Genomic DNA, 137,113 nt, shown 5'->3' on the forward strand with positions numbered 1-137,113 from the left:
GAGGTGTGCGAGAGCTGGGGGCCTGGGTGGCGTAGGTGACCTTTGAGTTTCCTCTGGACCTCAGGGGCTGAGATCCCGTGATGGGTTCTGGACATTTCCCAGATCTGGACCTCTGCCCAGAACGTTGGGTCACTTGTTCCTTCCATAAACAAGTGGGGAGCCCTCCTGGTGCCAGGCCCTGTGCGGGAGGCAGGGTGGGATTGACGGGCTCCGTGTCCCTCCTTTGGGACATGCCTTCCCCGGGGCTGGGACACTGCTGCTGAAGGGATTGGGGGCAGGACCGGGATGGAGGGGGGTGGCAGTGCGTGGTTGGCGAGTGGGGGGGACCCTTAGTCCTGCCTGCTGGGTGCAGGGGCCGGGGGGAGCTCTGGGAAGGTTTCCTGGGGGGCCGGGGTGGGCTTGGCCGGCTCATGACTGCCCCCCGGGCCCCCCTAGCTGCGTGTGGACTTGGGCTCGCTCTGGGAGGATTCCAGGAACGGCTCCTGCTCTGATAAAAATAGACTTCTCCGAAGGGCTTGGGGTTGTGCCAGCTGCAGCAGGTGCCCCCCAGGCCTGGCCGGAGCGGGTGCCCCTGGCGGGGGGAGGGCAGTGTTGCTGGGGCCCAGGTTTGCAGCCTGAGCAGCGCCGTGCGCCCTGTGTCTCGGGCACAGTATCAAAGAGCTCGGTGAGAAACTTTTACCTTGTAGGGGTGAGGAGGACGCAGATGGAGGGCTGGGGGGGTGGAAGCAGTTGCCCAGAGGTCCTTTCCTCCAGAGGGCCAGAGTCGCCAAGGGCAAGGGCTTCTGCGGCTCAGCAAAACTCAGCCCCGAGAGTGGTTCTTCTGCTTCCTGGCTGTGTGGCTTGGGCGGGTCACGCAACCTCTCTGACCCGCTGTGTTTCATCAGTACAGTGTGGCCAGTGTGTCTCGTTCACGGGAGGCAGTGTCTGGCACGGCATCGGAGGGGACAGACCCTCAGAAAGTGGTCAAGGTGGGAGACGAGACTGGTGGTGGTGGGGTCACCGAGTGCCTGGAGATGGCCTTCCGGAAGGTGCTGCTGGAAGTGGGGAGCACTGCAGTGGGAGTCCTGGCCCGAAGCCCACGTTGGTGCTGAAGGGAGGCATGGGGGTAGGGGCTGTGGCCTGGGGTCCTTGCACTGCTGGGCAGGCCACCTAGCTTGGTGAGGGTGCACCTGTGGGTGGGGCTCCTGCGAGGCCTCCTTCCTGTCTGCTCACCCAGCTCACTGGGGGGGCCCAGGTCACCGGCACGGCTGATGCTCTCTGGGTGTACGTGCGGGGAGAGCCTGGGAGGGGGCCGTGTTCCGGCTGGGCCCCTGCCAGCACCCCTCGGCCCCCACACCTCTCCCCGGCCCTGCCGCTCTGACTGCTGATTGCAGGGGCCAGGCTGGCTGGCTGGGAGCCGGGCTCAGAGCCGGGTTCCCAGCAAGGCGAGGCCTCCTGGGACCCTGCGCGCTGGGGGCTCTGTCCACCCTGTTCCACCTCTCTTCTGAGGGCCTCGGGCTGGCCAGGGCAGGTGTGGCGTTGACCGTGATGCCAGGCTCCGCTCCTGAGGCGCATGGTCTGGGGAGCACTGGTGTTCCTTACCTGGTGCTCCCAGGTGGCAAAGCCAGGACCCTGCCGGAGGACTTAGGCCCAGACCCCGGGCACGGTTCCACCTGGGAGCCTCCCAGAGGGCCTGTCGGTGAGGGTGAGTGGGATGTGGAGACGGCTCCCTGGGTGCCCTGCGCGGGCTCGTAGCCCCAGTGCCCCGGTGTCCCCATCGGCACACAGCAAGGGGTGGGCGGGATGATGGCCCCCTTAGCCATGGGGAGGAGCCAGTGAGGGTCAGCGGTGTCCAGCACAGGGTGAGGTGCTCAGGACGTGGGGGAGTCCTGGGGCGAGGCCCGAGAGCTGGGCAGGGGAACACCAGGCCCCCGGGGGGTCCGCCTCCCCTCCCCAACCCACCTGCGCCGGGGCCCCTCTTCTCATTGGCCACGTGGACAGCTCTTCCTGCAGGAATTTGGCCTGGGGAGTCCCCTCTGCTGTGGGACGCCCTCCTGCCAGAGGGGCCCGGGAGCCCTGGAGCGTGCGGGGAGGGCGCCCAGGCTGCTGGGCTCCTGCTGCGAGGCCCCAGGGCAGGAGGCTGGTGCCTGGGCCGCAGGGCCCCGCCTCGCAGGGTCTGCGCCCTCCCCTCTGCCCTTGCATTTCCCCTTCCTCCTGCGCTTCCTCTCCCCTGCGCGGCCCCGCAGCCCCTTTGTTTGCCTGGGCAGGCCGGCCGCCCGCGGTTATATTTAGGCGGCAGGTGTGGGAGCTGGGTGGCCCGCGGGCACCGGCCATCCCGCCCACGTGATGCCCCCGTGCTATAAATAGCTCCCGGGCGCGGGGCCGCCGAGCATCCCGGGGAGGCCGCGCGCGCCCCGGGCTCTGGGTCCCTCCCGGTCCCTCCCGTTGTCTTGTCCGGCCCCGCGCGGATGGAGGCGGCGGCGGCCGGCTGTGCGCGCGCGTGAGCCCGGGTGAGCTGGGGCGGGCGGGGGTGCCGGGGGACCCCGGCCTCGGCCGGGGGAGGGGCTGCACCCCTGGGACCAGCTCCAGGCGCCGGGGGCTCGTGCAGCGCGGGGCGTGGGGGCCCCCGCCCAAGACCCCGCGGGTGCTGCGGGTCCCAGCCCTGCCCACGGGGCTCCCGGTGCTCCCCCGTGCCCTGCCTGGCCTCTCCTGGGACCCCACGCCGTGATCTGTAATCCCCGGCATCTCCCTGGGTCAGGAGGGGCTGCTCCGCTCTGAAGCCCAGGCGGGGAGCAGGGGGGCAGGGGGCGGGCTGTAGCCTCCCTGAGTCTGGACTTGCCCTCCTGTGAACCGGGCTTCAGGGTTGCTGTTGCCGCTTCGACTTGAGATTGAGGAAACCCGCGGTCTGTCTGGTCGGGGCCCAGAGGTGCTGCTGCCTTTCCCTGGCCTGTCGCCTCACCTGCGGACCCGGATGACCCGGGTCTCCTAACGGGTCTCCACACGATGGCTGCTCTGGACACAGCAGAGGGTTCGGTGCCTGCAGGTGGAGGAGGCTGCTGGGGGCCAGGAGCCGGGATGCGGGCCACAGGCAGGAGGGCCCGAGGGGACCCATCGGCTGCCTCATGGTGCTGGGCATGGGGGTGGCTGCTGGCGAACTTGGGTCACCCCTGCCTAGGGGCCCCGGGGCTCACTGGGGGGTGTCGTTGGGAGGAAGGGCCCCCTGGGTCAGCAGGGGTGAGGCATCCCTGCCTGCTCCCACCTCGACTCCACACAGACAAGCGAGGTGTGGGGCCAGACCCCAGTCCAGCTTGGGCCAGACCCCTGACCCCCGTCTAGCCTGGATCCTGCTCCCGCCCTCCAGCCAGTCTAATGCCTCACTCCTGCCCGTGGGGGGCAACTTCAGCCCCAAGGACCTGTTCAGGGAGCCTGGGTCGCAGAGCGAGGCCCTGCGCTGTGGCCCCCGGGTCTCCCCAGGTGGGCGTGGGGTGGCAGGGCAGCCCCTCAGGGAGAGGCTGGTAGTCCCGTGGCTTCCTTGGGCCTTTTTTCTTCTTACTTTCTGGTAAACACACACACATGCACACACTCGGGATCATCGTACCGTCCCAGGAGGGACAGGTGTTTGTGTGGTGTTCAGGGCGCGTGCGGCTGTGCTTCCCTCACCTGTGCTCCGAGCTGAAGCTTGCTCTGGGCCCACTTGGCTTGGGGCCGGCTGAACCGGGACGGGCTTCCTTCTCTCTGCCTGTTTGCCCCTCGGGGGCCGTGGGTGAGGTGTGGCACCTGCCCTGAGCCTGGGAACACTGGGTCAGCTGGTCCCTTCTTACCCAGGGTCCCAGGCCTTGGGCCCTTCCTGCTCCTAAGCTGAGACCCCCCGGGCTCTGCCTGCCTGGGGGGACAGCTGGAGAAGGGGTGCTGGGGTGGGGGCAAAGATAAGAGATGGTGGGTTGGGGGATGGAGGGCCTGGCCCGGTGAGCAGGTGAGTGCCGCTGGTGGGGCTGGGACCGCCTTCAGTGGCTGGAGGGGTCACGGCCAGAGGGACCATGGGGGCATCTCTATAACTGCTCATTGTGCAAGTGGGGAAACTGAGGCCATCGATGTGCCCAAGGCCCCCCAGCCAGTCTGTGGGATGAAGGTGGGGCTGGGTGCTCCTGCTGGGGTCCCTCGGCCAGGAACTTGGGGCCAGAGAGGGAGAGACAGTGTGGAGGTGCCTGATGGCTGTCTCTGCAGCCCGGCCGCATCCCTCCCTGGGCCCACCGTGGGGTGACCCACCCCTGGCCACCTGCATAGTCACCCTTGGTGTGTGCCTGGTGGTCGCTGGCCCTCTGGCCGTGGCGGTCGGCCTCTGCTTCTCCCCAAGGGCAGAGCCCTGCTTGTTTACTCCCGTGCCTGGCCAGCCCTGTGGGTGAGTGGTGGAGAAGCAAGGGGTGGAGGCTGGCAGGAGCCGGAGGTTCCCATGGGGCACCCGAGAGATGTGTTTACGGTGGTTTGCTGCCGTGAGCGGGGCTGGAACCCCGTGTCCCCCCTGTGTCCCGGCACTTTGGCATCCGGGCCTGACCCCCCTCCCTGAGGACGGGCCGCCCCGGAATAATCTGGGCTCAGAAATTCCACAGAGGCCCGGAATTCCGCAGGGCAGTGTGACTGTCCCTGGGCCGGGGTGGGTGTCTGCTGGTCACAGGCTGCAGGGGTGGCCGGGCCCCGGGGGGCGGGGGTGGACTAGGCTCCGGGGGGGCAGGCAGGCCTCTTGCTACAGACTGCCTTGAAATCTGCTCACTGGGGTGCAGCATGCTGCTGGGGTGTGTGTCCCCGGCATCCCTCCCTCTGTCCTTTTTCAGGCCACCCTGGTGTGGCCGCCAAGGCTGTGAGTCCACCCCGCGGGAGCTGTCCTTCCTTGTGCTCCCAGGTGGGGAAGCTGAGGCCTGACGAGGGTCCCTCACTCCCCCGGCACCCCTCCCCGGCCGCAGCGGCTCCCCGGGACCCCACCGTCTGTTCATTTTCTCTCCTGTCCTCCTGCAGACGGTGCCTGCTGCTGACCAGCCGGGGATTTATGGAGAGGGCCTCGGGGGGCAGCTCCGGATACTGCCGGGCCCAACATCACTGCCGCGCGAGCTGCTGAGGAGGCCCCGGCGCCTCTGGGCCTCACCATCGCCCCCGCCCGCCCATGGCCCCCGCTGGCCCGCCCCGGGCCGGCCCTGCCGCCTGAGCCCCCGGGCCCCCCGCGGGACTCGCAGTTCCCCGATGGGGTAACGTGACGGAGGCCCCGCGTGTCTGTGCCCCCGCCCGCCGCCCCCGCCCCCAGGCTGCCCCGTGGCTTCAGCCGCGCTCGGGCTTCTCCGGCCCCGGGGGCTCGGGGCGCCCCTTCCAGCGCAGGGGGCCGCTCGCCCTCCACGGGTGCCGCACGGAGCCCCGACGGCAGACTCACGCTGGGCTTCGTGAAGGGTCCCCGGCGGGGCTTCGGTGGTCCCCTTGGCCCTCCGCGGACCGGCTCCCAGAGCCGGGGGCCCGGCCGGCGCTCCGTGGGGGCTGCACGTTTCCTTCTCCGTAAAGAGCTGGACTCCTCGCTGCCCGGCTCCTCCGCCTCCCAGCTATCTGCACCGTATCTGTGCGGCTGGGGCGGCTTGACGAGGCCTGTTCTGGGGTCTCGGTCTCCTCAGGGCGTGGGGGGCCTTCCCTGCTGCGGTCCCACAGCCCCGTGCAGCCCTCCTCCTGGGGCCCCGCCGTGTCCTGGGGGAGCATGGCTCGGATGAACCGGCCCGCCCCCGTGGAGGTGAGCTACAAGAGCATGCGCTTCCTCATCACGCACAACCCCACCAATGCCACCCTCAGCACCTTCATCGAGGTGAGTGGGCCCCGGGGGGGGTGTCCGATGTGCCCCCCCAGAGTCGGTGGGGCTGGGGTTTGGAGTTGCAAACCCTTTGGGGCAGAACTGTCACTCTGGTTGTAGGACCCCAAGGCGGGGGGCCCGGGGGGGTGTCCTGGGGAGCTCCATGTGAGGGTCAGCAGCGCCCTGGGGGCCTGCAGGGTGGATGGCTAGGGCGGGAGGCTCCACGCTAAGCAGACACAGAGAAGCGGGTGTCACCTCCTCCGGCATCACCCATGGCTGGAGCAGTCCCCAGCCTCTGTGTGGAGGCTGAGCAAGAGGAAGGAGGAAGGAAGAAGGAGGGAGGAGGGAGGAGGGAGGAGGGAGGAGGGAAGAGGGAGGGGTCCCACCCTGAGAAGTGGCCACTGACACAGCTGGGACAGGCACACAGGCTGTCAGGGCGTGGAGTGGCCCCATGGCCAGCCCAGGCTGCAGGAAGCCTGCTGGCTCTTGGGGAGGCCTTGGGTTAGAACACGCTGGGCTGGAGGCCTCGGGGTGAAGATGTCTGGGAGGAGGGGCTGGGCAACAGTCTGAGCTGGCCACGGGGAGGAGTGGCCACTGTTGGGGTGAACTGATGTGTTTGCAGAGCCTGCAGCTCTCCACATGCTCTCCTGTAGAAGCCTGGACTCTGTAGAACTCCTTACTGTTTGCAGAGCCTGCACAGGACTGTTTGCAGAGCCTGTGATGGTGCATGAGTGCATTTGTGGTCTCAGACCGTCAACCCTTCCCTCTCCGACATGAGAGCAGCCCCCACGGGGGCTTGTTGTAATTAATCGGGAACCTGGGCCTATATAGATGGAGATAGGGGCACCCTGCCATCAGGGACCTGGGGCCTGGACACTGTACCAAGAGCCCTGCATGGAGGGCTGCCCCTTTTCACAACTGAGACCCTTGAGGTAATAGGACGTGGGGAAAGACTCAGTCCAGCAGTCAGCCTGTGACCAGGCTCAGGGTCTCTGTCTGACCAGGGTCAGGGGTCAGGGCCCAGGGTGTGACCAGGGTCAGGGCTCAGGCCTCAGTGTGTGACCAGGGTCAGGGCTCAAAGTGTGACCGGGGTCAGAGGTCAGGATATGACCAGGGTCAGGGCTGAGAGTGTGACCAGGGTCAGGGTTCAGGGTGTGACCAGGTCAAGGTCAGTCTGTGTTGAGGGTCAGGGCTCAACCCTGGGCTGGGTGGCTCCAGACTTTGCTGCAGGCACAGAGGAATTTCGAGGTGCCCCTGTGGCCTCAGAGCCCTGTCCGCTTCCGTCTGTCCTGCATTCTCAGAATGGCTGTGTCCTGCTGTCATTGTGCCCAATGTCCTGCATGATAAGCAGGGTCCAGCAGATGACTGCTCAGTGCTCCCAGAATAGCTGTTGGAGCAGGTGGGGTGGGAGTGGCCCCTGCATGTGGCTCCCATGGAGTGGTCCCCGCGCTTACAGGATAAATATAAACAGCCTGGCTGTCAACTACCTTGACCTTTTCTCTGGTAGCCTGGGGCTTCCCTGCTGGTGTGCATGGCCTGGCTTCCTCCTGGCCACCATCTGAACAGATGCCTGCCCGCGTGCCCGAGGTCGCCCTGCCTGCTGAGGCCTGTCCCTGGAGGTTCTGAAGGCCCTCGTGTGGGGCCCATGAGACCCTGGCTACGAGGGCAGCTCTGAGTGGGGACCTTGTAGGGCCACATGAAGGCCGCGTTGTCTTGCCCCTGACTTGTCTGGAAAATGCTGGTACCATGGGGGCTCCTGAGCGCCCGAGGTGAGGGTGGGAATGTTCTGGAAGCAAGGCTCAGGACTGGCTAGCCACACTGCAGTTCAGCAGGTGGGGAACGCCCTGCCCGAGAAGCGTCGGGAAAGCGTCTTCCACCCATAGTGACTCGTTGGGTGGTTACGCTTGGCATCAGCCCTTCTGCTTTGTTGAGGGGGCCGCGGACAGGGGGTGCGCACCCGGGAGCCCTCGGCGCCAGCCCAGCCTGCCTTCGCCCTCCCCCCTGCCAGGACCTGAAGAAGTATGGGGCCACCACCGTGGTGCGAGTGTGCGAAGTGACCTACGACAAGGCTCCTCTGGAGAAGGACGGCATCACCGTTGTGGTGAGGGCCCCTGGCTCCGGAAGCATGGGGCGTGGGGGGGCTGCGGGGCAGGGGCGGCCGGGTCTGTGAATTTGGAGCCCCGTGCCGGGAGGCAGGCCTTGCTGCGCACCCCCTGCTGCCCCCGGCATGTCGGGGCCGGGCCGCAGGACGTATCGGCACATTGTCTGGGTGGCCCAGCCTGTCCCTGGCCTTGGGGCCTGGGAGTGGGAGCGCCTGGTGCGTGCACGGAGCCGGGTCCTCCCCGGGGCCTGGCAGCACCACCGCTGCTCGCGGCACACCTGCCCCACGGGGGCTCTGCCGTGGGAGCCTGAGGCTCGGCTGCGGGAGGTGCCGGAGCTGGACCCCCTGGGGAGGGGACCTCGTAGCAGCACCCCACCCCCCCAGGCGGCGTGCCCTGGCCTCCACGGCCCCGCGGGACGGGCGTCCTGAGCAGCGGGAGGGTGGGCTGCCGTGGCCCCTGGCCGGCTCGCCGAGCCGGGCGGTCTGGGGGCTCCCGTGCCTCTTGCTGCCTGCTGTGTGGGGCGTGTGGGTGGGCAGGGGTGGGAGGGGAGGGCAGGTGCACCTGTGCCGCCCGTCCCCCGGAGGCTTTCTGCGGAGGCTGTGGGGAGGGAGCCTTGGAGCTGTTTCCTTGGTCCCCTGCCCTGGGGACCGAGTCCAGGCAGAGGATGGGGTGGCTGTGCTGCCTCACGCCCGCGGGGTTGTGGCATCTCCCCTAGTGCAGGGCTCCCTGGGCACGGAGTTGGGGTCCAGCGGGGCCCCCCCACCCCCAGCTCTGCGGGCCGCGCCTGCTGGTGTCGGGGAGGATTAGTTGGTAGCTTTGGCTCGGGGCCCCGCCTCCCCGTCAGCCTCCGTGGGCCCCTTGGCCTCACCCTTGGCGCCCACCGGCTCTGGCTCTGGAGCGGCCCCCGCTGCCCCCCTGAGCGTCGGTCCTCGCAGTGGCCTGGCTACGCTGACCCCGCGGCTCGCCTCGCCACCCCCTGCACAGCGCCTGGGCCGCTGAGTTTTCAAAACCGAATGAATCCCCGAACGTCTGGAGAGGTCCCCGCCGTAGCTGAACCGGGTGTCAGCCCACCGCCCTTTCTTGGCCCCTTCCTGGTCGGTAACCGGCCGGGCCGCGTGGTGCGGCAGGCGCCCGCGCCAGCCAGGTGTGCGGCCCAGACCCCTTGGGGCTGCTGAGCCAGAGACCCTCAGGCTGGTCGGGGTCACGGTGGGCGGGCACGGAGGGGACAGGCTCAGGCGCTCGGGAAAGAAGAGGGCGTGGTGTTCTGGGAGGGCTTCCTGGAGGAGGGGCGGCCGAAGTGAGCAGGAGAGGATGAGGAGCTCTCTGCCCCCAGGGGCCTGCCCTCCCGCACCCTCGTGGGGTCCCTTGCTCGTCGTCAGGGCAGCCCGGCCCCCCAGCCTCACGGCCTTCTGGCCTCCGCAGGACTGGCCGTTTGACGACGGGGCGCCCCCGCCTGGTAAGGTGGTGGAGGACTGGCTGAGCCTGCTGAAGGCCAAGTTCTGTGACGACCCGGGCAGCTGCGTGGCCGTGCACTGCGTGGCCGGCCTGGGACGGTGAGCTGGGCGGGCGGGGCCCGCTGCCCCAGGGTCCCGCGGTCTGGCGCGCCCTCTGCCGTGACCGCAGGGAGGAAGTCCTTCCCCAAGTCTGATCCCACGGCCTGTGGCTGGGTTACTGTGTTGTCCCCGTACTGGAGCCAGACGCGGCTGCCGGTGGCCCCCCCAGACACAAAGAGCCCCTCCAGCCAGGTGTGACCGAAGTGACCCGGGTGGTGCACCCCTGTTTCCAGGGCAAGGGTTGCTGGCCGGCATCGGGCCCTCCTCTCGGGCCGGATGCACGCCCAGGGTTGCTCTCCCTCTGACTGTCCAGCACGGTTACACTCGGGGAGCCTGAGGCCCAGAGAGGGTGCCTGGCCCGCCTGAGGCCACACAGCACGTGGTGGGGCTGGGCTGCCACCTGTGCTGTCCACGGGGGAGCCTGGGGGGCGGTGAGGGTGAAGGCCTGGGCCTGGGCCTGAGCGGCGGCCCGGCAGGGGAAGGGGCAGGGGAGCTGACCGAGGCTTGGTGACACAGCCCTGCGTCTCCCCCCAGGGCTCCGGTCCTCGTGGCTCTGGCTCTCATCGAGAGCGGGATGAAGTATGAAGATGCCATCCAGTTCATCCGACAGTGAGTGGCCGGCACGGGTGGGCGCAGAGGAGGTCTGGGTGGAGGGGCCGTGGTCCTGCACGCCCCGCCCCGTCTGGCCAGCGGGCGCTCCTGACCCCCGGCTGCAGGGTGACCTCACAGATGTCCCGGGTCCCACGCAGCCAGGCCACCCGCCCGGGCGAGGATGGGTCCCTGTGAGGCTCCTGGTGCCGGGAGGGGCCAGCGAGGAGAGGCTCCCGGCTCCGTGGCCTGCGGCTGCGTGGACGGTGACAGGGGACGGGCTGCAGCACCGGACAGGTCCAGACCCCAGCACCGAGCACAGCTCAGGCTTGACCCCGTGACTTTTAGAGGCGGTGAAGAGGGGCTCTGCTTGGGGGCCCTGGGACCTCTCCAGGGTGGCCAGTGTTGAGGCCGAGAGGCTCAGGAAGCTGTGCTGGGCACACATGTGTCTCTTCCATTCGTGCTCCATTGGCCAGAGCAAGGGCCATGCCTGAGGCGCTGGGGGTGGGACAGATGACCTCCTGCAGCCTAAGGTGTCCCCCGCACCCTCACCTGTCACCTGAGGCCCCCCTTCTGTCCCTCCCTCCCGGGCTGCAGAGATGCCCAGGCTCTAATCTGTGGCAATGGGGCTGGGGCAGTGCCTGGGTGAACGAGGGGCCTCGCGAGGGTGGGCGCCATGGGGCTGCCTGGAGGAGGTGACAGCCAGGGCAGCCGAGGGCCAGCAGCAGTGACGACGGGTGGGGAAAGGTGACGCCGGGAGGGGACGGCCCACAGGGGTACTCGAGCTCCCGGGGCCTGGCCGGCGCCGGGCCCGCCCCCACCTGCCCGCCCCCCTGTCCCGTCTCCCCAGGAAGCGGCGCGGAGCCATCAACAGCAAGCAGCTCACCTACCTGGAAAAATACCGGCCCAAGCAGAGACTGCGCTTCAAAGAGCCGCACGCGCACAAGACCAAGTGTTGCGTCATGTAGCCGGGGGCCCCGAGCAGGCACCCCGCGCCCCGCACCCCCTGCCGCGGCTCACCTTCTGTCCCGGCGCCTCGGCACCCCACGCCCGCCGGGCCCGCTCGCCCTGCGTGCCCCATGCCGGCCCCATCCTCCGTTTCCCCGCGTGTCCGTGCGCTGTGTCCGCCCCTCTGGACGCGCGCCTCCCCTTCCTCCTGCCCCCGCGGCCCTGTCCCCCTCCGCGCGTCTCTCAGAGGCTCAGTGGGGCGCCCCTGGCCTTCGCCCTCCTGCCCTGCCCTCCCACCCGGTCCCCCGGGCAGCTTTCCTCTCAGGCTCCTTTGTCAGGGGGCAGGTGGACTTTTTAGCCACTGGGCCTGACCCCTCCTCCACGGCCTCGCGCCCTGACCTGTCCTTGGCACTTTCAGTGATTGGGTCTGGAGACCGTCAGATGTCCTGGACACTCGAAGGCAATAAACAGGACCCTGTGGCTGTGTGTGTGCGTGGAGAGCGGGGTGTGGGCCAGGCGGGGTGGACGGTGCCCCCCCCCAGACTGGGTGGACCCCCGGGAGGTCCTCCTGCACCGGGGCTCCCCCTGGCGTCCACGCCCTGTCCCTGTGCGCCCCGGGTTAGGGCCAGGGGACGTCCCTGATTTGCTGGAGGGAGCGCCACCCCATGTGGGCCCACCCAGTTTTCTTGCCATTTTGGGGGGCCCCGGGGCATTAGAAGGTGAGGCTGGGTCACCAGTGTCGCCCCTCTGCGGGGTGGGCGGGGGTTCACTTGGTTTCTCAGGGCCCCCATCCAGTGGGGACGCCGTCCGTCCTGCCCCCAGTAGGTGTCCTTGTTTCAGCCTTAGAGGCACAGAGAAGGGTACGGGCAGTGGTGGCCGACTTGGCTCCAGGCGGAGGGGCGCACCATCCCATCAGCCCAGGGGACGGAGGGGAGCCAGGGGGGCAGAGGGTGACCCTGGGGCACAGGGGTGAGTGAGTCTGAGGGTGCAGGACGGGGCGGCCAGGGCCTGCCTGGGCGCATGGAGGGCCGTGCTCGGGTGCCCCTGTGGATGGGCCTCCCAGAGCTGGGGCCGGCCCTTCCCTGGCCGAGGAAACGGGGGCACAGGTGGGAGGAGGGGCCTGGCTGCGTGGGGAGAGGCTGGGAGAGTGGGGTGTGACCCACCTGCGGACACCCCCCCCCCCGGAGGCCACACTGATGGCATATCCCCCAGGCACTGGGCCCAGCGCCTGTCTCAGGAGTCACCCTGGCCCGAGCCTCCCTCCGTCCACCCTGCACCCTACACACTGAGAGGTCTGCGGGGAAGGGCTCACCAGCTGCCGGGGTTGTCACCCCTTCCCCGCTTCCCAGGGGAGGGGCCCCAGGGCCCAGGAAGGGCAACGGCCGAGCCTTGGCACAGATGGGCGTGCTTGGATGCAGGTGCCCCTCCCTGGGCCCATTCCACTCGTACTTGAACGGAGGGCCCTGGGGTGGCCGTGTGGGCCGCCCCTTCCTCGGGGCCCCGGGGCTTGGCCAGCGGGGACCCAGGCCCGCTCCCCGTGTCCCGGCCTGCCGCAGCTGGCCTGGCAGTGACCGTTACCGCGGACACTGCTAATGGGGCGCCTTCCGTGTGCCCGGCTCCATAGAGCCCAGCGGCCTGCTAGGTCGGAGCTGGGCCCCTCCCCGCCTCCAGACTCGAGGCTTGTCTATCACACCACTGTGGTCTGGGAACCCATGGGGTGCAGGCCCACTCGGCCCCCGGCTTTCCCTGAGCCGGGCTTCCCGGAGGAGAGTGTGGAGGAGGCCTCCTTGCCCACGGCCCAGCCGGGGCCGGAGGGAGCACCTGGTGGGAGAACTCAGGGAAGTCTCCCCTTTTAGGGGCGATGGTAGCTCTGCCCAGGGGCCACAGCCACCAGGCTGGCCCCAGGGGACCCCGTGAACCTGGAGCATGGCCCCCCTGCCCCGGCTGGGGGGTGGAGCACCCACGGAGGTTAGTGCACAGGATGGGAGTGGGGAAAAGGCAGACGCCCTCCCCTCCCCAGAGTCGCTCCTCTGTGGCCCTGTTCAGAGATGGACAGACGGATAAGACATAGGGAGGGGGAGATCTCAGCCCTCTCTGTGCCCCGGGGCAGGGAGGGGGGCCCCCAGCTCCACCAAACGAAGCACCTCCGAGAAGGCTAGTAAATCTGTGCTCTGTGAAGCTCGCTGTATTTTTTCAACCCAGGGTCCAAGCTGCGGGGACTCCCCCTGTGCCCACCCTGGAGGCCGAATCCCTGCCCCGAGGGGCTCACAGTCTCTGGGGGGTGGGGTCTGGTGCGAGGGAGGGGAGGCCCAGGCTCCGTGGCTGAGGAGGGGCTGGCTGGGGGCTCCCTGTGGCGGGGACATGCAGGCAGGCCCCCGGGGCACGGGGCAGCGTGGAGGGCCCCCCGGGGGGGAGGGTGGGAACGTGCTCCAGGTGGAAGGAGGGGTCAGTGTGGGCACCCGGCACACAAGTGGGGGGCCGGCTGGCCTGGGGTGAGGCTCTGAGGAACTGCAGCGGGCAGGGGAGAGGCCCATCTGCCCATTTCACATGTGGGCAAACCAAGGCTGAGAAGGGAGGACCTGACTGATGGTCAGCGGGTCTCCGGGTGGCCCCCTGGGAGGCGGGGGTGCCTGCGAGGTCAGGACCTCCTGTGGACTCAGGAGGGGTCTGGGAGGCAGGTCTTAGTACCCATTTTACAGATGGAATAGCTGAGGCTCGGGAAGCAGAGACCCTTGCCTCAGGCCACATGGCTCATCCCGGCCCCACTGGGAAGGTCTGGCTCTGGTCCTGACTGTCCCCACGAGGATGGGGTCAGGGTGGACAGAGACCTGGAGTCCTGTGGCCTGAAGGAGGCCAGCCAACGGCCGTTCCCCCCACCCCCCGCAGCTGGGCAGGGACTGTAGGGGTGAGGACTTGGGGGTCAGGGAGGCCCCGGTGAACGGCTCCATCTGCTGGCTTGGGCTCTGGTCAGGTCGGGTCGGGGGGCTTCCACCTGACCCCCGCAGGGGCGCACGGGCAGGGAGGGGCGGTCACTGGGGGGCCCTGCACACACGTCACGGTTTGTCTCTGGGAGACCTGGTCTGTCGGCCAGTGTCGCCTGGGCTGGCCTCCATCCTCTGGGGCCAGGTGGTGGGCAGGGAGCCGACAGGTGCGACGCTCTTTGTTGAATCTAGATCTTTCTTTCAAGTGGAAAAATGTTATGCAACCGAGCTCTGTGTGGATGGGGCAGGGCTGACCAGTGCGGTGGGCACGGGGGAGGGGACGGGGGCGAGGGAGGCGGAGGAGGTCACTACGGTCTGGCCGCCACCTTCTGGAGGAAGTAGAGCTGCCTGGTGGCGAATACTCGGATGCTGGGCTCCGGGTCTTTTTTGAGATCTTCAAAAGCTTGAGGGGGAGGAGAGACAAGCCCGGGGTGACCGGGGTCCCGTCTGCCCACTGGGGTCCCTGGGGGGCAGCAGGGGTGGAGGTGGTGGCAGGACGTCACCCAGGTCCCCACTCCCACCTCCCAGGCCGGGGTGCTGGCCCTACTTTAGGGAAGGCACCGGCCGCCCTGCTTTATCATCAGAGCCCCGGGTGGGGGTGGGGGGGTGGGAGGGACGCGGGGGCCGTGGGGCGCTTACTGGAGAACAGCAGGTTTGTGTCGACGCTGCTCACCATCTGGGACACGGCCTGGGGGTGGTAGCAGATGGTGTAACCTGCGCGGCAGACGGGGGAGCTGGCGGGTGGAAGGGGCTGCGGGGGTGCGGCTCAGCCCCTGCCCTGCCCGGCCCGGGCCCCTCGCCCGCCGCCCGCCGCTCCTCCCTTGCAGGTGCCAGCGGGCGGCCCGGGGCAGGCGAGGGCCGGGGCGCTGGGGCAGGGCCGGGCACCCGCTCACCTATGAAGAGCGCTGCCCAGGTCTTGATGTGGCGGTGGCGGCTGTGCAGGTAGCTGAGGGCCTGCGCCAGGTGGATGCCGAACTCCTCCTGGCTGTGGGTCATCTGGCCGGGGGACAGCATGGTCCAGTGCTTGCTGGACGGCGGACCCGGCCCCTCCCCTGCCAGCCCCGGGGGGGTGCGTGCGGGGTGGGAGCACACGGGAGGGCCTGGCCCTGCCCCCCAGCCCCCGGCGGCGGGTCCCTCGTGCCCCAGGCCCCTCACCAGGCAGGTCCAGAGGAAGTGGCGGGCGCTGAGGCCCCTCTCCCACGCCAGCGTGCAGAAGAGCGTGTGCCGGAGCCGCCAGCGGAGCAGCACCGCGCAGCGGTACAGGGTGAACTTGGCCTGCTGCAGGGACAGCGCGGGAGGGGTCACCCGCCGCCCCGGCTCTCTGGGCCGGACGCCTGTCCCCTCCCCAGACCACGAGCTTCGAGTGGGCTCTGAGGCCCGACGCCGGGCTCCCCAGCTGTACCCTCAGCCCACGGTCGGCCCGGGAAGTCCCCACTCCCGCCCCCACGGCGCAGCCCCAGCCTGGCCCCAAGGGAATCCTCCGGTTCCTTTTGGAACCGGCCGCTTGTTGCCTGTCTTCCCGGCGGCCAGGCTCCTGCGGGCCTCAGCACGGGGCGCGGCGGGTGCCCAGGAAAGCCTGATCCTTTCACCAAGTTTGGCAAAGGACCCGAAGCCCTGCCACATGTCACACGATGGGGACGCAGCCGCGAGCGGAGCAGGCCAGGTCCTGCCCACATGGATGGCACAGCCGCAGGTGTGCACACACGTGTGCCTGCGTGTGTGCGTGTGCCCAGGGTGGACCTCAGTCAGGGAGGCAGCTGTGCTCTCGGGGGCCCTGCTGCCACCTGCGGAGCCTCGGCCCCCACCCCGGCTACCCGTCAGTCCCCAGCCCCGCCGAGGGGAGAGCCCGTCAGCAGGCACTGACCGTGACGACACCCGGACAGTGGTCCTTCAGGTGCAGGAAGAGGGGCACCATGCTCTGGTGGACCTGGGTCCGCAGGCTGCTTAGCTCCTTGCCCGCCATCGCGGCCACCAGGTCCCCGAACAATGCCATGGCCGCCGCCCGGATGCCATCCCGCTCCTGCAAGTCCCGGGGGCTCGGAGTCACAGATGGACCTGCCTGGGGCCCCCATCTCCACTCAACTTGGGCTCCCCACCCACCTGTGGAGGGGAGGGTCTCCGTGCCCACAGCAGAACCCCTTGACCAGGCTCTGGTACCACCCCCTCCCCCGGGCAGGGCCGTGCCTCCCCCTCCAGGGTCCCAGGCCTCTGCAAGGACCTGAGCTCATCTTTGCTCCCTCACAATCTCATCCTGACCACCCACTAATGTGGCTGCGGGCGGGGCGGCCAATCCCTCTAGGTCCCCAGGGAAGGGAAACAGTCGCTGTGAGCTCTGGGGGGGGGGGGGGGCGTGGGGAAGGTGAGGACAGCAGGGCTGCAGGGGTGAAGGATGCTGTGGTCCAGCCCCGTGGAGAAGGGGCGGAGCGCCACCTGGCGGCCACTCGGCCCGGCTCGGCCCAGGAGTGCCCTGTGCACACCCAGGTGTCCCCACCGCCCACCCCTGGGGACCTCGTCTCCCCAGCCCAGGTGGAGGGCAGCCGGGTCCCCCTGCCTCTGAGGACCAGGGGGCAGCACAGGAGAGGCACAAGTAGGGAGACCCCGCCTCTGCCCGGGTGCACTCACGTCGTCGAAAAAGGAGCGGGCGTTGATGGCGACCCCCAGGCTTTGGGCGGCGGCGCTGTGCGCGCCCAGGCGGTGCAGCACGTCCGACACGGTGCCCATGACCTGCACGACCACCTGCTCGTTGTTCTGGAAGAAGCCGTCGAGGAAGGGCGGCAGCTGTCTGCGGAGCAGGCTTTCCTGGGGGCGACGGAGGGGACGGGGGGCTGAGGCCACGGGGACTGGCTGCGCCCACGTCCTGCCCCAGCCCTGCCCCCTGGACCTAGCTGCACCTAGCACGAGCGCAGACCCTCCCTTTGCGGCCCTTCCCAGCCCCTCTCCTGGCCCCGGGCACCCGCACGGTCCCCCGCGTGCCCGCCCGGCCCTGTCCGCCCAGCCTCGCAGGGATCCCACCCTGGCCCTGCACACGCAGCCGCCGTGCTCCTCCCTGGTCTGCGCGCTGCGAGCTGTGTGGTCGCGGACACGGCTTCCCGTCCTGGTTTCAGGGATGTTACCCCCTTGCTAGGTGGCCCCCACCTTCTCCTGTCCCCATGCTGGCCGGAGGGCCCCTCGCCCAGTCCTGGAGACCACCCTCCCCCTTCCTCTGCTGCGCCCTGCCTGCGCCCCCATTCCTGGGGAGGGGGCCTCCTGGTGGGTCAGCCGGGGCCTGGGGGCGGGACGAGATGAGGTCAGCCAGGTGTGCACATCTGGGGTCACGGGCTCCTCCCACTGCGGGGTCGGTGGGTGCACTAGAGGCGGCTCGGCACCTCCTGCACCACAGTGACCACTTCCCACTTTTGCACGACTGTCAAGACGACTGAGTCCATTTCCGGCCAATGCCGTCGCCCCTGCCATTCGCCCGGCGCTCCCGGAGCGTCTGGATGAATGGACACAACACGGCAGCCAATGGACGTTTCCCGCCATCGGGCCCCTTGTCAGTGACGGTGGAAGGCCAGGGCGATTTTTACAACGTTAAGACAAGTTTTAGGCCGCCTTGGTGGCTTCCTGAGCTCTGTCTGGTTTTACGGTATTAAATTTTCAGCCAGTGAGTCGTTTGACAGCAAGGCTTTCTGAGCACCTACTGGGCGCAGCGCGGGGGCTGGGATGGAACGAGCAGAATGGGGTTCTCGTGGCGGGGGGACCAGAAAACAAAGCACATGCCACCCAATGTGTGCCAGAGGTGGGGGGGGGCAAGCCGTGGGAGAGAAGATGGAGCAGGGCGGGGCGTGGAGCAGGGTTACTTTAAGTAAGTAGGGTCAGAAAAGGTGTCACCAAGAAGGTGACAATGGAGGAAATGCTTATGGTGGTGCTGGAAAAGCATTCAAGCAGAGGGAGCAGCATGTGCAAAGGCCCTGAGGCAGGAGTGTGCCTGCCCTGTTGGTGAGAGGAGGACAGATGGATTCAGATCGTCACAGGAGCCTGCTGGCTGCTGGGGGAGCCTCCGGGGCAGGAGAAGGGACGGCCATTGGGACCAGGCAGGGGGTGCAGTGTCTGGGGGTGGTGCTGGTGGCTTCAGGGAGGGCAGCAGGGCAGTGGCAGAACAGGTAGATTCTGGGTTTGCTTGGGGCTTTTTCCCACTGCCTGGATGGCCCCTAGGTCTGGGGTCCCCATCAGCGGAGATGAGGGTCACAGGAGGTACCCGTCTGGGGTGGGGTGAGTTGTGTGTTGTGCACACGCCGTGTTCGAGATGCGGGTGAGGGTCCGAGCAGAGTCACGGGCAGGGGGCGGGATTCGGATCTGGGGACAATTGGCCAGGAGGCGTACGGGAAGGCTGCAGAAGGGCAGCAGGGGCGTGGCAAGGAGGGGGTGGGGGCAGGGCCCAGGGCCACGCCAGGGACGGGAGGCTGAGGGGATGTAGGGGCAGCGTGGGGGGGAACCAAACGAGCGAGGCGTCCCGGGCCCAGGGGATGGAGGTCATGCAGCCCCGCGTGCGGATGGGCCGGCTGAGGGGCCCCACGGTGACCTCACGGGGTGGCAGTGGGGGGGCTGCTGCCTGCCGGGCTGCCCGCCTCCCCGGCTACACCTGTGCTGCTTTCAGGGGCGGGTGTCCTGCGGCGTGATGGCGATGGCGTCTTCACGCGGTGTCCGTCGGGCACCAAAGGCGTCTCGCCAGGAGGGCGCCTGCTGTGGGGGCCGCACAGGTGCCCCGACGGGGATCCCCCGCCTCGCCTCCCCACGCGGGCCGTCGGCCCAGAGCAGAAGTGAGCGAAGCCCTTGTAGGTGGTGCCCCCAGGGGTAGGGTGTGCCTGCTGACTGGAGTGGCCGCAGTGGTGGTGAGGGCAGCCCCCGGCCGCAGGGGCGCAGCGGGGCGGGGCCGCGGGGCCATCGGGAGGAGCCTGCGTCCCCGAGACCGCAGACCAGGACGGCCGCAGGGCTGGGGGGCTAGAGCCCCAGTCAGCTTGGCTCTTCTGTGTGGGCTTCACGTCGGGCCTCCTCGCACGCGGGCCACTACGCAGCTGGTGGGCTCTGTTTGATGGCAGAGGGGTGGCCGAGAAGGCGCGCACCGGCGGGTGGGAACAGGCTCTGGCGTGGGGGCCCTGACTGCTGACCCCCCTCAGCCCTGGGCCTGCCCCATCCCTGCCCAGGTCGGCTGGTCCTGGCCCCACCCCAGCAGGCCTCCTTGGCTGGCAGTGCTCTGGATCCGCACGTCCCCCAGCCCCGCTGTGGCCACCGGCCCACCCCCCACTGGGGAGCCATGCCCCTTCCCCGGCCCTGGCCGTCCGGGTGGCGGCCCTCCTGTCTGTCTTCTCCATTCCCCACAGGACCCCAGCCAGTGTGGCGCAGAGACACATGGAAGGTTCCTACTGATTGCCTGCAGGAACAGCTGGAGGAAGGTGTACGGATGATTCACCGACTGACCGACTAGTCCACTGACCGACTGAGTGAATGTCAGAGCGAATGTGAATAACTGAGTGAGTGTATAATATATAAAGAATGAGCAGAAAATAATGAAAGAATAAATCATAAATGAAGGACCCAAGGAACAAATGAGTGGGTGGATGGATGGGTGGATGGACAGATGGATGGGCAGATAGGTGGATAGATGGATGGATGGGTGAGTATACAGCTGGATGGACGAGTGGAAGGGTGGATAGGTAGATGAGATGGACAAACGGATGAGTGGATGGGTGGATGGATGGGTGGGTAGGTGGATGGGTGGGTGGGTAGGTGGATGGGTGGGTGGATGAATGGGTAGGTAGATGGACAGACAGATGGACGAATGGAGGGATGGATGGATAGGTATATGGATGGATGCAGGGTGGATGGGAGGGTGGATGGGTGGATGGATGGATGGATGGATGGATGGATGGATGAGTGGGGAGGTGGATGAAGAGGTGGGTGGATGGGTGGATAGGTAGATGGACACACAGATGGACAAATGGATGGGTGAGTAGGTGGCTGTCTGGCTGGGTGGCCGGCTGGCATGGGTAGATGGGTGGGTAGATGGGTGGGTGGACGAGTGGATGGACAGACCAGTGAAGAAGTGCTGTTGGCCCTTACTCAGTACCTACAACATGTCATGTGCAGGGCGCAGGGCTTTGCCAGCAGTGACCCTGAGGGAGATCTCCTCTTAACCACGTGGGGACGTGCGCGGTGAGCAGAATGGGACCCAGGTGGAGTGACAGGCGAGGCCGCAGAATGTCTTCAGAACCTGGCCCTCCTGTGGCGCCCCTGCCGTTGGACGCTTTCTCCCACAAGCCCTGAGAATCCTTATGTTCAGGAGTGGAGGTGGGGTCGGGGCCTCTTGTCTTCTTGGGTGTTCAAGCAGCCTCTGGGACAGATGGAGGAGGCGGGGGGCCGAGGGCTCCCAATGGAGGGGGGGGCCGCGGGATCCCGATAGAGGAGGCAGGGTGGGGGGGTTGAGGAACTCCCAATGGAGGAAAGGGGGTGGGGGGTCGACGGCTCCCGATGGAGGAGGCGGGGGGCCGAGGGCTCCCGATGTGGGGGGGTGTCGCCAAGGACTCCCGGTGCAGGGGGTGAGGGCTGCGCGCTCCGGATCAGGTGAGAAAGTATCTTTCTCTAACCTGACGTTTCTATCGCACGGTGGACGGCAGCCACTGGCCTGGCCGGTCCGCGAGCTGCGGAGGAAAGGCCGCAGCCCGCGACAGCAGACGGCTGGAGGTGCCCCCTGTGCCGCACACGCGTGGTCTCCGCCCCGCACGTGTGACCCCTCCCACGGTACAGAGACGGGCACTGAGTCAGGCCCAAGGCTGAAGAAACTTGCTAGTGCGGGGTGAGGCCGGGAGGGACCCGGGTGCTCCACCACTGGGGGTGCCCTCGGATCCCACAGCGGGGCGACGGCAGGCATGTCAGGGCTGAGCTGGGGGCCCCAGTGGGGTGGCCAGGTGCCCAGGGCAGTGTCGCGGGCCTTCTCTCCTGCCTGTTTGCTGATGCCCCCGGCTGTTCACCATGGGAGGGGGCTGCTACAGTGAAGCGGGGCGGGAAGGGGATGGGAGGATCCTCCCCTGAGATTCTCAGGGCAAGTTCCCCTCTGGCAGCTGTGGGTGCCGCCTGGTAGCCCCCCAGGCCCCTGGAGCCGGCAATAGTGCTCAGTGTCTCCTGGGTGTGGAGGAGACGACGTCGGGGGGATAGACACTCAGCCCCTCCCATGACCCTGCCGAGGGGCCATCACCAAGCCCATCTACCGATGAGGACACTGAGGCCCAGCGTCCAACCCAGGAGGCCCCTCCAGACCCCCGCACCCAGGCGCTCTGGAGGGCGTGTGCCAGTGGCGACGTCCCTCGGGCCCTTACCTTCTCTGGGTGGAAGAGGATGTTTCCCAGGCCCTGCAGGCTCAACACGCGGACCTCGGGGCTGGGGTCCCTGAGGCTTCGGGCCAGTACAATCAGGGCAGCCTGCCTGGGGAGTACCTCCAGCAGGGTGGGGCTGTAGAGGAACTGGGGCAGCCCCCAAGGGCAGGCGGGTCAGGCCTGGCACCTTCCTGTAGGGGCCTCCATGTGCGTCTGGGAGCAGGGCTCCAGGGCCAGGTCTGGCAGGGGCTTGGGGGCGGGGGGCGGGCAGGTGATCAGCACCCTCTGGGTGTCTAGGTTAGTGAGTATTTGAAACCCCCTCCAAGCTGGTTCAACTCTTCCATGTATAGCTGGGGAAGCCGAGGCCAGAGGGGGAAAGGGCCTGGCCCGATGTCACACAGCGAGGCTGGGGTCAGGGGACAGCACTAGCCTGGCTCAGGGGGCATCTGGGGACAGAGCCCTGTGGACAGTGGCTTAGATGTTCCTGCTGCTGGGGGGGTGGGGAGTGGCACGGGGCTCGATGTCTGTCATGGAGACGCCACACGGCCCCCACGCCTTGCCCCGAGCCCCGCCACAGCCCTGCACCTCTCTGGGTCTAACCGGTGCCCCCTTGGCCTCCTGGTCCCAGGGCGGACCTGAGCCCAGTTCTGCCGACTGACCAGCCCTGTAGGGGTCGGGCTGGGGAGGGCGAGGGGAGAGACAGGTTCACCCCGGCCACAGGCCGACGGGGGCCTGAGAAGTGGGGGGCCCCAGGAGCCCCAGACCGTGCACCGCCCTGGAGCCAGATGCGGGAAGGAGGGGGTGTGAGGTGGGCCTCGGTCCAGGCAAGGTCCTGGTGGGGGCACTGAGGCAGCTGGAGGCGGCGGCGGCTGTGTCGCAGGCCCCCCGCCCGGGCCCCTACCTCAGTGAGGATGAGGATGGCCACCTTCCGCTCCCGCGCCTCCTTGCTCTGCAGATTGGGCAGCAGCTGGCTGGTCACGGCCTTGATCTGCTTGCAGTGGTTCTGCACCATGGCCCTGGGGTGACGGGGAGGCCTAGCTGGGGCTGAGGGGCCAGAGGTGGGCGGGCACCCCTTCTTTGTCCCTCTGCCCCCCTGGCCGCCCTCAGGGTCCGGACCTGGGCTGGTGCACGGGAAGCAGAGCAGCAGGCCCCTGGGCGGCCTGGGCCGGGTGGACCCTGCAGGCTCCCGGTGGGCGAGCGCGTGACGGGCACAGGGGGCACCGCCCTCCATGCCTCACATGTGGAGGTCCCTGGGCTGTGCACCCAGGCAGGTCCTGGGGGGCACCGGGGTTGGTACGCCCAGCTTCCTGGACAGGTGGTGGCGTGGGTCAGGCCCCGGCCCCTTGCCTACCTGGCGAGGAGACTCACGCCCTGTGGGTAGGTGTCGATGGTGGAGAAGAGCTTCCAGCCGCCCTGCAGCTCCAGGTGAGCGAAGTCCTGCCAGTGGCCCGTGGTGGACAGCAGGCTTTTCAGTGCTTCTAGGGACGTGCTGCAGTGGGACGGGGGGGTCACTGACCAGCCCTGCCCCGGGGAGGGTGCCCACTGCCCCCTGCCCTGGAATCAGGGGGGTCACTGGCCAGCCCTGCCCTGGGGATGGTGCCCGCTGCCCTGGAATTGAGGGGTCACTGGCCAGCCCTGCCCCGGGGAGGGTGCCTGCTGCCCTGGAATCAGGGGGTCACTGGCCAGCCCTGCCCCGGGGAGGGTGCCCACTGCCCCGGGTGGAAGGGTACATTCTGGCTCTAGTCTTGGCTTGGCTTAGGGCCCCTGCAGCCCCGAGGCCTCCCTGGGGGTGAGGCCTGGCATGGGTGGGAGCTGTGCTGGGTGAGGGGACAGAGTCCATTCAGACCCCGGGCCTAGGCTCTAGGGTCTGTTGCTGGGGCAGGAGCCCGGGGGGCTGCCCCTTTAGAAGTGGGGGGCAGCTGTGGCAGCTGTGTGCATGGGAGTGTGAGGAGGGCTTGGAGCCCCTCAGGGGACACCCGGACGCGTCCGTGGCTGGCTTTCCAAGGCTGCGGCTCCGGGGCCAGGGCCGGGGCTGGAGGGAGCTTCGGAGGTCAGTGGGCACCCACAGCACAGGGTACGGAGGGTCCAGGCTGAGCCCTGGGGGGTGATGCCGTTAGACGTGGGGAGCGAGGAGGAGAGCTGGGGAGCACGGCGCCAGGAAGCCCGGAGGAGTGTCCGGTTGCCCCTCCGGACACTCCTCTGCCTTCAGGGGACACAGGTTCCACAGGGCACATGCACGTGAGCAAGAAAGGATGCCAGACATGGAGCCCGGCGCCATCGTGTGCTCGGCAGCTGCCAGGTGGGGCACGGGCCCGGACCCCGTCGCAGCCTGGCTTCCAGCCTGCCCCCAGGGCTGCCCCCCCGCACTGCAGGCCGGCCTTGGGGAGCGGGCCCTGGAAGAGCAGGGCGGCCCCGCACAGTGGCCTGTGTTCCCACCCCAGCCACCCTGTGCCCCGTCCCTTGAGGTCCGGCCCTGCGTCACCCGTCGAATCGCCCTGGGTGTGTGAGCAAAGCCCCCCGCGTGAGGCGTCAGCTTGGACCAAGCACGGTTCTGAGCCAAACCCAGTGTCAAGGGACGGAGTCCTACTCGGCCGGAGGCCCCGGCGGCATCAGCGCAAATGCCAGCTGGCTTGTCGTGTCACCCCCAGATGTGCCACACGGCCCCCACGCCTTGCCCCCCACGCCTGCTTGAAGAGCAGCAATCTCGGCCAGAGTGACGGCAGTTTCAGGAGAAGGGGACCTCAAGGCAGAGTAGCGCTTCGTCCCTTCTGGGGCGACTCTTGGAAGGTTCGGGTCCCCGGGGCACCTAGGGCGTCAGCGTGCGTGGGATCGGGGCTCCGGGGAGACGGTGTTCGGCTGACGTGGGCGTTCCCGGGGGATCAGCGGCCCCTGCAGGGCCCTGAAATCTGGAACCACCCGCAGCCCGGGACGCCCGGCTGTGCACAGGCCCACGTGTGGCCTGACACCACGCAGCCCCAGACCCCCCGGATGCAGACGCCCTCGAGTGTGAGCCCGGCCATGCAGGTTCCGAGGCCGTGACCCCTCAGCCTCACCTCAGCACGGCCTGTCTCCCCCTGCACGTCCCTCTGCTGCCTTTTTTTTTTTTTTTTAAAGATTTTGCCCACTTATTCACAGGAGACAGAGACATAGGCAGAGGGAGAAGCAGGCTTCCTCGATCCCAGGACCCCGGGGTCACGCCCCGAGCCCAAGGCAGACGCTCAGCCGCTGAGCCCCCGCGGGCCCCTGCTAACTTGGACTGTGGCAGCACGCACGCGGCGTCACGTTCCCCATCCTACCCATTCCCGCGTGTACAGTTCGGCAGAACCAAGTGCATCTCACGTCCGGCCCTGGAAGACTGTCCCGGTCAACACCACGCCCCTCCCCTGGCCCCTGGCGCCACCATCCGGCTCCGTCCGCGTGCGCGTGGTGGCCCAGGGTCCTCTGAGGAGCGGAGCCTTGTGCCGCGTGGGCTCCTGGGTCGGGCCGTTCTCGAGGGGCGCGCGCACGTGAGGACACGGCTCAGCCCTGTCGTGCCAGGGTCGGGAGGGCCTCTCGAGTCGCAGCATCGTGTGGATGGCCCACGTTTTCCTGATCCCTGCATCCGTGGACGGACACCGGGGTGGCTTCTGCATCCTGGCTCCCGGGAAGGGTGCTGCTGTGCGCACGGCGTGCACACCTGCCCCGAGGCTCCTGCCCGGAGGGGGCTGCTGCGTCCCACGGTGATCCTGTGTTTGACATGTTGAGGAGCTGTCGCTGCACCGTCCTTCACCCCCGCAGCGGGGGCTGTGTTGGGAGGTGGCCGTCCTCCCGCGTGCGAGGATCTCTCATGTCGCCAGTGTCCGCCGCCTTGGCTGCAGGTGTGGGTGAGTGGAGGTGAGCGGGGAGGTGCAGGTGCCTGGAGCCCGCCGTGGGCTCCGAGCTGGGCGTCCTGGGCAGCATTCGTCTGACCCTCCGATGCCTCGGCCGCCGTCCACTGCCGTCCCCAGTAACGCCAGGAGGAAATGAGGCCCCGGCTTCTCTTTTCGGCTAAGAGTCCAGATGCCCTTTCGGGAGTCTCCGGGTCACATGGGAGCCGCAGGAGGGCCGCCCTTGGTCTCCCCCACCGGGACACTGTACACTCTGGCCACCCTCCCCAGTGCCCATCAGACCCTGCCACTCGCTCTGCACAGAGCCCTCCGTGGCTCCCCAGTGTCCCGGTGTGCAGCTGACTTCGAGGCCTCCTTCCTCTCCCCTCCGTCCTGTCCCCTCCGCCAGTCAGGGAGCTCAGCCATCACTCAGGTCTCGGCTCCGAGCTGGGTCCTCGGGGACCGCATGACAGGTGGCACGCTCCGGGTCATCCTCTGTGGAGGCGGTGACTCTTCTCCCTTGGGGCCTTCTCCGCAGTGTCACCTGTCCATCTGTCCATCTGTCACTGGGCTGTCATTGACCCCATCTGCCTTTCTCCGGGGCTCTGAGCTCCCAGGCAGAGAGACCCATCTCTGGTGACCAGTGTGGTCTGGGACCTGGCGAGCGCCTGTGGAAGTGGAAGTGCCAACAGTGGAGCACACGGTGGCCCCTAGCAAATGCTGACGAAGATGACCGTCTGCCAGTCCTCCTGCTTCTCTTCCTCCATGAGCTGGAGGGAACATGGAGCGGGGCCAGGTGAGCCAGGAAAGGACACTAGGTCAGGGCGGGGCTGCGGGGGTCCCCAGGGTGGTAAGAGCGGACGGGCTGGGATAGTGCCACGTGAGCCCCTCCCTGCGGGTCCCGGGGCCCCTGAGACCACAACGTGCCAACGGGGCAGATGGACAACTGGGGCTGGGGTCGTGCAATCGAACCCTTCACCTTAACCGAGGCCCAGAGGAGTGTCGGCCCCTTGTCCAGGGCCCCTCATCGCGTTGTGTCCAGGACAGAGGCTGCCCAGTCCACCACCCCTCCCAGCTGTGTGGGCAGGGACCAGCCCATCACACAGAGTGCTCGTCGGGGAGGCTAGGACGAGGGCTTAGATCGCACACTCAGGCCCAGACAGCATAGCATTACTGATGGCTTCTTAGTTCCTCCTCAACTGCCAAAATCCAGGACTGTGAACCATGTTTTAAATTAAAAAAAAAAAAAAAAAACAAAAACTTTAAACTTAAAGCTTTACGTTAATTTTCATTTATTTACTTTTAAAGCTTTAAGTTTAAAAGACAAGTAATCAGAAGGAGATGAGAAGCAAAAAGGAAGCACCAGGCTCTGCTGGAAACTGACGTTCGAGGTGAGCTTCCTGGCAGCCAGGGCCAAAAGGACAATGTGTTGTTCGTACTTGTAAGTGGTTCAAGAGAATGTCTTTGAAATAAGGAGCAATCAGATGCTCCGTGAGAATGGAAGAGAGTCAACGCACGATGGAGACACGAAAGGACCCCCCCGGTGTGGGGCGGGGTGGACGTTGGCTGGAGGAGGACCCAGCTGAGAACTGACTGAAGCAGTTACAGTGTCTAAAGAAAGGGGCTTTGGTCGTCAGAGATGCAAAGGAAATGAAGGGTTGGCAGAGCTTTTGCAGCCCTGCCGGGGGGAGGCCGCCATGCCCACACCCCCACTTGCTGGTCCGAGAGGCCGGCCCAGCTCCGCAGGGTGCCAGGGACCTCAGCACCCTAGGAGTAGCCTGAGCCTGCCCCGAGGCCCACTGGGCTGCCACCCGGCGCCCTGCACCACCCCATGCGGCAGGGCACCTGCAAGCCAGGCGGCCTCTCAGCAGTGGGCGCCCAGATCCCCTCCTTGGCCGCGTCTCCCTCGATGGTATCCCAGCTGCCCGGCATCAGAGCCTGGACGGCAGCGACCCACCTGGGTGACAAGGCCCTCTGAGGCCCTGGGAGCGGCTGCTCACCCCCTGCCACCCCCGGCTGTCTACGGGCATCGCTGCTGGTCGGCCTGTCCTTCCTGTGGGCCCCTTTGGGTTCCTCTCCGGGTAAGGTGGGGGCCAGGAGCTCCACGCGCCCCTGTGGTCCAGGCGATCGGCTCAGGGGTGAGCATGTGATCTGAGACAGGCCAGTCAGAGCCAGTGGACTACCCCTGGGGCCACCCCCTCCTCCCTGGAGGGGACTCACGGGAGAGAGGCCAGGCAGCCGAGCTGGGGGCGGGAGGGGCGGCTGCTGCTTGAGCGGCTCCAGCCAGCCTGCCTGAGGGGGCTGCCCAGGAGCCCCGGGGGGCCGGTGGACAGCTTCGCTTCTGGGGGAGCCCCAGGGGGCCGGGGGTCACCCCCGCTCTCTGGGGGAGCTCCAGGGGGATGGGAGGACACCCCTGCTCTCTGGGGGAGCCCTTTCTGCAGGGTGCTGATAACAGTTGCTAGGTGGTGCTGGCCTTTGGAGGGGAACAGCAGAATGGGAGCAGGACCCCTATTTTAGAGAAGGTGTTTGGAGAGACTCGCAGTAGGTGAGGAAACCGGGGAAGAGCATTCCAGGAAGAGGGAGCAGGAAGTACAAAGGCCCTGAGGCAGGAGCAGACAGTGTGGGTGAGGGGTGTGTGGCAGGAAATGAGGTCCTGGGGGCAATGGGGAGCCAGAGGGAGAGGGGTCTCTGGGCCACTGAAAGGATCTGGCTCTTTCTGAATTAAGTGGGGAGGGGCAGGGGGGCTTGAGGCTGTGGACATGTTTTGAAGAGGGGAGCTGGGCTGCAGGGGGAGGGTGGGTGAGCAGGGTGGGGTGAGGGGGGCAGGGGCAGGAGAGCAGGGGGCTGGCCTGAGCGGGCAGGGGGCAGGGGGCAGAGCAGGAGAGCCGGGGCTGGCTGGGCCGGTGGAGCTGCCTCCCTGCTCCCTCCTCACTGTCGCCGTCCCACGTACGTTTCTGGGAGGAGAACATTTTATTAGCTTATTAGGGAAGATTCATGCATTTTGCATGGTTGATCTGAATAAAAAAGGAACTTCAGCGCACATTCGAATTCAGGAGCAATATGAGAAGAGGTGACATTTTTTCCAGGGACGTGCTCGGGGAGAGCTGTTCAAAGTGACAAACTGCACGAAGCACATCATAATACAAACAAGTGAACAGTCGCCCCGCGGCTTTCAAAGAGCAGCTTGTTGGCTTTCCCAGGACGTGCCCGGCGGCGGGAGGGCCAGGCAGGCCGCCTCGGGGCCGAGGGCAGGGGCGGCGCGTGGACGCTCCTCCGTGGTCCCGGCCGTGCTGTGCAGGGGCGCGGGGTGCGAGCGTACCGGGTCGGGCAGTGGCCAGGGGCCTGGGGGCCTCCGTGGGGCTGTTCCCAGCTCGAGCCCAGCCGCGGGCATGCTGCGTGTCCCGGGGAACCCTCTGACCCTGAGCCTTGGTGTCCTTAGGCATACGGTGGGCAAGACAACGTCCCTCTCACAGAATTCCTGCAAGGACCACAGTCGGGAGGACGTGGTGCTGGTGTGGGCGGGTGGCAGTGCTGTCCTGTGAGGTCCCCACATGCCAGCAGGCTCTGGGTATCTGTGCTGCCAAGCGGCTGGGGTAGCCCGGAAACAGCCCTGTGCCTGCCCTGTCCCCTCCGTGCTGCCTGCTGCACCGGCCACGGTGGTGTTCGGGGCTGAACCGTGTCCCCGAAAACTATACCCGAGTCCTAACGCCCAACATGTGGACCTTATTTGGAAACGGTCTTTGCGGCTGGACTGGAGTTAGGATGAGGCCAGTAGGGGGGCCCTAGTCCAGCATGACCCGAGTCCTTGGAGGAAAGGGAAACCGGGACAGAGACACGCAGGGGAGCTCACCAGGGGAGGAGGGGGGGGGGGAGGGGGGAGCTCGTCTGCAGGCCAGGGAGCACGGAGACCATCGGGTGTGCCAGGAGGGGAGGAGGCTGGGGGTCCTCCCGCGTAGGCTCCAGAGGGAGCGTGGCCCGCCTCCCTGAGCCACCTGCCCCTGCCGCGGAGCACCCCTGGCCTTACCTGTGCGGGCTGGGCATGGCCTCTGGGGCCTCGTGGCCGGGCTGCGGCTCCGGGGCTGAGCGCGGCTCCTGGGGCAGGTGCGGCTCCTGGGGCAGATGGGGCTCCTGGGGCAGGTGCAGTTCCTGGGGCAGGTGTGGCTCCCGGGGCAGGTGCGGTTCCTGGAGCAGGTGCGGCTCCTGGGGCAGGTGTGGCTCCCGGGGCAGGTGTGGCTCCTGGGGCAGGAGCGGTTCCTGGGGCAGGTGCGGCTCCTGGGGCAGGTGCAGCTCCAGGGTGTAGTGCAGCTGGGCGAGCAGGGCCAGGAGGAGCTGCGGGAAGGCCTCCTGCACGGCCTTCTTGAACTCCCGCGCAAACTGCAGCTCATGCAGCATGTTCATGGCCTGTGGGGGGCAGGGGCACGGCTGACCTGTCTGTCCTTCCCGCCCCAGCCTTCAGGACCGCGGCCCTATCTCTGGGTGTCCCTCCGGCCCCCTCCCTGTGCCCTCCGACCCGGCACGTCCCGGACACCTCCCCCGCAACCCCCTCCCAGGCTGCCACCCCTGCGTCCCGCCCCTGCTCTGCGGCCCTGGAGGATTGGCCGGGTGGGCCTCTACCCCTGTTGGCACAGCCGGGGGACAAGTGGCCCTGGAAGGCAGAGCTACCGGACAGCGGCCCCGAGGCACCCTGTGCCCCTCGGAGCATTCGGTACAGAATGTTCTTGGGGTGTGGCGGCACACAGTGGAGGCCCCCCTGCTGACCCCATGCTGCTGTATGGTTTCTGAGAGGAAGGGCCCGCATCAGCCCGGGGCTGGGGGTGTCCGGGAGGAGCGGGAGCCGGACACACAGAGGGCACTTGGCCTCTGCATCCATGTTCTGCCATCACACACCTGTGTTCAGGCCGCAGGTGTCTGAGGGGCCCCGGATGGGGAGGGGCCGTGGGGAGCTCTGGGCTGCTGTGTGTTGGGGGGCTTTTGGGGTGGGGGGTGTCTCAGCCTGGAAAAACACGGGGTCGGGCCACTGCAGCTGCCTCGTCACAGTCCACCAAGGGCAGGTGTGGCCGGCTCGGGAAGTGAGCCCCCTGTTCCCGCGGCCCCGTGAGGAGGGAAGCTGGCTTGGAGGGCTTCTCTGGGAGCACGGGGGCTGCAGGAGGCAGCGTCTCAGATGCCTCCCAGATCTACAACCCCAGACCCCAAATGTGGACGGAGGGCCCCACCGTTGTCCCCACAGCCGTCCTCTGCCTGAACCTGCCTCCCGAAGGCCCTGTGCTCCGAGGCCACCCATGGGGAGTCCTGCCTCCTGGGTGCGCGCAGGACAGGGTGGCTTCCACGGCCCGGCCCTGGGGCCGCCCCTCCCTGGGGACAGCGGTGGCCAGAAGGGCCGTGCACATGTGAAGCCAGCCCCCACTCGGTGGCAGCGGGGGCGGCGTCGGGGGTAGTGGCAGAGACTCACAGCGAGCGAGCGTGGGCAGGGCTTGTCCTTGGGCTGGGGGCTGCCGTCTCGGGGCCCGGGGGGCAGGGCCCGCTCTTGCAGCCAGGCCAGCAGCACAGCCAGTACCTGGCGGCTCACGGGCTGCTCGGCCCCCAGGGCCCTCCACAAGCAGAAGGCGTGGCTGTGGGCAAAGAGGAGTCGTGAGGGGGCCGCAAGGGCCTGGGGAGGGGGGATGGGTCCTGCGTGGGACCCTGGCCTGTGGGTGAGGGTGGGTGGCGGGGACCCGGGGGACACCAGTAGACGGTGGGCCAGCCGCCCTGCTCCGTGCTCCGGGGGCCCCTGCTTCCAGGGTCCGTCCTGCAGGCTCCCTGTACCCCAGCGACAGACCCTGACTCCATCACCCAGTGGCTCCAAGGTTCTTACAGGACAAGTCCAGCTGAGCCCTGCCCTCTGCCCTCTGCCCTCCCGTCCTGCCTCGGGCCTCCACGGGGCCGTCGCCCCTGTGCTTAGAGCACCCCTCCACACCTGGCCTGTGCCCGCTCCGCACACCTGCCCAGAGGCCCGCCCTGGCCGCCTCCTCCTAGCCTGGGTTTGCTGGGGTCCAGCTCCCTGGTCTACCCGGGTCGGGGCGGTGGGTGGCGTCCACCTGTATGCGCTGAGCTTCACAGTCTCCTCGTGCTCCTTTTGCAGGTGGAGAAACTGAGGAATGATCGGGCCCTCCCCTGACCGATGAGCGGGGGCTGGAGGCCAGGTGTGGTCTGGGTGAGTTCTGGGGCCTTCCCACCTGGTCCACAGGCATGGGCCTGGGGGTCCTGGGGGCTCCCGAGGTGTCAGTGACCCTGACGGCCCTGTTTCCTGTGCTAGGTGGTTGTCGGGCCCCAGTGCTGGGTGCAAGGGGCTGGAGGGCAGGGGTGCCCCTGGAGGGGCGGGGGGGCCACAGTGGGGACCTGGATAAGCCCCCACCCCCGCTCCAGCAAGGACCCTGGGCCGGGTGGGCACGACAGCTCCAAGGACTCTGACATTGTTGTCACAAGGACCCGGGCACCAGTCCGTGCTCTGTGGGACTCTGGGGGCGTCTCTGGGATGGGGCCCGCCTCGGGAGGCTTAGGTGACCTGCTTCTGCAGGAGCAGGGGCGCCCAGCGTGCACCGTCACATGCGGGCAGTGAGCTTGGGGACAGAGCAGTGACAGGACCGGTAAAGTCCTTGCCTGCGTGGGAGTGACCTCATACGGCCCCACAGCCAGCAAACAGGGTGCGTCAGACTAAGTGCATCGGGTGGAGGAGGGGTGGGGCGGGAGGGGGACAGCAGGAAGGCGCATCTGGCTGTGGTCAGGTTTTCGGGGACGGCTGGGAGGCCTGTACCCAGAAGGGATGGCAGCCAAGACCCGAGGGCGTGAGGGGGAGCCACGCTGCCCTGGGGCTGGGGGGAACCTCTGGCCCCAGCACAGAGCTGATCTTGGTGCGCCTGGGCCCGGCAGGGCGGCAGCCTGGTCGGGGTGGAGAGACTGGATCTGGGAGAGGAGGACCATGAGATGGCGGGGCCAGGTGCTGACCTTGACACCACTGGGAAGGTGTTGCCTGGACTTTGAATGGGGGCCTCCGAGGGTCCACAGCAGAGGAGGGATGTGGTCCGACTGATTTCTAAAGCCTCCACACCGCTGCTAGGAGGGATGGGGGCGCCTGGAAACAGCCAGGGACTCCATGTGTGCTGGCCATGTCCCGACTTGGGGGAGTGCAGGGCTGGAGGGGATGGGGCGGGGGTGGCCAGATGAGGTACAGGATTCCTGGAGGAGGGGCCTGGGTGTGGACAGGGGAATCAAGGTGGCCCCTAGGGCTTTGGCTTGAGAAGCTGGGCTGATGGCATCACCGCGGGGAAGCCCACCAAGAGGACAGTTTCAGGGGAAGGCCAGCGGGGGTGGGGTGTCCAGGGGGTTCCAGTGTGGGATGCCTCCCAGATGTCCAGGTGCGGTTGTCAGGCGGGGCTGAGCATTCAGGAGGCGTCTGCTTGGGGACACTTAAAGCCCCAAGGAATGGAAGCGGCCACCAGGGGGGTGGGTGTAGCTGAAGGGAGCTCTGGGGACCAAGCCCCGTGGCCCTGTGCTGAGAGATGTGGAGACAGGAGGGACCAGCGAGGAGGCCGAGCTGGACTGGCCAGGTGGTGGGAGGAGAGCCGGGCGGGCGTGGGCTTCTGGGAGCCAAGTCAAGAAGGTGTTCCCGGGGGAGACAGCGGTTGCCACGAAAAGACAGAGGAACCCGAAACGTGTATCGCTGAGGACTAGAAGCCAGCCCGAAAGCCTACACGCTGCACGGCTCCAAGTTCATGACCTTCTGGAAACGGCAAAACCACGGAGACGGTAAAAGGCTGCCAGGGGTTGGGGGGACGGAAGGTTTTTCCGGCAGCGACGCTACCCTGCAGGACACGCGATGGTGGCCCCACGTCACTGCACATTGTCGAGGCCCACGGGACGAACAGCGCCAGGAGCGAGCCCTGCTGGGTGTGGGGCCGCAGTTAACGACGATGCACCAGTATGGGCCCGCCGCCCCACGCAGGGTGTGAGCAGAGGAGGAAAGCGGCCGGGACGGGGCATGCTCTGCCTAAGTCCTCTACAAATATCAAACTGCTCCAAAAGCAAAGACTTATTAATTTAAACATCAACAACAATGAAAAAGGGCTGGGAAGAGCCACGTGACGCAGTCCCAAGGAAGTGAAGCTGGTGCTGCTGGATTTGTACTACGACAGACGACCTGCATCTAAAAATTTGTGTTAACATCAGGAAGTCAGGAAACAAGTCTCCAAAGACTACAGGCACCACCACCACACTCTTCAGTGAAATTGCAAAAACTACAAGAACATGTTTTTAGGAATACGTTTAGCCACAATGAAGTGAAAAAGAAGGGAAAGGAATGACGAGCGTTGGGTGGGTGGGTGGGTGGGGGTGGGCTGGGGGCCGGGGACTGGTGGTCCTCCCCGCTGTCCCTGTCCTTCGCTGGAGGTCATGACCTGGATCCCAGCCTTCGTGCAGGTGTCGGCCTCACCGGCGTGCATTCGATCACTGGAATGAATGAGTGCCGTAAGAGCCAAACTAAGGCAGGACACGCATGCAGTGATGATGGACAGCCAAGGCTCATGCCCACGCCGCTGGCGTGCAGCTGAGTTGTCATCAAAAGGTAAAAGAGAAACACAGGGAAAAAAGAAAGAAAACTTGGCAAGCCGAGCATAAGGTCACGTAGGAATGTGAAATGCCACACTCGGAGGGCAGCCGAGGCAGCGTCGGGGAAGGAGGAGCGGGAAAGCCCTTCTGTATCTGGTGCGGAGAAGCTGTAGGATGTCATAGGAATTGGGACCTTGGGTGTGAGCATGGGGACAGGCTAGCGACAGACTGCGGCCTGCGGGTGCTCGGCTGGGAGGGAGGGAGCATCCGGGCTGCAGGCCTGTCACTGAGCGATGCTGGCGGTTCCACAGAACTGCAGCCCGACCTCACGTCCGCAGCCACCTCCCTTATGGGTCGGCTGGAGACCTGTGTTTGAAAGGCAATCACCAGAACTTTTTTCGTGTAAGATCGTGGATGCGAGTGATTGAACCTGAAACTCCTTTTTATCAAAAAGCACATCCGGGGAGTGAAAAGACAAGCTGCAGAGTGCGAGGAGATGCTTTTAACACAATCGACAGAGGCCTTGAATCCAGATCACATAAAGGATTCCCGGGAATTGATAAGAAAAAGAGGGGACGACCCAATAGGAGGACGGGTCGGATGCTCCAACAGATCACCAAAGGAGATACTCAGATGGCCAAAAAAAAAAAAAAAAAAAAAAAAAAAGCAGATAAAAAGATGTTCAGCTTCGTTATTTAATTAGGAACTTGCAGATGAATGTCACTGTGCGATTCATACCACCGGGTTGCTAATGTTTTGATGAGTTGCTAGGAAGTTGGGGCTAAGGGTGCATGAAGATGTGAAGCAACAAGAATGTCCCCCCCAAAATCCCTGGCAGAGTGTGAGGTGGCAGGAACATTCTGGAAAACGATTTGATGTGCCTGTTGAATTTGGGTACATGCAGGGCTTTGTGGTGCAGACGTTTGCGTCCTAGACACACATACACACGCGCGCGCACACGCATGCTGGAGACGGAGTGCTGATGTGCATCGGGATGCGCAGGAGCAAGTGGGTGCGGTCCTTAGCCACATACCCAAGCAGGGGACAACCCAAGTGTCCGTCTGCGGCAGAAAGGGTAACCGGCATTCACGATATACCAAACAGCAACAAAAACAAATGAACTCCGACTCTGTGTAACATATCGGAATGAATCGTAAACGTGTTGTCGAGGGGAAAAGCCACATACCCAAATTATATTGGAAGGCTACGTACTACACAATTTTGTTCACAGTGTCAGGACACGCCACATTGTTTCCAGTGTTTCTAAAAAAGAAAAATTCTTCCAGGTGGGGATCTACGTCCATCACAGAGGTGGGCCCCCAAGGGCTGCATGTCCAGCGTAAGGATGATGGAAACCAACCCAACTGTCTGCAGAAGGAAACAGCCAGGAAGCCCGCCGGCCTCACTGGGAGAGTCCGAATCACAAAACCTGTTCCGGGGTCTGAATTCACACCAGCAGTGAGGCTCAAAGAAAGCCTCAGGCATAGACTTTTAAATCTGAAGTGGTTCCAGGCTGACAGCGTCCCCGGGTAACTGTGAGTCCAGGTGTCGGGCACACTCGACGACGACGTAAGATGCATTCCCATCTTATCGATGTTCAAATGTGAAAAATGTGCTTCTTAGAAGGGAGGAAATAGGGTATAAATTGCAACGTGGACCGAGGTGAACCACAGCCTCCTGGGCAGCTGGAGACAACTGTGGCCTCCAGGGTCCCCACCCCTGAAAGACAACGTGGAGCAAGAGGGAGGAGAAGTAAAACTGCATGGAAACTGTGAGGATGCCCAAACTCAACATTACTGAGAGCAAACAAGATAAAAGTCCCAGAGTCGAGCCCACTCACCTCCAGGATGGTGAAATCCATCCCCAGCTTGAAAAGAGAGAAGAGCATGACCACGGGGAAAGGGATTGGGCAGCCTCCAAGATGCACAGCTCTGGGAGAGAAATAGGGGAAAAAGAACCAGGTGCCTTTGGAGATTGGGTGGTGAAAGGGACCATGCAAGAGAAGGAAAATGTAAAACTCTATGGGAGAAAAGAGAACTAAAAACAAAACAAAACAAAACAAAACAAAAAAACCCACAAAAAACCCAACCCCAAAACAACCCCCAAACAGGAGGACGTATGAACCTTTCACTTGCTGCCTAGACAAAGAATCAACTGAATTCTCTGGACTCTGCTCTCCTAACAGAAGAGGGTGCCATTGAACGTGAAATCCTATAAAACACTCCAACAGCGTTTTATAGGAACAGGAACAAAATGAACAGATACACCGAGTTATTGCAAAACAACAACAACCCAGAAAAAAAATATAATCAGTGTATGACAAAAGAGGAATAGCTCCCGTCCAAAGCAGCCACGGTGCAGACAACGCCGTGAGGCTAATACCCCGGATGGTGCTCCTTCTGCTACAGCAGCACGAGAAACAGGCAGACCCACCGTGAATTATAACTTCAAAAAAAAAAAAAAAAAAAAAAAAGGAAAAAAAAAAAACCCCAACAAACCTCAGCAAAGAAAGGAAAAGAGGGTTTGAGTGAGTTCAGGAAAGAGGCAGAAAAAAGGACAAAATTATCTCAGAAGTGGAAAAAAATGCAAGATGCCCAAGAGGGACAGGACGTTCGCTAAGGGGCGTTGGGGCAAAAGCAGAAAGACGACTGTGAAAACTGGGAAAAGGACCAGAGGGAAAGTGTTGGAGATTGGGGAAGGGCGGGAACAGGGTGGCAGGGCCAGTGCCACGGGGGAACAGACGTGCTGTTTAAAACTATCACCTAGAGAACTTTCCAGAAGCAATAAGAACGCAAGCCCTAAATCTACATATTCTAAGGACCTGCCGGGTCCCTGGGAGGATGAACACAGAATGATCAACTCTGACATATTTCTTAATAAAACTGTTCCATTTCCAAGGTAAGCAAACACCCTCCAAGGTGTCCAGGTGGAAAGACCTCTTACAAAGGCAACCAACTAGACAGAGGCAAAAACAAACAAACAAACAAACAAACAAACATCATCATCTGTAGACTTTTCAATACAAAGCAAGGTGACAATTGAGCAGCACTTGAAAAATACTCCATAAAAGAAAGTGCGAACCAAGGATTTTATGTCCAGCCAGGCTGTCCTTCAGGCACAGGGGAGCCGCTCGGGAGCAGCGTCTGTCGGAGGCAAGTCTGGGTCCGGGGGCGAGAGGACCAGAGCCTCCAGCGGAGGATGGAGGGCGCTTGTGGGGACCCAGGAGCAACGATGTGGGGCCCTGAGCAGGTGAGCAGAGGGCAGACTTCCACCTCCTGAATATGCGCAGCTGAAAATGCAGGAGGAGCAGGGGGCAGGTGGTGATGTGCAGGTGCAGGCCCGGTAGGGGTGCCGGAAAAGACCCCATGGATCTGGGACACCCGGGTGGCTCAGCGGTTGAGGTCTGCCTTCAGCCCAGGGCATGATCCTGGAGACCCGGGATCGAGTCCCGCATCAGGCTCCCTGCAGGGAGCCTGCTTCTTCCTCTGCCTGTGTCTCTGCCTCTCTGTGTGTCTCATGAATAAATAAATAAAATCTTAAAAAAAAAAAAAAAAAGCAATGGACCAGACAGTGAAAGCTCAAACAAGAACACAAGGGTTGAGGGCATCAAGGTGGATCGGGACACCTACTGCAAAAATACACCTCTTCTTTAATTAAAAAAAAAAAAAAAGGATCAAAGAATACACAGCCTGTAGAAAAAGAAAATAAGGTAACAGACAAAGCCAGGTGCACACGGCTACGGGACATGATGCCGGAGCGGAGAGTCCACAAACCGGTCGTGTCCACGAACGTGAAAGGAAGGATTTCACTCACTTATTGAGAGAAACGGACTTGCAGTTTGGATCACAGATCAGAGCCAGGGTCTACGCCGCGTGTAAGACAGGGAGCACATACCGGGCACGACGGGAGAAGGTGGACACAAGGCGCTCCTGTCATCCTGAGAACAAAGTGGAACCCAAGCCCCTGCAGCATTAAATGTGACCGGGCCGGGCACCACTTCACGCTGAAGTCACGCTTGCTAAGGGAGGTACATGTATGCAGACCCCTGTGCAGCGTAAAAACCGCAGGACATGGGAGGGGCCGTGGGGAGAAACGCACTGGTAACGGCTCTGATGTGTTCTAGGATGACACAGATCGGGGTGGACGGTCGTCCAGGGAATCTGTGATCTACACCAGACTCCCACCTGACGCAGAGAGAACGACGCCCTCTTCCCAACGGCAAGGGACGCTGAGAAGGTGGGTGGTGGACTGGAGGCCGTGCAGGGCAGAGGAGATCTAGGCATGGAGAAGTCGGGGTGAGGGAAACCCCAAGATCCAGACGGGGGGGTGGTGGGGAGTGAGACGGTGTCTGACCGGGAGCGACACCTTCAAGGACCCAGGGATGATGCAATGCAGGTGCCTGATGGATGCATAGCTGGGGGGCTAGACTGAGCACCTACCTGGGCTTCAGAGCTGGGATTTTGGGGAGGAAGAGGACCCTGGCCCACCTCCAGACTTGGGGGTCTGAGGAATTCACGAGAAAGCCAGCTCCCCCCCGCCCCCTGCGCCATGAGAGTTACAGGGTGGCCACGGCGGGGGGGGGGGGGGGGGGGGCGGGGAGGAAAGGGAGGTCCTTGGAGGATCAGGAAGGATGGTGAGACTTTGGTGGTGGCTGGGGTCTTGCTTGGCGCACACCTCGGGGCCTGGCACCCTCCCCCTGAGGCTACAGGTGAGTGATTGAGGTTGTGGCGGCGGCGGGAAGTTCTGTGGGCGACACCTGTAGGATGGGTGACATCCGCAGGATGGATGGTGAGCGGTGCCTCCCCGGAGCCTGCCTCGGGAGCTGGGCGGTAAATGAACGGGTACGTGGGCTCCCTCCCTGCCCCCAGAGCCCTGGGGGTCCCTGTGAGGGGGCAGGCAGGAGGGCAGAGCTGAGGGCAGCGGGGGGCTGGCACCTGTCCAGGGGTACGGAGAAGTCCAGGAAGGTGGCCACCAGCTCGGGGGTGTGGTTCTGGGCCAGCAGGGTGATGGCGTGCAGAGCCTTTTCCTTGGCTTGGGGGATGCAGACAGAGCAGAGCTGCAAGTGGATGGCCCGGCCCAGGTTGGCAACCTTACGGGGAGGCGGGGTAGAGGGGAGAGGGCTGGTCTGAGGGGGAGGCCAGGCGCCGGCAGGGACGTCTGAGGGCGGCACTTCCCTGCCCCACTGCCTGGCCAGGAGGGGGGTCCCAGGCCGAGGGGAGCGAGGCCCCACCCCCGAGGCACAGTGTGAGAGGCGCTCCCACTCTGTCCCAACACGGCCCAGTCCCTGGAAGGCACAGACACACCAGCTGCACATCTTCCGAGCACAGTGCGTGCTGGCCTGGCCCCCCGGGACCACCTCTGGTCCCTCTTGCTCACCCACCTGGGTCCAGTGTTGCCTACCAGGGGGGCTTCCTCATCTGCAGGACTTGGCATGGATCATCCTGTTTCTGGGGAGGGGCCCGCACCCCACTGGGGGCACATCGTTGCCTTTGCGTTACCTACGCTGTCCAGTCCTTATCTGTGTCTATCCCCTCCGTGAGACTGAGAACTTCCAGAAGGGTCTGTGCCTTCTCCTCCCCCATGTCCCACACCAGAGCCTGGAACGGCTGTTCCATCCGTGCACGCGTGCCCCATGGCCCTGCAAACACCACTCGGGGCCCCACCTGCTGGGGCCATTCCTTCCTTCCTTCACTGGAACCTGTCAGCCCGGGGGGCGGGGGGGGGGGTGCTGTGTCTCCTGCATCAGGGGCAAGCTGAGGCCCCCAGAGGCCCGAGCCCCAGGGTGCTGACTGCCGGGCGTCCCTCTGCCCCCGCCTGCCCCGGCCCACCCTGAGTGGGCGCCCCAGCCACTCACGGTCTCCAGCTTGGCCCCATGCTCCCTGATGGTGGTGAGCAGCATGTCGGCGGCTGCCTGAACGCGGAAGGGGCTGGCGGAGCCCAGGCCTTCGATGGCTGTCCAGATGAGGTCGGTCAGCTCTGCCTTCGTGAGATGCTTCATGACCTCCTGTAGCAGCAGGAGAGGAGGCAGCTGTCACCCGGGCTGAGTCACCTGTGCCCAGGTGTCTGCCTCCTGCCGTCTCATTTCCCTGTCTCCTTGGCTTCAGGCTGCCCGGGTCGCTGAGCACCTCCAGACTTCTGAGCCCTGCTCCTCTAGACCCCCACACGTGTACCCCATTTGGCAGGCTGCTTGCCTGCACATGTTTCTGAGCCAACCGGGTTCAGGAAGGGAGAGCGTGATGCCCATTGTAGGGCAGACGCACAGCTCCCTTCCTCACTCAGACCCTGGAGCTTGTCTCCTTTCCACCCCTCCTCACCTCATGGACCTCCTCGTCAGCTAGCCTCCACCCACCTGGGTGCTCCCTGTGCCAGGCTCCTGTCCTCCTCACAGCATTTTAATCAAGAAGAACTGAACTTCAGAGCTGTGAAGGGTCTTCAAGGTCACCTGGACCAACTCTCAGGCCTCAGAGAGGTGCCTGGGCACCCTCACCCCGGCACAGGCTGGGTCCAGAGCCCAGGGCTCCTGTCCCACAGTAGGGCCTTCCCAAGAGGCTCTCTCTGCCCATGTTTTCCCAGGAGCAGCTCTAAGTCTAGACCGTGAGCTACTCGGGGTAATGAAGAGGAGCTTGGGGAGATGCAATGTGGTGGGTGGGACCCCTGCTCCATAGCTCGGACCACAGTCTCTGAGAGGGAGGGCTGGGCCAGCCTGGGGCTACCCAGGTGGAACCTTCCAGAAAGACTTAGAGCATTGTTGCCCAGCGTGGTAGCCACCAGCCACGTGTAGCTGTTTAAACTTAATTAAAATTGAAAAACTCCGTTCCTGTTAGCACTAGCCACATTACAAGTGTCCAGTAGCCACAGGTCGCCGGTGCTACCTTGAATAGTGCAGATAGAGGCACTCTCTCCTCCCAGAAAGTTCTATTGGAAGGCTCTGATGTGGAACACTTGATAATCAGAGGAAGATAGAAGACTGGTAATGGGGGGCTTGGTAGAAAAGTATAAGGTCTGCAAGCATGTTGAGGATAGTAACATGTTTCTTTGCATGTTAGGATGTTTGTTAAAACGTTTGAAAGTCTGTTAGGATGTCTGTGTTTATATTAGATAAAAAATAAGTATTAAATAACATGTTAGAATAATCACTCTAAAATTTTGGTAAAATGTGAGAACGTTAGGATTATTTGTTGGTTAGAATGTTTAAAGTGATTTTAATGGCATATTTGTAGTTTATAACAACTTTAAAAAATAACCTTAAGCCATTATACATCTGGTTAGAACATTTGTTACAAGATTACATTTAAAATTGTTTTCTGAAATGTTAAATTTTGGTTAAAGTTCTAGCATTGAGCATATTTGTGAAGAAATGCAACTTGGATTGTTGGTTAGATTCTTAGAATCCAGCAATACTGCAATCTCAGGATTGGTAAATACCCATGAGATGTCTTACTTCAACCCAGGGCATGAATGAATGTGAAATGACATGGTGGTTATGATGGTGATGATGGTGGTGATGGGGGTGATGGTGGTGATGGGGGTGGTGATGGGGAAGATGGGGGTGATGGGGGTGATGATGGTGGTGATGGGGGTGATGGTGGTAGTGATGGTGGTGATGATGGTGGTGATGGGGTGATGGGGGTGATGGTGGTGGTGATGATGGTGGTGATGGTGGTGGTGATGGGGGTGATGGTGATGGAGGTGGTGATGGCGGTGATGATGGTGGTGATGGTGGTGATGGTGGTGATAGGGGTGGTGATGGGGGTGATGGGGGTGATGGTGGTGATGATGGTGGTGATGATGGTGGTGATGGGGGTGATGGTGGTGGTGACGGGGGTGATGGTGGTGGTGATGGTGGTGATGGTGGTGATGGGAGTGGTGATGGGGGTGATGGGGGTGATGGTGGTGGTGATGGGGGTGATGATGGTGGTGATGGGGCTAATGGGGTGATGGTTATGGTGGTAATGATGGTGGTGATGGGGATAATGGTGGTGATGGTTGTGGTAATGCTGGTGGTGATGGGGATGATGGTGGTGATGGTTATGGTGGTGATGATGGTGGTGATGGGGGTGATGGAGGTGATGGTTATGTGGTGATGATGGTGGTGCTAGAGATATGGTGGTGGAAGTGGTGGTGATAATAGTGGTGGTGATGGTGATGAAGACGTAGTGTATCCAAGATCACAGAGGGAATCAAGGACATACTTAGGGACAGAATCCAGGTCGGGTCTCTGTTCCATACCTTCCCACATCCACCATCCCTTGCTCAGCACACCCTCCTGTCCTCTCCTCTCCGTGCCCCTGCCGGCCATGGTGTCTTGTCCGAGGAGAGAGAGCCAGGGCTTAACACCCACTCCCTGTCCTGGGACAGGGCAGGATACAAAAGGCCCACTCAGCCTATCTGAGAGCCTGAGTGTTTAGTGTGGAAAATCTAAAGCCCTGGGGCCCCTTCAGCACGGGCTCCCTCTGAGCTGGTAGCCAGGGAACCCTCCTGCCCAGCCCCACCTCTGCCCCCAGCCCAGGTTCTTTGACATAAACTGAGGCCAAGCCAGGCTTACCCATTCTGGGACTGGAAAATTGATATTGGCCTAAGGGCTTTAGATTTTCCATAATAAACTTCTAATCGACTGTGGCACTGAAAGCTCACTGCAGTTGCAGGGAATGCAGGTGCTGGACTCAGCCAGGACTGGATTCAGAACTGGCTGGGGCACGTGTAGCGGGCACTTAATGGGTGTTTATCAAATTCTGGCTCTACCACCACGGCCTGCACTGGGCCCTGGCAGGACCCTGCTTCTGGCCCGGAGCGCTCCAGGTCTAACAGGGGGAGACTGACAAGCACCCCGAGGACGCGGGTCCTCCTGGCCACAGGCTCAACACCAGGGCTGGGCCAGCAGAGTCGCCGGAGAAATCGTCAACTGACCACCCAGAACATGAGGCTCCGGGGAACTTGGCTCGTCCCCTCGACACCAGCATCCAGCCCACACTCCCGCGCCCTAGCCGTGCTCGTGTTCAGGAGAGAACACACGTCAGATCAGGCGCAGAATGTCATAAAGTTATGGGACCTCCCTAGGGTGATGAGGGGGATACTGGGGAACTTGGGGAACTGCTGGGCTCCCCCAGGCTGCCGACCAAGGAGGATCTGGCTGAGGTAGGCCAGATGGCAGTGCAAGAGAAGCCGTACATGCTCTGCCTTCACAGGAGGAGGGCCTGGCTTTCAGAGGATTCACAGAGGCCCCCGGGAAAATGAAAATGAGTACTGTGGGGATATTTCTGCGGAGTGCTGCTCATCCTGCAAAAACTCAGACTCAAAGGGAAGGACAGTGTATGGTGCCTCAGAACCCCTGCCATGGGAGCCATCCTAAAGCACCATTTACCGGGTCTTCATGGTGGCCAGGACTTCGTGGCACCATTCTACCCATTTTACGGAGGAAGACGGAGGCTCAGAGAGGAGAAGGGGCTTGTCGAGGTCACACAGGTATGAGGGACAGAGCGGGGACTCAAGCCTGGGTTGCTGACCTTAGGGTCTATCCCTGGTTCCTCCCTCCAATTTTCTCTCCCCCAACTCCCCAGTCCTAGGCCAAGGGCCAGGGACCTCTTCAAACACTCCCAGTTGATCACCAAAGATACAGGGGAGATCCCAGCCTTGGTTTTAACACTCACACCTGGCCCAGGCTCTGACCCCTTGGGTCCAGCTGGAAGCCCTATCAGAGGGGGCGGCAGTGGGGGTCAGAGCAGAGCATGGCCACGCCTACCCACCCGAACCTGCCCGCCACCCTAAGGGCTTTGACCTTGATGACTTGGGAGCTGTCAAGCTGGAAGATGTGATCCTTTGGGAATGTCATCTCCGGAGGGGTGGGGGGAGCTGTCTTCTGGTCTCCGCTGCTCCAGACGGGAGCCCCATCCACGCTGGCCGGGGAAAGCTGCTTGGGGGCTTGCGCATTCACCATCGGAGCTGCCCTGGCTGGCCAGGGGTGGGAGTGGGCAAGGGTGAGCATAGGGCAAAGGTGGGCCTGGGGTCTAGGATGGGACAGGCAGGAGCTAGGGTCAGGGTCATTTGGTGTCAGGGTCAGGTCTGTGCCGGTCTGGGGAAGGGAGTCCAAGTGGGCCAGGGGTGGGAGACATTTTATAGGGCTGTGGTTGGGGCTAGAGGTAGGTTTGGGAGTGGATCTGGGGTGGGGTGTGTTGGGGGGTGTGGACATGGTCTCAGCTGTGGCTGTGGCTGGGGTGGCAGTGGGCCCACTGGGGCGGCCCTCGGGGGCTCACCTGTCTGGCTTATTAGGAGCTGATACAGGTGGCCCAGCCCTTCCACGCTAGATTGCTGGATGGCCCTGTCCGGGTCCTGGCACAAAATCCCCAGCATGCCCACCAGCTGCCCAATCCGCCTGAAGTCCTCTTTTGGCTGTGGTGAGAGACCCGACCCTGAGTCTCCCTCCTGCTAAGCACTCACCCCAGGAAGGCCAGCATCAGGAATCATCCCCTCTGACAGTAGTGGCAGGGCTGGGACTCAGCAATCAGGACCCCAGGCCCAGGCTCTGCGCACCCAGCTGGGCGACTACAGTTATCAGCCCAGGGCACGCTGGCCAAAGCTTTCCCAAAGAGGTTGCCCCCAAATTTGCAATATTTTGATGCAATATTTAGAAAAATCAAAATGAAGGTAACAGTCCCGAGGAGCACAGTTTCAAAACTAAATACAGATGGTCTGTCCCTGCGCTTCCATGACCTTGCCTCATCTTGCCTCATTCCCCTGGCCCTAACCCCAGTCCTGATTTCAATAAAATTTTATTTACAACAACAGGCAGCCAGGCTGGTGGCCATTTGCTGAGTGGATTGTTTTAAAACATCACATTAAAGTGTTTATCTTGATTGTGGAGAGCCCTGGTGCCTGGTAGATTTTGTGCCCCAGGTGAGTGACTCCCTGTGGACGGCAGGCCCCATTCTGGTCGTGGCAATTGATTTCGAGTAAACTGCAGGCCCTTTTAGGCCCTCTAGAGGGGTCCTCCTCACCCCGGGAATGCCAGAGGAGTGCGTTCAGGGCGCTCTCCCCTGGCAGGGCAACCCCTGCTGCCCGTGCCCGCCGGGCATCAAGCAGAGGAGCTAATTTTCTCACGACCCCACGAGTCTCCCTGAGGAGTGAGCGCTGCTTTGGGCTGAGAAATGCAGAAGCGCTCACTCCCCGAAGGCGCCCACATTCACTGAAGCCAAGGGTTATAGTGGCAGGTGGCTGTTAGGCTGTGAAGCAGGACAGGCTGGGTGGGGGTCACGACGGGTGGAGGGTCGTGGTGGACGGAGGCCGTGCCCGCGGTCACTGCTGCCCCCGGACTGGGGCGGGGCTGCACCTCATCTGATCCCCAGTGTACCCCTCTGAGGACTCACATCCTCCCGTTTCAGGGGCGGGTAGCAGGCTCGGGGGTGCAAGAACCTGCTCAAGACTTCGGGGAGCGGGGGCAGGAGCCCAGCGTCCTGGGTCAGGGGTCCGGGTTCTGGGCCCAGAGCCCAGCTGGCAGGACTTGAGCAGAGGGACCCCCTGTCCACTGGGTCCCTGAACCCCACGAGCCCGCCAGGCTCCGGGAGGAGAGCGGCCCGGCTGGGGCAGCGGAGGGCGGGCGCGTGGGGCCGGTACTCACGTCCAGGGAGTGGCTGTGGCTCAGGAATCTGAGGAGGGCGGTGCTGCGGTCCACAGCCCGCTGCCGCTCCTGAGCCTTCTCCGACGCCAGCCAGGGGTACAGGTGCTGCGGGGAGGGCAGGTGCGGGAGGGGGTGCTGCGGCGTGCAGCCCTGCCCCGGCCCCGCCCCGCCCCCGGTTCAGGCCCCGCCCACCGGCCCCGGCCCCGCCCACCACCCCCAGGCCTCGGCTCAGGCCCCGCCCACCTTCGGATAATCCCCGCCCCCGTCCGCCACGCCCCCTGCCCTGCCCACCGGCCCCCGCCCCGCCCACCGGCCCAAGGCCTCGGCTCAGGCCCCGCCCACCGGCCCGGCCCCGCCCACCCCAGGCCTCGGCTCAGGCCCCGCCCACCCTCGAATAATCCCCGCCCCCGTCCGCCACGCCCCCTGCCCTGCCCTCCGGTCCCTCTGCTCAGCCTCCGGGGTCCTGTGCTTCCCACCCCCCCACCCCTGGCGCCAGAGGACGGCTCACTCCCTGTCCAAAGCCCTTGGAGGCTCCTGGCTTTTAACCCGCTTTGCGACACGCACCCCGTTTCCAAACAATGCTTTTCTGTGCACCCCGTGAATGCACAGAATTACAGGGCAATGCCAGCAGGTATATCGAGCAGTTTCAAGCCCGATGTGAGCCTCCTTGTTCAAGCGACAGATGATTCCAGTTAGTGATCCTCAAGTCGGATGACAGTAAACAGTACGTGGAGATGCTGTGCCCCAGCAATGTCCTGTGACCCAACTGCCACTCCCGGCACTGCCGTCGTTTGTGGCCAACATTTCCAGAGGAGGGACACTGTTGCAGTGGGCGGTGAGCGAAAATGCAGGTATTTCCCCCCAGCCGGGCTCACACCCCGACTTCCGTGTGTGCACCTGCTTGAGCAGAGCCACCGACTCCCCTTACCTCCCCAGGCCCCCAGGCTGGGTGGGGTCTGGCCCTGCTGACTTAATCGAACCCGCACCCAGCTGGCCCCCACCTGAGCGCCCTCCTCATGCTCCAGCCGTGCAAAGTTCTCTCCATTCTGTGCTGTGCTCACACGTGTCTCACCATTGGTTCCGCCACGCCCTCTGCCTGCTGGGCCCTTCCCTTCCCTTCCCTTCCCTTCCCTTCCCTTCCCTTCCCTTCCCTTCCCTTCCCTTCCCTTCCCTTCCCTATCCAGTGACCTCCTCGGTCCAGTGTCCCCTCTCTGATTCCTCCCTTCCCCCTGGACTGTCCCTGCCTGTTGACTGATCTCCCTCCTCTCAAGGTGAGCGCCCTGGAAGGCAGTGAGAGAGTGGAGGTGTTGCTTGTGAGCCCCCTCCTCACAGCTGGAGACATGGCTGCAGAACAAGTTCTCTGGGAGGGAGGGCAGGTCCCAGCCAGGGGCAGGGCCTGTTTCCTCATCAGCTCCCTGTATGTGCAGCACTCGAGGCCCACCTAGCGCCCTGTGCACCTGCTGTACCACCCTTCAGTCCTCCAAGCCACTGTGATCCCCGATGGTGGACAGCCCTCAAGCCTCTGTGTTCCTGGACTCCCCTACCCCACCCCAAGTTGAGGCCCTACCTCCTCTGGGACATCTTCCTTTGTCCATCCTTTGCCCTGCCTGGGCCGCCCCACCCCCTGCCCAGTGCCAGCTGGTCCTCACCGACAGCAGTAAGTGCAGCTCGTCGGTCGTGGGGCTCTGCATGATGAAGCTCTGCAGCAACTGGTCCAGGGCACTTGAGGTCTTGTTGTAGAGGGTCTGTGTGGGGACGTGGGGCAGGTCAGGCGGCCGCCAAGCCCCAGCTGCGAAGGAGTGCCAAGGCCTGCGGCGGGGCCCGAGTGCGCTCGTTTCTCAATGAGAGTGGTTCCCATTCCTGCACACTCCCGAGGTGGGCTGCACACCCTGGGCGTTCACACCATGTCCAGGCAGGCCCTGGTCACACTCCCTGCTCGGAAGCTGGGGAGATCGGGGTGGGGGGCATTCTGGGTCAGACCTGCCCGAGGTCTGGTCCTCAGGGGCCCAGGTCAGTGCATTCCCAGCAGGGCTGGCTTCTCGGGCAGGCCACCTGCAGAAGGCCTGGTGCCCGGATGGATCTACTTGGTTTAGTGCTCTGTGGTCCCATCTTGAAATCCTTCATAAGCTTTAAGCAAGGGCCCACATTTTCATTTTCCATGAGTTGTGGCAAATTCTGCAGCTGGTCCTGACTCTTGGGTCTCATGGGAGACCTCCAATCTTTGCTGCTTGGCTCACCAGGCATGCTCGGGGAGGGAGAGGGCCACAGAAAGCACCCAGTCCACCTCCCTGTCAGAGTGCAATGGAGGAGAGCCCTGGGCGCTGGCCATCAACTCCCTGGATGCCCTGGGGAACTCGCTTCAGCTCTCTGGGCCTCCCTTGGTGACCCAAGAACTGGGTGTATGGCCAGCCCCACCTGCCAGGGTGGGGGTGCACCCTGAGTGGGGATGAGCAGGAGCCCCAGCCTGGTGCCTGGCACTAGGCTAAGCTCCCTGGGTGAGCCAGCCATGATGTCATCTGGTGATGGGGGTGCTCTGGACTCCTGTGGGTTGGGGGAGCTGCTGTGGTCTTGCCCTGGACCCAGGGGACCCTTTGTACTCTCACTGCTCCCCCCACCCCAAAGTGCTTATATGTCCTATTCCAGTCTGGACCCAGCCTAGGAGTGTGGCGTGAAGATCAGGGCCCAGGGGCCGGGGTGGAGTTCGACCCTGACTCTCCCACCAGACACCTCCATTTCTCTGAGCTGGTTTCCTCGCCCTCTGGACGAGTGCTGGTGAGGGGAGCTAACGTGCACACAGGACCGGGCACATAGCAGCTGCTCAGCTAGCACTAGCTCCCTGCCCTTTACAGTAAACACTTGGGGATCCGTTGCTGGTGGTGCCTCAGGGAGACGGGTACATGCCCCCTGCAGTGGAGGCTTTTATTAACAGATCGCAGGAGGGGGTGGGCATCTGGCCCAGCGAAGGGTGGGTCGGCAGGGTCCTGGGTGTGGTGTGACCAGCTTAAGGAGGTTCATAGGTGAGACTGAGCCCAGGGCTGCTTTCAGGGCCGGCAGGGACTGAGGCCGCGTGTACTCCTATTCAGAGGGCTCTGCACCGGGATGCCAGTGTCCCTTCCAGCCCGAGTATCACGCACCATCAGCTCCACAGTTATCACCCCCATGTCATAGGTGGGCAAAGAGGAGGCTCCGAGCAGTTAAGAAACATGCCCAGGATCTCCCAGCCCTGTCTATAGGGGGCCAAAGGCCCCGCCTGTTTAGCCCACACCCCCTCACAAGCCATGAGCAGCAGGCAGAGCCGGGGCTCCTCTCATGGAAGGGGTACCATGTGCCCGCTTTGCACCTGTATGTTGGGCGGCTCTAGAAAGAGACAGGTGTGTTTCTCCAGGACGTCTAGCAGTGGCAGGGCCAACACGCTGTGGAGGCAGGTGGACAGCAGCTGTGACTTCTTCTCCAAGTCCAGGGGCGGCCTCAGCTTACTGTTTGGAGGTAGAGGGCTGTGAGGGAGAGCTGTGGGGGCTGGTGACTGCAACAGGGCCACCTTTTGGAATAGAGTCAGGGAGCCCCTTGCAGCAGCCCCTTGCACAGTCTGCTCTTGACCAGAGAGCGTACACTTGACTTGTAGAGTGTACACTTCTGCCTCCCTGGCCTGCAGGGCCTCCTGGGCAGGTGAATTCCAACAAGGGTTTGTAAGGGGCTAGTGTGGCCTGTTTGGGAGCAGACGCTTGACAAGCCCTGTACCCCAGGCTCCCCCTTAACTGGACAGATCGGTTTCACCCAGGCCTGGTTCTCAACCTTCCGGGAACGTTGGTGGCTCGGTTTTGGCACATGATGCCAGCTGTAGCTACTGTTTGCTGCGGGCCTGTTACAGGACTGCCCTGGGGTCTGGCCCTGTGTGGGGCTGGGGAGCCTACCAGAGGCTGGAGATGATGTGAATGGTCTGCTGGCGGGTTGGCGTGCACAGCGTGTCCTGGGGTTCCTTCTCCATCAAAACCTGCAGGTCCCCAGGTGAACCTGAGTCATTCAGGCCTGGGCCTATCCCACTTCTGACACCCAGGCCACCCCTCATCCTGAAGACCTCGGTGCCTGGTGCTCCCGGGACCCACAAGACTATGCTCCAGCTTCTCACCCACCCGTGGGCGCCTCTGTCACCTGGCTCCACTCAGAGAGCTAGATCACAGCCTTTTGCATGCACAGGTCATGTCTGGGTCCTGGCTACCCACGTACAGGCTGCATGACCTTGAGCAAGTCTCCAAGCTGCTCCAAGCTTTGTTTATTCACAAATAACATGACGTTGTTGCACATGTGTTATGTGTGAGGCAAGGTGTGCCGAGCACAGTGTCGGAGTCACAGCAGGAGCTCAGTAAATTGTTATCTTATTGTTACGGCTCTGATTGTCCCTCACTTGCACGCTTCCTCCACTACCCTGGGGTTCTCTGAGCCCCAGATCTCTATGAGCAGAGGTGAGAGCGAGGGCAGTATTAGCGGAATGGATGGTGTTGGCTTTCTGGGCTCAGCTGCATCAGCTGTGAGGTGGACATACCTGGGCAGCTCAGGGTCACCGAAGAACCAAGGGAAGAGGGGGGCACGCATGTGCTCTCAGCTGCAGGAGCCTATGAGGGGCTAAGCTGCACCCCAGAAATCCAGCTTCCCCACCCCTTTCCAACTCCTGGCCCTTGTGGATGCCGCTGGTCCCAAGAGGCCCCTTCCTCTGCCCCGGGACCTTGACTCACCATCAGACAATCGAGGAGCTCAGACACCTGGGAGAACTCATAGCTGTGGGCCCCCTCGTTACGGCTGACGGCCCCCACCAGCATGAGGACAGCGCTAAGGAAGCTCTGCTTCAGGGTCTCGTCCTGGCATGGGGTTAGGCCGTGGGGGGGTGCCGGGGGCACAGGAGGGGCAGGAGGGAGAGCCACAGTCACCCTGGCTGCAGGGCACCGCTGGGGGGGTACAGCAGAGATCTCTAGCTGGGGCCACCTAAGTGGGGCTTTGGCCGGGGGACCCTGTGGGGTTTGGTTTAAGAATGTGACTATGTTGACCACGTTCCAACATCAGGACGGCCCGATGTCTGGCCTCCCTGGACATGTGGTCCCCTAGAGCCCAGAGATCTGGGGTAGGCAGCGGCCTCACAGGCCTGGCTGGGCCTCCTAGCCCTTGGGGTGGATGCCCCAGGTGCAGAGCGTAGAGTAAGGGGAAGGTCGTCCTGGGGGTTGGGGGGGTACTTAGCCGGCCTTCCAATGCCACCTGGTGAAAACCAGGGAGATTGAGGGGCTGGGGTCCTCATGGAAGCCCTGGTGGCTGTGGGAGGGGTGATGAGGTGAGTAGGTGGGGCAATGAGGAAGCCTGGCTCTTCCTGAGTCCAAGGTGGGGTAGAAGAGGGGGGGAGGGTTCCGAGGCCCTGAAAGGTTCTAGAATTCTCGGACTCAGGTTGTGGTGGGGTTGGGGCTGGGACGAGGCTGTGCTACAGAGAGGGGGCCCCCGGGAGCCGTACCCAGGAGCTGTAGTGGAAATAGAAGACCATCCGCGACAGGATGTTGTCCACCCACGGGAGGATGTGCGCCTTGGCCCTGACCGCCATCTGACCGTAGGACAGGAGGATGGTACTGCTGGCCCACTTCCACTGGAGGTCCTCTGCGTTCTGACCACAGCGGGGGCAGAGATGGAGTGTCAGGGCCCTCCTGACCCTTCCCTGGGGGAGTGGCGACAGGAAGTACTCTGGGCCCTAGCACAGTACCGCAGCCACCCTGTCCTGAGTGCTGGCAAGACTCAGTTTACCTCATTAGGAAAACAGGGCAGATGAAATTGTCTCTGGAGGGTTGGAATGGGCCTGGGGGGTTGCCCACGGTGTGTGCAGGTGCTTGGCTCTGCCATAAGGGGCCAGAGTCCTAGCCCCACCCTCCCTGCCCTTCGGAAGCCCCTTCCCCTGGAGCCTGGGACCAGTTACCCCCTCATTCCTCCCCCCCAACCCGGGGCTGCTGGGGACCATGCCTCAACCTAGAGAGGTGGGATCTGAGGGACCCCCAGAGAGCAGGGGCCATCCGAGACACCCCTCAGATGTCACCCAAGGGCCACACAGCTCTGCTGCCCACCAGTGGCCAGGCCTCCTCTGAGAGTTTGAGCTGTGGGTCCCTGTCCCTGCTCTGCCCCCCGCCGGCTGTGGTACCCCAAGGAGGTGGCCGGCCCTTGCTGGGCTGTGTATTGCTAACTGACTTCCCCATTTGTTCTGGGTGAGGCACCTCATGCACTGTCTCTGCCTGGAGGCGGCATCCGGGGAGCTGCGAGAGCAGGGCCCAGGGCATGCCGTCCATCACGGGGGCACAGGCCCTGCTCTCTCTCTCTGGCAGGGCACGTGGTCAAACACCACTCATAAACACAGCAGCGCCCACAGCACCGTGAGAGCTGTCCCTGGAGCACCTGCTATGTGCAAGGCACCTCGAGCCGTGCCTCATTTCCATCCCAACAGCTGGTGGTGGTGAATGGAATGGCCATTCAAGAGGAGAAACTGAGGCAAGAGGGCACAGGCAGGTGGGAGGCCAGGATGCTTGGTGCAAAGCCTATGCCCCTAAGGATCCCAGGAGACCCTGCTGGAGGCCCAGACCTTCATGGGGCGGGGGGGCGGGGGGGGAGTCCTGACGTCCCAGCCCCTTGCTGAGGCCCCCAATAACCCAGAGCCAGAACCTTCAGGCAGAAGCTGTGGAGGCTCCATTTAATGGGTGTGCTGCGGCCAAACTGCTCCAGGACAGCCCAGACGTGGTCCAGGTGGCGGGCTGCGGCCAGCCCTATGGTGAGCGCGATACCCTACAGGCACAGGGGAGCAAGGCCACCGATGCAGGTCACAGGACCAGGCCTGGACTCTCCCCTCGGGGGGTGTGGAACTTGAGGACCAGAAATGGAGGGGACTTGTCCAAGGTCACAGGGCATCTGTCTCCCATCCCCGTGCTCTTTAGGACATGCACCTCTGAGGCCTACCCTGTGGGGGCATCACTTATGGGGGCTGGTGGGTGGTGTGGGAGCAGCAGGGAGGGTGACTCCTTAGAGGCCTTTACCTCCCTCTGCCCCCACTACCTCTGAGCAGACCTGGGCCAGAGGAAGGAACAAAGGTCCAGAAAATAGACGAGTGACAAAATAGAGGACACAAGCTGTGATGGGCTCAGGGTGTGACCAGGGTCAGGGCTCAGGGTGTGACCAGGGTCAGGGCTCAGGGTGTGACCAGGGTCAGGGCTCAGGCTGAAGTCAGGGGAGCTGACTTCAAGTCAGCTCTGGGATGGGCTGGGGGCTGAGTCCTCACCTCCCTCTGCTTGGGCCACTGATGGGACGTGTCCAGGAGGGTTCTCAGGTGTGTCCTGACGGTGGTGCTGTTGTCCTCAGCTTGAAGGATCAGCCCATAGTAGATGAACAGAAAAGCCTGGGGGAGGTTCAGCTTCTTGTCCTGGGCTGGAGCCACTTCTGTCCACCCCAGTGGCCCGCCACCTCCCCTGACCAGGCTCCCGCAGCCACCCTCATGCCCTGAGACCATCAAGCCTCTGCTGGTGGTGGAGTTTCAAGGGTGCAGCTACAAGTTCTGTGGCTCAGGCTCCTGGTCCTCTGCTTTTCTGGGGTCCTAGTGTCTTTCTAGGGCCCCAGGCCCTGCTTTAGGTGTGCATCCCAGGGACAGAGGCCCTGGGCCTGTGTCGTGGGCACAGGGGGTGCTGGTGAGGGACACGGTGTGGCCCACCTTCTCGGGGGGCTGCTCCTGATGTGTCCGGTCGGGCTTGGTGAGTGCCAACAGCAGCTCCTTGGACCACATGTCTGTGTTCAGGAACTGGACCGACTTGACGGCCAACTGTGAGCAGAGGGGGTGGGCAGGGGTGGAGCTGGAGCCTCGGCCAGTCCCACCCACCCCGGCTGCTCGAGCCCTGACTCCATCGTGGTCCTGCCTTCCTCCCTCTGAGTCTCCAGGGCCAGCCCTCCGATTTGTCTCCAGGAGCGGGGAACTCATTCCTTGAGATTCCCCTCCCTGGAGGTGTTCAAGGAGAGGCTGGAAGCCAGGAGCCTGCCCGTTACACAGCGGTCACCGCGGTGAGTGTGGTCACCACCTGTCCCCACACGAGGTCATGACAGTATCATTGACCACATTCCCCACGCTGCGCTTTCCATCCCTGTGACGTCCTTAGTTTATTCCTGGAGACCTGTGCCTCTTCGTCCCCTTCCCCTGTTCTGTCCATCCTCCCACTGCCTCCCGGCTGACAGCCACCAGGTTTCTTTTTTTTTTTTTTTTTTTGCCACCAGGTTTCTGATGCTTCTCTGTATTTAGGAATCTGGTTCTTTCTTTCCTTCCTTCCTTCCTTCCTTCCTTCCTTCCTTCCTTCCTTCCTTCTTCTCTCTCTCTCTTTCTTTCTTTCTCTTCTTTCTTCATTTGTTTTAGTTCCTTTTTTTTTGTTTTTTGTTTTGTTTTGTTTTGTTTTTTGTTTTTGTTTTGGGTCCTTAATTCCACATATGAGTGGAATGAGTGGGAATCCCATGGTGTTTGTCTTTCTCTGTCTGACTCAGTTCACTCAGCCTTATACCCTCTAGCTCCACCCATGTGGTCACCGGCGGCAAGATCACATGCGTAATATTCCATTGTGTATACACACCACCTCTTTATCCATTCGTCTGTGGAGGGACACTTGGGCCGCTTCCATATCTTGCTATTGTAGCTAATGCTGCGGTGAACACAGGGGTGCATCTATCTTTTCAAATTTGTGGTTTTGTTTTCTTTGGATAAATGCCCAGTAGTAGGCTACCCGGACTGTAGGGTAATTCTATTTTTATTTTTTTGAGGACCGTCCATACCGGTCTCCAGAGTGGCTGCAGCAGTTTGCGCTCCCACCACCAGCGCGCGAGGGCTCCTTTTCTCCGCCTCCTCGCCAACACTCGTTTCTTCTGTGTTTGGTTCTAGTCATTCTGACAAGTGCGAGGTGGCATCTCATTGTGGTTCCGACTGGCATTTCCCCGATGCCGAGTGATGCCGAGCATCTTTTCATGGGTCTGTTGGCCATCCGTGTGTCTGGGTTTTGACTATTTCTATCGAGGGGTGCTGGCCGCACAGTGAAAGGCGTAGATCGATGCCCTGTGACAAACGTACAGACCCACACAACTTGCGGCCCGCCGAGAACTAGCGCTTACTCCACCACCCCAGAAAGCTCTCGCATGTGCCTTCCCGGTCAAGCTCCATCACTACAGAACCTTGACTTATATCACCATGGACTAGTTTTGCCTTTCCTGGAACTTCATACACTCGGAATCCTGCACGGACTCGTCTGTGTGTCTGATATTCTCAGCCCTGGTCTGCGGTGCCTTCGTCCTGTGACTTCTATTCCCCTTCTCCTCTGTGGTTTCTTCCACTTGCTCGTCATCCTCCAGCTTCTTCAGATGGAGGCTTTCGGACAGACTTCAGGTCTTTGGTGGGGGCGCTGCTCTGTCTGGGTGGGCTGTCTCCAGCTTGAGGCTGGTGGGGGTAGGGTGTTTCGAGGGCTGCAGGGGGCCTCCCCTGCAGACTCTGAGCTCGGCCCTCTGCACTGAGCTCCGGTCTCGCTGGTGCCCCACTTGCAGTCCCCTTTTGCTTGAAAGCCCAGTCCCCACACCTGAGTTTTGGGGTCTGCTGGTCCAGTCTACTCTCCAGCCCCCGCTTCCAGGCCAGGAATTGCTGGTGGTCCCGGTCACTGCTGCCGGGTGAAGCTGCCTGTGTGTGTGCATCTTGCTTTGAAGACAAAGGCTGCTGCTAACGGGGCTCTCGGAAGCCCAAAGAGCCACAAGAATTGGTGGGCATAGTCGAACACTTAAAAACTATTAGAGCGAGGGACGCCCGGGGGGCTCAGTGGTTGAACCTTTGACTCAGGGCGTGATCCCTGGGGTCCTGGGATCAAGTCCCGCATCGGGCTCCCCGCAGGGAGCCTGCTTCTCCCTCTGCCTGTGTCTCTGCCTCTCTCTCTGTGTCTCTCATGAATAAATAAATACAATCTTTAAAAAAAATAGCAATGTTAGAGCGTTTGCCACCTAACTCAGAAACCCTGTGTTGGGGTCAGTTGGTCATAGAATGGGTTAGATTGACACTGGGTCACCTGCTGACCTCAAGAAAATTTCCATACATTGAGGTGTGCTGGAAAACAGGCACATCCCCGACCCAGCAGCACATCCCTCTTAGCTATTATTTTGGCTCTGAGGAACCCCAAAGGCTTAGCTAAAAAAGAAAAGGCAAATGAACAAAAAGAATGAGACCCTTAAGCCCCAGGGCACCAAGGGCCCTGCTTTCTGACATACCTGCTTGTTTCCTGTTTCGAAACTGTGGTCTTGGAGCTGTAAAAATCTGCGAAAATGGCAAAATCTTACTAAAAACAGCCTAACTTTGCACAAGGCCATTATGGGAAAGATTCCAATTAGACAGGATCATTTATTTCTGAAGGGGAACTGGAGAGCAAGGCTTCCCAGGCTAAACGAACGGAACAGGAGACCCAGTTTAATTGCATTGGAGAAGCTTCCAAAAGGCTTCACCATCCCAGAAAGGCTGCAGCCGAGATTCGTTGCAGGAAGGTTATGAACAGCAAGAGGACACAAGAGGGGCCTAGAAGAAGACCGTGGGGCTGACGGGACCCATCTCCTCGCTCCTTCCTCCTTGACCTGTGTCCCCATGCTTTCCTGACTCTGCAGAGACTATGACACAGTTCCCTTTATTTTTAAAAAGATTTTATTTATTTATTTATTCATTCATGAGAGAGACAGACAAAGACAGAGAGAGAGAGAGAGAGAGAGAGAGAGATATAGGCAGAGGGAGAAGCAGGCACCATGCAGGGAGCCCGATGTGGGACTCAATCCGGGAACCCCGGGGTCATGCCCTGGGCTGAAGGCAAGCTAAACTGCTGAGCCACCCAGGGATCCCTGACACAGTCCTGTTGGGCTGGCAAGACTGGGGACCTCAAAACGGCCGACCCCAGGCCAGCAACCTCCCAATAAGGTGTTTGCCACCCTACCCTAACTTGGCACACAAAGACCTGTAACCCTTGCCCTAATTGGAATGCCGCCCTGCCCCCATCTTCCCGCCAAAAACTCTTTATAGACCCCCCTGCGATTTGCCTGGGCGCAACTTCCCAGCTGGCAACTTCCCGGCTCTCCTCTCCCGTGCGGGCCGCGGAACCTCGGAACCTCACCCGAGAGTGCATCCCAATAAAAGCCTGTTTCGACCAACTTTCGTCTGGCCTCTCTATTCCATTTCACTAACGATCGAATTAAACCTGACAGTTCCCTTTAAAAATGAAACCAACTATAGGCTCAGTCGTCTTCCTCAGCGTCTTTTTCTCCTTGGTCAAAGGCCAAACTAAGGACAATTGTCAAAGAATTTCCTAAGCCCAAGGAGGGTCCCCAAAAGTTTCCTGAAGAATTTCCTGTCCTTACCAGGGGCCGTGACCCCAGGATGCCAGGTCTGGGTCATCTGTGCACCTGCTGGTGGGGCCCTGGGGAGCCCAAAAGTGGATACAGAGGCAGGATGGGGTCACCTGAGGGTGCTCTTCTAAGTGCCCAACATTCACCAGGGTCCCCTGAGGGACTGCAGAGAGCGGTGACCTTTCACAAGCCATTCCTAGAGCTCCCCCGGCTCCTGGGAGGTTGGTCTTTACTCGAATGTGCCAACGACGGACGCATCAGGGGCAGACTTTACAGCCTGTCTGGAAGGCCCATCCTCCGGCGTTCCGGGTTCCAGACAGTAACCTGGGGCACCCGACGTGTTCCAGCTGCCCTATTTGTACACGGATCATCTCCTGACATTAGTGGATTGAGAGAAAGGCAGAAAACAGGATGGGAGGCCAGGGGTCTGACTTGAACTCAGGACCACAGCTGCGCACTCTGGAAGGACGTCGGAGCAAGGCCACTAACGGGACAAAGTCCGCCCACCTGTTGGCCTGATGGCCACGGCATCAAGGTCAGGGACCCAGAGCAGCACCTGGGCCTTCCAGACCTGGCATCTCCGCAGTAATCGGCCGGACAGCGGCTGTCCCCCCAGGCCCCACGGGGACTCGCCGGCACCACCTCGAGCGTCCCCAGGGCCGCCCCCAAGCCGGGGCCCCACATGGACCTCCCAGGCCTGCGGGGGCTCCCGGGGCTCTCTGATCTCAGCCACTCCCTTAAACAGTCACGAGGGACTCAAATTAAATTGGTGGGCAGCCTTGCCACGTTCTGATCGACCCCAGGGCTCCTGGGACGCGCTCTCCCCGGACAGCACATCCCTGGAGCCAGGAGGGTTTCCGTAGGGAAGGCATCTGGCCGAGTGCAGAGGGAGCCCCTGTCTCAGCCGGGGGCCCCTTCCCTGGAACACGGTCTTTTCCTGTTGTACGGTACAGCCTCTGCCAACCTGTTCGGTGGGGACCTCCTTTCTGAATTCAAAGGGCTAATAGGTTTTGCCTCCAGTGGAGACCTCGCCTTAGAATTTCCTGACGGATGGGGACCTTTTATGTTCTTTACAATCTGTCCTTGACATAGAAGAGGAGGTATTTCAACACAAGTCCCTTAATTTAATTGAGGTTCCCGTGGGCCACTTCTAATGCCGACTCTGGGACAATAGAAGTCAAGAGCCTATAAAGATTCACACGGACACAACTACACTTCTTCCCAAATTGCCTCAATACCCACGGAAGCCCGAGTTCAAACGAGGCCTCACGCCAACGGGAGAAAGACCTGACCGCCCAGGGGCTGATCGCTTCCGTACCAGCCCTGGACAGGCCATCTTGCCCATCCAGGACCCTCGTGGACAGGAGGGCCATAGGTCCGGACTGATAGCCACCAAGACAGCTGTTCTACGTTTCCCAGTTGTTCCCAAATCCGGATTCCCTTTTGTCCCAAGTTCCACCAGACTCACGGGGGTCCACTATTCACAATCGTGGACACTGGGGCACCCGGGGGGGCTCCGTCGGTTGAGCGTCCAACTCTTGATTTCAGCTCAGGTCATGATCTCCGGGTCATGAGATGGAGCCCCACGTTGGGCTCCGTGCTGGGCGTGGAGTCTCCTTGGGGTTCTCTCCCTCTGCTCTTCCCCCCGGCCAAGAGTTGTCTTTCTCAACACCCCTGGACCCCAACAGCCAATATCTGTTTGCATTGACTTGGAAAAATTGACAATAATCCTGGACAGGCCTCCCTGAGGCCCCCTTCTTATCTGTCCCAAGTGCCCCAGGATTGAGGTATCCCTACTTCCCCAGGAAATCGGGGCTCTATGGTACAGGGACAACCTCCTGCTGCGCTCAGCTCCCAGCAAGATGTCCATGGAGGAGTCCAAGTATTTGCTGCCATGCTCAGCCGCAAAGGGACATCGAGGGTCTAAAGGGAAATTGCAATTATCTCGAGGCACCGCTCGTCTCCTAGGTCATAATCCACGCCCTGGAGGACTCCAGCTCTCCTCAGGAAGGGTTAAGCTAATCAGAGAACGTCCTATGCCCACGACTGAGCAGCAGTTTCCCATACTTCGTACTTCGAGGCTGGCTCCTTGCGGAACATGGGCTCCTCATTTTTCTCCGTTGGCTTCTCTGCGCTACGAACTTATTAAAATTCCAGTCTCTTGAACGCACTCCTCGGGGGAGGTAAACACGAGCAGCTTCATAGGACTAAAATCGGCCTGCAGGGACCGGCCACCTCAGGCCCACGTAATCATTCCACCCTTTCCCTCGTTTGTGCAGGAGAGAGACAACCCCAGGATGCTCGTGTGCGCACGGTGGGAAATAGTGGCCTACTGCGTGTTCCAGCGCCTGGTCCACCCCGCGGCCCAAAGGCCCCCGCTGGGGCTGCCAAGCTAGTAGAAGCCCTGGCAGCTGCAACCCTAGGAAATGAGGCTTATTTGCCAACTGCACGTACCGTCCCGAGTTTCGTGACTCCAAACTGACTCACTCTTTCTCTGCGGCAGACTCACCTCCTATGAGATCCTTCTGCTTTCTCCACCCAAACGACATCAGACACACTCCTGCGGTGTCATCCCTGCCCATGTCATGTCCCCTCTGCCTGGAGAGGGGCCCATGATGACGAGGTCATCACATGTTGTGTGATGCTGTGTCCTGATTTACGAGATGTCCCCGTGACTAATCCTGATCTAACTATGCGATGGGTCCTCTTGGGCGAGCGGGAAAGGACACTTCTGAGCTGCTTATGCTGCTCGGGGGTGGGGGGCCTGGTGCACACTGAATCCATCCCTCAAGCAGGGCTCCTGGCCCTCGTCAGAGCATTCAGTGACCAGACGACAAATGTAATATCATACTCTCAGCAGCTTTGCCTGCAGGGTTGTCCATGATGGGGGATGTTCTGGAGACAAAGGGGTTTCCTTACGTCCTCTGAGACCTCCATCAAAATGGACCCCAAGTAAACGAGCTTCCTGCTGTTGTTTCCCTTCCTTCTGGAATCACCAGCATCACTACCAAGACTCACGCAACACAGACTGAGCCTGAGCCTGGGAGGCACCCGGCTGCCCTCGTGGAAAGGTGGCAGCTACACCATCTGCAAAGGCTGTGGCGCAAGGGCTGAAGTCCATTCTGCTTTGGCAAAAAATGACCCCTTGCTGCCAGGTCTTTGCCACCCCGACACATGGCAGCCGTCTGCTCCTGAACCCGAGACACCACAGCGGGCCAACGACGGTTTGCAAACTCGGTGGATGGTCGAAGTCTTGGGAAACGGCCACTTGGTTCTTCCTGGCTCCCTGGCAAACCTCATTTTGGGAGGTTTTTAGATTCCCTCATCTACTGTGGTGCATTTTAAATGACTCAAATTATGAATATGCATCGGTGGGGGATCTTGTACAAAATTGCAAAAACCTTCTACTGTCAGTGTCTGGCCTGTCGAACCCAAATCCCAGGGAGACTAATCTTGTTCCCAGAGGCCTCCAATGCCTCGCTCCAGACGCTTTGAGCACCTGGACTTGGTCCACCAGCTCTTGGCAGGGGTTATCGACACATCCTTGCTCCTGGATGCTCTTGTCCGGACGGGCTGAAGGCTTCCCCTGCTGCGAGACCCAGGCCCTCACGGTGACCAACAAACTGCTGGAAAATGTGTTTCCCCCTTGGGGTGTAGCTCCCGCCATCTCCAGTGATGCAGGCACCCACTTCACGGGGACACCATGCGAGCCTTGATGACCACCCCGCCAGCTTCTTCGCATTACCCTGCTCGTAATAATCATAGCAACAAGCCAACAACCCTGCTGCACCCTGTTCTCTCTGAGGCTTTAAATGTGTATTCCCAGGGGAGCCTGGGTGGCTCAGGGTGTGATCTCAGGGTCCTGGGGTCAAGTCCCTGCATCGGGCTCCCTGCTCATCAGAGAGCCTGCTTCTCTCTCTGCCTCTGCTGCTCCCCTTGCTTGTGCTTTCTTTCTCTCTCTCTGTCAGATAAATAAATAAAATCTTAAAAATAAAATGTATGTTCCCAGCCACTGCTCACCAAGCCAATGACCTCCCCAAGACTGGAACTCCAGAGAAGAAATGAAGACAGACAGTGACCGGCTTGAGCACTGAGCCTCAAGTCCTGGCCTGTGACTATCACAGAGATTTAGCAAACACACCAGGCCTGTGGATGTCACACAGGATGGACAGAAGCAGCAGAACCTCACAGCCGGGGTGGGGGTGGCATGAATGCCTTGGCTTCGGACCATACCTCTCGTCAAGTTGCCAGGCTGCCCAAGAGGCCGCTGCTACTACAGAAGCAAGAGGCCCCAAACGCAGTCACCAAACCTCAGCTCAGCACCTCACCTGGCTGCACTTTCCGCCTCCCCCGGGCCTGTGACCTGGGGCCAGTCAGGGATCTCCCGATCAGCAAGGGTGAGGCAGATGCCCGGTAGATCCCTGCCGGACCCCTGCTCTTTCCTGGTCCCCATCTCTTCTGCCTATAAAATCTCCCGGGTGAGAGCCCTTTGCAGCTCCCTTCTCTGCCAGATGGGATGGTGCCTGATTGATGAATTGTTGAATAAAGCCAGTTTCATCTTTACATTTAGTCACATTTTTTTTTAACAATGGTAAATCTTGGGGGAACTGGGTGGTTCAGTGGTTGAGCGTCTGCCTTCCGCTCAGGGCGTGACCGACCCCGGGGTCCTGGGATCGAGTCCCGCATCGGGCTCCCTGCAGGGAGCCTGCTTCCTTCCTCCTCTGCCTCTCAGCATGTCTTTCATGAATAGGTAAATAAAATCTTAGAAAAAAAAAAAGCAACAGTAAATCTTGAAGTCAGGTGCTGTTATTGCAATGTTCTCCTTCTTTCAAGATTTTTTTGGCCATTCTAGATCCCTTGAAATTTCCATGTCAAATTTTAATGTTTATTTAAAATTTTAATGTAATTAAAATATAAAGTTTTGTAGTTGGGTATTACACTGAATTTATAAATCGGTTTTGGGGAGAATTGACATCTTACCGTTGTTGAATCTTCTTATCCATGAACATCGTGTGTCTCTTCTCATGTAGGCTTTCCTTAATTGCTCTCTACGATGTTTTGTGAGGATCTTGCACATTTTGTTACATGTGTCTTTGAGTCTTTTATGTTTTTAAAATCACTATTTTATTTTTAAGAATTTTAAAAAGATTTTATTTATTTATTTATTCATGAGAGACAGAGAGAGGGAGAGACATAGGCAGAAGGAGAAGCAGGCTCCCTGCAGAGAGCCTGATGTGGGACTTGATCCCAGGACCCTGGGGTCATGCCCTGAGCCAAAGGTAGATGCTCAACCACTGAGCCACCCAGGTACTCCTGTCACTTTTTTTTTTTTAACTTTATCTTCTAATTGTTTGTTGCTAGTATATAGACATTCAGTAGACTTCTATTTATTGATCTTGTATTTCAAAATCTTGCTAATTTCTACTAGTCATTGACTGTTTTTAAAGCGTCTGTAAGATTTTCTGCATATGCAATCACATTGTCTGCAGGGAAAGATAGTTTTACTTTTTCCACTGCAACCCGTAGGTCTTTCCCACCTTTTCTGGTTGGTTAGAAATGTCTGGGAAATTGGACCAGGAGTGCAGGGAGTGGACTGTTTGCACTCTTTCTGACTCCGGGGGGGGCGGGGCTCAGTTGGTCATCTATAGTATAGGGTGTAGGTTCTCCATGGGTGGCAGTTTCCACATTCTCCTTCTTTGTTCAGGGCCATTATCATCATGATATTGTGATTAATCATGGGAGAGATATATTTGCTCTTCATCCCATTTCCAGCGGAGCCCCTACACCCTTAGGGTTTCCTAAGTGATAAGAAAGATTAAGGTGTCTTTTGCTTTCATTCAAGCCTCTTGCAACCACACCTGAGTTCATGTTAATGTGGGGACTTTGGAAGCCCGGAGGTAACCACAAGATGAAGCTGGTGGTCAGGAGAGCCAACCATGAGGAGGAAACCCCCCCACCTCCAGGGAGGAGAGAGGAGCTGCATGGTGACTTCATTACCACTGGCCAAAAATTTCATAGTCATGCCTGGTAGTGAAGACTCCAATCACATGCAATGGGACCGGGGTCCAGGAGCTTCCTTCCAGGTTGGTGCTGGTGTGGGGAGAGTGACACATCCAGAGAGCACACGGAAGCTCTGCTCCCCTTCTGCACATCGTGCCCTGTGCACCTCTTCCATCTGGCTGCTCCTGCATTGGATCCTCTTACAATAAACCAGTGATCCAGTGAGTGAAATGCTTCTCTGATTCTGTGAGCCTCTCTAGCAAATGAATCAAACCCATGGCAGGGGACATAGGAACGTCTGATCTGTAGCTGGTTGGTCAAAAGCATAGGTGGTAGGTGGACTTGCAGTTGGCATCTGAAGGGGGGGCATCTTGTGGGACAGAGCCCTCAACCTTTGGGGTCGCATGCCGCCTCCAGGTTATGTCAGAGTTGAATTGACACCCGATCAGTGTCCACTGAGAACTGGAGAATCGCTTGTGGCCTTGGAAAACACGCATGGAATCAGAAGCCTTTTGTCAAATGCTTTTCCTTCATTGAGACGACCATAATTTCCAGACTTTGCTCTGTTAATGTATTGAATCGCACTTACTGCTTTTCACATGTTAAACTGACCTCGTGTCCCTGGGGTAAACCCCCTTCCTTATGGGGTATTGTCTGTGTTGCTGGATTCATTTTGCAGATATTTTATTAAGGAATTGACTTCATCTTCACAAAGGCTGTTGGTCCATAGTTTTCCTCTAACGTCTTTTCTGGGTTGTGCTGGCCTCACGAACTGATTTGGGATGTGTTCCTTCTTCTCCTATTTTTCTGAGAGAATTTGTAGAGAATTGATGGTGTTATTACTTAACTATGTGATGGAATTAACCTGTGAAGTATCTGGGTCTGGAGTTTGCTTTGTGAGAAGGTTTATAATTATGATTCCAATTTCTCTGATACTAGACTATTCAGATTTTCTGTTTCTTCTTGTGTTAGTTTGATAGTTTGTTAGTTTGTATTTTTCAAGGACTTTGTCTATTCAATATAAATTGCTTAGTTTATTGGAATCATATTTTGTTATTGCTGTCCCATGTCTAATGGATGTGCAGCGATAATCCTGCTATTCTGAGAACGGGATCTTGTGTTTTTAATTTCTTTGATCAAGCTGTCAAAGAGCTTATCATTTTATCAACCTTTTTAAATAACTTACTGTTGGGTTTATTATTTGTCACTTTAAAAAATTTCTCTGATTTGTACTCTCGATTTTCTCATTTCCTTCCTTCTTACTTTGGGTTTAATTTCCACCCTTGGGAGAGCGTTTTAGATAATAGATTTATACCTTTTTTTCTAATATTGGCATTAAAACATAAATTTTCTTCTGAGGTTGCTTTATGTTGAAACTCACAAATTCTCATATGCTGTGTTTTCATAAGTGTTCAGTTCAAAGTACTTTCTACTTTCTCTTGTGACTTCTTTGACCCACAGATAATTTAAAGGTGTATTGTCTAATTTCCAAATATTTGGATATTTTTTCCAGTTACATTTTTGCTATTGATCTCTGATTTACATTCTGGTCAGAGAATGTACTCTGTTTGATTTCAGACTTTTTAAACGTATTAAAATTTGATATAGTGCCCAGCAAACGACCTGTCTCTGTAAATATTCTATTTACATTTGAAAGAAACGTCAATTAGATCAATTTTGTTAATTATGTTGTTCAAGACTTCTTTATCTTTAGTGATTTTCTGTCTTATTTTTCTATCAATTACCCGTATTTCTGCCACCCTGGTATCATTTCTACCAGATGCCACTTGTTACAGCTGTTCTGGGGTTACTGTTGTTAGTAACTGAAAGTATAACTAGTATTTAACAAGGGCTTCCCGTGTATTGGGAGCAGTGAGAAGCACTTTGCGTGGGTTGCATCCTATAGTCCTCACAACAAACATTGGAACCAGGTATTTTATATCCCTACTGGACCGATGAAACTAAGGAACAGAGAGGCAAAGCAGGCCACCCACGTCACACAGCTGTGGTTGGTTGAATCTGGACTCGAACCCAGGTACGTCAGGGGGCCCATGTCCGTTCCCCCAGCACAGGAGCCCCTCAGGCGGGCGTGTGGTCAGAGGGCACCTGCAGGACACCATGCTTCGGTTGTGGCGGCTCCGTCCACTCTGGCCTGCTTCCTCCCAGCCGGGTCTCAGGGTTTCTGTGTGCTCTCTGGGCCCGAGACTGTGTGTCCAGCACCCAGGATGAGGAGGAAGGGCCTTGTCTGGCTGGACACCTGCTCTGGGCCAGGCATCCAGAGACCAAGGTTCAACACCCAGCTCCTCCATGGGTCACTTCCCCTCCAGGCCTGTTTGCTCATCCGTGACAGTGAAGCTTCTCCCTCCTTCCCCTCCCCACCCCTCCTCCCAGGGCCGGCAGGTGTCCTGCTCCACTGTTGCCACCATCGTCCCCACAGGAGGCCCCAGTGGCTGGGCTCCTCCCTACCTGGGCCAGCTGCTCTTCCCAGCATGCCTTCTCTCCCTCATTGAAGATGGCCTCTGCGGGACAGAAGGGCATCAGTGGAGGTCAAGTCTGATGTCTGCACTGGGGCTGGAGCTCTGGCTCCTTGTCCCCCAGCCCTTAGGGACTGGACTGAGTCAGGGTGGCACCGTCCTGCCTCTGCTTGTCCTGGCTTTGTGGAGGGGGGTGGGCTGAGCTTGGGCTCGAGCTCTGGATGGGGTTGTGGCCCTGCCACCCTTGCTGTGTGACCTCAGGCAAGACATGCTGCCTTTCGGGGCCTCAGCTCACCGATGGTGAATGGAGGGGTCGTCCCTCTGGGCCTGGCCATTGGGAATGTGCTAGAATGTTCTAGAATCCTCTGGAGGGTGGAGAAATAGGGCCTGGAGAGTGGTGTGCTGTGAGAATAGAAAGCTTTTATGGGACGTTGGAAACTCAAGCTCAGAGGGCAGCTGCTTTGGGGATGACCCTGGGAGTCTCAGAGCTCATCCGGGCACAGAGGGACCTCCACCCAGCTTGCCAGTCCTGGGAAGGGTGTACGAAGTCCAGTTAAGCCCGGGCCTGCCTCCTCCGGGCCTCGGAGCCAAACTCCCAGGCTCAGCCTTTGAGGTTTCCCCCGCTGGGCCGGGCCCCCCTCTAGATGGGCGAGCTCCCTACATCCATTTCCTTCAACCACCCCAACCCCTTGCTGAGGTCCTGCAGGGGATCCGCACCATTCCCTTCTCAAACTCCTACATGTTCCTCGAGACGTGGCTCCCACGTGGCTGCCTTCTCCTTCAGGAAGCCCTCCCTGAGGTCACTAGAGTGGCCCAGTGCCTTCTGGGGACAGCAGTGTGCTTGGCTCACGCTTGGGAGCAGTGAACGAAAGCTGGTTCCTGACTCCCTCTGGAGGCCGTGAGCTCCTGAGGCCCGGAGCCTGGAGCCCGGCACAGGGCAGGTGCTCAGTCAGAGCTGCTTGTTTTGCCTTCGCTAAACACTCTTCCCGGCAAGGCCCCTCCCTATAGGTCCTCCCTCAAGGTCCTCAGCCACCCCCTGGGTGTCCAGGGCGGCCCTTCCCCCGGCTCAGTGGCAGTGGCTGCTCTAGAGGCACTGGAAGCTCGACACCCCAGGCCTGTGACATGCGGCTGGGTGGCTGGCGGTCTCCTTTCATGGGGGTCCCGACGTGGCTCAGGCTGGCCGTGGGGTGGGAGCCGTGGGGGTGCTCTGGCATGGACAGGCCTGCCTGTCATGTGGCTGGAGTCTGGCCCCGCGTGTGTCCCACCTAGCCCCCTTCTGCATCTTTCCCTGTGATGTCTCCCTCCCCAAACCCTGCTGCTCCTGGGAGTCCGGGGATAGAAGCCGGCCCAGGGCAGGCTGGGGGTGCCTCAGGCCCCTCGGGCAGGACATACCATTCGAGGTCAGGATGCCCATCACGTAGAGGAGGCTGCGGTGAGGGAAGACTCCCGTCAGGACCTCGGTCTCCAGGTGCTGGGCCACCACGCGCCATGAGTGCCTACAGATGGCCAGCAGCACGTCGCTGGCTGCGTCCTGGTACACCTCCTCCAGCTCCTGGAGGCGGGAGGCGAAAAGGAAGAGTGGGCGCTCGGAGCAAGCTCTGGCATCTCACACGCGGGGTCGGTTTGGTAGACGGGGCAGCTAGTGTCCACCCAGGGTGGGCTGGGAAGCCGCGGCCAAGCTAGCCCGGCGCACAGGCGCCAGCTGAAGCGCAGGCTCCCCCGGGGCTCAGGGCTTCCCGTGACTCTCAGTACCCCTGCTGCACCCCTGCTCCTCCTACGCTTCCTGCTGCTGAGCCTGGAGCGCTGCTCCCGCCCGCCTGTCTCCCCAGATCTAGCCCAGTTTTAAAGGCTGCCCGGAGGCCCTCGCTCCGGAGATGCGCCCCGAAGGCTCCCGTCAGCACCACTTCTTTTCCTGAGCTCCTGGCAGCTCAGGGCAATGTCATAGCCTTTCATTCTTTATGACCAGGAATCCAGAGCCACAGCTGATGCTCCTGCGTGGACTTCTGTGTCCCGAGGAGCCAGAGTGTCAGGTGCCAGGGGCCACAGGCCCACCATGGTCTGGCGAAGTTTGGCTTCCTCTTTTCTCTGATTCTTAGTAAGAACCATCAGGTGATTCCGTGGCTGCGGGTGTGAGGGGGGTGCCACACGGTCGTCGTCGGGCTGAGGCCAGGGGTCCGCTCTGTGTTTGGTGGCATCTGAAAGTGAGGGGCCTGTGGTCCCTGAAGGCCCTGTGATGCTGTGATGCTGTGACTCCTCATATGAAATCATTCTGTCGTTGGTAATTCACTGCAAGTTTCCATACTAGGGCTTCGCATCCGGATGGTGCATTGAAGCCGATTTTGCTCTTCTCTGTTTAAAGATTTTCTTTATTTATTTGAGAAGGAGGGAGAGAGAGTGCACACAGTCCAGCGAGTGAGAGCACAAGAGTAGGGGAGGAGAGAGGATCCCTGGGTGGCGCAGCAGTTTAGCGCCTGCCTTTGGCCCAGGGCGCGATCCTGGAGACCCGGGATCGAGTCCCACGTCGGGCTCCCTGCGCATGGAGCCTGCTTCTCCCTCTGCCTGTGTCTCTGCCTCTCTCTCTCTCTCTCTCTGTGTGACTATCATGAATAAATAAATAAAATCTTAAAAAAAAAAAGAGTAGGGGAGGAGAAAGCAGACTCTGCACTGAACAGGGAGCCCCACGCGGGATTCGATCCCAGGACCCTAGGATATGACCCCCGCTGAAGGCAGATGCTTCACTGACTGAACCCCCCAGGCACCAGATTTTGCTCTTTCAAACACCTCAAAACAAACAAACAAACAAGCAAACAAACAAACAACCTCAGCAAAACGACATTTAGGAGATGATTTACAAAGGACGACAGCAGCCACGGCCTGGGAGCTGGAGAGACGGGGAGTGACAGGTGGTGGGGCTGAGCATGGGCCCAGGCGCTGGCCCTGTCACTGCCGGCAGGACTCCCGGGGGGCGCGTCTCCCACCCCTCTGCACCCAGGGGGCCTGGGGAGGGTTCGGAGGTTTAGGAAGGAGCCAGGTGCCCGGATGCTGTGCCCACTCCGTGCACCTGGAAGGTCCAGTGAAGTCCGGAGGCTTGGTCCCCTGAGGGGGCAGCTGCGGGCCTGTGGCAGGAGGCCAGGCGTCCAAGGTGTTGCCCCGGGGCCTCCGCCTCCAGCTGGCGCTGTGGCAGGGTCTTCCCTGGGAACTCTGGGCGGCCCGGGATGGGAGACACGGAGGTGAGCACGGGTGGTGGGCGGCAGCGGACCCCGGCCCCCCACCCCGCCCGGGTGCTCCGAGCTCCCCGTCGGCGCGAACCCCGGGCAGACAGCCACGCTGCAGAAGCCTCGGGTGTGGGAGACGAAAACCGGCACTACACACCCGACAAAACCAGAAAACAGCTCCTCAGAGGAAACACAGGCCAAACAGAGATAAAAACTTTGAGCAAAGCTATGTGTTGAACATCCCGAGAGATAAGAGGAGGTATTGCAGCCACGAATGCTATAAACTGCTTAATGTGAAAAGGAACATTCTGGAGGTGAAAACCAAGATCACGAGAGAGTTGGAGGCACCAGGGGCCCGAGCTGGAAATGCCACGGGAGGTCCGCAAGACTATGAGTCTTCAGAGAGCTGAACAGAGGACAGGGAGCTGGTTGGGGGGAGACCGGGGAGAGTAGGGGTGACCGCCGAGCACCCCACACCCCATGCCTGTGTGTTAGGTGTCTCTGAAGCCTCGGGGGGATGAGGACAGAGAAACCCAGGGGGCCAGACCATCAGCGAAGTATGGGAGGAATGTTCCAGAAGCAAGGGGCCCAAGCAGCCAGATAGCGGGAGGCAGGGCCAGAAGGCATGGTGGCTAGGGACAGACGCGGAGCGAGGCGCCCTTGGGAGCCGCAGACACAGGAAGGTGCTGCAGGCCGGCCCGCGGGAGGGACGAAGGTCTAACGTCCAGGATGGCTCTGAAATCTCTGGCCACACCCAGGGCAGTGGGACATTATCGCCAACGTGACAATGATCTCGTCAAACAGGAAAGAACTGACCTGCAAAGCCAACGAAAAGTGTATTTGGGGCCTTTGGGGAATTCTGATCTGGGAGACACAGATCCAGCAGGCAATGGGAATGTGCTGGGAGAGGGGAGGAGAGAGAGATTTTTTTCATTTTCCAAAGATTTTATTTATTTATCTGACAGAGATAGTGTGCACAAGCAGGGGGAGCTGCAGGCAGAGGGAGAGGGGGAAGCAGGCTCAGCAGGGAGCCCGAGTGGGGCTCATCCCAGGACCCCGGGGTCATGACCTGAGCCGATGGAGCCGCCCAGGGGCTCAGAGAAAGAGTTTATAAAGGCAGAAACCACAGGCTTATTATGGAAGCCGTTTGAAAGGACTACGATTGGCGGAGGCAAAACTGATTCAGGTTGGTCCCCACAGGATAGGTCCCTCTGCTGGTCGCCGGGGCGGTGCTCAGCGAAACAAGCCTCACTCTGGGAAACGCAACACGACGTGGCCATTTGTGGTTCGCACGGCCTCAAGTTCACCCTCATCCAGGGGTGGGCGTGCAGGAGACCAACGTCCCTGGTGGCCTCTGCTGCCACCCCGACAGTCCTGACTTCATTTCAGATGTTTCTGTCCACGATCTCCAACACAGAGTCCGGAGTGAAACAACAGAGAGATTTCCAGAAATGCCTGTTCGCCACCTGTACTTCCCAAACACCCTTTTTCAGGAAGCTGCTGTGTGTGCGCGCGCGTGTGTGTGTGTGTCCTCAAAGGGAGAGAGCAGGCCAGGAAAGAGGAAGGTTTGGGGTATCCGGGACGCTGTCCTCGGCTGCCCTAGACTGGGCTTTGGACACCAAGACGCCTGCAGACAGGCTGGGCTGGCCGGGACCTGGGCGATGAGGTGCCTGCTGTCTCCTGTGAGCCCTGGGCCAGCTCGCGGTGCCTGCTGAAGTGCCCGACCCACGCTGGAGAGCTGGCGGTGGGCGGCGGCGTGCACAGAAGCCGGCTCAGCCTCGGAGAGGCTCTTGTCCACTTTCAGGGAGGCTGAGCCAGGCTGGCGCCTGGACACTGGTGGGCTCCGCTAGCCTTGCAGCCATGGACAGCCTGCGTGCCCCGTGCCCCGGTATTAGCACTGCTCTGTCGACTATACATAGGTGCCTTACATTTTAAAAATATGCCTGACATGCTTCACACAATGACTTAAATTTAAAAAAAAGGACAGAATTTTAGAACACACATACACGGGCTATGGACTTTGTTCTTTGTTTTTCCCTGACTCCCACACTGGGAAGGGTCCGCAGGCTTCTCTGCAGGGAGCGTGGAGGCTGGTCACGCCGGCCATTTACCGGCCAGGTAACTGCTGCAGGCAAGTCTCCTAGACCGCCGAGCCTCCCTCCATCTGTAAACAGGGGTCATAAAGACCTGTTCCCGCTTTGTGGGGTGCCAAGACTCGGGCCTGTGATGGTGGGCCTCAGTGACGAGTCACGTCCACTTTGGGGCAGTCCTGGGCTGGTCTAAGGAAGAGCCACCAGCCCCCAAGTCCCTGGAGCTGAAGTCAGCCAAGGCCATGGCCAGGCCTGGGGTAGGTAGGGCTGGTGCGGTTCGGGACCAAACTGAAGTCTCCAGCAGGCGAGACCAGGAGGTGGCAGTGGAGGTTGAGTTAAGCCTGGAGAACGGGTGGGACTTGCAGGAGGGCTTCCAGAGCCTGGGTGTGGGAAGCATCCACAGTAGGACAGGTGGTGGTGGGGGCACCCAGGGCCCATCTCAGGGCTGGGACCTCTGGGAGAGGGCTTTATGCTCCAGCTGACATTTGGCTCTTCTACTTTCGGGGCCAGTAGACCCAGACAAGCCATGAGCTTTCCGAATCTCACCTTTCTCAACTGTAAAATGGGTGCATGAGGTTGTCCCTCTGAAAAGGCTGGTGGTAAGAAAATGAAATGGACAGAAATCACTTGGTCAACCATAGGGCTGACCATCCCCAGCATTATTTGGATGCTGGGGGCAGCAGCCTGTATTCCCAGAAGTGGCCTATTTTCTGGGATGGGAGGCATACCGTGGACTTGGTCATGTTCTCCAGGGCCAGCTGCATGAATGATTTCTGCCAGGCCTCTTCCAGGGAGTTGCTGGCTTCAATGACTGCCTCCAGGACGTGGAAAAGCCGGAACTTGTGCCGGGAGGAGATCTGTGGGTGGCAAAGTGGGCAGAGGCTCAGGGACAGACTGGGTCTGGTCACACGGGGAGTTGGCTGCCAGTGTGGGGAGGCTGAGGAGGCCAAGGAAGCCAGAGGGGGAGGGCCCAGTGGATGCACTTGGCCATTTGTCCAATAATCATTTAGTGAATATTTATTATGAGCAGGCCCTGAACTAGGTTCTACAGAGACAGATGAATAAAAGTTTGTCTCTACCTTCAGGAACTGTTATGGGATTTTAAAAACATTTTGCCTCTATAGTCAGTTCATTCATTCATTCACCCATTCATTAAAACTTAATCATATCTTCCCCCTAATTATCCATCCATCTACCAACCTATCCATCCATCCACCCATCCACCCACCCACCCATCCACCATCCAACCATCTATCCATCTATTCAACCATCCACCCCCATCTATCCATCCATCCACCCATCCCCATCCATCCATCCATCCATCCACCCATCCACCTATCCATCTAACCATCTATCCATCCCTCTCTGCCACTTAATCACTCTGTGACTTTAGGCAGATCACTTTCCTTTCCTAAGTCTGTTTTCTTATCTATGGGGATCATAACATCTATATCATGAGACTATTCTGAGGATGGCCCACCTTCCTTCCTCCCCATTTAGCTCCTTGGACATATGAGGAGATAAACTTGCCTCAAATAATTTAGCAGCACCAAAGAGCCAAGATTTGAACCAGCCTTGAGGTCTGGCCCTCCCCACTACTCCCCATGCAGACCCTCCAATGGCCCAAGCAGCTCCCACCTCTGGATTGTCTACCAAGTAGTCATGGATGGTTTCCAGCACCAGGTTGGGGGCTCTGTAAGCCATGCCTTTGATCTTCTTGATGATGTACTTCAGATGGAGGGGATCTGACCCATTCAGGTCACGGAGCATCTTGAAGCAAATGGCTAAAGGAGATGGAAAAAGGTGTGGGGTGGAAGTGCTGTGGGAAGGTTATATTGTGCCAGCAGGGACAGGTGAGCAGGGAGGGGGTAGGGCCAAGGAATGGGAAATAGTGTTCTGAAAATGAGGACTAAAGAACCATACACAGTGGGAATTCCTGGGCCACCTAACTATCCAAACAGTCCTCCTGGAGTTCGAGATAGGGTAGGAAGCAGGAATGCATGCAGGTTTCACACCTTTATATACCCATGTATATTTCTATCCATTTGTTGATTATACCACTTTTTCATGCCTCCATTTATCCAATCATCTATCATCTACCTATCCATTGATCCATTTGTCCATCCACCCACACATTCCTCCATATGTCTGTTTGTACATCATTTCATCTATTCATTCACTTCTCTGTCCATCCTTACACTCACGCACCAATCCATGCAGTAATAAATGCATCTAGCTGTCCATCATATGCTCATAAATTTATCTACCCACCTGTCCATCCACCCACCCATTCATAAATTTATCCATCTATCCATCCATCCATCACTCATCCACTCAAATTAGCCATCCATCCCACTGTCCCTCCATCTATCCATTCCTTCACCTCTTCACCCTCCATTTAGTCATTCAACATTCAATGATGTTCCTTCTCTGTGGTCATAGCACTGTGAATGAGGCCTCAAAGAGGAGTCAGGACCCAGCTCAGTTCTGAGGGAGCCTTCAGCCATGGGAGCCCTACCCAATATCAGTGGATTTGGTTCTGTAGTTGTATAGAAGGCCCTGGGCACACAGAGAGGGGAGGGGCAATACATCCCAAAAAAGATGGCCATTCAGGACTGGCTACTCAGTGGAGGTGGCAATTTAACTTTGCCTAGAAGGATGAAGGCAAGTCATCCTTTGAATGAGGGGAACAGCATTCCTGTGAGAGGGTCAGGCCTAGGTTGAGGTCCTAAGGTGTGAAGAGGTGTGGTAAGAAAGTGAAAGATGAGGTGTGAGGGAGGGAATTTTGGGGCTTTGGATGGTGCCTCAGGAGGCATGAAGAGGCCAAAGAGGTTGTATAGGGTTCATTGCTGAAAGCCTCATTATGTCTACAAGGTCCTTGACATCTATAAGGTCTCGGGGTGGGGTAGGGGGTGGTAGATTCCCTCTGGCCCTCATTCCCCAGGACTTTTTTGAGTGGAGGGACCTGATGGAGTCTGTTATTGACCACCCATCTCTACCTTGCAGAGTCCCAGGGCTGGTGATCACCTGCATTGTAGGCTTCCTCCATGAACATCTTGTGCTCCTTGGGCATCAGAGCAGCCTGGCTGCTCCGTGACTTGCAGAGAAGAATGGTGGTGGGGTGTGCCTGTTTGTCCCTGTGAGCAGGGTCCTGAGGTACCTTCATACAAGACAGGTCCTTCATGGATCTGGAGATAGGGGAGGAGATTCTGAAATGGAAAAGAAGTCCAGGGTGTACATATCTGGGCACCTTTGTGTGCATTCATGAATGCAAGTCCAGTAGACACTGAGAGCCATGTTGGTCAGGATCAGGCTTGGTAACATGCTTTGGTGTGTCTGTCCTTCTATTTAATAGTCTGGCTGAATTCCAAGGGGGGGAGAGTAAAGAGGGAGTCTGGAGGGGATGCCATTAAGTAGGCAGCATTGCCTGTGGGCCTGGAGAGGGGGATGCCGGTAAGTAGGCAGCATTGCCTGTGGGCCTGGAGAGGCCTGGCTTCCCAGCAAGGGCTGGTGGCATAGACGTGGCTGGCAGGACCAGGAGGGCTCCAGGTATGGCATCCCCAGCTCTAGCTCTTGCACTGACCTGGAGGAGCCTGTCTTTTCAGGGCCACACATGAGACTGCCCTGGCTACTCAGATGTCACTGAGGAGCCTTTGAGGGAGATCCAAGAGTTGTGGGAGCAGGAGCCATGAAAATGGATCCACTGGACCATAACTCCATCTGTGCTCCACAGTCCACCAGCCTGGTCCTTGAGAACAATTACATGTGTGTGATGGAGACACTGAGAAGAACTATGTGGCAGGGACAAGGAAATGACATCTGCTCCTTGAAACTGGTTTCTTCCTACTTCTGCTTCCCCTCCTCTTCTTCTGCAAATATGGGGATAGGAATCCCTTAGACTGTGCCCATTGCCAAAGTGGTCCAAAAAAGGAGGCATTCTTCATTTAGGGGGTGGTGACAACTTCTTGGATCCTCCTGGCAGGATTGGGTTCTACTCTACACTCTGGGACCTCATTTCTTGTTCACTCTCAGTTCCTGGTTCCCAAGTACTGACCACAGTCATGGTGTGTCCTTTCTAGCTGTTAAGGATATAATAAGGACATAAGGATATCTAATGTTTGATATTAGTGGGTTTGTATATTTTTTTCTCAATTTTTGAGTCATTTAAGGCAGGAGGGGGGATCTAGTCCTTGTTGTTCCATCTTGGAGGGAAGCCCTGGTGTTGTTTTCATCATCTTCAGGACTTTGGGTTTTTCCTGGGTGCAGTGAGGAACCATAGAGGGTTCTGAGTGACATGATCTGACATACATTTCTTATGTGGTAGAACAAATTAATGGATAAATGTTAAGAGACGAACCACCTTCTGATATACCACATAATGTACCTATTGAATTTGTTCATGGTTTGTTGTCTTGCTCACATCAAATGAAAAATTATCAGGCACACATGGCAGCAAGAAAATATGACCCCTAAGTAGGAGAAAAAAAAGTAATTGATCAAAAGCGACACAGAAATGACACAAATAAAAAAAAAAAAGAAATGACACAAATGATAGAATTAGTAGACAAGGACATTAAATGTTATTGTAACAATATTCAACATGTTCAGCATGATGGATTAAAACATAAGCTTCGTAAGGAGAGACATGGAAAGAAAACAAAATGAAGAATACAACGTTTGAGATTAATACACTGGATGAGTTTAAGGGCAGATTAGACACAGTAGAAGCAAAGATCAGCGAACTTGAAGACACTACAGCAGGAACTATCAAAAAAATGGAACACAAATAGAAAAAAAGGCTGGAAAAAATGGAACAGAGCAGCAGTAAATTGTAGAACAATCTCAAAGGGCATAGTGTGTGTGTAATGTGAATCCTCATGGGGGAAGAAGGGGGAAAGAATATAATATTTGAAGAAATAATATCTGAGGTTTCTAAATTAATAAAAACTAAAAATCCCACGAATCCAAGAAACTCAATGAACCTCAAGTGAAAGAAACATAAAGAAAACTATACAAAATGATCTTGAAATAAAATTGCCTAAAGCCAATGCTTAGAGAAAATCTTAAGAAAGAAAGCCAGAGGAAAAAGGTGGATTATAGGCAAAAGTTTAAGACAAGAGCAAGAGTATAGTTATAGTCAGAAATAATGCAAGCCAGGAGAAATGGAGCAACATTTTAAAGCACTAAGAGGAAAAAAAATACCTGGCAAACTAGAATTCTACACACAGAGAAAAAAATTTAAAAAATTGACAGTAAAACCAAGCCTTTATCATATGCACTAAACCTGAAAGAATTTATAATCAGCAGATCTTCACCATAAGAAATGTTTGTGGAAGTCTGTCAGAGAAGGAAAATAATACCAGATGGAAATATGGAAATTCTTTTCTTACACAGAAGAATAAAGAGCAGTGGAAATGGTAAATATGTAGGCGAATGTAAAATATTTCTCCTGATTGTTCAAGTTTAAAGTAAAAATAACAATGCTTTGTAGGGCCTAAGCAAATATAGAAGTAAAATGTATGTCAACAGTCCCATAAAGGCCAGCAGAGGGAAATGGAAATAAGATGTTGTAAGATTCTTACACTATAAGTAAAGTAGCATAACATCATTTGAACGTAGACTGAGATATGGTAAACTTGTAAACTATAAGCCCTAAAGCAATCACTAAAAAAATCAAAGAGTAAACTAAAATATATATAGCTAATAGGTCAACAAAAGATATAGAGGAAAAGAGAAGCAAACAGAAGAAGAAACAAAGTGAAAATAAATTGCAAGGTGGTAGATTAAAACCAAATTATATCAATAGTCACATTAAATGTAAATGATTTAAATATCTCAATCAAATAGCAGAGAGTGTCAAATCGAATAAAAAATCAAGACCCGAGTATAACCTACCTATAAGGTATATGCTGGAAATGGAAGAGACACAAATAAATGAAAAATAAAGGATGAAAATGATATACCATGCTAACAATAATCTGAAGAGAATTAGAGTGGCTATATTAATGTCAGCTAAAGTATAATTGGGTGCTAATAACATAACCAGGGATAAAGAGAATGAATTCATAATGATAAAGGCATCATTTTACCAAGATGACTTACAATTCTAAATGTTCATGTACCTAACAACAGAGCTTCAAAATATATAAAACAAAAAAAGATAGAACTCAAAGGAGAGATAATTGAAGAATAGTTGGATCATAGTTGAAGATTTCAGCATCCCTCTGTCAGTAATTGATAGAGCAAGAAGATAGATAATCATTAAGGATATTAAAGATTTGAACAGTACCCTTAGCAAATGGAATCTAATTGGCATTTACAAAACTCTCCATTTAACAACAGAAGAACACACATTCTTTTCAAGTGGATGTGGAACATCTGCCAAGATAGATCATGTTCTTGGGCCATAAAATAGTCTCAGTAAGTTTAAAAGGATTCAGATCAAACAAAGCATACACTTTGACCACAATATAATTAAAGTAGAAATGAATCACAGATAGATAGATGGGAAATCCCAAGTATTTTGAAACTAAATAACAATTTTAAATAATGCATGAGTCAAGAAGAAATTGAAAGTTAAAAAGTATTTTGAACTGAATGAAAATGAAAACACAATATATAAAAAATACATGAGATGCAGCTAAAGCAGTGCTTTGAGGGAAATTTATAGCATGAAAACCTATAGCATTAGAAAAGAATAGAGGTCTGAAAAACTTAAAAACTAGGGTGAAAGGGGCATATGAAGCCCAAAGAAAGAAAATGATAAAAAGTAGAGCAGAAATCAATGAATAGAAAACAGAAAAATAATAGAGAAACATCAGTGAAACCAAAAGCTGACTCTTTGAAGAGATGACTGCATTTGACAAACCTCTATCAAGCTTTATTAGGCCAAAAAGGAAGAAGACACAAATTATTAATATCAAGAGTGAGGATGGGTACATCATTAAAGATCCAGCTTACAGACATTAAAAGGATATGAAAGCATATTATGAACAACTCTATACTAATAAATCTGACAACCCAGATAAAATGGATGAGTTCCTTAATCATAAAATCCAAAGCTTAAAATTAAGAAGAACTAAAAAACCAGAGTAGCCCTTTGTCTACGATTAACATTCGATTTGTAGTTGAAGGCCTTCCCTCAAAGAAAACTTTAGGCCCTGGTGGCTTTACTCTTAAACTCTACCAAGTATTTAAGGAAGAATTGGTATCAATGCTATAAAACTCGTGTAGAAAATTAAAGAGGAGGGAATGCCTCCTAGCTCATTCAGTGAGGTGAGCCTTAGTACTTGATACCAAAACCAAAGAAATTCTTAATCTAAGAATCCAAAATATATAGACATGCACATCTACCATGACTAGGTGGGCCTTATCCTGGGCATGCAAGGCTGGTCAACTTTTGAAAATCAGTGTAACTCACCATATTGGAAGATGAAAGAAGAAAATCATATAATTACCTCAGTAGATGCAGAGAAAGCATAGGCAAAGAAAACAAAATTCAACATCTATTCACGATAGAGACAAGAATGAAAAGAACTTGCTTAACTTGATAAGAAGCATCCACAAAAATCCTACAGCTAATGTCATACTTTGTGGTGAAGACATCCATGTTTTCCCCACATCATTGGGAATGAGGGAAGGATGGATGTCTGTTCTCACCACTTCTATTCAACCTGGTACTGAGGGCTCAGTCAATACAAACAGGTAAGAAAAGAAATTAGAAGTGTGTAGACTGGGGCAGCCTGGGTGGCTCAGCGGTTTAGCGCTGCCTTCAGCCCAGGGCCTGATCCTGGAGACCCGGGATTGAGTCCTGCATCGGGCTCCCTGCATGGAGCCTGCTTCTCCCTCTGCCTGTGTCTCTAGCCCCCGCTCTCTCTCTGTGTCTCTCATGAATAAATAAATAAAAAATCTTTAAAAAAAAGTGTGCAGACTGGAAAGGAAGAAATAAGCTATCTTAACTTAGGATGTTATCACCTAGTTAAAAAATTCCAAAGAACCTACAAATAAGCTACTAGAACTGAACAGTGAGTCCAGCAAATTTGTGAAAATAAAGTCAGGATACAATAATCAGTCATGTTTCTCTATACTAGCCCTGAGCAACTGGGAATCGAAATTAAAATGGTGCCATATACAGTAGCATTAAAGATCACGAGATATTTAGGTACACATCTAGCAAATAATTGCAAGGTCTGAGAACTGTAAAATATAAAATTAGCAATGAAAGTAATCAAGAAGACTTCAACAAGTGGAAAGATATATCATGTTCAACAATATTGTTATGATGTCAGTTTTGTCAAAATTTATCTAAATATTCAATGTGAAAAAGACTCACATGTACAAGACCAGCTGATTTTTTTTTTAAAGTCAGAGCTCTATTCATTTAATTTAATTTAATTTTTAAAAGTCGTCTCCACATCCAATGTGGGACTTGAACTCACAACCCTGAGATCGAGAGTCACATGTTCTATGGACTGAGCCAGCCAGGGGCCCCAAGGTCAACTGGGTTTTGATAAAAGTGCAAAAGTGATTCAACTAAGAAACTGTATTCGACAAATGGTGTGCAATAATTGGAGGTACACATGCAAAAATGCTCAATTTATCCTTCACACTCTATACAAAAATTAACTCAAGATGGATCACAGACCTAAAAGTAAAACCTAGAGTTCTAAATTTCTAGAAGGAAATGTAGGAGAAAATCTTTGTGATCGTGGGTTAGACAAAGATTTCTTAGATGTGACACGAAAAAGCATAATCCATAGGAAAAAAAACGTTAAATTAAGAACTTCTGCTTCTTTTTGAAAAACAAAAATTTAATTTAGATTCATTTTGCCAACATAAAGTATAACACCCAGTGCTCATCTCATCGCGGAGGCATGCGCACTCCTTAATGCCCGTCACCTCATTACCCCATCCCCCCACCCAAGAATTTCTGCTTCTTGAAAGACGCCTAGAAAAAAAATGAAAAGATAAGCTGTGGACTTGGAGGAAATACTTGCAAGTCCCATATCCGATGCAGAACTGTATCCGGGATGTATAAAGAACTCACGAAACCAAACAAAAACTCAAACACAAGCACAAACAATCTAACAAAATACAAAAGATTTGAACAGACGTTCCACCCAAGGAGATAATCCGATGGCAAATAAGCACCTAACCAGTGCTCCCTGTCATTGCTCATGAGGGAGACAAGTCAAAACCAAAGTGGGATAAGACCACACATCTCCTAGGATGGCTAAAAGTGAAGAAAAACCTGGAAATACTACGCGCGGGTGGGTAATCGGGCCTCTCGCAGGGCTGGTGAGGATGCGGGAAGTGGTGCGGCACTTTCTTGGGAGGTCACACATACGCTCACGACCCCACGCTGCTGCTCCACTCCTCGATGTGCGCTCAGGTGACCTAACAACCCACGTTCACACAAAATCTGTACGCGAGCATTTGTTAACGGCTCTGTGTGTGGGACAGCCCCACGCCGAAGAAACGCACGTGTCCTCTGGCACCTGCATCAACTGTGTATTATACCCACGGAAGTACTGACCCGACCAGCAACGAAAAAAAGAAATGAATCGCTGAGAAACAGGACGGCGGCGATGGTCCGCATCATGCGCCACGTGAGCGAAACCAGGCCCTGAAAGCCCCTCGCCGTGTCGCCCCATCTTTCTGACTCTCTCTGAAGAAGGTCACATGCGACAGGAAACCGGTGAGCGGTCCCCTTCCTGGGGACAGGAAGCTGGGGGGGAGGGCTGGCCGCAAGGGGCATGGGGGACCCCGGGGAGCTAGACCTGTTTCAGATCTTTGCATGTGGTGGCGGGTTCACGGCTGTGTGACGTTGTCCAGGCTCTGCACGGCCGTCCACTACGCACGGTGACTCTTACTGCGCGTAAATTATACCGTCACAGAGAAGAAAGCAGGGTATCTAGGAACAGAGGTGATTTCACCCCCTCTCTGGCCTCATTTCCTCCTGCCTTCTCTTGCTGATGCCATTCCGGCCCCAGTGAGCTCCTGCTGCCCCCCCCCCCCCCAACCACTAGGCGCGTTTCTGCCTCAGGACCTTTGTGCTGGCGGGCCCTTGAGTCTGGGCGACGTCCTTCCTCCAGATAGCTCCTTGGCTCAGTTTCTCACCTCCTTCCAGTCTTGGCTCAGTCACTACCTCCTAGACAAACTTATTTAAGATTGCAGCCTGCCCCTCGCCCTGCCTCTCCACCCCCTGCCCCTCTCTGTTTTTCCCACATCACTCTTAACCTTGTAACATTTTACAACTTACTTTATTGCATCTACTGCTGATTGGCGGTCTGCCCCCTCGGAGGTAGCCCCCCGGGCAGGGTCTCTAGGTCTTGTCTCGGGCCTATGACGGAGCCTGGCACACCCAGCAGGCGCTCAGCAAACATTTGTGGGATGATTGGTAGAGCGATGTATCAAAGCAACAGTCCGTCCATCCCGATCCCTGTGGCAGCCGCCAGCTCTCCCCCCGCAGCCCCCTCGCCAGGCTCCAGCTGCCCAGGCCTGTCCCCCTTGACTGGTCGGCCTTTGCTCTGAGGGGCCCGCTGCCCAGAGCATGGGTCCTTTCTCTTCCTCTCACCCTGTCCCTTCAGGGCAGCGCACAGACGCCCACCCTTTAGCCTCCTGGACTTGGCAGGAGTGTCCCGGGGCTGGGGGTGCCTCCCCTGGACTCCCCGGCTGACTGGCTCCCTTGCACTCTGGTGTCACTGCTGACCCACCCTCTGGACCTTTTCCTCCCCACGTGTCCCTGGGGATGTGCCGTCTGTCGCTGGGTCCCCAACACGTCCCGGGGCAGCTATCAGTGAGGGTCTGCAGAAGGAACGCGTGCGCGGGTGAGTCTGAGGCATGGGGGGGGTTTCCTCAGGCAGTGAGACCCTCCTCCTCCCGTCCTCCCGTCCTCCCATCCTCCTGAGCTGTTGCTGGCAGTCCTGCTTCCTCCAGCTCCCTTCCCAGATGGCATTCACACTCACTCCATCCCATAGCCATGCCCAAGCCGAGGACCCTCCCCGCCATCTGCCTCTGTGGGAGCCCGTGACCGGATGGCCAAGCAGGGGACCCTCCCGGGGTTGCCAGGGATGTTGCATTTCCCCACTCGGCCAGCCCGGCCTCAGCAGGCCCGCAGGGTCTGGGGCATGTGTTGGGATGACGGCGTTTACAGGGTGTCGGGGCAGAGACGGGCTGGGCCTTGGCCGGGGGTGGCTGCGGAGCCCTCCGCAGAGCACAGGGCAGCCTCGGCCCTTCCTGCTGTCATCCCCTCGGTGAGCACTTATTAAATGCTTCTGTGTGCCAGGCACTGCTCCGGGCCCTGGGGGCCGTCTGAACGAAACACACAGAACACCCTTCCTCGTCGTGCTCGCGTTCTAGGGCGGAGGCGATGGGCAGACCCTGTGAGATGGAGAAGCTGAGCAGGGACAGGGTTTGCACAAGCTGTGGGGCTGTGCTAGACGAGCCTGGGCGGGGAGCCCCAGCCAGTGGGGTGCCTGGTGTGGGGGCGCTGGGTGGGAGGAGGATGAGCGCTGTGTGGACGGAGGCCTTCAGGGAGGGGGGCCCTTGCCCCGGCTGCATAGACCGTCCTGCCGGAGAGCGATGGGCGCCCCTCTCGTCCCCTCACCTCCCACCCTCCGCCCCCACCTCATCATACTCCACGCGGTCCTCGCACACCCACCCCACGCTGTGCGGAGACCCAGACAGGCCCAGTGACCTGTCCCAGGATGGTGGGATGGTGGGATGGTGGCTGGCGGGGCTCAGGGCACACTTGAACCTTCCTACCGCCTCGCACAAACCAGCCACTTCCCTGCCGCTCCCAGGAAGCGCGGCCTTTCCGACGGAGGCTGGCTGCTGCCACGGGTTGGGGCCCTGCTCCCCTCCGCATGCAGGGGGGACCTCGGGCTGCTCAGTGTCACCCGCAAGCACTTGGCCCCGTATCCTGCCCTAAAATGGCATCCTAGCCCTCTGACGACCAAAACTGAATATATTTTTAAATACAGAAAAACGACAGAAGCATAGTCAAGCAAACAGCTGCAGAGGGGAGCGTTTTCTCGCCTTAGAAGTGATGATCCAAGATGTGGCAAAGGAGGAGACGGGCCTGACAACACACACATGGAGGCAACTGCGCGCAGATCAAAATAACTGAGTTCAAAGCAGGTACGAAGCTGCTCCTTCTGGAACAGCCCGCCACGATGGGCGCCCCTCACGGGAATCCTGCTCCGGAACCCGCCGGGGATAGTCGGGAGAGCCGGGCCCGCCCCGGGGGCCCACGGAGGGTGCCCGGGGTGGGGGTGGGGTCTGAGCTGGCAGGGGAGGGCGCCTGCCGGCCTCTGACCTGCACCCCCACCGGCCTCCCCGGGGCCCAGGCAGGTGGAGCTGCCCGACGGCCGAGGGGCGCCTTCCTCAGGATGCGCCCGTCTTTGCACTACTGTCCATTCTGCAGATAGGAAGCTGAGGCTCAGGGAAGCAGGGGGATAGTGTCAGCCCAGCTTCCCCGTCCCCTCCTTCACGCCTGCAGTGTGGACAGGGCCAGGGACACACGGCCACCCCCCACCCCCAGGCCACACCAGCAGTGGTATTGAATGCAATGCCGTCCCTCCCAGCCTCCTCTCCACCAAGCAAAGGGCTGCCACGTGGGGCTCAACCCCAGGGACTCCTCCTTCCTTGGCTCAGGGCCTGGGCTCAGCCCCCAGATGCGCCCCCGGGGGTGCCCCTCGCTGCCCTGCAGGGAGGTGCTCTCCTGAAAGACAGAGAAGCCAGGGTACCTGTGGGAAGCAGGGCATGGGGCATCCCCTTCTGGGTTCCCACGTGTTCCAGCCTGGCGCTGGGCTGCCCTGGGGTTCTGGGACATGGCTGATGACGTCCTATCAGCCGTGGTGTCGCTCTGTGACTTTTCAGAATGCTGCCCGTCCATGTTGGGATACCTTTGGAGAACCCACAGGCCCCAGGAGTGAGCTTTGTCCTGGGTGGGGCAGCCCTATCTCCGGGTGTCCCCCTCCCCCGCCCCGGCCAGCCTTGACCTCACCCCTGAGGTCACAATGGTCCCAGTGCCCGTGGGCTTCCCAGGGCCAGTGCTGTGGACCTGGGCCCTGTTCTGGGCACAGTCCCTGCGTGTACCTGCATTCTGCATGTGACCTCGGGCTCGGCCCCTCTGTCTCTGGCTTCCGAGGGACCCTGAGACCCCCAGGCCCAGCTGCCCCAAGCCTGGATTCCTGACCTAAGAAACTGTGAGGTAGTAAATGTGTGTTGTTTGAAGCCACTGGGTCTCAGGGTCATTTGTTACCCAGCAACGGATAACCAGCCCATGTTCTGTTCCAGGGAGAGTGGGAATTAGGTTATGGCCTCCCATCACCCGGCGCCACAGTCCAGCTGCAAGGCCGTGGAGAGAGCGGGGTCCCAGCACGGCCCCTTGTCACCATACTCGGCTGCTGGAAGCCCTACGGGTGGGGCTCCCCTTGGAGCGAGGGACTGCTGGGACGCTGACCAGCCACCTCCAGCCCCAGGCGTGGCTCCCCCTGCCCAGCCGGCCCCCGGGCTCAAGCCCCTGCAGCCACATGGTGCATGCAGCCCTGCACCCCGGAAACAGCCATGTGTCTGCGACCAGGGCCCTGCTGGGGGAGGCCTCATAGACGACAGACAGCCCCCGCTCACCCCTGAGGCCGTGGGCATCCCCCGGGGTTCAGACTCCAGCTCTGGGACTGACTTGTCTGAAGCTGTGAGCTTTGCCCAAACCGGGCTGACTGTGCCCTCCTCCCCCCAGGGGCTTCGGGTTTTCTGTGAGATGTGTTCGGTGCACAACAGAGCCCGGATTCCCCCCAAGGCCCAGAGCTGAAGCTCTGAAATGGGAAGGGTCTTGCTGGAAACCCTGAGCCTCACTGGCTCCCTCCCAGAGCCCCGAAGGGCGGAGAACTAGGCCCATGCGCTCGTTTGTGAGGGCAGGTGCCTGGAAAGCCGGACCCTGCAAAGCTGCCAGGCAGGTGTTTGGGGGGGCGGGCGCCCCTTCTCTGAGACTCATCCTCTGATGCCTCTGGAGTGTGCCTGGGGCACCTGGTGGCCTTGGCCAGGGGTGTGCTGCAGCTGCCCTCTCAAAGGCTCTCATGTCTGTTCCCAAATTTCCAGGAATCTTGAGAGCTGGTTGTTAAGCACAGCCACAGAAGCTCACCACGAAATGCGTTGTATGACAAACAGGTGACACATACCCCGAACTCATCACTTCCGGATCATTCGACTAGATTTCACTGTGCCCTAGGGGTTATTGACAGCCAGGGATCTGTCTGCGGGGAGCCATCCTGCACCTCTGTGGGACTCTGCACTGCAGGGATGCCCGTGGCAGGAGATTAGCCCCAGCGGGGGGACCCCATGGCCGCCCATGAGGCACAAGTGGGGCCCCCCTTTCTCTTCAGAGAGCTCCCTTGTAGATGTTTGCCAGGCTGGTTGCGCAGCATGGGCCAACCCGTGTCTCCCCCACTTGGGAATTTGCAACTGGGGCCAAGACTAGACCTTGGGGTTGGGAGGGGGGCCCCTAGGGCTGCCCATCCCCCTTTAAGGGTCCAGGCAGGGGGGAGGCGACAGAGGAGGGGACAAGCCTGGGGCCCTGCAGATTCTGGCCCCTTTGGGCCTTTGCGGGTTCCGGCCACGCCCTGGGCTAATCCACTTTTCTGCAGCCTCCTCTCTGAGGGAGAACCTTCCGGCAAGCCCTGGCCAGGTACGATGAAGGAGCCGCTTCCGAGGGGGCACACTCCGGTCCCTGCAGGTTCAGGCCAGACTAGATGCCTGGGAATTTGATCTTCACACCGGGGCGGTGGGAATGGATGAGCCTCCCTGTGGACCCTCCTCTGCTCTGGGGGACGCGGGGAGGTCACGGGCTGTGACCTGGGAGCTGACATCTGTCCCTCTCCCCACTGCTCACCACCAACATGGCCAGCTGTCAGGGTCGAACTGCTGCCGGCTGGGTCATGCCTGGTGCCCCTGCTGAGACCCAGGGCATCCTTGCACCAGGGGCACCGCCTCTGAGGGATGCGGGCTCCCTGCCTGGGAGCGCTCACCACCCCGGACGGGGCTGAAGCCCAGAGAGGGGAGGTGGGCGGGAGGTCACACAGGGTCGGGGTGCCCCGTGGACCCTCACGCCACTCCTAGGGGGCAGGCGGGGCTGGCAGGGAGGTGCCCGCCTGTCCCTCCCCATGTGGCCGGCAGATGGCGCTGTGGGCCCAGGCAGGCCTCCGGCCACTTCATCCCTGCAGCCCTCCCCACCCCGCAGCCCTCCCTGCCCAGAAGGCGTTTGGGGAGGGGGCCCTGGGCAACCTGGGGCTGCTGACCCCACTGCCCACGGGGAGGCGGGTGCTGCGGGCCAGCGCCAGCTCGCTCCCCGCTCGACGCCTCTGCGCAGGGTCCCTCCAGCTCCACCCTTGCGAGGGACCACGCCAGGGGATGCTGCTACTGCCCCAGGGCGGGGTGGGGGGGCACCTGCCACCAGGCCTCCCTCTACCCGCACCCCCTCCTGCTCCGGGCTGCAGCCAGGTCAGCCCCTGGGGCCTTGAGCGGTGCCTTCCCCTGGAATGCCCTTGACAAAGACTCTCTGCTTGGTCAAGCTCCGGAACCTTCTTCTGGGCCCAGCTGCGCCCTCTTATGACGTCCAGTTTTAGCAAGAAGCCCCCCACCCGAAGGCCCCCCACCTCTGATCAGTGTCCTCATCCCCCCACCACGCTGGACCCTAGAGCGACCCCAGAGCCCTGGTCTCTGCACCTGTTATGATAGCTCCCCTTCCAATAAATCCCTCTCACCCTCTTCAACAAGTGTCATCCTATTGTTTTAACACCCAGTCCCTCCCCACCACACCCCTGCTTTCGTAGGGAAACTCTTTGCACTCCCCTATTTGCCCTCAGGCCCCCCCCCCCCCCGTCACCTCCCCACCTCCCCAATGAGGCCACCCCTGCTTTCCCTGGGCTCCCATAGCATTTATTCATATTTATTCAGCGTGAACTCTCCCAGTGCAGGCTCCTGCTGGGCCCCCAGGGGGGAGGGAGGGGGGAAGGGAGGGGGAGGCGGGGTAGTGACAGCAGGTGCCTCGCAGACAAGTTCCCTCCGGAGGACCGGAGGACCTGGAGGACCGTGCCCCAGGAGACAAGGGGCCCCATCTGACCCCCTGACCTCTCATATTGCTTAAACGCATGGAGTACAACGAGCCTCAGGGGGCTTCGTAAGCAGGGCCGGGATCCCACCCAGGCTGGGGCTCTGGGACCTCTCGCTGCTGCTCCCCCTTCTGGGCCTTGGGCTCCGTGGCTCTACTTCCGGCCCCAGCACTTCCTACATCAGGGCGGGCGCCACCCCTTCCCTGAGCCTCCTGTGGGCGCGGGTGAGGGCGTCTGCCTGCCTGCAGGCCCCTGCGGTGCAGCCCGTGGCCCCCGGTCAGTTGGGTGCTGGCAGCCCACCCAGGCTCACTCTGCTCCGTCCACGCACACACTCGTCCGCCCCGGGCTCCAGCACCTGTCACTGCTCTGGGCAGCCTTTGCTGACGGCCCTGGCCAGCCTCGTGCGCCTGCCCCGGCCCCCCAGTCCCGGGGGGTCCCCTCTAGCCCTCGTGCTCCATGAAGGTGGACGACGGAGTCCTCCCTGCTGCACCCCAGCACCCAGTAGGCCCCCATGACGAGCCCACCCGGCGAGAGCAGCAGGTGTGCTCCCTTGTGGAGGCTGCCCCGGCGGGGGGGTGGGGGTGGGAGTGGGGGCGCTCCTTGTGTCTGGCCCCGGGGTCCCCACAGGTGCGTGGCCCAGGACACGCTGTGCTTTCCAGGGTCCACACCGCTTTCTAGATCCCTCTCCGAATCTGTCACAGAAGAAAGCAGAGAAAGGTTTTCTCCTCCACTTTCTGGAAATGAGGTTTTAAAAATAACTCGGAGGTGGTGGCAGCGCCAGGAGGGGATTATCTGGGGGTTCGGGCTGCGCGGGGCCTCTGCTCCTCGGGTCTCCCCGCCCCCCGCCTCCCCCTGCGTGGCTCTCTCCACCTGGACACCCTGGGCGGCCTCTCAAGGAGGCAGGCACCTCCCTCCCTAGAGATGGGGAGTCACAGAGGGAAGACACACGGTGGGAGCGCTGCTGAGAGGGGAGGAGGCCTGGGAGGAGATGGTAGCCGAAGGAACGCCTGGGCCTGGGCCGTGACTCCAAGCTGGAGAAGGGGCCTGGCCCCCGTGGTCTCCCCAGGTCCTTGCTGCCCTCCCTTCTCTGGTGAGCTCATCACTCACCGGCCACATGGCCTCCTGGGCGACTTCGTGCTCCTCAAGCACAGTGTCTTTCCTGCCACAGGGCCTTTGCATATGCAAAGGGTTTCTCAGACCCTCTTTCTCCCCACTTCACACGACATACTGTCCTTCCTTAACCTCAGCTCGATGTTATTTCTCCCGCGAAGCTGTCTCGGGTCACAGACCAGGACATGGGGTGTTCCCACGGCCCCTTCCCAACTCCCTGACAGCTTCTTTCTCTAGCCTTTATCATGATTGATAGTTGTTTTATTTACTGACTTGTCTTTCATGCCTCCGTGAAGGTAGGGACCGGGGAGCAGGTGACACAGTTTCTGCACCCGCATCACCTGGGCGCTTACTGTTGGTGTTTCAGGGCCGGCCTGTCGTCTTTGAGGGGGCTCCAGGCCGCCGGCTGACGATGGCCCCACACTTAGGCACGGGGAGAAAGGCGCTCTACCGCCGTGACCCCATGCGTCGCCACTGGCCCCGGGCATCGGGGTGGGGTCTGGAGGTGCGGTTGAGCCTGGCCCCCCCCCCCCGCCTCCTCCCACCCCCACAGCGTGCCCTGGGACTGCTCCTCAGGTGACCTCTTGTCCTCACACCATCTGCCTTCGGGTGCGGTGGGAGGCTGCATCCCCCCGGGGACGCCGACGTTCAAATCCCTGGAATCGGTGATTGTTATCGTGCGCGGCAAAGCAGGACTTTGTGGCTGTGATGAAGTCAGACAGCCTCAGATGGGGAGATTATCCCAGATTTTCTGGGGGGCCCCTCAAGGCAGTCACACGAATCCTGGAGGGGCAGGAGGAGCTCTGATACACGGAAAGGAGGCCATGCCACTGCACAGGCAGGCAGTGGGGCGACGCGGCCACACACGGGGAGGCCAGCAGCCCCCCGCCCCCTGGAAGCTGGGAGACACAAAGCACAGATTCTCCCCTGGAGCCTTCGCGGGGAGCGTGGCCTGCGGACACCTGGGTTCCGACCCCCGGCGACACAGTCGGTGGTGATTGGTCACGGTCGCCCTAGCAAACGAACGCAGGGCGCCAAGACACCCGGGGTCTGTGTGCGTGGTGGGGGCAAGCTGGAAGCCGTCCTGCAGGTGCTGGCACCCGCCCGCTCAGGTGTGGGTGCCCCTCCCAGCCTCCCCGGCAGCCAGGGGCACCTGGGGACATGGAGCGACAGCATCCATGTGCGCTTCCCTCTCGTGCTCTTGCAAGGACTGCCTGTTGCCCCTCTGCCCTTCTGGGATGCCCTGCGGCTTGATACCCGAAGGGCACCGCCCGCATGGGGGCACCACCTGCATGGGGGGCGCAGCTGGGGGGAGCCCCCACCCCAGGGAGCTGCCCTGGCCACTGCCGCAGACGCTGCAGGAGGGACGAGGCTCCCTGGACTGGGGGCTTTGTTCCCACGGCACCCTGGTCGATCCGGCTCCGCTGAGCGGCCGCGACGTGGTCCTGCCCCCGGAGGCGCCCAGGCATGGTGTGCAGAACACGGATGTTGGTGGCGGTATCATGTGGTCCTGCATTGACCCCATGCTGTGGAAGCCTGAGCCGCCACCCAGCGCCGCCACTGCCCCGACTGAGTGGCTGGAACTTGGGATGATGGAGAACACGCCCCTCACGTGACTTACCGGCACCCCCGTGCCCGTGGGCCTCCGGCTGGAGGTGCCCCTGGCCCATGAGTGCGTGGGGGCCGGTGCTCAGCCTCCATATGGGGCCTGGCCTGGCCGGGGGCTCAGGAGGTGGGTTGGGCCAAAGGAGGGTGCTGTGCCTCGCGCGGGGGCACTGCTTCTCGGGACCCCGCCATGGCCCTCAGGGCCGGGGCCTCGGGAATGCTCCGCGGGGCCTGTGCTCATGGTGGGGGAGGGCGCTCAGGGTGGAACTGGGGAATCCGGGGGACCCTGTGCCCCTGTCGTTGTGTGCGAGCGTCAATGCACCAGCAAGAGCTCGCAGAGCAGAGCTGGGGAGGGTCCGGCCTTGGTCCCCCCAGCTCAGAGACTGGAGCTTCCCCCTCCCGAGGTCCAGCCGGCGGGGACGGGGGCACTTCTTTGTGTCCGGGGTGCATTTCCACTCCTGTCACATTGTGTCATCCTTCAGCACACTAATGTTTTAAACAAAGATTTTATTTGTGTCTTTACTGGGGGAGCGCACGTGTGCGAGCGGGGGGAGAGGGTGGAGGGAGGGAGACTCCCAAGCAGACTCCCTGCTGAGCGAGGGGCCTGAACCAGGGTGTGGGGCTCTACCCCACGAGCCTGAGATCACGGCCTGGGCCGAAATCAGGAGTCGGATGCTTAGCCCACGGAGCCCCCCAGGCCCCCTGGGTACCCTGATTCTTCCACGGGAGCCAGGTAGGTGTTTCAGCTGTTTTATAGATGGGGAAACTGAGGCCCAGCGAGGTGACGTGGTTTGCACGGCCTGCGATGAGCGTGTCCAGCGTCCTCTCCCGAGCCCCATCCCGGCTCTGCCCCCTCCTCAGCTGCTTTTCTGAGGGCGGTGGGAACCCCTGAGGGGCAGCTCACGGGGGGACAGGGGCTCAGCCCTCCTGCTGGGGCCGACCACGCCAGAGCTCTGGCCCAGACAGGGTGTCAGGCCCGTCAGGGAGACGATGGAGCAGCTGCTTATCCTCACCATGGCAACCGCGGCCTCTCGGGCCTCCTACTCAGGCACCTTCCTAGGCCTGAGGTCTAGGCACCTGACCCCAGGTCTCTAACCAGCCAAGGCACAGCCCCCGGTGACTTCCAGTGGGAGGGCCGGCTGGGCCTCTGAGGTGTATGGGGCAGGCAGAGAGGGCTTCCTGGAGGAGGCAGTGTGAGCCGGGGCCTGAACCATGGGTGTGAGTCTGCGCCGTAGAGGAGGTGTGGAGATGCACACACACCAGAGAGCGGCTGAGGGGCCAGGCGTCGGAAGACCCCTCCTCCTCCCCTCCTCCTCCTCCTCCTCCTCCCCCTCCTCCTCCCCTCCTCCTCCCCCTCCTCCTCCCCCTCCTCCTCCCCTGGGTGCTGGGCTCTGCAGCGCTCAGTGGGTTCGGGTAACAGGCAGCCCTCACCCCTGTCCCGTGCTCCGTGGTGTGCGCCAGAGCTTATTTCTTGCTCAGGAACCAGTCTGAGGCTGGGGGTCGGGGCCTCCGGTCTTCCCCGAGCATGGCCAGTGGAGCCCTGTGCAGGCCACAGTGCTGAGGACCCCCGTAGCAGTCAGCACCCACCGGCACCTGTCACGGGCTCACGTCCCCACTCTCCCGGTGGTGTTGGGTCCCCTTCGAGGGACCCAGAGCCCAGCTGGTCCCTTGAGGCCAGAGGCCTGGTTTGACTACTGGAGTCGCTGAAGATGGGGCTGCAGATCCACCATATCCTCCGACCCTGGGAGTACTCGTGGGGTGCCTGCGGGATGTCGCCCCGTGAGCACAGAGGATGGGGACCGGGGGGAAGAAGAGGCGTGGAGGCCCTTGAACCTGGGTGGGGGCTGGTGCAGAGGGGCCCAGAGGTGTCTGGGTGTCAGGGTGGGGTCAGATGGCTCCTGAGCAGGGCAGGTGAGCTGCAGGGGCGTGGGGGGACGGGGGCCTCCCCCTCCAGGGCCCAGCTCACTTCCAGGTGGGGTCCCTTTAAATGCAAGGTTCTCTCCCCTCACAGAAGCCCCCCCCCCCGCCCTGTCTGTCTCCTGGGCAGCCAGGTAAACAAGCCCCATATGCAGTTTGCTGACATGGCTTCCCCTCTCTCGGACCCCAGCCCTGTAGGTCTGCCCCCTGCTCCTGTGGCCCCTCCAGGTGAGTTCCGCGGTGGAGGCAGGGACGGGGGAGAAGGAGGTATCCTTGCCTCTGGGGCTGCTGTCCTGCCCCCTCTTCCTGGGAGGGGGGAGGTTTGCCAAGTTTGCACCGCAGGACAGGGTTGCGGGGGGGCACTGACCTCACCCCCCAACATTCCCTTCTTCCCTCTCTCCTCTCGGCCCACTGTCCTGTGGCCCTCCCGGGGGTCCTGCAACCCCTGGGTCCCTGAGCCACTCAGGGGTTCTCCTCACCCCTCAGGCCCCTTCCAGAACATTCTCTGCCCCCCTTTCCCCACTGCCTCCTAAAACCCCAGTGCCGGGTCCCCGGTCCTCAGGCGTACACACCCATCACCCCTCCTGGACAGGGGCAGTCATTCACCCCCTTGAATTTGGGACCCTGGCCCTGACCCTCTCCATCCCTGTGGTCGTGGCCGAGGTGGCTTCTTCCTTCACCCTGGCCCCTCGGTTCCCCAGACTCCCCTGCAGCATCCTGTCCCCCTGCCCCCATCCCCCACCTTCACCCTGGCCGTGCCCTTGGCCTCATCAGCGCCCCGACTGCAGCCTGGCCCTGACCCCATCCTCTGGAGTCGGGAGTCTCGCCCGAGCTCAGGCCCTCAGAGCAGGACTCCCGTCCTCCTGGGGCGAACCTGCAGCCCAGCGTTTCCAGCACGTTCTGTGTTCTCCCTCCCTCCCTTTCCGCTCACCCAGCCCTGCCACGATCATCACACCCGCACACACACCCTCCTTCCCTGGGCCCTCTGTGTTTTATTGTCCCAGCCTGGCAACCCCCCAGCTGCCCGCCCACGCCCCGCCTGCACCCATGCAGCTGAGCGAGCTGGGGATAAACTCAACCGCTAATGCTCTTTAAATTCCTGACTGTGAGCCTGAGGGCCTCGGTCTTCGCCCACTCCCACCGCATCGCTCCCTCTGTCCGGTCTCTCTGGCTCCGAGCCCCCCCACCTTCCCCACTCAGCTGCTGGCCTTGCTCCCTCTTTCAAGAAACTAAAGCCATCGGAAGAGGACTCCCGGGGCCCCAGCCCCCCAGGCACCTGCCCACCTGCACCTGTGCCCATGGCGGCTCTGTCCACCCAATCCCGGCTCTCAGCAGGCCAGGGAGAGGGGGAGGCGCTCCTGCCTACTCAGGCCACCCCCACCCTCCCTCTCCACTAGCGTGACATCTTCTCTCCTCGCTAGATCTTTCCAGCGACATAAAAGCATGCGGTTGTACCCTGTCTCTTGACCCCTTTTCCCTCTCAGCTACCGTCCTGTTTCTCTGCTCCCCATTTATAGCAGACTCCTCACAAAGGTTAGGTACACTCGCGGCTTCCCAGTCTCCCCTCCCACCCGCTCAAGAGCCGCCCTCCCTTCCCGGCACTTCACTAAAGCGGCTCTGCTCAAGGTCACCGGTGACCTCCATGGAGGAGAGCGGGGTCAGCTCTGAGGCCTCGCCTGATGGGACTCGTCAGCGTCTCTGGGCCCAGGAGCGCCCCTCCTCCTCGCCTGTGCTCCTGGTCTTCCTCTCGCGTCACTGCTTCCTCCTCCTCCCCCTCTCCCTGGCCTGCTCAGAGAGGGGGGCCCCAGGCCCTTCCCTTTCCATGCCCCGGCCCCTCCGCCTCATTCCGCTCCATCTCCCCGGGTCTCGCTCCAGCCGGGAGCCCCTGCCCCAAGTTCAGACTCCAAGCCCACTGTCCTCCACGTCTTCCACCGGCCCCTCACCTGCATCGCTGCCCTGCCTGCACCCTGGGCCCCTTGCTGCCGCCCTTACCTCCTCACCTGCCTGCACCGCAACAGCCAGGCTCACCTGGCCACATGCAAGTCAGAAGGCGGCACTCCTCTCACGGGTGCCAGGGTCCTCCCCTCTCCTCCTCTGGGGGCTGCCTCCAGACCTCCTCTCTTCTCTGCAGCTTTCTCTCATCCCCAGCTCACAGCCACACCACACAGCCTGCCCTACCTGCTGGCACTGAACCCCAGCCGCCCCCCCAGGAGGCCTGCAGGGCAGCGGGCTGGGGGATGGACAGGGACCCTTCAGCCCCATGATGGGAGCGCCCTGCCCGGGCCTCCTTGGAGCTGTCCCGCGGTGCTGAGCACAACGGTCCCTGAACTGGCCCCTCTGGCCTTGTCCACAGCCCCCTCAGAGCCAGATCCCCCCCATCCCACCACGCCACCACCTGGGGACTGGTGGCTTGGGCACATCCATGGGACCAAGCTGGGAAATCACCCTCCGGTGACAAAGTAGATCAGTCTGTGCCATCTCGTCTGTGAGGGTGCAGAACAGGCTGGATTGTTCCCAACTCTTAGAGGGGGACACTGAACACACCGGAGGGTTGATGTGCTCCCAGGGGAGGGTGTCCAACAGACACAGAACCAATTCACCCTCTGTCCCCTGGGGCTGCTCCAGCCCCCGGGCCCCAGGGTCGCTGTGCCAGGCTGGGACACGGCTGTCACCTCCGCCTGCAAGGCCTGGTATTGGGCCCCTCTGTCTCCTCCCGGCTAAGTGCTTCTCCGTGCTGTGTCCTCACCTCATCCTCACGGGCCCTGATCCCACCTGCAGGCTGGGCTCCCGCGGTCCCCCCTCTGCACAGCCTAGCATCAACTTTCCACCCAGAGTGACCACATCACCCTCCCCGGCCGCTGCTGTGAGCTGGGCCCGGCGTCAGAGACTGTGCAGGAGGCCCTGCCAAGCTCCCCGGGCTCCTCTGTCCCAGTCTTCCCGGGAGCAGTGCCGAGGGGCCCACCCTTCGGCGCCCTCTGCCCTCCTTGTTTTCGGGCCCTGGGCCCTCGGGGGTTGGCCTCGCGGTTCCCCTGTCAGCCCCGGGGGGATGGGGGCACCGCGGCCTTGCAGGGTGCGCCCTGGGGCCGCCTCTGGGCCAGCCGCACTGCCCTCTGTCGCCCCCGGGGCCGTGGCCCCCCCAGGTCCCGCCGTGCCCCCGGAGCCCCCATTCCCGGACATCTACGGCGGGGATGCGCAGCTCTGGGCGGCCCACTTCCGCGGCATCGGGCGCGCCTACCGCGCGCTGGGCAAGGAGGATGACTTCGCCATCCGCGTGCTCACCGAGGACTTCACGCTGCCCTTCCCGTTCGCCTGGCCACCGGGGCCCGACCCGGCCCGCGGGCCGCTCTTCTACGACCCGCACGACCGCGCGGGCTTCGACTTCCTGCTGCGCGGCCCGGGCGCGCCGCCCCCTGCGCTGCTGCGGCCCCTGCACGCCACGGCCCAGGCCGCCCTGCGCAAGCGGCGCCTCGAGCGCCTGGCCCTGAGCTACGCCAGCGCGGGCGCGCCCTGGCCCGGCCTGCTGCTGCTGGCACCTGCGCCCGGCCCCGCCGCCTTCCCGGGGCCCGAGGCCGCCCCCGCCGGGGCCCCCGGGCTGGGCTAGCTGCAACCACGCCGCCAATAAAGCATTGCTCTGCTCCGCTCGTCCAGGCTCTTCGCTGGGCATCCCCGGGCAGGCGGGACAGGGGGCTGAGCCCGGGGCGCGACCCGGTCGCCGGTGCTGCCCGGGAGCCACCCGGGGCTCCAGGGCACATCGAGTGAAGGAGTGAGGTCAGAATAGCCCCTGGCGCAGGCTGTCGGAGGGATGGGGCCCGGGATGGGGGCTTGTGGCCGGGCGGCCACCCGCAGGGCCTGCATTCTGGACCCCAGAGCTGGGGGTGGTTGCTCATCCCACAGATCAGGACACTGAGGCCCTGAAGGAGCATGGGGATCGGGTTCCCTGCACACCCGACCTCCAGTTCAGTGGTTTCTCCTTCCTCCAAGATGAGAGTTCTGGGGGGATGGGGAGCCTCCTCTTATGTCCCCCAAAGCCTCTGGTGGGCCCAGAACAACCACCGGCGAGCCAGCCTCCATCCCGGGTGCGCCTCCCGCTGTGGGGCGGCTCCAGCAGCACAGAGCCTCCGCACGCATGGCCCTGGCAGGTTTCTCGGCCGACCCCGGGGGCCAGAGGCTTAGGTGTCCTCCTGGGGGGTGGGGTGGGGGGGGATTCCAGGTGTGCCGGGGAGACGGGCGCCCTGGGAGGGTGCGTTCTCACTCCGGTGCAGACAGAATCCAGGTTCTTTTTTTCCTTTCTTCTGATCTGGGAGTTATTTATAGCTTCCCAGTCGTGGGCAGAAATGGTTTTTCCAGAGCCTTGCTTGGTTTGCTTGGAGAACCAGTGACAGGAAGGGCTCACCTCTGGAAGAGAAGGAGGTCCCTGGGCTCTGGGAGAGGGGTCCCCAGCTTTCCCTCCACCCCTCCAGGCTCCTTCCACCTGTCGACTTTGTCTTTTCCATTTTATTGGGATGCACAACAGTTCCTTTGTAATATCTGTGCGTCTGGCTCCCCATGGGGCAACAGCAGTAATGACACCAGGTGCTGTGCCTCCTATGTTGTGTATTAATTGTTTAGGTCCACCCAGGAGCAGTCCCTAAACATGGATCCGAATGCAGTTTATTTGAGAGTTGACACTCAAGTGGGCGAGCAAGGAAGTGACAGAGGAGGGAAGGAAGGCCTTGGCAGGTGCGAAGCCCAGAGAATTAACCCTCTGGACACCGGGGGGTCCCCGTGGGGGCCCTGGGAGACGGCGCTGGGTGCTGATGCATGCCCCACCCCAGGGGCAAGACAGACAGGGGTCTATCTCCACCCCCGGGGCGGCTCCTCTGACGGCTCCACCGGCCCTGTGGGGACAGAGCTCGTGCATCTCCCAAAACAGCAGAAACAGAGTCGCCATTGAAAGATTCCTGAAACAAGCTGGCAGAGGAATTTTATGGCCGCAGGGAGTAATGACAAAAATTCAGGATTTCTGCTTAGTATTTTTTCTTTAAGTAGAATTTTTTTTTCTAGAAATGTATTTTTTTTTTTTATAAATCTAGTTGATGAAAGGATATTATTACTCGGGAACAGATTGGAAATAAAAGCGCTGGTCCTTTGCCACCACTTGTTCGAGAGGCATTGACCAAGGGCACAAAGATCCCAGATGAGTTACCTGATGAAGACACTCACATGATCAGAAAGAAAAAAAAAAAAGTAAAAGGCGGCAATAAGTGCTAGGAAGAAAATGAGAAGGGGCGGACGGTATTTCACACAGGGTGGTCAGGAAGGGAGCTGCAGGGCGGGGGACGCAGAGCCCCTCTCTTCACGGGGGCACAGGCTTCTCGGTCCCAGGGCCCTTGCACAACCACAGCCTTATGTCATCCTCATGGCACCTCCGTGGAGATGGCAGACAGACGAGGACATGGAGGCCTCGAGAGGGCACAGGGCTTGCCCAGGGGCATGAGGCCATGTGTTCTAGAACTCAGTTAAAACCACGGCCTGCCCTAACAGGCTTAAACTACAAAAGGTTCAAAAATGGTTTATAAAACTGGAAGATCCAGAAATAAACTGAGCTTCAGGTAAGGTTCGATCCAGGACTCAAGCCTTGCTTCGGGCAGTAGCGCACATTGGCTGGCTTGGGCCCGTGTTGCCTGAACCCCCCCCCCCCCCGCCCCCAGTTCCCTTGACTGGGTTGTAAGGACCGGGCCTGGAGCACCGTGCAAGCCTCGATAGGGGAGGAGGGAGGAGTGATGGGGGACGGCCTCCGTGTCCATCCCAGCCGAGAGGCATGGGCATTTGGCCCCAGGGCTGACGACATCTTCCAAATCACACGTTTTCTCTTCCAGTCAGATGTGCTGGTCCCACGGAGGAGCGTGGTCAGAAAAACTAACGTCTGCCCTTCAGTGTAGAGCGGGGTGGAAAACCTGAGTAGTGTTCTGAGCACGGGGGGCAGGTGCTGGGTCCAGTGCTGGGGCCGAGCGTTCAGGCGGGGGAGGCGCAGGGTTGGGAGGATGTCAGGACATCACCTGCCTGTCACCCCTTAGATGAGCGCGTGGGCAGTCGCTGCTTGTCCCGCGGGGAGAGCCCGGGGCCCTCGCTTGGCCACTGGGATGGTCAGAGCTCATCTGTGGGTCAGGTCGCCCTGGGGCAGAGCCCGGCGGGGAGAGGACAGCTGCCTCCGTCGTGACCATCATGTGTCCCCTTGTCTTCACCCCGGCGGCTGCCCCTCCTCTGTCCGGGGCCCTGCTGCCTGCTGTGCCTCCCGCAGAGCCTGGCACCCACCTTCCCTCCGCTGACCTTGCTCGCTGGCCTCACTCGCTCGCTCAGGTCGGGGCGGGGGGAGCCCACAGCCTCGTGGGTAGTTCCCAGCCCTGGGGCAGCAGCCCCCGGGGGCAGGGCTGTGACCTGTCAGCGTGCAGTGGGGAAGCCCGTGTTGGCAACAGTGGGTGCTCACCTGGTATTTTCTGAATTTGTGACAAAGGCCTGGGGATACAACCGGGGTCCTCCCTCCCTTCTGGGTGCAGGTGGGCCCCGGGGGAGGGGCAGGGCCCTGGCGCGTCGGTTCAGAGCCCCAGGCTGGGTCCCCTACCTCACCGTCGTCACGGGCCTTCCCAGGGAGAGGGGGGGGTGTCACGCCCTTCCGCGTTCTGTTGGATTCCTGGGCTGCTGAGAACAGGGGTCGGGGCACCCTCCCCCCCGCCCCCCGCCTTTGCTCCATTTTCCTCTGGAACAGACTCTGAGGAGCAGCGAGGATGTTTAATTAATTGCAATTACAATCTTCAAAGGAAGCCGAGAGTTGAAAGTTGTTCCTAATTACTGTGTTATGATGTCGGCCGGCTCCCCAAATTGATTGTGTTAGAATTTCCGATGGAGGATTAATTGAGTTGCCGTGAGGACCCACTTGAGTCCCTCCCCCTTCAGATAACGCCCTGCTCAGGCCGGAGGCGCTGGCCTGGAATGACAATGAAGGCCCGGCCACTGGAGGCTGCAGGCAGGCGTCTGGATGGAGGGCTCAATGCCCAGGTCGGGACCGGGGGCGTCGGCGTGGGCGACTGGATGGGCACCGGGAGGGTTCGCCCACACCGCGCACCGAGAGTGTCCTGTTCCCGCCTTCTGGAACAACCCAGGGCGATGGGTGGGGTCGGGTGACTAGGGTCGGCCAATGGGTCCTGGGCGCCATGTGTCTGTCACTTCTGGGCCAGCGTGAGTCCCTCTGCCTGGTGACCCGGGGGTGCTGGCGACAGTGGCTCCTCCAGCATCCCGAGGCCCGGGGCCGGCCTTCGGGGCCTCGCAGCGGCTCATCCCACGGCGGGCTGGGAGCGGAGAGACCCCACAAGGGCTCTGGAACATGCCCTGGGGGTGGGCACCAGCCTGGCTCCCGGGGATGAAGAGGGCGTCCCCCTCGTGTGTGGGCACCGGTGCACTCGCAGGACGCCTGCCTCCTCTGTGGGTCCAAGGTTCTGGCAGCGAGTCAGGAAATGTGTGCAGTGACAACGAAGGAAAGGTCTGGAAGGTCTAGAGAGCTCGTTCAGCTGCTGCGACCTGGGGGCGGGCCGGCGGGGACAATCCAGTCGGACCTGCTGGACATTGGAGCGGAGCGGGGAGGCCGCAGGGTTTCCTGAAAGCCGCCCGGGAAGCAGGGGAGGGCGCAGCCAGGGGCGCCCAGGCCTGGGAGGGACGGAGTTTCGGGAGCCCCCTGAGGGGGCGGCCCAGGCGGCGAGGCCTGCGGGCTCACAGGCTCAGCGCCGAAGCAGGTCTGTCCGATGGCGGCTGCGTCTCCCCGATGGCCCCCGAGGCGTGCACGTGGGCCTGGGCTTCTCGTCTGTGCAGCGGGCCGGCCCGCACGTGCGTGCCCGGGGCCCGGGTCTTCTCTGCTAGTGGCGCCGGGGACTGTCCCTGGCAGCGCCGCTGGGGCCCATTTCAGGCCCTGGCGCCAAGTTAGGGGCGATGGGTTCTCCTGTGGCCCTTTAATTCCGAGCACCAGTGAGCCCTGAAGTTCCACTAAGGGGAGTTGCTGATGGCCCCAGCCATGGGGGAGTTGAGAGGAACCTCGGGGACAGGTGGGGGCCGGGGAGGGGTGGCTTCGAGCAGGCCACGCCAGGCTCCACCTCGGAGGGCGCCGGGAGGCTTCCAGGGAATTCTGAAGTTTGGCCGAGTCAGCGTCCCAGCCCCAGACCAGGCGGATCCCCATCAGCCCCTAGTTTCTCAGCTGGGGAAACTGAGGAATGCCACAATGGCTGGGCGGGTTTCCGTTGTGCTTCCAAGGGCGGCCCTGCGTGGCGGCCAAGCTCCCCGACCTCTCCGAGCTCCGCGGCCCTCATGTGTCAAGTGGGGTGATGGGGGACGGGGTTGAGCCGTCCCGGGGACCCCAGGGGCCGGGGTGTGTCAGCGCTCGGCCCAGGCCTGGCTCATGAGGGCTCGGCCCCACATCTGACGGCGGGGCGTCCCGGGGTGGGCCTCCGTCCCCTGACCACAGTCCTGTCCGCGGTCACGGCCACGCTGAGTCACCGCCGGTTCCCAGGCCGGGCGCTGCGGCTGGAAAAAGTCCCAGGGAGCCGCCCCCACTCCCCTTAAACGCACATTTGTTCCAGATCCATGAATATGCGATTGTCGCCCACCTCCTCCGGGGGACCGCGAGCTTCCTCCACTTGTGCAGCGAAACTCTACATTAATCACGGCTAATTGCTAGCGGGACTCGTTTATGTCAAGAGCCGTTATTCCCGGGAATAAAGGGGAATAAAGGATGGCTCCTTTCAGGAAGTGCCGCGTCGCCCGGGAAGGAGCAATGCCAGACCCGGACCAGGCCCCCGGCCCCCGCCCGGCCCACTTCCCGCGGCCCCAACTGCCTGTGACAAAACGTGGGGGCCTCTGGCCTTTGCTGAATCTTCAGGGAAATGAGCACATCCATCATGTTCACGCGTTTTTCTGAAGTTGTTGTGAGTTTCCTTGAAACCAAGGAGCAGTTTTTTTTTTTTTTTTTTTGTCTTTTTTTTCCCCCTTTTTTTGGCAACAACAGCTGGGAATACAGTGACACTTTCTAAAAACTGCCACTTATTGCCTGGGGACGGGGCAGGGGAGGAGCCCAGCCTGCCAAGCCCCAGGCCCAGACTGTGCGCATGGCCGGATGGGATCCTTCCTGGCTTCTCCAGAGGTGCGGGGAGGCCGGGGGACGGGGCGAGGCCGGGGCAGGTCCGGGGTGGGCTGGGGGGTGTCGAGGCCGGGGCAGGTGCGGGGTAGGCTGGGGGTGGCAAGGCCAGGGCAGGTGCAGGGTGGGCTGGGGGGGCGGCAGGGGGGAGGCAGGCTCACCAACCAGGACCCCAAAGACAGGTCCATCCAAGGGCGGTGGAGGGGAGTTTCTGCATGTGACTCGTTTGCACTGGGGCGTGTCCTCAGGAGTTTACTAACTGGAATATCGCTCCCTGTTTCCTTATCATCAGGGTGTCTGACTGACGCGTGTTAATCCTGCCCGAGGCCACACCTGTGGGCACTGGGTGTGCAGAGCTGCAAGAGCTGCGTGCACATAATCGCTTGTGTCTGTGCCCATGTGCCCGTGTGCATGCGTACATGTGTGTACCCGCCTGTGTTTTCACGTGGGCTTGCGGGTGAGGACACGTGTGCACCTGCGTGCATCTGCATGTGTGCATGAGCGTGCGTGCGTGTCTGTGGGCACCTGCGCCCACCAGTGTTTCTCGAAGGCAAATGAACAAAGCGCTTTGCGGTCCCGGAAGCTCCACCCACTGAGCTCTGGGCTCCGGCTCCGTGATCTGAGGACCATCTTGCTGAGGCGGAAACTGTGCCTGAGTGGGTCTGGGGTCGTGCCAGGGTCGTGCCAGGGGCCACACCCGAGGACCAGGCCCACAGGGGGGTGAGCAGGTGGGGGCAGCCCCTCCTGCCCCTCATGCCCCTCCCTCCCCCTTGGCCGCCCCCTGCTCTTGCCAGGCCTCTCCCCACCTCGTGCCACCCGGTGACCTCAGCCTACCTGCCTGCAGGCGGTGTCCCCGGCTGTGCTCCTGTACGTCCCCCACCCCCCCACCCCCGAGGCTCACAGGTGAGCTGTGCCCACTGTCCTCCCCTATGGCCCTGGGGAGTCTCTGGCTCCTCCCGCACCCCCACACCTCCCCCGGGAGCCCAGCGCCTCTCTGCTCCCCCTCGGCTCCATCTCTCTGGCTCAGGCGGTCTGGGGACCGCACCTCCTCTAGGAAGCCTCCCTGGCTCCTCCCATACCCCAGAGTTGGGATCCCCCAGGGCGGCCCCCCCCACCCCGGGGGTGTTGCCCAGCTCAGGGACGGTCGCTCCGCCGGGTGCCGTCCCCTGCCGGGGGCACAGAGGCAAATGCTCTGTGGTCCCACGTGTTGGGGACGTGAGCCACCTGTGAGGAGCTCGGGCTGCAGTAGGTGCCCCATCTCCTGCCCCGGACGCTGAGTCCCCCCCACGTCCCTGGGGGATGGCGGGCAGGTTCCAGCTGTGGCGGGTGCTTGGCCGGGGGGCCAGGGGCGGGCAGCACGGACTTCCCGCGGCGATGTGCGGAGACAGACCCAGACGCTGGTGGCAGCACCGGTGCCGACGGCCGCCTGCGTGCCCTGAGGCCGCCTGTAGCCTGGCGGAGGCCGGTGGGGGTCCTGTCTGCGTGTCAGCCCTGGGGCGGGAGCTGGCCCAGGGGGCTGCGGGGACCCAGACGAGCAGCGGGGGACCGGCCGAGGCTGCAGAGAAGCGGGCCGATCCGCGGGGCCGGCGGGGCGGGTGCGCCCGGATCCCTCTCCTGGGGCGAGGAGCCAGCAGTCTGCGCGAGAGCACGGGACCTCCCTTTGGGTGCTCGGCCACAGCCCGCTGGACGCGGCCCCGCCCCGGGGGGCTCGGGAGGCCTCGGGAGGCCTGGCAGCCCTTCCCCAGCCTGGGCACAGTTCACAAAGCCCTTTCCGTGCGTCCCCGGGGCCGCGGCTGGTGAGCGAGTGGACTCCGCCCGTCCACAGGGCCGGGTCCCAGGCTGTGCCGCGGGACCCCGCATCGGGGCGGTGCCGCCGGCTTCTTCCGGCCCTGCCCTCCGCCCCAGCCTCCTCGAGGTGCCCGGGCTCCTTGCCTCATCAAACTCCAGCCTCCCGGGAGAGGCCGGGCCTCCGGGCCAGAAGGACGCAGGCTCCCGCCCAGGCGTCTCCTCCGAGTAGCGGCGCCGATCGGGCAGGTGTCTTCCTGCCCGTCTCTGGCTCCTCGTCTGTCCGCGGGGACGAAGTGAAGTGAGGTGCACGTAGGACCCCAGCGAACTCGGGGACCTGGGCGGGGACCGGTCATGCCGCTCTTCGGGGAATCTCCACGTCCCCAGGCAGGCTGGCCCACCTCCGCGGCGCTTCCGAGTCTCCGCGAACGACCAGATGGCGTTTTGAGCATTTTAATAAGAGCTATTTGCAGTGTTGCTGCCATAAAAAATTCCTGCTTAATGAGCAAATGCACGTCGGTAGTGAGTTAAAGGGGCTTGGATGTTTTAAATATTATGTACGTCGTGTTCGTGTTAACAAACCTGATTTTTAATTACACCTTCCCTGGCTGCCTGGCTGGGCTGAGGGTAGGGGAAGGGAGAAAAAAATCAGGCAAAACAAGTGTGCTTTGCTGTCAGGAGCAACAGCCAATTTCCTGAGATTCCCCTTTGGCCGACACCCCACCGACGGCCACATAGACACGGAGCCCTGCAGGGACACGAGTGTGCCTCTGAGCCTGCCCCCAGCCCTGCCCCGGTCCCACGTGGAGCCCTCCCCTGGTTGGAGCACCCGCCCTGATCCCTGCTTGAACACTGAGACCAATCCTGGCCACGTCCTGAGCCCTGATCCCCGTCAAACACTGAGCGGGGACCCTGGTCACGGACTGAGCCCTGACTGCAGTCACAGGCTGAGCCCTGATCCCAGGCACTAATGGAGGCTTGGCCCCACTACAAACTTTGCCCTATTCCTGGCCATGTTCTGATCCCCAATCACAGCCATGGACTGAGCCTTGATCAGTTCACAGACCAAGCGCTATGGACTGAGCCTTGATCATTTTCATAGACCAAGCCCTATACACTGAGCCTTGATCAGTTCACAGACCAAGCCCTATGGACTGAGCCTTGATCATGTTCACAGACCAAGCCCTATGGACTGAGCCTTGATCATGTTCACAGACCAAGCCTGTCCTCATGTGCTCGTGACCTCGGTGACCTGTGCTGGTGGGTCAGAGCACACAGGGTCGTCCCGTGGTCCCAGGGAGGTGATTTGGGCTTCTGGGAATGTGTCGTGGGATGGACTCCTTTGCTGACAGCTTTCCAGGAACCCAAGGGTCTTCTCAATCCACAGTGTTCCCTCCTGCTGCCCTGCAAGGGTCCCCAGTCCCTCAGGAGCCCTGTGGTCTCATTCGTGGGAACAGCCGGTGCAGTGGCTGTGGTGGTGTGTCCGTGTGGTAGGCCCTGTGTGTGCATGCTCCTCGTTTCTCCACATGCCCCCACCAGGACGACCTGCTCTCCCCTTTCCCAAACGGTAAGATTTTAGCTCTGGGAGGTGGGCTGCCCACAGGTGGGGTCAGCTTGGGTGCTGTCGGCGTCACCAGGACTGGAACAGGGTCCTCGCCGAGGTGGGACCCTGAGAGGAGTGGCTCCCAGGAGGCCAGGCGAGTCAGCCTTGGGGAGGAGCTGTGTGGGGGGAGGAGCCAACGAGGGGAGGGTGTCCCCGGGCTGGACCCGGACCACCCCATGGTCCTTGCCAGGCTTTGAATGTCTAAGTGTTCCGATGCCCCTGTTCCCAGGGACGTTCTGCTGGGCGTGCAGCCTGGGGCGGGTACATGGAGTGGCGTGTCCTAAGGTGATGGGCTTTGGACAGGGGGGCTTCCAAGTGCTTCCTTGTGCCCCCTGTGTGAGCTGGGGGAAGCCCCAGAACCTCTTTGAACCCCGCTTCTTCTGCTTGAGGGTTTGCCCTCCCTCATGTGTGGGTCGTAAGGGCGACACGGCAGGCACACAGGTGACCCTTAATGGAGCCCAGGCTGTGGGGGTTCAGCCCCTTGGGGAGCCTGGGCTCTGGGCTAAGCACAGGCGCCCTTCTCAGGGTCCCCCCCACCCTTGCAGCAGAGCCCCGCGCACACCGGGTCCCAAGGATCTGGGGCTTCCTGTCTTCCTCCTCCCCATGCAGGCAAGCAGTGCTCCCTGTGACCAGCAGTGACAGCGGGTGCATCCAGGTGGGGACATTAGGTCCTGAGACTGCGGTCGGCCCAGGGACCTGTCACCCCTAACCTCAGGCTCGGTTCTTCACGGTCCCGGATGCAGCCCTTCCCTGGCTGGGCATTTGCAGAGCGCCAACTCTGAGCCGCGCGGGACAGGCCCCGGTGACACACAGGGGACGAGATGCAGCCCCTGCACTCCCGGAGCTCGTGCCCAGTGCTGGGAGACGTGTAGGGTGGGTCCTAGGGGGCACGTGGACCGTGGTGATCGCTGGGGAGGTGAATGGGGACTCCGGGGCGGGGTTGGCGGGAACCCGAGGATGTGATGTTGCAGCGGAGCCTGGACAGGGAGGAGGAGGCCTGGGGACCCGGCGTTGGGCACAGGGCATGCAGGGCCGCTGTGGGAGGGGGGCCCAGAGCCTGGGGGCAGGCCGGGCGGGGCACAGGGCTCAGCACCACCAGGCTCTGGATGTGTTTCCACACGTGTAAAGGGAGGTGACAGCTCAGTGAGCAGCCCCTCCTCCAGGCTGGTGCGGGTCCAGGAGGGGACCAGACAGGACCCCTGCTTCCCGGGGCCTTCATCCCTAACCTCAGGGGGGCCTGTGCAGCCCGAGGCGTCCCCAGAGGACCCAGAGGTCAGAGCCGGCTTCACAACAGCACACAGAGTTGCGTGCCTCTGGTGTGGACACCTGTGCAGAGCGTGTGCAGGTGGCAGGTGATGCCACCCACAGGTGGGCACAGGTCAGAGCCTGGCACGTCCTCGGCTCCCACACCTGGTTCCCAGGGAGCCCCAGCTGCATGCTCACACGGAGCCCCGTCGGGACGCTTGCATGGAGCCCTGTCACTTCAGAAGGCCTTTGGTGATGCCGGGACCAACCTCTGTGGATCTGTGCCTGGAGCACAGGTGTGTGTGAGTGTCCTGGGTGTGTTACGGGCTCAGTTAGTGTCTGCCTCTTACCCCTGGTGGGGAACTGTGCCCTGCTGGCCGTCCTGGGTGGCCTCAGCCCTGTTCTGTGGCCTGGGCCCAGGGACCAGGGAAGTTGGGCCTTTAGGGTCACGACCCCAGTCTAGGGTGCTTGCACTTGGACCCGACTGCCTAGTGCTCCAGTCGCCCTGGCAGGTTCTTCCCCCCAGGACCCTCCTCTCCCTCTGGAACGAGGGAGAGTTAATCCTTCCACAAAGGGCTTTTTTGAAGGCCAGAGGGTCTAAAGTCCTGGCATTTGTAGAAGTTCTAAAAATCATCACTGGGGATGATAATCTTCCCACAAACCTTATAAAACAGGCCCCAATATGTCTGTTTTCAAAACACTGAGGCTCAGAAGGACGAGCTGACCGGTCCGGGGCCCCACAGTGAGCAAGGGTCCCAGCCAGGTCTGCCATCTGTTCCTTAGGGCTGTCCGGTGACCCTGGCCGGCCAGCTCCGCTCACCCTGGGGTCCCCCACCCACACCCCACCCCACCCTGGTCCGCAGCTCAGGCCTCTGCAGAGCAGATTTCCCTGGTGAGTCCCCCTCAGAGCTGGCTCCCTGGCCACTGTCATGAGGACCGCTTTCCCATTGCCGCACACTGGGGACGGAGGCTGGGGCAGACGAACGGAGGGAAGACGGGCTGAATGAGCCGGGCTGGGTGTCCGGGACGGGGGAGGCTTCCGGGATGGGCTGGCAGCCCCCGTGTCCGGCTCTCAGGGCCACGTTCCTTTTGCTGTCCCAGGGAAAAGTTGAGGCGCAGGGCTGGCCTCAGCGGGAGCGGCTGTGGTGAGCTGCTGGAGCGGGACTTCTGGGTTTTGCTGGTGCCCGGAGCTTACCTGCCAGTCACGACACCCCCACCCCTACAAGGGGTCAGGTAGACGAGACGGGGATGGCGGCAGGGTGAGGACTGGGGGCCACTTGGTGGCAGCTGTCACTGGGGAGGCTCCAGGCAAGGGGACATGGGGGCAGGAGGTATGGACGTGAACCCATGGGACGGGGGCCCAGGGTTCTGGGGTGCAAGCTGTGGGACAGAGGAGGCCACAGGAAGCTCTGCGTGGACATTGTTAAAGGGCCATGTGGCTACTGAGTTGGGGGTCCCAGGGTAGGGTGACAGCAGGAGGGGTTCAGGGAGCGCCCGGGAAGGCAGTAGGGCATGTCGGGGAGCTGGGTCAGCTGACAATGCTGGGGGTTCCCCATGATCTCTTCATGGAGGTCTGATGGTGGCCGGGCACCAGGCGGGGGCCTCTGGACAAACGACAGGATGCCTTCAGGAAACCAGTCCAAGGGCTCGGGACCTGTGCACCCACAGCCGCTTGAATGGGGGGGTGCTGGAGGAAGAGGGGCCGCCCTCAGGGCCGGCTCCCCACCCGGGTTGGTGGGGCAGTAGGTGGGAAAGGCACCTGTGACCCCGGGGGAAGCCTTGGACCCCAGATTCTCCACAGTGGATCCCCAGGGGGTTTCCCTGTCCCTCCACCCCTCGAGAGCCCCTTGCAGCCCCAGCTGAGCTCCAGGCACCTTTGGTCAAAACAGGGGGGCTGGGCAGCTCTCCACGGTTGTTGGTCAGTTGGCCGGGCTGACCCCAGAGTCACTGGAGGAGGGGGCTCCTCTTCCTCCTGCCTCTGGGCCCCGCTCACCTGGGACACTGGCCCAGGACATGGTCCTGAGGGCGCATGCGTGGCGTGAGGTCACTGGGTCCTGTGTGGGCTCTGCTGGGGACCCTGGGAGTGACCGTGAACCCTCGTGGCTAGCAGGTAGAAACCTGCTGTGAAGGGTAAGAGAACCCCACAGCCCTTCCAGCCTCCTCTCTTGGAATTTCAAGACTTTTTTGGGGCCTGAAATCCAACTGCCCCTCCTTCTGGCCACGACGGGGCAGGGCTGGCTCATCCCTGGGCGCCAGAGCTGCTGGAAGATTCTCTCTTGGAAGAGACTTGCTGCACAAAAATAGCAGCCTGGCGCCGACGAGCATATGCCACCCCCAGGGGGCTGGCGGGAGGCACTGGGGCCCGTTGACGGGTTCAGAACTGGAGCCCTTGAGCTCCGGAGGAGGGCGTCTGTGGGGCTGGCCCTGACGTGGGCTGGCAGACGGGAGCTGCTGCTTATGAGGCACCTACTGTGTGCCAGATGCTGCCGTATGTCGTCAGTCGCTTCCCAGGGACCTGCCAGGCAGGTGCTGCTGTCCTGTCCCCCAGGTAAGGACACTTGGTGCAGAGAGGCCAAGGAACTGCCACGGCACAAAGAGGAAGGGGCAGAGTGGGGCTGGCCAGCCTGATGCCAAGGGGGATGGCGTGCTGTTGACGTGGGTGGGACAGACTCACCCGCCCGCCCACCCACCCATCTGTCCACGCATCCCCCATCCACTACTCATCCGTCCCTCCATCCCTCCATCCACCCATCCACCTATGTATCCATCCATCCCTCCATCACCCACCTACCCACTCACCACCCATCCATCCAAATATCACCCACCCACCACCCGTCCATCTATCCATTTTCCACCCACCCACCACCCATCCATCCGTCCATCACACACCCACTCACTCACCACCCATCTGTCCACCCATTACCCACCCACCCAACCACCACCCATCTGTCCATGCATCACCCATCCACCCTCTACTCCTCCATCCATCCATCCAACCACCCACCTATCTGTTTATCCATCCCACACGCCACCCACTTGTCCACCCATTACCCACCCACTCACCACCCATCTGTCCAACTATCATCCTCTCACCCACCACCTATCTGTCCGATCACCACCCACCTACGCACCCACCATCCATTCACCCATCACCTACCCATCCATCCATCCATTATACACCCACCTACTCACCCATCCACTAATCTATCCATCCATCCACCACCCATCCATCCATCACCCCCTGCCACTCATCCATCCATCCACCCACTTATCTGTTTATCCGTCCAACCACCACCCATCTACCCATCCACCACCCATCTGTCCATCCAACACCCATCCACCCACTCACCTATCCATTCATCCATCACCAACCTACCCACCCACCCACCCCTTAACAATCATCCATCCAACCATCACCCACCCACCATGCACCCATCCATCCATCTACCTGCCCACCCATGTATCATCCACCACCCCTCTGTCCATCTATGACTGGCTTAGACACTGAATTCTCACTTCAAATTGGGCTGGCTCATTATGAACCAGGGGGCTCTCTGGGCCTCAACTTCCCCATCTATGAAATGGAGGAGGTTGACGTCAATAAGTAGCTCATCCTTCGGAGCTCTGCACACTCAGGCTCAGAGAGTGAGTCTCCACATGACCCTGCCTGTACACAGGAAGCGGTCCAGCTCCTTAGCTTAGATCCAGGGCCCTGTGGCCTGGCCCAGCCTGCTTTTCCCCTCCTTCTGCCATGCCTGCCTTTTTCTCCATCAGCCCCCATTCAGGCTTCTCTTCCTTCCAACTTCGGGGTTCCCCTCCACTCTGGGGGATGCCAGGAGTATCCACCGATGAGGTCTCTTCCTAGTACAGCTCTTCATGGCATGGCCTTGGAGGGGCTGCTTGACTTGCCTTCTGGCTCCATTCACTAATCTCCCTGTGCCTCAATTTACCCATCTGTGAAATGCGGGAGGTCCCACCTTAGCAGGTGGTTGGGAGGATTCAATGGGGCCATGGATCTAAGGTCCTTAAAATGCCTGGCCCAGACAGGTGCCCACGTGTTGGCTGTTAATGATTATGATCCAACATCTTCTCGGCACCCGGTGAGATCCAGGGACTCAGAGGTGAGTGACCCTCATTAGGTCCCCCCTCTGGATCTCAGGTCCAGCCGGGAACCTGACATCAGTCATCAGCGTGGTCAACGAGTGGAGGCCGGTGGGCAGCCCCACGGAGGGGCATCGGCTGAGGCTGACCCTGCCCTGTCTGGCCCAGCTTGCCGGCGGTGTTTAGACATGGGCGTGTGGGTAGAACCTGGGTGGGGCTGGAGACCTGCTCTGGGCTGGGGGCTCCCCTGGACTTGCCCCCGACTCTACGGCACCCCTGGGGGTACACAAAGTCCCCCTGCTTGTCTATCCTGGTGTCTACCTGCTGCGGCTCCCGTCAGTCTCCCTTTTGGAACCTAATTACCAGTTGGGGAGGGGGGCGCAGAGCTAGGCAAGGCTTCTGGGGGGACACTTGCTCCTTTTAGAGGCTCTTCCCAGAGCTCCCTGTGGCCTGAGCTGCTGCCCCACGGGGAGGGGAGCAAGGTGGGCTTTCCATGAAGGGAGAGCTCTGCTGCTTTCTCATCCAGGATGGCATTAGGATGGTGAAGGCGGGGAGGCTCTCGGGCGGGGGTGGGGGGGACTCTGAAGCACCACCCTCGGTGTCCTCACCACCTGTCACCAACTCCTCCCCCAGAACCTCTGCCTTAACCCTGGGGGACCTGTGGCCCCAGGTCCCGATTTATGAGATAAGGTGCTCAGAAGCACCAGAACGTCTCCTTCATCCAAACATCCCCGGGCTGGTCTTCTAGGACCCGGGAGCCATCTGGAAAGACGGTTTCCACACAGGAGGGCAAGCCGCGAAGACCTTGGGCAACACCCCCTGCGTGTCCAGGCAGAGGGGTCCCACAGATGGGTTGGACCCACCCTGCACACCCAGGGCCGTGGCGGGGATGTACCAGTGTTCAGTGGGCTGCCCGTCTGCAGTGTCCCCGAAACAGGAAGGCCCAGCTTGTCAGAGCAGTGGCAGGTGACATCTCAAAGATGGGAAAGGGGCCTGTCCCCTCCTCTGGGGAGAGCTGTGCGGGTGTGCGCCTGGACGGGGGCCTCCCCCACGCTGGCCGCCTCCCTCGTGCCAGCGGCTCAGGGTCCTCATCTCTGTCCTCAGCGACGGTCTCGTGAGACAAGTGCCCTCCCTCCCACCCTCTGGATGAGGACAGAGGGACGGGGGGCTGTGGTGTCCATCCAAGGCCACATGGCTCTAGTGAAGGATGGAGAGAGTGTGAACTCAGGGTGACCGGGCCCAGGCCTTACCCCTTACACACACATGCACAGACCCACACACGGACACACACGTGAATGCACACTCACACTCGCACATACCGGCACACCAGCACGCATATATACAAAATTAGCACCATCCCGTGCACTGCACAAACGGGGCATGTATCCTCACACTGTATCCTCATCCTCATGTATCCACCACACGGACCCACACCCTCATGTGCACATATGTGTGCGCACACACATGAACACACGCATAGAAGCAAATCCCCGGTCCCCTGCGCATCCCCATCACACCAACCCTGCTCGCACATCCCCATCGGACACACTTCCCCGCACTCACATCTCTGTGGCACGAGTCACACAGACACACAAACCTCATTCAGAAGGTGTGGTTTGCTTGTCACACGTGCACAGAACGCACGTGTGGACAGAGCACGCCCCTCCCCTCAGACTGCAGAGTACCAGGGCCCACCTGGGGCCCCGCTTGCTCACCTGGCTGGGGCTGCAGGTGCATCTCAGTGAGCAGAGGGTGTGAGGATGGCACTCGCCCCCCACCGTCCCGCAGCGAAGATGCCGCTGGGTCCGACACAGGGCTCACCTCGCTGGTTGTTAGGGGCAGGTAGGGGAGGGGGCGCGGGAGGTGAGAGCCTCCCGTGACCCCACAGAGGCTGCGTCCTCCCTGACAGCTTCCCCTTTGCCCTCCCATCGGGCCCCCGAGGGCTCCTGTGGGCTAGAGATGGCAGGTGGGTGGGTGGACCCCCAGGAACCCGCCCCACGCAGGGCGGCTCCCATCCTGCCACCGGGTGGTTCACCAGTGGGCTCTACGCCGGCTGGGCAGGAACCAGGAGTCCGCTGGCGGGGGTGGGGGTGGGGTGGGGGTGGGCAGATGCCCCCGGTGCCCTTTCGGATGCAGACACCTTTGGAAGGAACTGGGATCCTTCGCTGGGCACTGACATTGTTCACTGCTGGAGGCCGAGCTGCCAAAAATGTAAATTTCTAATTAAAATAGAAATTAATCCTCTCCCCCAACTACCTGCTATCTCCAGCCAGATGAGCAAAAGTTTTATGCCGCTAATTAATGTAATCGCCCGTTAGCTTTATTTACATAAGCAGATATAATTCACACGGCTTTGCTGGGGCTGATGGAGAAACTAAACAAAAAAAATTTTTTTTAAGTAAAAAAAAATTAATTACCTTGATCCTCCCTCTTGTATTCTAATCACAGACTTGCAGGGGTCCGTCTTCGGCGCTTCCTGGAGCCCTGGGTTGGCACCTTCTTTGATGAACTGGGAGCTTGTTCCAAACGCAGGGAGAAGCGCTGAAATTGCCGCGGAGCCGCTCGGAGGAAGGCGCCGCGTCCACACATGAAAGACCCGATGGATGTGATAATTATTTACGGTTCCTGGTGCCGGGGGTTTTGTTACCCAGTTAAACAGACTCTAAATACCACATTAAAATCTTGAAAAGTCCCTGGCAGATTAATAAATCATATTAACTGCTCTGGCGTTCGGCATGTTTTTTCCAGGGGGGTTTGAGTCTGTGCAGCGGCTGTGTCTTTAGTCGCCTCCCGGGAGGGTCCACGCGGGGAGTCTTCCCAGGGAACCGGCGGCGGGCTGGGCGTCGCCGTGCTCCGGGGGTGCGGGCGGGGACCCCAGTTCGCCTGCAGACTCAGACATTCAGACAAGCCTCCGGGGACTGGGCGGGGGTCGTCTTGCATAAAGGGTGCGGGGAGTTGTGTCCCCGCGGTGGCAACGGTGGGGTTGGTCCGTGAGTCGATCATCAAACATCCGGGGGCCCGCGCTCCGTGCACACAAGCTCCCCGACTGATGTGGGTTGAATCGAGCCATCCTCAGAAGCTGTACCTGTGAAGGTGACCTTATTGGAAAGCGGGTTCAGATGGGGTCAGCCCGGAACGTGGGGTGGGCCCCTGACCCGTGTGACTGGGTCCTCGTAAGGAGACAGACGTTTGGACGCAGAGACTGGCACGGAGCGTGTGCAGCCAGAGCGGCACGGAGGCCAGGAGCCGGCCTGCGTCAGAGCCTCCGGAAGGAGCCGCCTTTCTGGCACCTGGACTTGAGACCTCGGTCTCCAGGACGGGGCGGGGTTGGGGGGGGGGCATCGATTTCTGCCCCGTGGTGATGCCACCCGGGCTGTGGTGCTTTGTTGCCGCCGCCCCAGGAAACCGTACACGGCCTCGGGCGTGAGGGGGACAGATGGACAGTATGGGTGCGGAAGCGTAAGGGCCTCCTGCGCAGAGCTCAGGGTGCCCTGGCCTGTGTGGGGGGCACAGGGCGCTTGGTGTGGTGGCCCCAGGGTCGGGGAGGGCTTCCTGGAACAGGGAGACCGGGGTCCCTCAGGGCTCCTCCCTGAGGCCCGTCCTGCCCCGTCCTCACCCCAGTCTTGGTCTCCGCCGCAGCTCCCACCTGGCTGCCCCCTGGAACCCCTCCTCTGGGGCCCTGGCCCACCGATGCCCCACTGTCGCCGCCTCTGAGAAGCCTCCCTGAGCAGGGTGCCCGGTGGGGCCTCTGTGTCCGCCTCCCCAGCCTCGGCTCTGCGCTTGGTGCCCGCCCTGCAGCCACGTGCCCTGATGTCTGACTCCCCCTTCCCGACCACACCTGAGCCCCCGGAGGCCTCACTCCCCACAGCGTCCCCGGCCTGTCCCTCGGCCGCACACCCAGCTGCCCGGCAAACGTTGGGCAGACGCGTGGTGCAGCGTGTCCTCACGGCCTGGCGAGGGCAGGAGCGGGGTGCTCCCAGCTAGGCACGGGACTTCGCGGACACTCCTTACCCGCCGGGGCCTCGGCCTGCACGCCCTCCCTGTCTGCATCTTCACCCCTGCCCGGCGAGGATGCCCGCCCCGGCTCCCGTCCACCTGCTGGCCGGTGTCGGGGACCAAGCATCGCCCCGTGACCCGAGGCCCGGCCTCCAGAGAGCCCCACGTGGTGAGGAAGGACAGGGTGGCTCTCAGGAGACGGCAGTCGGAGCAACTTTGAAGAGCCCCCGCCCCCTGGTGCGGAGGAACAGCTGCAGAGTCTGAGCCTCCTTCCCCCACAGAGATTCTGGGGTGTTTTTTCCCCTCCTTGAAAGAGGGAAAGAAATGATGCTGAGTAGCAAGTAATTACCCAAATCGAGGCGGAAATCAGCCATGAAAGGGGACAAATGAAGAGGAAACGTCCCCCCTCGGCCCTTCCTCTCCGTGCCCCACCTGCCGCTCCGCCTGCCGCCCTGGCGACAAGGACGCTGTCCTTCGGAAGCCCCCGCCCGCCGCCCGCCGCCCGCGCCCGGAGCGTCAGCGTCTCGCCAGTCCTTAGTGCTGGGACCCAGTGTTCTTTTTCTTCTCTGCTTTTACAATCGCACTGGCCTCCCCTGTCCGCGGGGGCTCCTGACAGGACATGGACCGTGGGGAGCCCCTCCGGCCTGTGGGCCTCCGTGGGGCGGCTGCCCCTGCTGGGGGGGGCCTGCAGGGAGTCTGCAGGGGCGTGGAGGGGGCCCAGTTCACAGGCACCGGGAGGGCCAGGCCGTGGGCCGGAGAGTGTCTGGGAGCAACGGGTGACCTCGAAGGACTCAGCTTGGGTTTGCCTGAAGAAAGCTGTTAACACTGAAACAACGATCGGTGTTGAGGTCCACTCCCCGCCGCGTCCTGTCCACCCATCCCCACCGCACGGCTCCGTGGGCTTCACAGCATTTCCAGAGCTGCGTGGTCGTCACCACGGGCATCTGAGAATGCTTTTGTGGCCCCAAGAGGAGAGGTCCTTCCCTGGGCCGCACCCCTGCCTCCCCTGCCCACACCGCTCCCCCCCCAAACTGGCTTTGCAACCGCGAACCCGCTGGCAGCCTCTGTAGGTTTGTCCATGCTTCACGCTTCATGCACGGGGCGTCAGCACCATGAGGCCGGCTGCGACCGGCCCCCACACCACCGCGATGAGATGCTCCCCAGGCTTGTCCACGTGAGCCGGTGCCAGTGCTGCGTGGCCGTGGCCTCCCGGCCCGTGCGCACACCGCAGCTTTCCTCGCGTGGGTCAGCGGCTGACCGGGAGGGGCCGCGCTGCCAGGGGCGCTGGAGGGCCAGGCTCTGTTAGGACAAATGTCCTCAGGCGGCTGGGGTGCACACTTGGCCACGCGGGTGCCAGGCGCACGGGGGCTCTGTTTGTCCGTCCTGGCCGCCCTGACCACACACCTTGGTGGAGGCACCAGGATGCAGGATGGGATGTGGCACCCCCTTCCCGGGACATGCCGGCTGGAGAGGAGGTGGGATGCGGGAGCCACCAAGGGCACAGGCCCTGTGCCAGAGCAGAGCCAGCCTCGCCGTCAAGGCCCAGCACCCAGCATCCACCGCTGGCTGGCTGTGACCCTTGTCACCCTGCCCCTCCCTGCCTCGGTTTCCTCGATTGTAGAACAGATGCCTCAGAGGGTTGTCCCCTTAGGTCAGGTGCCCCTAAAAGCACATTCTGAGCAGGGAATTGAGTGCATGTGGTTTATTTTGGGGCCTGTGGGGTCCCAGGAAGCAGCAGGGGGTGCCATCTGGCTGTTAGCATGCGGGCACCTGGGCCTCGGGGGGCCGGCCCGCTCAGCAGTCTCCGGGATGACCGCCCCAGGGACGCGGTGATGGTGGAAACCTGGGGAGGACCTGAGAGGTGCCTTCGGTTCCAAGACAGGCCTTCCCCTCCATTTGTTCCTGGGCAGAACCTACCGGAACCCCACGTGCCCGGCGTGGAGGTGAGGACGGTGGGACAGAGGGCGCCAGCTGGGTTGGAGGAAGCACAGGCCTGGGAGCCCGCACTCTCGGACCTCGCGCCCTGGGTCTCGCTCGGCCAAGGTCAGTGAGGGAACTGGCAGGGCGTCTGCTTCCCGTGGCCGGTCCCGGGAACAGGGAGGCTGAGTGCAGGTCAGCCCCTGGCTGCCCAGTGGTTCGGCCCACAGGTGGGGGGCATCTGCCCCGGCAGGCAGCCCCTGGGGAGCTGGGGCAGCGGATGGACCCGGTGGTGGCGGCCAGGGACTGCCTCTTAGCTCACCATGGGGAACACCGTCTTCTCCTGGGCGCCTGCGGGGGTTAAACCATCGAGGTGCATGCAGCTGGCGCTTGATAAATGCTCAGTGCCCAGCACTGTGGTGGGATGTCCATGGCGGGGGTGGCCCTGGAGCCCTGTTCTGCCCCCGAACGAGGAAGGGGCGCTGGGAAGGGCACCGCGGGGTCCTGCTGCAGGGTCCCCGTCCCTGGGGCGGGAGCGGCAGTGGCTCAGGCTCGTCTCCTTTATAGAAAGTGACATTTGGAAGGAGGCGGGCCTGGGGCTCACTTAACATTTGAGCGCCAGCGGTGAGTGCTCCCTGGGGCCAGCCAGACGCCTTGGCGGGCCGTTAGCCGGGCTGCAGGAGTGGCACAGAGTGTGCGGGCAGGATTTAGGGGCTCCAGAGGGGTGCTTACCGGCGCTCTGGCCTCATCCTTCCGCCCCCGCGTGGAGGGCGGGGTGCGCTGGGGAGAGAGGGGGCGAGGCGCTCGGCCTCCAAATCTGGCCCTCTCTCCTGGCTGCAGCAGCTCTGGGCCCCGGGGCCTGGCTCTCCAGGGCTGCATGTTGGCTCAGGCCCGACATTCCGACCCCACACCCCGCAGGCTGTCACCGCAGCGCCCACGGGACACCCGACCCCCTCACCCTGAGCCAGCCCCTCCCACGTGTCTGCGGGCAGCTGCCCCTCTTCCTTCTCCCACCCGTGGGTGATCGGGTGTCTTCTCCTCACCCAGGCCTAAGCTTTGGGGGTCCCAGGGGCCGTCTGGGCTGTGGTTCCCCCGGGCTTTGGCGGAGGGGCCCGGGTGGGGCCTGGAGTGGCTAACTTTCCCCTCGGTGCCTCTGATCCTGCAGAGCGTCCTCCCCAGGTCAGCCCGAGGTGTGCTCCCAGGGTGTCTGGGGGGGGCCCATGGCTGTGCACCCTGCTAGTGGGGTCATTACTTAGAGCAGGTGCCCGTGGATGCCACTGGGAGAGGTGGGCAGGGGCCTCTGGGAGGTGGGTGGGCCCCTCACTGCACAGCACCTCTGAGACCAGGCCCTTAGAGATGGTCTCTGCCAGCCCGATGCAGCCCGGGGGCTTCCTGGAGGATACTGAGGCTTGTTTGTGGCTCCCAGAGCAAAGGGCCTGGTGACCCTGCCACACTGAGGACCTGCAGGCGCCACCCCTGCTCCTGCCACAGAGGATGCCAGGCCCCACCTCCCTGCTTCCTGCAGCTGAGGGCAGGGGGAGGCGGGTGCTCTGCGGCCTTTGTGCCACCTTCGCTGGGACTCGTGCCTCTCCAGGCTGGCAAGCAGGGCCAGGGGTGAGGCCCTGGGGACTGGGGACGTGTCCTGGCCCGTCGGCCATGCCTCATGAAGGGCTGGCAGGGTCTGCCTCACACTGGAAAGCCTCTTCCTCTGTGTGTCCCTGGCCGGCTGTGGGTCACTGCGGGTCAGTGGTGGTCACTGCAGGTCACTGCGGGTCAGTGGTGGGTCACTGTGGGTCACTGCAGACCCCGCAGCTTCTCCAGAATCAGGGCCTCCAGGAGAGAAGGCAGTTTGCCCAGACTCTCTGTGGGGTCCCCACAGTGTGTCTGGAGACCCCAGGGGTCAGTGGCTGGCCCGTCCCCTCCACCGTCAGCTCGGTCAGCAGGGCCCAGGCGCCTGCGCACCTACGGGCTGCACTGAGAAGCCAGGGGCACCTGCCTGCACCGGTTCCCCGCACGACACCCGGGTGCCTGCTACTGTCCATCGAGGCTCCGCCCGCTGCTCAGGTCCTGGTGTGGCACAAAGGGCAGGATGGGTGCCTCAGTCCTGTGACTCAGTGGGCCTGCCCAGCCCCTGCTGTCCCCGCGGGGGGCCTCGCTGCCCCCTCTGCCGCCCCCGGAGGTGGGCCACGCTATTCAGGCCTCCAAGGCCTTCTTCCAAGCTGCTCTGTCTGCCCCCGGCACCGTATTCCATCCTCTGTCCACCCAGACCAGCCTGTGTGACCCGGTGCCAGGGTCGCGTCCTCAGGGGCTTTGTCCCGGCCCCTGTGTGGGTGACCAGGTCCCTCTGTGTCCTGCACATCTGCAGCCCGGAGCCTGCCACGGCGAGTGGCCCTTTGCTGCTGACGGCACTGCCCTGCCCAGAGCTGCCTGGACCTGCTGAGTGTCGGGCACCGACCGGTGACCTAGGAGGGCACGCCGGGGAGCAGCGTGGACAGGTGAGCGGAGTGCCCGGCAGGGCCCATGGTGGGGAGTCCTCAGCAGGGAGAGAGGCCAGGTAAGCCGGGCGCGGGGGCAAGGGGCTCCCCCGGGCACAGCCTGCACGCAGCAGGCGCACTGGGCATGCTCTGGGCTGCAAGGTTGCACGGAGGGGTGTGTCCTTGCAGGTCTTTCGCCCTGGGGGGACCCTGTCCTCTGCCCCCAGCCCGGGCTCTGCCCGCTTCCCTCCTGCAGGCTCCCATTTCCCGGGGCCCGGGCCATGCTCTGCGCACCTTAGCCACGCCCACGTGGGGCCCCAGAGCACCCCGCACGACCGACCCCTTCCCGACTCCTGGGGTGCAGCCCGGCCAGCATTTGCTGCTTTTGCCCCAGGCTCTGTCTCTCTCCGTGAGGGCATTGCTGCCTGTCCTTGGCCTCCCGGCCCCGGCGTCCCTCTGCTCCTGGGGGACCCCGGCCACTGCTCCTGGCTTTGCGAGGCCCTCTCCCTGCCCTCCTGCAGCACAGCAGGGCCCCCACCTGCCTGCCGGGGCCTCAAGGAGGAGCCAAGCCCTGGGGGGTCGCCGTGTCAGACTGCGGGCTGACTCATTCTCCAGCGGGACCCCCGCACATCTGGAGGTGAGTCACGGAATCACTTTGCACCTCGTCTCTGCTCCAGCTGACCCCGCACACATTACTCAAGGCCGGTGGAAGGCTAGTGGGGAAGAGTGGGTCCCACTCACCTCCCCGGGCGCCTCCCCTCCTCCATCCCCGCGTCCACTGCTTCCTGACGTGACTGCCCCTGCCAGCTCCCCTGGGACATGCTGCCCGCAGGACTGTCACCCCAGCTGCCCCCGCGCCCCTGAGGGCTGCGGGACCCTGGCAGGCCCTGGGATGCTTTCCAGGACTCCGGGTGGGGAGCAGGGGGTGGAGGTGCTTGAGCCCAGGGGCAGCCCCCGGGAGATTCAGCCACCCGGCCAACGGTCCCTGGGTCCTGGCCGAGATCCCTAGGCCTCCCCTCTTTGCTTGGGGCCGAAGAGCCTCTCTCTCTTCATTGGTATTTGAAATCGTGAGATGAGTTTGCTGTCGTGACTCAAGCCAAACAGAAGCAACGGTGACTGTGCACGATGGTGTCTCACGCCCCTGTGTCCTGTGGGGGCTGGTTGCAGTCTCACTGTGTGACACCCTCACTCCCGAGAGAGCGGTTGGCGTGTGTGCTTGTGCATTAGAGTGAGTATGCGTGCGCACCACTGTGCTGCACATACACAGGTGCAAGGAGGGAATAGCACGTCCGCATGTGCACTTGAGTGTGCATACGTGGGCAAGTGTACAAACAAGGAATATGTGAGCATGTACACAGGGTGGAGGGCACGGGCACGGCCTCGTGAGCGCATATGCATGCACACGTACCCGTATGTGTGCGTGTGTGTGTCTGTGCACGGAGGACGGTAGGGCTGGTCTCCACCTCGCAGCCACTCCCTGTGGGGCTAAGCGGACGTTGACATGCCGCAGGGCGGGAAGGATCAGGGTGGGCAGCTCCCCCGCCGCCCACCGGGCCCTGGAGACCCATGGGGAGACATACCCCGGGGGCCAGCACCCCTCGGTGTGTTTTGTCACAGTCCACCTGTAGGACGGACAGGGAACTCTGTGCCATCTGGCAGCACCTCGTTGTCCTCACTGTCACCGTACAGCTCCCGCGGGGGTGGCCTTCTAGTTCACAAAGGGGTTTCGCCCCCGCTGTCTGCGTGCACTCCCGTCAGCCAGGGGGCCAGCAGGGACGGCACGGGTACAGACGCTACCGAGGGGCCCCAGGCAGCGTGCTGGACCTACTCACAGACGGGCACTGAGCGGGGACGGACGGATTGGGGCAGCTTCCTGGAGCAGGTGGCCCTGGACAGGTGGCTTTGGCTCAGGCAGCTAAGAGCCGAGGCTCTGGAACCCCCACCCGGCCGCCCTCCCTGAGGCTTCGAGCTGTGCCCTCTGCTCTCCGGCCTCAGTTTGTCATCTGCAACGTGAGCACGAGCTGGACTTTGCAAGGCCCTTCTGCCCTGGGGTGTTGTGACCCTGACTCTTGGCAGAGGGGGGCTGGGGTCCCGTGGGGGGTGGTGGGGTTGGGTGGGGCCAGCCTGCTGCCCTGAGCCGGCTGGTGTCTGTAGGCCGTGGTGAGGACAGACAGGAGGACGCCCGGGAGATGCCACCAGGGGATGCACGCTCCTTGCAGGTGGCAGCCGGGGGCCTGGGACACAGGCAGCCAGGTGGCCGACCCGTTCCGCACCCCGAGGGGGTCTCTCTAGGGCAGAGGATGAGATCAAGGGCTGGAGCTGGGGCTGCCTGTGTGGATCTCAATGGCTGTAACTTCAATCTGGGAGTGTGAGCGAGCCCGGGAGGGCGCGGGGAGCGACCATCTGAGGGGAAGAAGGTCTGACACTGCGCAGGCAGAAAGGCTTCCATTTGTTCTCGGGGCCGGGTGAACGCAGGCAGGCACCTTCCTTCTCTCCGGGCTCCGTGCCGGCCCACCTGCTTCAGATGTCCCCACGCCTGGGGGCCTCCCCAGAGTCCTCCGGGTAAGGCTGAGCCTTGCCTTCTCTATTGCCATCGACCCAAAGTGCCTCAGAACCCCTGTCCCCTGTCCCCTGTCCTCTTGCCCCTTCGCAATGTCACCTCGTAGCTGTCTGCATCAGGAGGCAGCCAGATGCTTACTCCTTGGTCCGCTGTGGTCGATGGGACAGTAGCAAATGTGACATAAAAGAGGCCGAGGGATCCCTGGGTGGCTCAGTGGTTTAGCGCCTGCCTTTGGGCCAGGGCGTGATCCTGGAGTCCCGGGATCAAGTCCCACGTCGGGCTCCCGGTGCATGGAGCCTGCTTCTGCCTCTGCCTGTGTCTCTGCCTCTCTCTCTCTCTCTCTCTCTCTCTCTCTGTCTATCATAAATAAATAAATCTTAAAAAAAAAAAAAAAGAGGCCAGAAAAGGTGCTCGAGGGTTGGGACATGCCCCGTCTTTGTGCTCTTGGGAGCACCCAGGAACTACTGCCACGTGAACACGCCTGGGCCGGCCCGCTGGGTGACGGAGAGCGGGGGGCCCATTCCCTCCATCATCCCGGCTGCTGCCAGCCAGATGTCATGCAGGGGAGTGAGGCCCACAGACCTGCTGTGCACAGGTGAGCCCGTGACACCTCATGGGGTGCGGAGATGAACCGTCCGCCTGGGCCCTGTTGGGATCAGCACCCCAAGGGGTGTGAACACATGAATGATGGTTGCTTTAAGCCCCTTAGGTTGGGGCTGGCTGTTACACAGCGGTAGCCGGCTGCTGCATCTGTGTCCCCGGGGCTCTTTGCTCATCACTCTTCCTGCTTGGATGATCCTGGTCAGCAGCGCTGTGTCCCCTGTGTGTGTGTGAGGGGCGGTTAGAGAGTGGAATCCAGAGTCGGGGGGACTTGGATCAGAGCCTTGCTCTGTGAGTCCCGGCCCATGCCTGGAGGTGCCACTCAATGTCGCTGAGGCTCCTCCGATCAATGAGCATGAACGCTTCACCATCCCAAGCTCTTTGGGTTACTGTGCTGATGAGCACAGGCGGAGGAGTTAATGTTCGAGCACCAGGTCGGCTCTCAGTGGATGGCCGCTGGCAAACCTCCTTGCCGCCGTCACTGGTTGCCTTCGTGTGACCCCTCGTGGCTTGTCCCTGGTTCCCACGGCGGGAAATGGGGACAGGGACTCGTCCGGCCATGGGTGCTTGGGCTGGCTGCTCCCACAGCCCAAATACCCTGCTCCTCCGAGGCGTCTCCCTCCGCACCCCTCTGGGATCCGTGCATCTGGCGGGGGGACCACTTTCCCGCTACGTCTGGGAATATTTGCATCCATCATTCATCTTGGCATTTGCTGTTGACATTCCAAGAACAGTCAAGCGAGATAAATGTCCCATGTCCAGGACCACAGTCCGCCTGCCTCCCATCGCTGTAAATTCAATTCCACCTACGGCACAGCGCCGGGCAGGCATCTACCAGAGAAGGAAGGTGCCTGCCTGGGAATCACAGTGCTGGGGTGGGGGCTGCTCACCGAGGCGGGTCCTGGGGCCCGTGCTGGGACCTGTGTGGGGCCGGGGACCTCACCCCAGACAGAGGCGTGGCAGCTAAGGGGGGTCTGGGCATCTGACCTCAAGGGACACACGTGTGTCCGCCATCCCCGTGCCTCCCTCACAGCCCTGAGTGCCCGCGGTAAGGGCTGTGGGGTCAGGCAGGCCTGAGCCTGGAGCCCGGCTGCCCCTTCTACCGGCTGTGTGGCCCCAGGGGGGTGGCTTGGCCTCTCTGGGCTTTGGCCTCACCGTCTGTAAAACGTGGTGAGAGCACTGTGCTGCGAGGCTGGGCAGGGAGCAGGAGCCGCGGGCTGGCCTGGTGCCTGCTTCACTTGGTGAGCGCCAGCTGTCCGCATGGCTGACCCTGCTGTCCAGATGAGCACACTGAGGCTCGGGACATGAGGGGCCTTGCCCGTGGCCTCCCCCATGTCAGGAGGGACAGTGGGCACTTCAGGCAGAGACGGTGTGCTGGGCGGAGGGCAGGATGGCCGCAGCTGGCGCAGTCGGGGAGGGCTTCCTGGGGGGGTGGCCCCTGGGTGGAGCCTCGAGGGACAGTGAGGCCTTGGCTGGACGGTGAGGTGGTAAGAGGACACTCCTGTTGGGGGGGGATGAGCCACACCCTGGACACCCATCTGCCATCAGAGAGGAGCCCCATGTGGCCTGAGTGTCAGGCTCCCTGGGAGGAGCTTGCACACCTGCAGGGCCAGGAGGTTCACCACCCTACAGCCAACCCAGCGCCTCCGTACATCCCTGGACTGTGAATGGCTCTCTCCCTGGACTAGGCCAACCCCCACCCTCATCTCCTTGCCCCAGATGCCCCCGGCTGGGCCTCTCAGTCCCCTGGTCTGCTCCTGGTCACCTTCCTCCGGGCAGGCTGGGTGAAGGGCCAGCTGTCCCTCAGGGGGGCCTGATTTCACCACCACCCACCCACCCACCCACCCACCGTGGTCGGGGCTGGTGGTGCAGAGAGCGTGCCTGTACACACTCCCCCCCCCCAGGCATACACATGCGTGCAGGTGCACACACAGGTGCACACACATGCACGCAGGTGCACACATAGGTGTACACACAGAGGCACACACAGGTGCACATGCAGGTGCACACGCAGGTGTATACACACACAGAGGCACACGGCCCCCTCCCTGGGGCACACTAGTGGCCCTGAAGGACCAGCCGCATGTGCACAGCTCAGGGTACCCGTCTCCCAGCCTCAGTGAGGGTCGCCTTTCAATGGGGCTTGTGGGGTGAGAGGCCCCCGCATTTGCTCTGGCCTTTCCCCCATATCTTTCTTAACACTTCCCTGGGCAGAGGCCCCTCCAGGACCAGCCGACAGTCCATCTGCTGCTGGGGGTTCGTGGGGACGGGATCGGCGGGGGGACCACTTTCCCGCTATGTCTGGGAATATTTGCCCAGCCCCCTCCCCGCCGTGCCGCTGGCCCCTGGGGCCGGGCCAAGCCTGAGCTGCTGCAGGCTGGCAGCTGATGTGTTTATTTGCCCGGTGGTGGGGGCGGGCAGGCAGGCGCGGCGGTAATTGGTACATTTTGTAAGCAATCATCTGCTGGCACCTTCTGCTGCGGCATGTGGGCTGCCCGGTCCTGTTAATCATGGCCCGCAGCCTGGGGCCCCCTCGCCTGACAGCCTCGTTCCTCTCCCCGGGAAGCTTGGAGCCTTTCTGGCCCCTAATGGCATTATCTGTTATTCCCGGACACGCTGCTGTCTCCTGGCGCGCAGACAGCGCAGGGCCGATGTGCAGGGCGCAGAGGGTGGCTGAGGGGGTGACACTGATCGCGGGGCACGTGTCTGGCCAGGCCCGGGCAGGGTGTCAGGGACCTGGTCTCGGCTGCTCCTCTGCACGGCGCTGCATCTGTTTAGCCAGCAAAGAGACAACAGGCAGGGAGGCTGAAGCCTGGTGCTGGGTCACACCGCTGGCAGGGACGGGAGGCGGGGGGATCGATCCCGGCTCCCCCGGGTTAGAGCCCTGCAGTCGGAGGAAGCTATGGGGTTCAGGGCCCACCACAAAACGGAAATCCAGGCCTAGTGTTAAAGAAGATTATTGATAATTTCAAGAGGGCGACAGCAGAGAATTAAACCAAGCAGTGGGTCTTTGTGACTCGGGGCCCAGTGGCTGCACGGGTCACTCATACATGACAGCACCCCGTCCAAGGCCTGCACGTATCACCTGCCACACGTGTGCACGTGCCTGTGGCATCAGGGAGTGCACGGGGGTCACGGCAGTAGGATGCGGGCTCAGGTCCTGCTTGCTCGAGGTCGTGGGCGGAGCCCTCCCTGCCCTCAGGCTTCTCGCTTCCAAGAGGGACCCGGGACAGACAGCGCCAGGGGTGTCATGTGGTCCAATGCAGGCAGTGGCCCCAGGCAGACACCTGCTCGGGTGTCATTATTAATGTTTTTGATGACAGAAATGATGACCATGTATGGAAAGGACAGCAGCAAATTAATCCTATGTGATTAACGAGCAGCCCAAAGTGTGCCAAAGTGTGATTAATTCCTGCATTCATTCTGCCACACGCACGCATGCACGCACGCACGCACACACATGCACACGCACACGCAGCCCCCACTGGGCACCAGATCCTTGCAATGAGTTGACTCTACTTGCCCAGCAGTCCACTGAGGCCCACTCAGACTTCTATGTTCTAAGCACTCCACCCACCTACCCATCCATCCATCCATCCATCCAATCTTCATTCATCCCTCATCCAACCATCCATCCATCCTCTGTTCATCCCCATCCATCCATAATCATCTATCCATCTATCCACACATATACACACATCTCTCTTTTTCTTTCTTTCTTTTTTTAGATTTTATTTATTCATGAGAGACACAGAGAGAGGCAGAGACACAGGCAGACAGAGAAGCAGGCTTCATGTGAGACTTGATCCCGGGTCTCCAGGATCACACCCTGGGCTGAAGGCGGTGCTAAACTGCTGAGCCACCCGGCCTGCCCTTTTTCTTTCTTTTTTTTCTTTTCTTTTCTTTTCTTTTCTTTTCTTTTCTTTCTTTCTTTTCTTTTCTTTTTTCTTTTCTTTCTTTTATTTTCTTTTTTCCTTTCTTTCTTTCTCTTTCTTTCTTTCTTTCTTTCTTTCTTTCTTTCTTTCTTTCTTTCTTTCTTTCTTTCTTTCTTTCTTTCTTTCTTTCTTTCTTTCTTTCTTTCTTTCTTTTCCCTTCCTTCCTTCCTTCCTTCCTTCCTTCCTTCCTTCCTTCCTTCCTTCCTTCCTCCTTCCCTCCTTCCCTTCATCCCTCCCTCCCTCCTTCCTTCCATGCACCCACCCACTGATCCATCCTTCCATCCATCCACCCAATCAGCCAATACTCATTCCTTCAGCAAGTGTTCATCACCAAGTGCCCACTTTGTGGGATCCAAGAGTGAACAGTCCACATGAACTGTGCCCTGGGGACCATCCCAGCTGAGTGTGTGTGGGGGGGTCAGTAGAGTAAAACCTCCCTGCTGCCCCTGAACTCTGTGCTGCAGCCAGTCCAGGTGCGGAGGTGGGTGTGGAGGAGGGGGATGGATTGGTGAAGCACCTACCCGTTGAGGAGCAGGAAGGGCTCACCAGGGGTACATTTACCTGGACTTTCTCGGTGAAGAGGGGTTTCCCAGCCTGGAAACAACAGTGTGGGCAGAGGGAGCTGGAATTCAGAGACAGAGGCAGGACGGGGCCTAGGGTGGATGGGGTGGGGACTTTGGCTCACCTGGACACGGGACCAGGCACCCAGCACTTGGCCGGCACACGGGCTCTGCTCAGCTGCTCCTAGCCCTGCCGCTGTGGGCAGGTCGCCCGGAGTCTGTGCCTCAGCTGCCTCGTCTGTAAGTTGGGGATGGTTATCACACCTCCCGTCCCAGGACTGCGGTGCGGGATTAAAGGCGTCAATTCAAGTCAGGCCCTTTAAATGGTGCTGGGCGCACTGCGAGTGCCATGTCAGCATCAGAAATACATAAAACTTCTAAACAGACCCTTTTTTTAAATAAAAAAAATTTATTTTTAATTCCAGTATAATTAACATATAAATTGATCTTTTACATTTAAAAATATTGCAACTTGATAGGACAGTCTGTCTGGACCCAGCCCAAGTTCTAGTTGAGAAAATGCGGTGGGGAGGACATTTAACACAAAGCAGACGTGCAGGAAACCCTCCCAAGACGGGCGATGTGCCAAGCCTTCCTAGCTGTTGATCCCAAGGGTGGCACGACAGTGTTTCTGGAAGGTTCTATGGCACACTACGATGGAAATAGGTCATTTACTTGTTCATGAACTAACCAAGCAGAGTATAAATGCTTGAAACCCGCTGAGGTCGGGCTGGTGATGGGGGTTGAGGAGGACACAGCAGCGCCTGGGGGGCTCGGAGGAGAAGCCGCTTCTGCTTGGGGGTCATGGAGACCCCCAAAGATTCACCCACGCTGTCCAGGCTAATAAGCAGAGGAGGGCCTTCCTGCAGGAGGAACGGGCATATGTGGAGTCCGGAGCGGGAGCCGATGGGCACAGCGGTCGTGCGCCTTCCAGCGGGGAAGCCTGTCAGGGTTTGGAGACGGAGCCGTGCTGCCGCCGGGTAAACGGAGGGGCCCACGTGGCACGACTCTCGGAGCCGAGACAGCGGTGCTGCCCGCATCTTGAGCACAGCAAACCGCAGTTCGGAAAGTTTGGGTGGCCAGGGAGCAGCTGGACTGGACGCCAGGCCCCAGCTCTGGGCTCCCATCCTGGGCGCGAAGGCTAATAGGAGCCGAGGGACGTGGATGGAATTTGTGTCTCTGGGTGACAGGGGTCCCCACTTCCAGCCTGCAGTGTGGGTGGGTGGTAGCCAGACCCCTCAGCTGTCCCCCTGGGGAGCCAGGTGGCCAGGCAGGTGGCTCCCCGGAACCCTGGCTGAGGGGCTAGTGGGTGCAGACTTGGGGCTCCCCAGACCTCACTGGGCTGGGAGCCCCGGTGTCTCCTGACGGCCCCGACTGGGGCAATGCCTCCCGGGGCCCAAGGAGCCAGCCCCCTGATGCTGCTCTGTCCCACGGAGCCCACGGGAGGCTGGGGCCCTCCTCGCCACCTCCACGGCGCCGCCCAGGGTATGCCTCAGGGTCCCTCCCCAGGACAGCCCTGCCGTGTCCCTACTTGTCACCCTGCTTCCCGCCTCACCTGTAGGGCCCCACCTTGCCATCAGCTTCACCTCCCTCAGACTCCACGGTGACGCCGTCTCTCCCTGCTCTAAAATTATCAGTGCCCACCACCCCCCAACCTGCATCCACCGGACACCGGCCTGGGCTCTGGACTCTGGGAGCTTCTCTCGTCCCTTCTGTTTTCTCCCTGGTGCCCAGCTTGCTCACCTGCCCCTGCTCTCCAGAGGCCACTCAGGGGCCCTCTTCTCCTGATAGTTGTCTGTAGCTCCCTAGTGCCCTGATCCTCAGGCTGGGCTGGGAGTGCCTCAGCCTTATCCCCCATCAGTACCCCCAAATCCCACCTCGAGGTCCTAAAACTGTGCTCTGGTGTGGGGGGGATCGCTGCCTACCCCACGTCCTGTTGGGGATCCAGCCCAGCCCAGGCTCCATACACCCACCCGGAGACATCCCCAACCCTGCACCCCCGAGCTTGGGGCTGCGCCCTCCAGGAGCATGAGGTGACTTGTGGTTGCTGGGCCCCTGCCCTTTCCTGCCTCTGTCTTTGTTGCCTTGGCTCCTGACCCCAGCTGCCTGGGTTAGACACCCCCAGAGATCTCTTTGAAGCTGAATCACCTTATGAACCAAGAGTCCTGCAAATTTCCACCAGAGACAAAGGGGCCCCCTGGCCTCAGGCGTGGGATGCTCCAGTCCCCCTACATGGATGAGGGGATGGCCCACTGTGCTCTGGGATGCCACGAGGCCTGAGCTATGACGCACGTCCATGAGGGTTCCTTCAGCCCTGGCTCCGTCGGGGGCGCTGGGGCGCAGCTGGTCGGCCAGGTCCCAGATCTGCTGGGTCATCCGTGTGATGAGAACATGGGCCCTCAAGCCTGGCCACCTGGACTCAAGCCCCGGTCCCTCCACTCAGCAAGGTGCGAGCTCAGGCAACTCTGTGAGCCTCAGTTTCCCCATCTGCAAATTGAGCAATCTCTCTTGTTGTGAGTTGGCAGTTCATGAACGTAGAGTGCTGAGTGGTTAAAAAGGCTCCTGGTGTTTATCTGGCTCTGTGCCTGATGTCCGTGTTGCCTCTTCTCCTAAAAGCTGTGGTCATAGCCTCCCCTTTGCGGCTTTGAGAAGGGACGTGAGTTCTGCACCCTTTTGCAGCAGAGCAAGGCTGCCTAACATCAGCTGAGGCTCTCCTACCACCTCAAAGGGGTATTGATCTGTCACCGACACGCACGCTGGTGGTGAGCAGCTCTCCACAGCACACACCCCGGAGAGGACATGAGAGCCCGCCTGGGCAGCCGTCCTGTGTTCTGGCCCTGTGAAGTGTCACTTCGGGGACTTTGAGGATGGCTGCTGCCAAGCCCTGCTTCTAGAATGCCTGAGGGTGAAGGGGGAGGCCACTGCCTCTTGCTCCTGGGGCCATGGGCGGGTGGGGTGGGCGCTCCGTGGGTCAGCACCATGGACAGCACTACAGGCCGGGCCGTGGTCAGGAAGGGGGGGGACAGGGTGTCAGGGGCAGGATGTCAGGGGCAGGATGTCAGGGGCAGGTGAAGGGCCAGGGCCCGGTGGCAGGTAGCTCCCGGAGGCTGCACGGGGGCAGGGACGCAGGGCAGGCAGCTGCAGTCAAACGACCACTGGGACGGGTGGAGCACCCACATCCAGCAAGGGTTCCCTTGGGCAGGGATGCTGGGTGGTAGGCCAGTGTGTGGGGCTGAAGGACGAAGGTGGGGGGGGACCCCGGCCCAATGGACGATCTGGTGTGAATGCACCAGCGGGGCTGTTGGGCCTGCTGTGGTCTCTCAGCCTCACGTGCTGTGTCTGTAAAGTGGGGCCTTATGCTGCACCCTCAAGTGACCCAGCGACAGCACAATGTGGGTCACATGCCCTCAGCACTCCTGGCTGTGTGCTGTGGTCCCCGAGCCGTGGGGTCCTCCTGCACGAGTCGGGCAGTGAGGCTTTCCCCAGAGTGAGATTTCACCTTGCAAACAACCCCCCAGGGGCCTGCTGAGTCCTCAAGAGCTGCCGGCAGTGGCGGTCTGAGCCGGGAGGCTTCCAGGGCGGGTGCAGCCCTGGGAGGGTGGTGGGGTGGGGAGCATGGGGCCCGCGTTTCCCCCTCCTGCCCTTGCCGTCTGGGCGGGGAGGGCTCAGCTGCATGGCCGGGCTGGGCTCTGGGCAGCTGCTCCGGAGGCACGGGGCCCCGGAAGGCGGGCCTGCGTAGATGGATGACCCCGCCATGCTCGGCATGGAGTGGGGTCCGTGGGGAGACGGAGAGAAATACGGCCTTTCCTCTTAACGACCGCGTGACGGTAGCAGGAAGCATCAAACACGCGGGACGTTTATGTGCCCTCATAAAACAGGGGCTGTAATTCTCTCTCCGTCCCGGGCAGAGCCCCGGGAACCGCGTGCTCTGGGTCACCTCTGGGAGGAAGGCGGCCTCCTTGGGGATCCGTGGAGCCTGTGTGGCCCGCGGGGCTGGGGACTCTGGCGGAGGCAGAGTCCTTCACGTCCCAGAGGGCGGCAGGGTCAGCGGCGGAGGGGGGAGGCCCTGGGGACCGTCTGGGGAGGCCATGGGAGTCATGGGTCTGAGGGGGCGGCTGGCGGGAGTGCTGGGGGAGGGTGCACAGGACGCGGGGAGACTGGCCACCCAGTGCTGCGGGCCAACGCAGGGATGGACCTGGGAGAGGGCAGTGAACTCCGTCCCCGGCGCGTTGCCTCGGGCCAGTCCCCTCCCTGCAAAGTGCCAGGCACTCCCTACCCGCTGCCAAGCCCTGGCGGGGCCCCGGGTGCCAAGGGGCTTCATCTGAGACTTGTAGCCCAGTCGGCGGGGGTGACCTTTCCTGGGTTGACAGCACAGCTCCATGCCGGGGCCGGGGTCTGGGCCACTCCATCCCGGCGGGTCAGGTGCCCCGGGGAGGCTCCAGGGTGCGGTGTGGTCCCCTGGGAACGTCTGGGTGTCCCTGGGTTAGAGACGCCTGAACAGGTGTCTCTCCCGCCCTTCTTACTCTTATGTCCCTCGTGTCTCTCCATGGAGGAGGCTGCGGGCTGTGCATCCTAACGTCCATCTGACCTAGCATCTTCTTCAGCAGCATCTCCGGGGCTTTGTGCTTGTGAGGCGGGAGTTCGAGGGTGCTGCCTGGGGAGGGCGGTGCTGGTCCTCCACTGTTTCAGGTTCACGAAGCCGTCGCTCAGCGGGGCTGCCCGACTGTCCCAAGGTCACGCTCCCTGCCCTGCGCTGACAACCAGGTGGCCACCGCCACGGGTCAGGGGGCCCTTGGAAAGAGGCCGTGCAGGTGTGGGCAGGGGCATCGAGGCCCCGAGACACTGGGAATTCTCAGGTGGGACGAACACAAGGCGGGGGGAGGGCTTTCAGGACCCCGAGTCCTCGAGGGCAGTGGAGGGGTCGGCCCGGAGCCCGCTGGCCAGATGCAGAGGAGGGGGAGGAGACCTAGTGTCCAGGCGCCGACTGGGGTGTGGTTGCTGGGTCAGAGGGGATGGGGCTCACCCATGGAAGGGTCCCCCAACACCTCCGAATGGCCCCCATGGCTGATTCTCACAGAGACAGCTGGGGCTCCGCGGTCACACAGCCGTGGGCAGAGCGGGACTGCAGCCCGGCTCCGGGGCAGGTCGCGCCCCCATGGAGCCTGACCCCTCTTGGCCATGTCCTGAGGTTCCCTGAAATGTCCACCTTGTTACGGCTGGTGTGTTTACAGGGGGAGTGCAGCCCTGTCAAGCCCGGAGGGGGCAGCCGTGTCCTGTGAGGCGGCCCTGCCTAAGGGTCCCCTTAGCTTGTGGGTGATGGTGGGTCACTGGACATGGACAATCCACGAAGATCTCAGGGGGTCATGAGGAGAGATGACGGGGAGTGTCCTGGGGAAGACTCAGAGTCTGCAAAGACGCACTTGACCCCTTCGGCAGCCACGGCCGGGCCTGGGCTGGGGCAGAGGGTGGCGGCTGGAAGCCAAATACGTCCCTCCCCTCATCACGGGGGCCAGGGGGTGGGATGTGGGGGGCACGCATTGTTGTTCAGGGGGAGAGTGAGTACCTCCATCTGCTGAGGTCTACACCAGGGATCTTAGGTGTGACACTCGGCCGGCGGTGCTCACCCAAACCCGCCTGCACGCGGGCCTCGGACACGGGGCCCAGGTGCCAGGGCACAGAGGCTTCTGGTTGAGCACCCCCTGAGGGCCCCGGCCACGTAGCCCTGGGCCATGGCTCTCGGGGGTGAGCGGCAAGGCAGGTGCCCCCGTGGGCGACCGGACCCTCTCTCCTTCGTGTCCCCCCTGCTGTCCAGTATTTCCTCGCCTCAGGGCCGTTGCTGCTCACCCTTGTTCCAGCTCCTCTTCTGCTGCTGGCCCTAAATGGGGCTGTTCCTGGGGCTCGGCCCTCCATCTGCTGTCCCCCTGGAGAGGACCCCAAATCCTGGCCCTGGCTGCTCCTCGGGGGGCTCACCACGACTGTGTCTCCCCTGATGCAGCCTGGGCACCAGGGCTCCAGATGCTTCCTTCCCGACACCTCCCCCTGGAAGCCCCCCCAATCTCACGCTCGCTCCCTCCTCCCCTTTGCCCTCTCCATCCCCATCCCACTCCGTGGGCTCCGGTCCCCTGCACAGGGCCTCTCAGCCTGGCCTCTCCCTCTGCACACCTCTGGAAGCAGCTCCCCTCCCCATGCTCCCCTGCCTCCTCTCCCTTCAGCCTTTATTGGAAGAATATATGGCACCTTTCTTCCCTCTTCCCTGTAGGAGCACCTCCCCGTCCCGGCTCCACTTCCCCAGGGGCCACAAAGGCTCTGAGTCCTGCACACAAGTCTGTGCCGGGGGTCCTGCATGGCATCTACCCCTCATGGAAGCCTCTGGGTCCTCCATGTCCCTCCAGGAGCCAGGTCCGAGTCCACAGCTGGGGTCAGGTTGTCAGCGACGCATCAGAGGAGGGCCCGGGGCTCCTTCCCCCGAAATGCCCAGCTGCCCTCAGACACGTTCTGCACAGACCTTCACGCTTCCCAAATAGCAGGTCAGGTGCGACCCCTTGAAGCAATCTGGGAGGCAGTGACCTGCTGTCTGTGGGTACACGGCCCTCTTGACCTTGCTCTTACGGACTCCAGGGATACTTTGGCGCCAGGCGCCAGTGCTGCAGCCAGGGAGGAAGGCCGGCGTGTGTGTGGGGGGGTGGGCAGGGCGGGGAGGGAGAGGGAAGCAGTGCTGGGATTGTTACGGGGCTGGCACCAGCCGTGAACTCTAATCAATTTAAAACCCATTTTCTGGGTATTAAACTTCACCACCCGTTCAATACTCCTGGGCCGAGCAGGTGTTTCTGCCTGAGGTGCCCCTCGGATGCACCTGGCCTGAGGCTGGTCTGGGCTGGGGGCCCAAGGGACACCAGGGACTTCCGTGGGGTGGTGGGGACAGGGTGAGGCTGCTCAAGCCCCACACCCTGAGTCAGGAGCTGGTCCCAGGACCCCCGCTGGCCCACACAGCCGCCAGCAGGGCTGGAGAGGCCGTTCCGGAGGCTGGATGGGCAGAGCCAGCAGCCCCGGGCAGCAGGTGGCCTGTGCCCAGAGCTCGCTGCTCTTCAGCGGGTGCCCCCAGCGTCCATGGCAGCAGGGACTGGTGTCTCCTCCCCTTCACGGAAGGCGACACGGAGGCCCCGAGATGCTCGGGGGGCTCATGGGGTCACAGGTCCTGCAGTTCCAAGCAGCAGAGTCCAGGCGCTCTGTGGAGTCCCAGGTGGGGCAGAAAGCGGGTCGTCCGCATGGGGGGTTCCCCCCCCCAGCCCTCTGGGCAGAGCTGAGCGCTCCGTCCACACGGATGGGAAACAGGTCGCTGCATCGGTCCTCTGCTCTGAACACGGGGGGTTCTGAGTTGAGGTGGGGGGAGGTTTCCAGAGAACCCCCAGGCTCCCACACCCAGGAGGTGCCTCATAAATACAGGGGAGAGATGGCTGCAGGGCGCCCGGGGCACCTGCTGTTTCGGGACCCCAGTGCCCTACCCGCAGCTCTGTTATGGGTGACCTTGCTTATCTACAGTCTGGGCGTCAGGAGCTGGAAACAACCCGGGCGGGGTTCGTGGGGTGCGGCGGGGGAGAGGGAGTTGGGCTGCCCTCTGCTCCCCGTGGTGAGGGGGGCCCTGCTTCGCCCCATGGGGTGGGGGTGGATCAGGCCCAGGCAGGTAGCTGCACATGCTCCGTGGGCCCCAGTCCTTCCTTCCTCCACGTAGCGAGCATTTATGAGGCACCTCCTGTGCTAGGCCCCGTGGCAGGAGGTGGTGTGCAGGGCGCAGCCCTGTCTGGAAGGAGACGGGAGGAGCCTCAGCGGGCAGTTCCAGCCCGGAGCAGGATGGCCTATGGGGGGGGGGGGGCGCTGCCCAGCGTGTTCCTGGGGTGTGAGAGGCGTGCTGCCCTCGGAGGTGACCTCGGAAACGGGTAAAGGGGCGGGTAGATGTTCTCCAGGAAGAGAAGCGGAGGGGCATTCAGGGTGCAGTGACCAGTCTGTGCAGGGGGGCACATGGGCAAAAGCAGCTCCGTGAGCCTCAAATAGCCCCTGAGGAGGAACCCAAGGAGGGGCAGGTGTGCTTGAGTCCAGAGGGGGAGACCTGTCGTGCGTTGGAAGAGTGTGCATTAGGGGAGCCTTCCTGGAGGCGGTGGCACGCTGCGAGGCCCTGATTCGGGGGGTTAGAGGTGGGCGTTCCAGCTGAGGCGCTGCACGGCCTTGGCCAGCTCCCCCCAGCCTCCGTCTCCCTGAGGGACCTCGGGACCTCACCCCCGTTGTCCTATGCACCAAACACAACCGTGTGCTGGTGGTGCTGCGTGAGGGTCTCCTGGACTCACAGACAGGACGTCCCGCCCTGGGGACAGGGTGGGGGGCTTCCCTCCCCAGCTAGGATCCTGAGTCTCAGACTGCGGGGGCCCAGGCCTGGGGACAGATGATGGAAGGCTGTTGTCCCTTAGCGGGGTCAGGGCCCAGCTGTCACATTGGCGCTGCAAGTGTTTGAGTGACCATGAGTCATCACCATGGAAGCTACGTGCTTGGGGGGCACCCGCTACGCCCGGGGCCTGGGCACTCTGCTGTCCCAGACCCTCACTGGCATGGGGCCCCCTCACCATGCACTTCAGTCATCAGGGGGCTTGCCGGAGGGGCCAGGCCTGCTGACCAGTGTCGCTGGGACTCGGAGTCAGGCCTCTGGTGACAAATGCCACGTGGCTTCGGAACAGGACCTGCGCGCTGAGCGCTTGCCCCCAGTTTCTCCATTTGTTGGGGGATGGGCACCCTCTGCCCCTGGCGCCCCAGGCGACATTAGCCCGGCCCATCGTGTCCCTGCCCCCATCGGCCGTCCGGTCTCCCAGCCGGCCGCGTCTTCCCTTGGAGGAGAACAATCATTTTGGGATCCCTCCAGGAAACAGCCCTGGGGCGAAGGGAAGGCTCAGCTCCCTTCCAAAAACCCCGACACACTCGCGCGGAGCGGTGGGCGGCAGATGGAAGCTGACAAGTTGAATAAATGAGGGCACGATTACTTTTTAGCAGACGTCACATCAAACAGCTTGAGGTCCCGTTAGGAAGGCACGCCAGGCTGCATGTCGGGGCGGGGGTGGCTTTTCCAGGATCCGGGGATGACTCGGGCTACCAGGCCCCGTCCAGACTCTTCTGGGGCTGCTTGGATGGGGTGCGGAGGGGGTTGGGGGTCTTAGCCTGTCTGCCCCCGAGGACCTGGGTGTCAGGGCTGATGATGGTGCCGCTCGGAAGGCCCCAGGCCACTGTGCCCCACCTGCCACGGGAACTGGGGACCTCCAGGCAGGGCCGTGTCCCAGGTGCGTCGGCTGGCGTGGAGCTGGCTGAGGTGCCCCTGCGTGTCCCCGTCTCGCAGTCTGGCACGCTGGAGCCTTCCTGGGTGTGAGGACACCTTGCTATCTCGGGATCCTGAGCGCGGGGTTTTGTTATTCATTCAAGGGGTATTTCCTTCCTGGGATCGTCCATGGCCCAGGGACCAGGTGGGTGCTGGGACTCAGCGGCAGACGGCAGAGAGCCCCTGCTCCCACACCTGTTGCCCTGGGGGGTGCAAGTGGGGAGCACTGCCTGCCCTCCCCCATGCCCGGCCTGGCGCAAGCGCACTGCCGGTGCTGCCCCCTTCGGTCCCGGGGATCCCCTTCTCGGTGAGGCTGCAGCTCCCCAGCCTGCAGAGGAAGAGGTGGGGCACGGCGAGGGCAGGTGACTTGCCCGGGGACCCTGAGGCATGAGGACCCTGCTCCCAAGCCCTCGGTGATGCAGCCAAGAAGCAGAGAGGAACGTAGCGCCCCCCGCGATGAGCCTCGAGAATAGCGATGCCTGTGCCGCTGCCTCGGTGGGCGGCCAGGGCGGGCCTCTCGGAGAAGGTGGCTTTCGGTCAGAGTGGTGATGTGGGGACGGGGTGGGGGTGTGGAAGGTGGCTGGGGGTGGGGGGTGCTGGGCAGGAGAAGGGACGGGCGGGTCATGGCCCAGAGCCCGTCCCAAACCCACAGGTGGTGTCACCTCCCGCCCGTGGCCCTGTGGCCTCTCCTGGACCCGGAGCCCCAGATGGGGCTGGGTCGGGTGCCCTCCCTCCAAGGAGAAGAGCCAGCCCACCCCCCTCGGAGCCTGTGGACAGCCCCCTTCTGATGACGGGCGCTCCGAGGCACCAGGCGTCAGGGCTGCGATGGAGCTGGGTCCTCGGCCCCGTGAGGAGCGGCTCCAGGGGCACCTCAGGGTCCTGTGAGTCTCCCTGGATGGTTTGAGGGTCTCGCAGGTGATCTGAACTCAGTTCTTAGGAGGGAGAGGAAATGGGTCTGAGCTTGCAGTGTGGCTTGGCTGGGCTGGTGTGTTGGGGGGTGTGGGTGGCACAGCTGGGCAGGGATGGGGGTGATGAGGTGCCCCAGGTGGGCAAGGGTGGGAGTGACAAGGCGCCCAGGCGGGCAGGAGTGGGAGTGACAAGGCGCCCAGGTGGGCAGGGGTGGGCGTGACAAGGCAGCTGAGGGCCGGGAGCACCTGCGAGCAGACACAGAATGAGTGGGAGGATTGGGAGGTCAGGAGGACCTCAAATTTTCTTGTAGTTTTGGGTAAAATTCCTCTGACGAGAAGGGCACTGCGGACACGGAGCCCTGAGCACCCTGACGTCCGGAGCCCGGGGCCTGGTCACAGGCCGAATCTTGATTCTTTCCCCCCAACTGGACAGAGATCACCGTCTGGCCGCAGGGATGAGGTGGCGTCCCCACAGCTGGTTGTCAGTGTTTGCCGTCCAGGCAGGACAACCCACGAGGGCTTCCTGGAGGAGGACCAGCGGTGCGGAGGCTGAGGCCCGAGGCCTACGAAGATCGCCCGGCCTGGTGATGTGTGGCGCCCCTCCCTGCTCGAGCGCCCGTCCTCTGTGCCCCCAGGCTGGCCGCATCCGGAGCCCCTGAGCGGTCTGTGCGGCGGCCGTGGGTGTGGCTCTGGGCGGCTCCCCCCGCCCCTGCTCTGCCGCCCTGGCCGCCTAGGGCACCCCACGAGGGCACAAAGTCTTAGACTCTGTCTGCCCCGACTGTGGGCGAGCCGGAAGGGCCTCTGGGCCACTCGGCACGGGCATGGCCCTTGGGTCACCTGGGGCAGCCCCTACCCGACATGGGGTCCTGGCGCCACAGGGAGGCGGCGGCTTCGGGTCTAGCTCGATCCAGGTGCCCACACAGTCCCCCTCTGCTCTCCAGTCCTCTCTGGGCTGGGTTCCTCCTTCGGATCCCAAGGAGGCGGGACGAAAGCCAGTGGCTCCCAGCCTGATGGCTCCCCGATCGCTGCTCACGGGGGAGAGTGTCTTCACGGTCGCGTCCTGAGCTCCGGGATTCTATTTGGCCGTCTGGGGACGTGGCTGCACCCCTGAGCCAGTCTCCAGGGCCAGGAGGACGTGGTGCTCCTCCTTGCTCACGCTGGGGAGCTCCAGACAAGGAGCGAGGTCCCCAAAAGGAAGACCAGGGACCTTTTCCTGGACAGTGCTTCTCGCTCTGCCCACACAATGCTGTGGATTGCTCCAGGTCTGACTCAGTTTCCCCTCCCCGGCTGCCTTCCTGCCCCAGCTCCAGCAGCTCTGCCCCTAAAGCTCTCAGGGCCTGAGATGAGCAAGGGTCTCCTGGGGTCGGTGCAGGGCCCAGCCCGAGGGAAGAGTGAGGACAGGAAGGTGGGGCCTCAGCCCGACCCTGGGGGCCCAGCCCCTGAAGGGCCCATGGGGCCACAGCACGTGCTTATTAACTAAGGGGGGTTCTGTGCTGCAGGGGTGCAGCTGAGCAGCAGGTGACCCGCTGTGACAGGGTCTGGGATGAGGACAGTAGGAGGAGGAGGTGGGCCCCAGGGCGCAGGGAGCAAGGGGCTCCGCCCACAGCCAGGTGGAGGCCGGGATCCCCATGACCTCTGGGAGGAGG

At 61.1% G+C, this 137,113-nt stretch overlaps 3 protein-coding genes and 1 long non-coding RNA gene across 13 annotated transcripts; 3 read left to right on the forward strand and 1 right to left on the reverse strand.

Annotated features, from left to right (window-relative positions):
• The first annotated feature begins 673 nt into the window (after positions 1-673).
• On the forward strand, positions 674-11,474 carry PTP4A3 (protein tyrosine phosphatase 4A3). 5 transcript variants are annotated; one of them, XM_035712812.2, is made up of 7 exons: positions 2,372-2,489; positions 2,841-3,022; positions 4,990-5,812; positions 7,806-7,898; positions 9,322-9,452; positions 9,987-10,061; positions 10,891-11,474. In XM_035712812.2, exons 3-7 carry the CDS (start codon positions 5,708-5,710, stop codon positions 11,006-11,008), a joined length of 522 nt encoding a protein of 173 aa, XP_035568705.1. In that variant the 5' UTR covers positions 2,372-2,489; positions 2,841-3,022; positions 4,990-5,707; the 3' UTR covers positions 11,009-11,474. The 5 variants fall into 5 exon arrangements, with proteins under 5 accessions (XP_035568690.2, XP_025306099.1, XP_035568705.1 ...); XM_025450314.3 differs by lacking the exon at positions 2,841-3,022 and having other exon boundaries at positions 2,335-2,489; XM_035712835.2 differs by lacking the exons at positions 2,372-2,489; positions 2,841-3,022 and adding an exon at positions 4,608-4,630.
• A 1,685-nt stretch (positions 11,475-13,159) lies between these two features.
• LOC112662024 (maestro heat-like repeat family member 5) lies at positions 13,160-83,523 on the reverse strand. 6 transcript variants are annotated; one of them, XM_025450313.3, is made up of 30 exons: positions 83,280-83,523; positions 73,558-73,739; positions 72,169-72,314; positions 71,259-71,387; positions 66,618-66,777; positions 65,218-65,270; positions 53,069-53,176; positions 52,643-52,759; positions 52,033-52,152; positions 50,846-50,992; positions 50,085-50,207; positions 49,266-49,345; positions 48,695-48,830; positions 47,004-47,099; positions 45,355-45,459; positions 43,994-44,129; positions 43,519-43,691; positions 39,598-39,747; positions 38,678-38,832; positions 30,613-30,772; positions 29,188-29,564; positions 22,670-22,807; positions 22,220-22,334; positions 21,322-21,465; positions 16,592-16,768; positions 15,834-15,989; positions 15,125-15,247; positions 14,863-14,965; positions 14,609-14,683; positions 13,160-14,372 (listed from the first exon to the last, which is right to left on the reverse strand). In XM_025450313.3, exons 1-30 carry the CDS (start codon positions 83,426-83,428, stop codon positions 14,278-14,280), a joined length of 4,128 nt encoding a protein of 1,375 aa, XP_025306098.3. In that variant the 5' UTR covers positions 83,429-83,523; the 3' UTR covers positions 13,160-14,277. The 6 variants fall into 6 exon arrangements, with proteins under 6 accessions (XP_025306098.3, XP_048949104.1, XP_048949103.1 ...); XM_049093147.1 differs by having other exon boundaries at positions 38,678-38,799; positions 50,846-51,043; XM_049093146.1 differs by having other exon boundaries at positions 15,125-15,244; positions 50,846-51,043.
• On the forward strand, positions 83,286-85,698 carry LOC112662027 (uncharacterized). The gene is made up of 4 exons (XR_003138175.3): positions 83,286-83,746; positions 83,833-83,957; positions 84,634-84,702; positions 85,179-85,698. It is a non-coding gene; the product is annotated as an uncharacterized LOC112662027 (long non-coding RNA).
• A 5,692-nt stretch (positions 85,699-91,390) lies between these two features.
• Positions 91,391-94,875, forward strand: LOC125752365 (uncharacterized). Its single transcript, XM_049093068.1, has 2 exons — positions 91,391-91,502; positions 94,415-94,875. The coding sequence occupies exons 1-2, from the start codon at positions 91,424-91,426 to the stop codon at positions 94,873-94,875; spliced, it is 540 nt and encodes a 179-aa protein (XP_048949025.1). The 5' UTR covers positions 91,391-91,423.
• The last annotated feature ends 42,238 nt before the right edge of the window (positions 94,876-137,113 follow it).

The sequence above is a fragment of the Canis lupus genome, chromosome 13 (genome assembly GCF_003254725.2).
Source record: "Canis lupus dingo isolate Sandy chromosome 13, ASM325472v2, whole genome shotgun sequence".
Taxonomy (NCBI): Eukaryota; Metazoa; Chordata; class Mammalia; order Carnivora; family Canidae; genus Canis; species Canis lupus.

What these genes read in the sequence shown, in the direction of transcription:
- PTP4A3 (XM_035712797.2), top strand. Translation starts at nt 704, where the DNA reads ATGGAGGGCTGGGGGGGTGGAAGCAGTTGCCCAGAGGTCCTTTCCTCC. An exon ending in ACCCTCAGAAAGTGGTCAAG is followed by an intron (nt 969 to 4,808) that starts GTGGGAGACGAG and finishes GTCCTTTTTCAG; the next exon opens with GCCACCCTGGTGTGGCCGCC. An exon ending in GTCCTTCCTTGTGCTCCCAG is followed by an intron (nt 4,877 to 4,989) that starts GTGGGGAAGCTG and finishes GTCCTCCTGCAG; the next exon opens with ACGGTGCCTGCTGCTGACCA.
- LOC112662024 (XM_025450310.3), bottom strand. Translation starts at nt 83,428, where the DNA reads ATGGACGGGCAGCATTCTGAAAAGTCACAGAGCGACACCACGGCTGAT. An exon ending in ACTTGGTAGACAATCCAGAG is followed by an intron (nt 71,388 to 72,168) that starts GTGGGAGCTGCT and finishes TGCCACCCACAG; the next exon opens with ATCTCCTCCCGGCACAAGTT. An exon ending in ATTTCCACTACAGCTCCTGG is followed by an intron (nt 50,208 to 50,845) that starts GTACGGCTCCCG and finishes ACCCCATGCCAG; the next exon opens with GACGAGACCCTGAAGCAGAG.
- LOC125752365 (XM_049093068.1), top strand. Translation starts at nt 91,424, where the DNA reads ATGCAGTTTGCTGACATGGCTTCCCCTCTCTCGGACCCCAGCCCTGTA. An exon ending in TGCTCCTGTGGCCCCTCCAG is followed by an intron (nt 91,503 to 94,414) that starts GTGAGTTCCGCG and finishes TGGCCCCCCCAG; the next exon opens with GTCCCGCCGTGCCCCCGGAG.